Consider the following 144,179-nt stretch of genomic DNA (forward strand, 5'->3'; position numbering starts at 1 on the left):
CTCACCCTGGAATCACAGTGTGTGTCTCAGCAGCTCACTCACACTGGAATCACAGCGAGTGTCTCAGCAGCTCACTCACAATGGAGTCACAGTGAGAGTCTCAGCAGCTCACTCACACTGGAATCACAGTGTGTGTCTCGGCAGCTCACTCACACTGGAATCACAGACAGTCTCTCAGCAGCTCACTCACACTGGAATCACAGTGTGTTTCTCAGCAGCTCACTCACACTGGAATCACAGTGAGAGTCTCAGCAGCTCGCTCACACTGGAATCACAGTGTGTCTCAGCAGCTCACTCACACTGGAATCACAATGTGTGTCTCAGCAGCTCACACACACTGGAATCACAGTGAGTGTCTCAGTTGCTCACTCACACTGGAATCACAGTGCGTGTCTCAGCAGCTCACTCACACTGGAATCACAGGCAGTGTATCAGCAGCTCACTCACACTGGAATCACAATGTGTGTCTCAGCAGCTCACACACACTGGAATCACAGTGAGTGTCTCAGTTGCTCACTCACACAGGAATCACAGGCAGTGTATCAGCAGCTCACTCACACTGGAATCACAATGTGTGTCTCAGCAGCTCACTCACACTGGAATCACATTGAGTGTCTCAGTTGCTCACTCACACTGGAATCACAGTGCGTGTCTCAGCAGCTCACTCACACTGGAATCACAGGCAGTGTATCAGCAGCTCACTCACACTGGAATCACAGCGAGTCTCTCAGTAGCTCACTCACACTGGAATCACAGTGTGTGTCTCAGCAGCTCACTCACACTGGAATCACAGGCAGTGTCTCAGCAGCTCACTCACACTGGAATCACAGACAGTGTCTCAGCAGCTTACTCACACTGGAATCACAGTGTGTGTCTCAGCAGCTCACTCACACTGGAATCACAGGCAGTGTCTCAGCAGCTCACTCACACTGGAATCACAGACAGTGTCTCAGCAGCTCACTCACACTGGAAACACAGTGTGTGTCTCAGCAGCTCACTCACACTGGAATCACAGCGAGTGCCTCAGCAGCTCACTGACACTGGAATCACAGTGAGTGTCTCAGCAGCTCACACACACTGGACTCACAGTGAGTGTCTCAGCAGCTCACTCACACTGTAATAACAGTCAGTGTCTCAGAAGCTCACTCACACTGGAATCACAGTGAGTGTCTCAGCAGCTCACTCACACTGGAATCACAGTGAGTGTCTCAGCAGCTCACTCACACTGGAATCACAGGCAGTGTCTCAGCAGCTCACTCACATTGGAATCACAGTGTGTGTCTCAGCAGCTCACTCACACTGGAATCACAGTGAGTGTCTCAGCAGCTCACTCACACTGGAATCACAGTGAGTCTCAGCTGCTCACTCACACTGGAATCACAGTGTGTCTCAGCAGCTCACTCACACTGGATTCACAGGCAGTGTCTCAGCAGCTCACTCACAATGGAATCACAGACAGTGTCTCAGCAGCTCACTCACACTGGAATCACAGTGAGTGTCTCAGCAGCTCGCTCACACTGGAATCACAGGCAGTGTCTCAGCAGCTCACTCACACTGGACTCACAGACAGTGTCTCAGCAGCTCACTCACACTGGAATCACAGGCAGTGTCTCAGCAGCTCACTCACACTGGAATCACAGGCAGTGTCTCAGCAGCTCACTCACACTGGAATCACAGTGTGTGTCTCAGCAGCTCACTCACACTGGAATCACAGTGAGTGTCTCAGCAGCTCACTCACACTGGACTCACAGGCAGTGTCTCAGCAGCTCACTCACACTGGAATCACAGTGAGTGTCTCAGCAGCTCACTCACACTGGAATCACAGGCAGTGTTTCAGCAGCTCAATCACACTGGAATCACAGTGTGTTTCTCAGCAGCTCACTCACACTGGAATCACAGTGAGTGTCTCAGCAGCTCACTCACACTGGAATCACAGTGAGTGTCTCAGCAGCTCACTCACACTGGACTCACAGCGAGTGTCTCAGCAGCTCACTAACACTGGAATCACAGCGAGTGTCTCAGCAGCGCACTCACACTGGAATCACAGCGAGTGTCTCAGCAGCTCACTCACACTGGAATCACAGCGTGTGTCTCAGCAGCTCACACACACTGGAATCACAGTGCTCCTCAGACACTGCTCAGTCTCAGCTGCTGAGACACACACTGTGATTCCAGTGTGAGTGAGCTGCTGAGACTCTGTCTGTGAGTCCAGTGTGAGTGAGCTGCTGAGACACACACTGTGATTCCAGTGTGAGTGAGCTGCTGAGACAATGTCTGTGATTCCAGTGTGAGTGAGCTGCTGGGACACTCACTGTGATTCCAGTGTGAGTGAGCTGCTGAGACTCTCACTGTGATTCCAGTGTGAGTGAGCTGCTGAGACACTCGCTGTGATTCCAGTGTGAGTGAGCTGCTGAGACACACACTGTGATTCCAGTGTGCGTGAGCTGCTGAGACACTGTCTGTGATTCCAGTGTGAGTGAGCTGCTGAGACACTCGCTGTGATTCCAGTGTGAGTGAGCTGCTGAGACGCTCGCTGTGATTCCAGTGTGAGTGAGCTGCTGAGACACTCACTGTGATTCCAGTGTGAGTGAGCTGCTGAGACACACACTGTGATCACAGCGAGTGTCTCAGCAGCTCACTCACACTGGAATCACAGACAGTGTCTCAGCAGCTCACTCACACTGGAATCACAGTGTGTGTCTCAGCAGCTCACTCACACTGGAATCACAGCGAGTGTCTCAGCAGGTCACTCACACTGGAATCACAGACTGTCTCAGCAGCTCACTCACACTGGAATCACAGTGTGTGTCTCCGCAGCTCACTCACACTGGAATCACAGCGAGTGTCTCAGCAGGTCACTCACACTGGAATCACAGACTGTCTCAGCAGCTCACTCACACTGGAATCACAGTGTGTGTCTCAGCAGCTCACTCACACTGGAATCACAGCGAGTATCTCAGCAGCTCACTCACACTGGAATCACAGACAGTGTCTCAGCAGCTCACACACACTGGAATCACAGTGTGTGTCTCAGCAGCTCACTCACACTGGAATCACAGCGAGTGTCTCAGCAGCTCACTCAAACTGGAATCACAGGCAGTGTCTCAGCAGCTCACTCACACTGGAATCACAGCGAGTGTCTCAGCAGCTCACTCACATTGGAATCACAGTGTGTGTCTCAGCAGTTCACTCACACTGGAATCACAGACAGTGTCTCAGCAGCTCACTCACACTGGAATCACAGACAGTGTCTCAGCAGCTCACTCACACTGGAATCACAGTGTGTATCTCAGCAGCTCACTCACACTGGAATCACAGTGTGTGTCTCAGCAGCTCACTCACACTGGAATCACAGTGAGTGACTCAGCAGCTCACTCACACTGGAATCACAGCGAGTGTCTCAGCAGCTCACTCACACTGGAATCACAGCGAGTGTCTCAGCAGCTCACTCACAATGGAGTCACAGTGAGAGTCTCAGCAGCCCTCTCACACTGGAATCACAGTGTGTGTCTCGGCAGCTCACTCACACTGGAATCACAGACAGTCTCTCAGCAGCTCACTCACACTGGAATCACAGACAGTGTCTCAGCAGCTCACTCACACTGGAAACACAGTGTGTGTCTCAGCAGCTCACTCACACTGGAATCACAGCGAGTGCCTCAGCAGCTCACTGACACTGGAATCACAGTGAGTGTCTCAGCAGCTCACACACACTGGACTCACAGTGAGTGTCTCAGCAGCTCACTCACACTGTAATAACAGTCAGTGTCTCAGAAGCTCACTCACACTGGAATCACAGTGAGTGTCTCAGCAGCTCACTCACACTGGAATCACAGTGAGTGTCTCAGCAGCTCACTCACACTGGAATCACAGGCAGTGTCTCAGCAGCTCACTCACATTGGAATCACAGTGTGTGTCTCAGCAGCTCACTCACACTGGAATCACAGTGAGTGTCTCAGCAGCTCACTCACACTGGAATCACAGTGAGTCTCAGCTGCTCACTCACACTGGAATCACAGTGTGTCTCAGCAGCTCACTCACACTGGATTCACAGGCAGTGTCTCAGCAGCTCACTCACAATGGAATCACAGACAGTGTCTCAGCAGCTCACTCACACTGGAATCACAGTGAGTGTCTCAGCAGCTCGCTCACACTGGAATCACAGGCAGTGTCTCAGCAGCTCACTCACACTGGACTCACAGACAGTGTCTCAGCAGCTCACTCACACTGGAATCACAGGCAGTGTCTCAGCAGCTCACTCACACTGGAATCACAGGCAGTGTCTCAGCAGCTCACTCACACTGGAATCACAGTGTGTGTCTCAGCAGCTCACTCACACTGGAATCACAGTGAGTGTCTCAGCAGCTCACTCACACTGGACTCACAGGCAGTGTCTCAGCAGCTCACTCACACTGGAATCACAGTGAGTGTCTCAGCAGCTCACTCACACTGGAATCACAGGCAGTGTTTCAGCAGCTCAATCACACTGGAATCACAGTGTGTGTCTCAGCAGCTCACTCACACTGGAATCACAGTGAGTGTCTCAGCAGCTCACTCACACTGGAATCACAGTGAGTATCTCAGCAGCTCACTCACACTGGACTCACAGCGAGTGTCTCAGCAGCTCACTAACACTGGAATCACAGCGAGTGTCTCAGCAGCGCACTCACACTGGAATCACAGCGAGTGTCTCAGCAGCTCACTCACACTGGAATCACAGCGTGTGTCTCAGCAGCTCACACACACTGGAATCACAGTGCTGCTCAGACACTGCTCAGTCTCAGCTGCTGAGACACACACTGTGATTCCAGTGTGAGTGAGCTGCTGAGACTCTGTCTGTGAGTCCAGTGTGAGTGAGCTGCTGAGACACACACTGTGATTCCAGTGTGAGTGAGCTGCTGAGACAATGTCTGTGATTCCAGTGTGAGTGAGCTGCTGGGACACTCACTGTGATTCCAGTGTGAGTGAGCTGCTGAGACTCTCACTGTGATTCCAGTGTGAGTGAGCTGCTGAGACACTCGCTGTGATTCCAGTGTGAGTGAGCTGCTGAGACACACACTGTGATTCCAGTGTGCGTGAGCTGCTGAGACACTGTCTGTGATTCCAGTGTGAGTGAGCTGCTGAGACACTCGCTGTGATTCCAGTGTGAGTGAGCTGCTGAGACGCTCGCTGTGATTCCAGTGTGAGTGAGCTGCTGAGACACTCACTGTGATTCCAGTGTGAGTGAGCTGCTGAGACACACACTGTGATCACAGCGAGTGTCTCAGCAGCTCACTCACACTGGAATCACAGACAGTGTCTCAGCAGCTCACTCACACTGGAATCACAGTGTGTGTCTCAGCAGCTCACTCACACTGGAATCACAGCGAGTGTCTCAGCAGGTCACTCACACTGGAATCACAGACTGTCTCAGCAGCTCACTCACACTGGAATCACAGTGTGTGTCTCCGCAGCTCACTCACACTGGAATCACAGCGAGTGTCTCAGCAGGTCACTCACACTGGAATCACAGACTGTCTCAGCAGCTCACTCACACTGGAATCACAGTGTGTGTCTCAGCAGCTCACTCACACTGGAATCACAGCGAGTATCTCAGCAGCTCACTCACACTGGAATCACAGACAGTGTCTCAGCAGCTCACACACACTGGAATCACAGTGTGTGTCTCAGCAGCTCACTCACACTGGAATCACAGCGAGTGTCTCAGCAGCTCACTCAAACTGGAATCACAGGCAGTGTCTCAGCAGCTCACTCACACTGGAATCACAGCGAGTGTCTCAGCAGCTCACTCACATTGGAATCACAGTGTGTGTCTCAGCAGTTCACTCACACTGGAATCACAGACAGTGTCTCAGCAGCTCACTCACACTGGAATCACAGACAGTGTCTCAGCAGCTCACTCACACTGGAATCACAGTGTGTATCTCAGCAGCTCACTCACACTGGAATCACAGTGTGTGTCTCAGCAGCTCACTCACACTGGAATCACAGTGAGTGACTCAGCAGCTCACTCACACTGGAATCACAGCGAGTGTCTCAGCAGCTCACTCACACTGGAATCACAGCGAGTGTCTCAGCAGCTCACTCACAATGGAGTCACAGTGAGAGTCTCAGCAGCCCTCTCACACTGGAATCACAGTGTGTGTCTCGGCAGCTCACTCACACTGGAATCACAGACAGTCTCTCAGCAGCTCACTCACACTGGAATCACAGTGTGTTTCTCAGCAGCTCACACACACTGGAATCACAGCGAGTGTCTCAGCAGCTCACTCACACTGGAATCACAGTGAGAGTCTCAGCAGCTCGCTCACACTGGAATCACAGTGTGTCTCAGCAGCTCACTCACACTGGAATCACAATGTGTGTCTCAGCAGCTCACACACACTGGAATCACAGTGAGTGTCTCAGTTGCTCACTCACACTGGAATCACAGCGAGTGTCTCAGCAGCTCACTCACACAGGAATCACAGTGTGTGTCTCAGCAGCTCACTCACACTGGAATCACAGGCAGTGTATCAGCAGCTCACTCACACTGGAATCACAGCGAGTCTCTCAGTAGCTCACTCACACTGGAATCATAGTGTGTGTCTCAGCAGCTCACTCACACTGGAATCACAGGCAGTGTCTCAGCAGCTCACTCACACTGGAATCACAGACAGTGTCTCAGCAGCTGACTCACACTGGAATCAGAGTGTGTGTCTCAGCAGCTCACTCACACTGGAATCACAGTGTGTGTCTCAGCAGCTCACTCACACTGGAATCACAGTGTGTGTCTCAGCAGCTCACTCACACTGGAATCACAGTGGGTGTCTCAGCAGCTCACTCACACTGGACTCACAGACAGTGTCTCAGCAGCTCACTCACATTGGAATCACAGACAGTGTCTCAGCAGCTCACTCACACTGGAATCACAGACAGTGTCTCAGCAGCTCACTCACACTGGAATCACAGTGTGTATCTCAGCAGCTCACTCACACTGCAATCACAGTGTGTGTCTCAGCAGCTCACTCACACTGGAATCACAGTGAGTGACTCAGCAGCTCACTCACACTGGAATCACAGCGAGTGTCTCAGCAGCTCACTCACACTGGAATCACAGCGAGTGTCTCAGCAGCTCACTCACACTGGAATCACAGACAGTGTCTCAGCAGCTGACTCACCCTGGAATCACAGTGTGTGTCTCAGCAGCTCACTCACACTGGAATCACAGCGAGTGTCTCAGCAGCTCACTCACAATGGAGTCACAGTGAGAGTCTCAGCAGCTCACTCACACTGGAATCACAGTGTGTGTCTCGGCAGCTCACTCACACTGGAATCACAGACAGTCTCTCAGCAGCTCACTCACACTGGAATCACAGTGTGTTTCTCAGCAGCTCACTCACACTGGAATCACAGTGAGAGTCTCAGCAGCTCGCTCACACTGGAATCACAGTGTGTCTCAGCAGCTCACTCACACTGGAATCACAATGTGTGTCTCAGCAGCTCACACACACTGGAATCACAGTGAGTGTCTCAGTTGCTCACTCACACTGGAATCACAGTGCGTGTCTCAGCAGCTCACTCACACTGGAATCACAGGCAGTGTATCAGCAGCTCACTCACACTGGAATCACAATGTGTGTCTCAGCAGCTCACACACACTGGAATCACAGTGAGTGTCTCAGTTGCTCACTCACACTGGAATCACAGGCAGTGTATCAGCAGCTCACTCACACTGGAATCACAATGTGTGTCTCAGCAGCTCACTCACACTGGAATCACATTGAGTGTCTCAGTTGCTCACTCACACTGGAATCACAGTGCGTGTCTCAGCAGCTCACTCACACTGGAATCACAGGCAGTGTATCAGCAGCTCACTCACACTGGAATCACAGCGAGTCTCTCAGTAGCTCACTCACACTGGAATCACAGTGTGTGTCTCAGCAGCTCACTCACACTGGAATCACAGGCAGTGTCTCAGCAGCTCACTCACACTGGAATCACAGACAGTGTCTCAGCAGCTTACTCACACTGGAATCACAGTGTGTGTCTCAGCAGCTCACTCACACTGGAATCACAGGCAGTGTCTCAGCAGCTCACTCACACTGGAATCACAGACAGTGTCTCAGCAGCTCACTCACACTGGAAACACAGTGTGTGTCTCAGCAGCTCACTCACACTGGAATCACAGCGAGTGCCTCAGCAGCTCACTGACACTGGAATCACAGTGAGTGTCTCAGCAGCTCACACACACTGGACTCACAGTGAGTGTCTCAGCAGCTCACTCACACTGTAATAACAGTCAGTGTCTCAGAAGCTCACTCACACTGGAATCACAGTGAGTGTCTCAGCAGCTCACTCACACTGGAATCACAGTGAGTGTCTCAGCAGCTCACTCACACTGGAATCACAGGCAGTGTCTCAGCAGCTCACTCACACTGGAATCACAGTGTGTGTCTCAGCAGCTCACTCACACTGGAATCACAGTGAGTGTCTCAGCAGCTCACTCACACTGGAATCACAGTGAGTCTCAGCTGCTCACTCACACTGGAATCACAGTGTGTCTCAGCAGCTCACTCACACTGGATTCACAGGCAGTGTCTCAGCAGCTCACTCACAATGGAATCACAGACAGTGTCTCAGCAGCTCACTCACACTGGAATCACAGTGAGTGTCTCAGCAGCTCGCTCACACTGGAATCACAGGCAGTGTCTCAGCAGCTCACTCACACTGGACTCACAGACAGTGTCTCAGCAGCTCACTCACACTGGAATCACAGGCAGTGTCTCAGCAGCTCACTCACACTGGAATCACAGGCAGTGTCTCAGCAGCTCACTCACACTGGAATCACAGTGTGTGTCTCAGCAGCTCACTCACACTGGAATCACAGTGAGTGTCTCAGCAGCTCACTCACACTGGACTCACAGGCAGTGTCTCAGCAGCTCACTCACACTGGAATCACAGTGAGTGTCTCAGCAGCTCACTCACACTGGAATCACAGGCAGTGTTTCAGCAGCTCAATCACACTGGAATCACAGTGTGTGTCTCAGCAGCTCACTCACACTGGAATCACAGTGAGTGTCTCAGCAGCTCACTCACACTGGAATCACAGTGAGTGTCTCAGCAGCTCACTCACACTGGACTCACAGCGAGTGTCTCAGCAGCTCACTAACACTGGAATCACAGCGAGTGTCTCAGCAGCGCACTCACACTGGAATCACAGCGAGTGTCTCAGCAGCTCACTCACACTGGAATCACAGCGTGTGTCTCAGCAGCTCACACACACTGGAATCACAGTGCTGCTCAGACACTGCTCAGTCTCAGCTGCTGAGACACACACTGTGATTCCAGTGTGAGTGAGCTGCTGAGACTCTGTCTGTGAGTCCAGTGTGAGTGAGCTGCTGAGACACACACTGTGATTCCAGTGTGAGTGAGCTGCTGAGACAATGTCTGTGATTCCAGTGTGAGTGAGCTGCTGGGACACTCACTGTGATTCCAGTGTGAGTGAGCTGCTGAGACTCTCACTGTGATTCCAGTGTGAGTGAGCTGCTGAGACACTCGCTGTGATTCCAGTGTGAGTGAGCTGCTGAGACACACACTGTGATTCCAGTGTGCGTGAGCTGCTGAGACACTGTCTGTGATTCCAGTGTGAGTGAGCTGCTGAGACACTCGCTGTGATTCCAGCGTGAGTGAGCTGCTGAGACGCTCGCTGTGATTCCAGTGTGAGTGAGCTGCTGAGACACTCACTGTGATTCCAGTGTGAGTGAGCTGCTGAGACACACACTGTGATCACAGCGAGTGTCTCAGCAGCTCACTCACACTGGAATCACAGACAGTGTCTCAGCAGCTCACTCACACTGGAATCACAGTGTGTGTCTCAGCAGCTCACTCACACTGGAATCACAGCGAGTGTCTCAGCAGGTCACTCACACTGGAATCACAGACTGTCTCAGCAGCTCACTCACACTGGAATCACAGTGTGTGTCTCCGCAGCTCACTCACACTGGAATCACAGCGAGTGTCTCAGCAGGTCACTCACACTGGAATCACAGACTGTCTCAGCAGCTCACTCACACTGGAATCACAGTGTGTGTCTCAGCAGCTCACTCACACTGGAATCACAGCGAGTATCTCAGCAGCTCACTCACACTGGAATCACAGACAGTGTCTCAGCAGCTCACACACACTGGAATCACAGTGTGTGTCTCAGCAGCTCACTCACACTGGAATCACAGCGAGTGTCTCAGCAGCTCACTCACACTGGAATCACAGTGTGTGTCTCAGCAGCTCACTCACACTGGAATCACAGTGAGTCTCAGCAGCTCACTCACACTGGAATCACAGACACTGTCTCAGCAGCTCACTCACACTGGAATCACAGTGTGTGTCTCAGCAGCTCACTCACACTGGAATCACAGTGAGTGTCTCAGTTGCTCACTCACACTGCAATCACAGTGTGTGTCTCAGCAGCTCACTCACACTGGAATCACAGGCAGTGTCTCAGCAGCTCACTCACACTGGAATCACAGCGAGTGTCTCAGCAGCTCACTCACACTGGAATCACAGTGTGTGTCTCAGCAGCTCACTCACACTGGAATCACAGGCAGTGTCTCAGCAGCTCACTCACACTGGAATCACAGACAGTGTCTCAGCAGCTCACTCACACTGGAATCACAGTGTGTGTCTCAGCAGCTCACTCACACTGGAATCACAGCGAGTGTCTCAGCAGCTCACTCACACTGGAATCACAGGCAGTGTCTCAGCAGCTCACTCACACTGGAATCACAGCGAGTGTCTCAGCAGCTCACTCACATTGGAATCACAGTGTGTGTCTCAGCAGCTCACTCACACTGGAATCACAGACAGTGTCTCAGCAGCTCACTCACACTGGAATCACAGACAGTGTCTCAGCAGCTCACTCACACTGGAATCACAGTGTGTATCTCAGCAGCTCACTCACACTGGAATCACAGTGTGTGTCTCAGCAGCTCACTCACACTGGAATCACAGTGAGTGACTCAGCAGCTCACTCACACTGGAATCACAGCGAGTGTCTCAGCAGCTCACTCACACTGGAATCACAGCGAGTGTCTCAGCAGCTCACTCACACTGGAATCACAGACAGTGTCTCAGCAGCTGACTCACCCTGGAATCACAGTGTGTGTCTCAGCAGCTCACTCACACTGGAATCACAGCGAGTGTCTCAGCAGCTCACTCACAATGGAGTCACAGTGAGAGTCTCAGCAGCTCACTCACACTGGAATCACAGTGTGTGTCTCGGCAGCTCACTCACACTGGAATCACAGACATTCTCTCAGCAGCTCACTCACACTGGAATCACAGTGTGTTTCTCAGCAGCTCACACACACTGGAATCACAGCGAGTGTCTCAGCAGCTCACTCACACTGGAATCACAGTGAGAGTCTCAGCAGCTCGCTCACACTGGAATCACAGTGTGTCTCAGCAGCTCACTCACACTGGAATCACAATGTGTGTCTCAGCAGCTCACACACACTGGAATCACAGTGAGTGTCTCAGTTGCTCACTCACACTGGAATCACAGTGCGTGTCTCAGCAGCTCACTCACACTGGAATCACAGGCAGTGTATCAGCAGCTCACTCACACTGGAATCACAGCGAGTCTCTCAGTAGCTCACTCACACTGGAATCACAGTGTGTGTCTCAGCAGCTCACTCACACTGGAGTCACAGGCAGTGTCTCAGCAGCTCACTCACACTGGAATCACAGACAGTCTCTCAGCAGCTTACTCACACTGGAATCACAGTGTGTGTCTCAGCAGCTCACTCACACTGGAATCACAGTGTGTGTCTCAGCAGCTCACTCACACTGGAATCACAGTGAGAGTCTCAGCAGCTCACTCACACTGGAATCACAGTGTGTGTCTCAGCAGCTCACTCACACTGGAATCACAGTGTGTGTCTCAGCAGCTCACTCACACTGGAATCACAGTGAGTGTCTCAGTTGCTCACTCACACTGGAATCACAGTGTGTGTCTCAGCAGCTAACTCACACTGGAATCACAGGCAGTGTCTCAGCAGCTCACTCACACTGGAATCACAGCGAGTGTCTCAGCAGCTCACTCACATTGGAATCACAGTGTGTGTCTCAGCAGCTCACTCACACTGGAATCACAGACAGTGTCTCAGCAGCTCACTCACACTGGTATCACAGACAGTGTCTCAGCAGCTCACTCACACTGGAATCACAGTGTGTATCTCAGCAGCTCACTCACACTGGAATCACAGTGTGTGTCTCAGCAGCTCACTCACACTGGAATCACAGTGAGTGACTCAGCAGCTCACTCACACTGGAATCACAGTGAGTGTCTCAGCAGCTCACTCACACTGGAATCACAGCGAGTGTCTCAGCAGCTCACTCACACTGGAATCACAGACAGTGTCTCAGCAGCTGACTCACCCTGGAATCACAGTGTGTGTCTCAGCAGCTCACTCACACTGGAATCACAGCGAGTGTCTCAGCAGCTCACTCACAGTGGAGTCACAGTGAGAGTCTCAGCAGCTCACTCACACTGGAATCACAGCGAGTGTCTCAGCAGCTCACTCACAGTGGAGTCACAGTGAGAGTCTCAGCAGCTCACTCACACTGGAATCACAGTGTGTGTCTCGGCAGCTCACTCACACTGGAATCACAGACAGTCTCTCAGCAGCTCACTCACACTGGAATCACAGTGTGTTTCTCAGCAGCTCACTCACACTGGAATCACAGCGAGTGTCTCAGCAGCTCACTCACACTGGAATCACAGTGAGAGTCTCAGCAGCTCGCTCACACTGGAATCACAGTGTGTCTCAGCAGCTCACTCACACTGGAATCACAATGTGTGTCTCAGCAGCTCACACACACTGGAATCACAGTGAGTGTCTCAGTTGCTCACTCACACTGGAATCACAGTGCGTGTCTCAGCAGCTCACTCACACTGGAATCGCAGGCAGTGTATCAGCAGCTCACTCACACTGGAATCACAATGTGTGTCTCAGCAGCTCACACACACTGGAATCACAGTGAGTGTCTCAGTTGCTCATTCACACTGGAATCACAGTGCGTGTCTCAGCAGCTCACTCACACTGGAATCACAGGCAGTGTATCAGCAGCTCACTCACACTGGAATCACAGCGAGTCTCTCAGTAGCTCACTCACACTGGAATCACAGTGTGTGTCTCAGCAGCTCACTCACACTGGAATCACAGGCAGTGTCTCAGCAGCTCACTCACACTGGAATCACAGACAGTGTCTCAGCAGCTTACTCACACTGGAATCACAGTGTGTGTCTCAGCAGCTCACTCACACTGGAATCACAGGCAGTGTCTCAGCAGCTCACTCACACTGGAATCACAGACAGTGTCTCAGCAGCTTACTCACACTGGAATCACAGTGTGTGTCTCAGCAGCTCACTCACACTGGAATCACAGTGTGTGTCTCAGCAGCTCACTCACACTGGAATCACAGTGAGTGTCTCAGCAGCTCACTCACCCTGGAATCACAGTGAGTCTCAGCTGCTCACTCACACTGGAATCACAGTGTGTCTCAGCAGCTCACTCACACTGGAATCACAGGCAGTGTCTCAGCAGCTCACTCAAAATGGAATCACAGACAGTGTCTCAGCAGCTCACTCACACTGGAATCACAGTGAGTGTCTCAGCAGCTCGCTCACACTGGAATCACAGGCAGTGTCTCAGCAGCTCACTCACACTGGACTCACAGACAGTGTCTAGGCAGCTGACTAACACTGGAATCACAGGCAGTGTCTCAGCAGCTCACTCACACTGGAATCACATGCAGTGTCTCAGCAGCTCACTCACACTGGAATCACAGTGTGTGTCTCAGCAGCTCACTCACACTGGAATCACAGTGAGTGTCTCAGCAGCTCACTCACACTGGACTCACAGGCAGTGTCTCAGCAGCTCACTCACACTGGAATCACAGTGAGTGTCTCGGCAGCTCACTCACACTGGACTCACAGGCAGTGTCTCAGCAGCTCACTCACACTGGAATCACAGTGAGTGTCTCAGCAGCTCACTCACACTGGACTCACAGGCAGTGTCTCAGCAGCTCACTCACACTGGAATCACAGTGTGTGTCTCAGCTGCTCACTCACACTGGAATCACAGACAGTGCCTCAGCAGGTCATTCACACTGGAATCACAGACTGTCTCAGCAGCTCACTCACACTGGAATCACAGTGTGTGTCTCAGCAGCTCACTCACACTGGAATCACAGTGTGTGTCTCAGCAGCTCACTCACACTGGAATCACAGCGAGTGTCTCAGCAGCTCACTCACACTGGAATCACAGCGAGTGTCTCAGCAGCTCACTCACACTGGAATCACAGACAGTGTCTCAGCAGCTCACTCACACTGGAATCACAGTGTGTGTCTCAGCAGCTCACTCACACTGGAATCACAGCGAGTGTCTCAGCAGCTCACACACACTGGAATCACAGTGTGTGTCTCAGCAGCTCACTCACACTGGAATCACAGTGAGAGTCTCAGCAGCTCACTCACACTGGAATCACAGACACTGTCTCAGCAGCTCACTCACACTGGAATCACAGTGTGTGTCTCAGCAGCTCACTCACACTGGAATCACAGTGAGTGTCTCAGTTGCTCACTCACACTGGAATCACAGTGTGTGTCTCAGCAGCTCACTCAAACTGGAATCACAGGCAGTGTCTCAGCAGCTCACTCACACTGGAATCACAGCGAGTGTCTCAGCAGCTCACTCACATTGGAATCACAGTGTGTGTCTCAGCAGTTCACTCACACTGGAATCACAGACAGTGTCTCAGCAGCTCACTCACACTGGAATCACAGACAGTGTCTCAGCAGCTCACTCACACTGGAATCACAGTGTGTATCTCAGCAGCTCACTCACACTGGAATCACAGTGTGTGTCTCAGCAGCTCACTCACACTGGAATCACAGTGAGTGACTCAGCAGCTCACTCACACTGGAATCACAGCGAGTGTCTCAGCAGCTCACTCACACTGGAATCACAGCGAGTGTCTCAGCAGCTCACTCACAATGGAGTCACAGTGAGAGTCTCAGCAGCCCTCTCACACTGGAATCACAGTGTGTGTCTCGGCAGCTCACTCACACTGGAATCACAGACAGTCTCTCAGCAGCTCACTCACACTGGAATCACAGTGTGTTTCTCAGCAGCTCACTCACACTGGAATCACAGTGAGTGTCTCAGCAGCTCACTCACACTGGAATCACAGTGAGAGTCTCAGCAGCTCGCTCACACTGGAATCACAGTGTGTCTCAGCAGCTCACTCACACTGGAATCACAATGTGTGTCTCAGCAGCTCACACACACTGGAATCACAGTGAGTGTCTCAGTTGCTCACTCACACTGGAATCACAGTGCGTGTCTCAGCAGCTCACTCACACTGGAATCACAGGCAGTGTATCAGCAGCTCACTCACACTGGAATCACAGCGAGTCTCTCAGTAGCTCACTCACACTGGAATCATAGTGTGTGTCTCAGCAGCTCACTCACACTGGAATCACAGGCAGTGTCTCAGCAGCTCACTCACACTGGAATCACAGACAGTGTCTCAGCAGCTGACTCACACTGGAATCAGAGTGTGTGTCTCAGCAGCTCACTCACACTGGAATCACAGTGTGTGTCTCAGCAGCTCACTCACACTGGAATCACAGTGTGTGTCTCAGCAGCTCACTCACACTGGAATCACAGTGAGTGTCTCAGCAGCTCACTCACACTGGACTCACAGACAGTGTCTCAGCAGCTCACTCACATTGGAATCACAGACAGTGTCTCAGCAGCTCACTCACACTGGAATCACAGACAGTGTCTCAGCAGCTCACTCACACTGGAATCACAGTGTGTATCTCAGCAGCTCACTCACACTGCAATCACAGTGTGTGTCTCAGCAGCTCACTCACACTGGAATCACAGTGAGTGACTCAGCAGCTCACTCACACTGGAATCACAGCGAGTGTCTCAGCAGCTCACACACACTGGAATCACAGTGAGTGTCTCAGTTGCTCACTCACACTGGAATCACAGTGCGTGTCTCAGCAGCTCACTCACACTGGAATCGCAGGCAGTGTATCAGCAGCTCACTCACACTGGAATCACAATGTGTGTCTCAGCAGCTCACACACACTGGAATCACAGTGAGTGTCTCAGTTGCTCATTCACACTGGAATCACAGTGCGTGTCTCAGCAGCTCACTCACACTGGAATCACAGGCAGTGTATCAGCAGCTCACTCACACTGGAATCACAGCGAGTCTCTCAGTAGCTCACTCACACTGGAATCACAGTGTGTGTCTCAGCAGCTCACTCACACTGGAATCACAGGCAGTGTCTCAGCAGCTCACTCACACTGGAATCACAGACAGTGTCTCAGCAGCTTACTCACACTGGAATCACAGTGTGTGTCTCAGCAGCTCACTCACACTGGAATCACAGGCAGTGTCTCAGCAGCTCACTCACACTGGAATCACAGACAGTGTCTCAGCAGCTTACTCACACTGGAATCACAGTGTGTGTCTCAGCAGCTCACTCACACTGGAATCACAGTGTGTGTCTCAGCAGCTCACTCACACTGGAATCACAGTGAGTGTCTCAGCAGCTCACTCACCCTGGAATCACAGTGAGTCTCAGCTGCTCACTCACACTGGAATCACAGTGTGTCTCAGCAGCTCACTCACACTGGAATCACAGGCAGTGTCTCAGCAGCTCACTCAAAATGGAATCACAGACAGTGTCTCAGCAGCTCACTCACACTGGAATCACAGTGAGTGTCTCAGCAGCTCGCTCACACTGGAATCACAGGCAGTGTCTCAGCAGCTCACTCACACTGGACTCACAGACAGTGTCTAGGCAGCTGACTAACACTGGAATCACAGGCAGTGTCTCAGCAGCTCACTCACACTGGAATCACATGCAGTGTCTCAGCAGCTCACTCACACTGGAATCACAGTGTGTGTCTCAGCAGCTCACTCACACTGGAATCACAGTGAGTGTCTCAGCAGCTCACTCACACTGGACTCACAGGCAGTGTCTCAGCAGCTCACTCACACTGGAATCACAGTGAGTGTCTCGGCAGCTCACTCACACTGGACTCACAGGCAGTGTCTCAGCAGCTCACTCACACTGGAATCACAGTGAGTGTCTCAGCAGCTCACTCACACTGGACTCACAGGCAGTGTCTCAGCAGCTCACTCACACTGGAATCACAGTGTGTGTCTCAGCTGCTCACTCACACTGGAATCACAGACAGTGCCTCAGCAGGTCATTCACACTGGAATCACAGACTGTCTCAGCAGCTCACTCACACTGGAATCACAGTGTGTGTCTCAGCAGCTCACTCACACTGGAATCACAGTGTGTGTCTCAGCAGCTCACTCACACTGGAATCACAGCGAGTGTCTCAGCAGCTCACTCACACTGGAATCACAGCGAGTGTCTCAGCAGCTCACTCACACTGGAATCACAGACAGTGTCTCAGCAGCTCACTCACACTGGAATCACAGTGTGTGTCTCAGCAGCTCACTCACACTGGAATCACAGCGAGTGTCTCAGCAGCTCACACACACTGGAATCACAGTGTGTGTCTCAGCAGCTCACTCACACTGGAATCACAGTGAGAGTCTCAGCAGCTCACTCACACTGGAATCACAGACACTGTCTCAGCAGCTCACTCACACTGGAATCACAGTGTGTGTCTCAGCAGCTCACTCACACTGGAATCACAGTGAGTGTCTCAGTTGCTCACTCACACTGGAATCACAGTGTGTGTCTCAGCAGCTCACTCAAACTGGAATCACAGGCAGTGTCTCAGCAGCTCACTCACACTGGAATCACAGCGAGTGTCTCAGCAGCTCACTCACATTGGAATCACAGTGTGTGTCTCAGCAGTTCACTCACACTGGAATCACAGACAGTGTCTCAGCAGCTCACTCACACTGGAATCACAGACAGTGTCTCAGCAGCTCACTCACACTGGAATCACAGTGTGTATCTCAGCAGCTCACTCACACTGGAATCACAGTGTGTGTCTCAGCAGCTCACTCACACTGGAATCACAGTGAGTGACTCAGCAGCTCACTCACACTGGAATCACAGCGAGTGTCTCAGCAGCTCACTCACACTGGAATCACAGCGAGTGTCTCAGCAGCTCACTCACAATGGAGTCACAGTGAGAGTCTCAGCAGCCCTCTCACACTGGAATCACAGTGTGTGTCTCGGCAGCTCACTCACACTGGAATCACAGACAGTCTCTCAGCAGCTCACTCACACTGGAATCACAGTGTGTTTCTCAGCAGCTCACTCACACTGGAATCACAGTGAGTGTCTCAGCAGCTCACTCACACTGGAATCACAGTGAGAGTCTCAGCAGCTCGCTCACACTGGAATCACAGTGTGTCTCAGCAGCTCACTCACACTGGAATCACAATGTGTGTCTCAGCAGCTCACACACACTGGAATCACAGTGAGTGTCTCAGTTGCTCACTCACACTGGAATCACAGTGCGTGTCTCAGCAGCTCACTCACACTGGAATCACAGGCAGTGTATCAGCAGCTCACTCACACTGGAATCACAGCGAGTCTCTCAGTAGCTCACTCACACTGGAATCATAGTGTGTGTCTCAGCAGCTCACTCACACTGGAATCACAGGCAGTGTCTCAGCAGCTCACTCACACTGGAATCACAGACAGTGTCTCAGCAGCTGACTCACACTGGAATCAGAGTGTGTGTCTCAGCAGCTCACTCACACTGGAATCACAGTGTGTGTCTCAGCAGCTCACTCACACTGGAATCACAGTGTGTGTCTCAGCAGCTCACTCACACTGGAATCACAGTGAGTGTCTCAGCAGCTCACTCACACTGGACTCACAGACAGTGTCTCAGCAGCTCACTCACATTGGAATCACAGACAGTGTCTCAGCAGCTCACTCACACTGGAATCACAGACAGTGTCTCAGCAGCTCACTCACACTGGAATCACAGTGTGTATCTCAGCAGCTCACTCACACTGCAATCACAGTGTGTGTCTCAGCAGCTCACTCACACTGGAATCACAGTGAGTGACTCAGCAGCTCACTCACACTGGAATCACAGCGAGTGTCTCAGCAGCTCACTCACACTGGAATCACAGCGAGTGTCTCAGCAGCTCACTCACACTGGAATCACAGACAGTGTCTCAGCAGCTGACTCACCCTGGAATCACAGTGTGTGTCTCAGCAGCTCACTCACACTGGAATCACAGCGAGTGTCTCAGCAGCTCACTCACAATGGAGTCACAGTGAGAGTCTCAGCAGCTCACTCACACTGGAATCACAGTGTGTGTCTCGGCAGCTCACTCACACTGGAATCACAGACAGTCTCTCAGCAGCTCACTCACACTGGAATCACAGTGTGTTTCTCAGCAGCTCACTCACACTGGAATCACAGTGAGAGTCTCAGCAGCTCGCTCACACTGGAATCACAGTGTGTCTCAGCAGCTCACTCACACTGGAATCACAATGTGTGTCTCAGCAGCTCACACACACTGGAATCACAGTGAGTGTCTCAGTTGCTCACTCACACTGGAATCACAGTGCGTGTCTCAGCAGCTCACTCACACTGGAATCACAGGCAGTGTATCAGCAGCTCACTCACACTGGAATCACAATGTGTGTCTCAGCAGCTCACACACACTGGAATCACAGTGAGTGTCTCAGTTGCTCACTCACACTGGAATCACAGTGCGTGTCTCAGCAGCTCACTCACACTGGAATCACAGTGAGTGACTCAGCAGCTCACTCACACTGGAATCACAGCGAGTGTCTCAGCAGCTCACTCACACTGGAATCACAGCGAGTGTCTCAGCAGCTCACTCACACTGGAATCACAGACAGTGTCTCAGCAGCTGACTCACCCTGGAATCACAGTGTGTGTCTCAGCAGCTCACTCACACTGGAATCACAGCGAGTGTCTCAGCAGCTCACTCACAATGGAGTCACAGTGAGAGTCTCAGCAGCTCACTCACACTGGAATCACAGTGTGTGTCTCGGCAGCTCACTCACACTGGAATCACAGACAGTCTCTCAGCAGCTCACTCACACTGGAATCACAGTGTGTTTCTCAGCAGCTCACTCACACTGGAATCACAGTGAGAGTCTCAGCAGCTCGCTCACACTGGAATCACAGTGTGTCTCAGCAGCTCACTCACACTGGAATCACAATGTGTGTCTCAGCAGCTCACACACACTGGAATCACAGTGAGTGTCTCAGTTGCTCACTCACACTGGAATCACAGTGCGTGTCTCAGCAGCTCACTCACACTGGAATCACAGGCAGTGTATCAGCAGCTCACTCACACTGGAATCACAATGTGTGTCTCAGCAGCTCACACACACTGGAATCACAGTGAGTGTCTCAGTTGCTCACTCACACTGGAATCACAGTGCGTGTCTCAGCAGCTCACTCACACTGGAATCACAGGCAGTGTATCAGCAGCTCACTCACACTGGAATCACAGCGAGTCTCTCAGTAGCTCACTCACACTGGAATCACAGTGTGTGTCTCAGCAGCTCACTCACACTGGAATCACAGGCAGTGTCTCAGCAGCTCACTCACACTGGAATCACAGACAGTGTCTCAGCAGCTTACTCACACTGGAATCACAGTGTGTGTCTCAGCAGCTCACTCACACTGGAATCACAGGCAGTGTCTCAGCAGCTCACTCACACTGGAATCACAGACAGTGTCTCAGCAGCTTACTCACACTGGAATCACAGTGTGTGTCTCAGCAGCTCACTCACACTGGAATCACAGTGTGTGTCTCAGCAGCTCACTCACACTGGAATCACAGTGAGTGTCTCAGCAGCTCACTCACCCTGGAATCACAGTGAGTCTCAGCTGCTCACTCACACTGGAATCACAGTGTGTCTCAGCAGCTCACTCACACTGGAATCACAGGCAGTGTCTCAGCAGCTCACACAAAATGGAATCACAGACAGTGTCTCAGCAGCTCACTCACACTGGAATCACAGTGAGTGTCTCAGCAGCTCGCTCACACTGGAATCACAGGCAGTGTCTCAGCAGCTCACTCACACTGGACTCACAGACAGTGTCTAGGCAGCTGACTAACACTGGAATCACAGGCAGTGTCTCAGCAGCTCACTCACACTGGAATCACATGCAGTGTCTCAGCAGCTCACTCACACTGGAATCTCATTGTGTGTCTTAGCAGCTCACTCACACTGGAATCACAGTGAGTGTCTCAGCAGCTCACTCACACTGGACTCACAGGCAGTGTCTCAGCAGCTCACTCACACTGGAATCACAGTGAGTGTCTCAGCAGCTCACTCACACTGGACTCACAGGCAGTGTCTCAGCAGCTCACGCACACTGGAATCACAGTGTGTGTCTCAGCAGCTCACTCACACTGGAATCACAGTGAGTGTCTCAGCAGCTCACTCACACTGGAATCACAGCGAGCGTCTCAGCAGCTCACTCACACTGGAATCACAGCGAGTGTCTCAGCAGCTCACTCACACTGGAATCACAGACAGTGTCTCAGCAGCTCACGCACACTGGAATCACAGTGTGTGTCTCAGCAGCTCACTCACACTGGAATCACAGCGAGTGTCTCAGCAGCTCACTCACACTGGAATCACAGTGAGAGTCTCAGCAGCTCACTCACACTGGAATCACAGTGAGTGTCTCAGCAGCTCACTCACACTGGAATCACAGACATTGTCTCAGCAGCTCACTCACACTGGAATCACAGTGTGTGTCTCAGCAGCTCACTCACACTGGACTCACAGACAGAGTCTCAGCAGCTCACTCACACTGGAATCACAGTGTGTGTCTCAGCAGCTGAGACTGAGCAGTGTCTGAGCAGCACTGTGATTCCAGTGTGTGTGAGCTGCTGAGACACACGCTGTGATTCCAGTGTGAGTGAGCTGCTGAGACACTCGCTGTGATTCCAGTGTGAGTGAGCTGCTGAGACACTCGCTGTGATTCCAGTGTTAGTGAGCTGCTGAGACACTCGCTGTGAGTCCAGTGTGAGTGAGCTGCTGAGACACTCACTGTGATTCCAGTGTGAGTGAGCTGCTGAGACACTCACTGTGATTCCAGTGTGAGTGAGCTGCTGAGACACACACTGTGATTCCAGTGTGATTGAGCTGCTGAAACACTGCCTGTGATTCCAGTGTGAGTGAGCTGCTGAGACACTCACTGTGATTCCAGTGTGAGTGAGCTGCTGAGACACTGCCTGTGAGTCCAGTGTGAGTGAGCTGCTGAGACACTCACTGTGATTCCAGTGTGAGTGAGCTGCTGAGACACACACTGTGATTCCAGTGTGAGTGAGCTGCTGAGACACTGCCTGTGATTCCAGTGTGAGTGAGCTGCTGAGACACTGCCTGTGATTCCAGTGTGAGTGAACTGCTGAGACACTGTCTGTGAGTCCAGTGTGAGTGAGCTGCTGAGACACTGCCTGTGATTCCAGTGTGAGCGAGCTGCTGAGACACTCACTGTGATTCCAGTGTGAGTGAGCTGCTGAGACACTGTCTGTGATTCCATTGTGAGTGAGCTGCTGAGACACTGCCTGTGAATCCAGTGTGAGTGAGCTGCTGAGACACACTGTGATTCCAGTGTGAGTGAGCAGCTGAGACTCACTGTGATTCCAGTGTGAGTGAGCTGCTGAGACACTCACTGTGATTCCAGTGTGAGTGAGCTGCTGAGACACACACTGTGATTCCAGTGTGAGTGAGCTGCTGAGACACTGCCTGTGATTCCAGTGTGAGTGAGCTGCTGAGACACTCACTGTGATTCCAGTGTGAGTGAGCTGCTGAGACACTCACTGTGATTCCAGTGTGAGTGAGCTTCTGAGACACTGACTGTTATTACAGTGTGAGTGAGCTGCTGAGAAACTCACTGTGAGTCCAGTGTGTGTGAGCTGCTGAGACACTCACTGTGATTCCAGTGTCAGTGAGCTGCTGAGGCACTCGCTGTGATTCCAGTGTGAGTGAGCTGCTGAGACACACACTGTGTTTCCAGTGTGAGTGAGCTGCTGAGACACTGTCTGTGAGTCCAGTGTGTGTGAGCTGCTGAGCAGCTCACTCACACTGGAATCACAGTGTGTGTCTCAGCAGCTCACTCACACTGGAATCACAGCGAGTGTCTCAGCAGGTCACTCACACTGGAATCACAGACTGTCTCAGCAGCTCACTCACACTGGAATCACAGTGTGTGTCTCCGCAGCTCACTCACACTGGAATCACAGCGAGTGTCTCAGCAGGTCACTCACACTGGAATCACAGACTGTCTCAGCAGCTCACTCACACTGGAATCACAGTGTGTGTCTCAGCAGCTCACTCACACTGGAATCACAGCGAGTATCTCAGCAGCTCACTCACACTGGAATCACAGACAGTGTCTCAGCAGCTCACACACACTGGAATCACAGTGTGTGTCTCAGCAGCTCACTCACACTGGAATCACAGCGAGTGTCTCAGCAGCTCACTCACACTGGAATCACAGTGTGTGTCTCAGCAGCTCACTCACACTGGAATCACAGTGAGTCTCAGCAGCTCACTCACACTGGAATCACAGACACTGTCTCAGCAGCTCACTCACACTGGAATCACAGTGTGTGTCTCAGCAGCTCACTCACACTGGAATCACAGTGAGTGTCTCAGTTGCTCACTCACACTGCAATCACAGTGTGTGTCTCAGCAGCTCACTCACACTGGAATCACAGGCAGTGTCTCAGCAGCTCACTCACACTGGAATCACAGCGAGTGTCTCAGCAGCTCACTCACACTGGAATCACAGTGTGTGTCTCAGCAGCTCACTCACACTGGAATCACAGGCAGTGTCTCAGCAGCTCACTCACACTGGAATCACAGACAGTGTCTCAGCAGCTCACTCACACTGGAATCACAGTGTGTGTCTCAGCAGCTCACTCACACTGGAATCACAGCGAGTGTCTCAGCAGCTCACTCACACTGGAATCACAGGCAGTGTCTCAGCAGCTCACTCACACTGGAATCACAGCGAGTGTCTCAGCAGCTCACTCACATTGGAATCACAGTGTGTGTCTCAGCAGCTCACTCACACTGGAATCACAGACAGTGTCTCAGCAGCTCACTCACACTGGAATCACAGACAGTGTCTCAGCAGCTCACTCACACTGGAATCACAGTGTGTATCTCAGCAGCTCACTCACACTGGAATCACAGTGTGTGTCTCAGCAGCTCACTCACACTGGAATCACAGTGAGTGACTCAGCAGCTCACTCACACTGGAATCACAGCGAGTGTCTCAGCAGCTCACTCACACTGGAATCACAGCGAGTGTCTGAGCAGCTCACTCACACTGGAATCACAGACAGCGTCTCAGCAGCTGACTCACCCTGGAATCACAGTGTGTGTCTCAGCAGCTCACTCACACTGGAATCACAGCGAGTGTCTCAGCAGCTCACTCACAATGGAGTCACAGTGAGAGTCTCAGCAGCTCACTCACACTGGAATCACAGTGTGTGTCTCGGCAGCTCACTCACACTGGAATCACAGACAGTCTCTCAGCAGCTCACTCACACTGGAATCACAGTGTGTTTCTCAGCAGCTCACACACACTGGAATCACAGCGAGTGTCTCAGCAGCTCACTCACACTGGAATCACAGTGAGAGTCTCAGCAGCTCGCTCACACTGGAATCACAGTGTGTCTCAGCAGCTCACTCACACTGGAATCACAATGTGTGTCTCAGCAGCTCACACACACTGGAATCACAGTGAGTGTCTCAGTTGCTCACTCACACTGGAATCACAGTGCGTGTCTCAGCAGCTCACTCACACTGGAATCACAGGCAGTGTATCTGCAGCTCACTCACACTGGAATCACAGCGAGTCTCTCAGTAGCTCACTCACACTGGAATCACAGTGTGTGTCTCAGCAGCTCACTCACACTGGAGTCACAGGCAGTGTCTCAGCAGCTCACTCACACTGGAATCACAGACAGTCTCTCAGCAGCTTACTCACACTGGAATCACAGTGTGTGTCTCAGCAGCTCACTCACACTGGAATCACAGTGTGTGTCTCAGCAGCTCACTCACACTGGAATCACAGTGAGTGTCTCAGCAGCTCACTCACACTGGAATCACAGCGAGCGTCTCAGCAGCTCACTCACACTGGAATCACAGCGAGTGTCTCAGCAGCTCACTCACACTGGAATCACAGACAGTTTCTCAGCAGCTCACTCACACTGGAATCACAGTGTGTGTCTCAGCAGCTCACTCACACTGGAATCACAGCGAGTGTCTCAGCAGCTCACTCACACTGGAATCACAGTGAGAGTCTCAGCAGCTCACTCACACTGGAATCACAGTGAGTGTCTCAGCAGCTCACTCACACTGGAATCACAGACAGTGTCTCAGCAGCTCACTCACACTGGAATCACAGTGTGTGTCTCAGCAGCTCACTCACACTGGACTCACAGACAGAGTCTCAGCAGCTCACTCACACTGGAATCACAGTGTGTGTCTCAGCAGCTGAGACGGAGCAGTGTCTGAGCAGCACTGTGATTCCAGTGTGTGTGAGCTGCTGAGACACACGCTGTGATTCCAGTGTGAGTGAGCTGCTGAGACACTCGCTGTGATTCCAGTGTGAGTGAGCTGCTGAGACACTCGCTGTGATTCCAGTGTGAGTGAGCTGCTGAGACACACACTGTGATTCCAGTGTGATTGAGCTGCTGAAACACTGCCTGTGATTCCAGTGTGAGTGAGCTGCTGAGACACTCACTGTGATTCCAGTGTGAGTGAGCTGCTGAGACACTGCCTGTGAGTCCAGTGTGAGTGAGCTGCTGAGACACTCACTGTGATTCCAGTGTGAGTGAGCTGCTGAGACACACACTGTGATTCCAGTGTGAGTGAGCTGCTGAGACACTGCCTGTGATTCCAGTGTGAGTGAGCTGCTGAGACACTGCCTGTGATTCCAGTGTGAGTGAGCTGCTGAGACACTGTCTGTGAGTCCAGTGTGAGTGAGCTGCTGAGACACTGCCTGTGATTCCAGTGTGAGCGAGCTGCTGAGACACTCACTGTGATTCCAGTGTGAGTGAGCTGCTGAGACACTGTCTGTGATTCCATTGTGAGTGAGCTGCTGAGACACTGCCTGTGATTCCAGTGTGAGTGAGCTGCTGAGACACACTGTGATTCCAGTGTGAGTGAGCAGCTGAGACTCACTGTGATTCCAGTGTGAGTGAGCTGCTGAGACACTCACTGTGATTCCAGTGTGAGTGAGCTGCTGAGACACACACTGTGATTCCAGTGTGAGTGAGCTGCTGAGACACTGCCTGTGATTCCAGTGTGAGTGAGCTGCTGAGACACTCACTGTGATTCCAGTGTGAGTGAGCTGCTGAGACACTCACTGTGATTCCAGTGTGAGTGAGCTTCTGAGACACTGACTGTTATTACAGAGTGAGTGAGCTGCTGAGACACTGCCTGTGAGTCCAGTGTGTGTGAGCTGCTGAGACACTCACTGTGATTCCAGTGTCAGTGAGCTGCTGAGGCACTCGCTGTGATTCCAGTGTGAGTGAGCTGCTGAGACACACACTGTGTTTCCAGTGTGAGTGAGCTGCTGAGACACTGTCTGTGAGTCCAGTGTGTGTGAGCTGCTGAGCAGCTCACTCACACTGGAATCACAGTGTGTGTCTCAGCAGCTCACTCACACTGGAATCACAGCGAGTGTCTCAGCAGGTCACTCACACTGGAATCACAGACTGTCTCAGCAGCTCACTCACACTGGAATCACAGTGTGTGTCTCAGCAGCTCACTCACACTGGAATCACAGCGAGTGTCTCAGCAGGTCACTCACACTGGAATCACAGACTGTCTCAGCAGCTGACTCACACTGGAATCACAATGTGTGTCTCAGCAGCTCACTCACACTGGAATCACAGTGTGTGTCTCAGCAGCTCACTCACACTGGAATCACAGCGAGTATCTCAGCAGCTCACTCACACTGGAATCACAGACAGTGTCTCAGCAGCTCACTCACACTGGAATCACAGTGTGTGTCTCAGCAGCTCACTCACACTGGAATCACAGCGAGTGTCTCAGCAGCTCACTCACACTGGAATCACAGTGTGTGTCTCAGCAGCTCACTCACACTGGAATCACAGTGAGTCTCAGCAGCTCACTCACACTGGAATCACAGACACTGTCTCAGCAGCTCACTCACACTGGAATCACAGTGTGTGTCTCAGCAGCTCACTCACACTGGAATCACAGTGAGTGTCTCAGTTGCTCACTCACACTGCAATCACAGTGTGTGTCTCAGCAGCTCACTCACACTGGAATCACAGGCAGTGTCTCAGCAGCTCACTCACACTGGAATCACAGCGAGTGTCTCAGCAGCTCACTCACACTGGAATCACAGTGTGTGTCTCAGCAGCTCACTCACACTGGAATCACAGGCAGTGTCTCAGCAGCTCACTCACACTGGAATCACAGACAGTGTCTCAGCAGCTCACTCACACTGGAATCACAGTGTGTGTCTCAGCAGCTCACTCACACTGGAATCACAGCGAGTGTCTCAGCAGCTCACTCACACTGGAATCACAGGCAGTGTCTCAGCAGCTCACTCACACTGGAATCACAGCGAGTGTCTCAGCAGCTCACTCACATTGGAATCACAGTGTGTGCCTCAGCAGCTCACACACACTGGAATCACAGACAGTGTCTCAGCAGCTCACTCACACTGGAATCACAGACAGTGTCTCAGCAGCTCACTCACACTGGAATCACAGTGTGTATCTCAGCAGCTCACTCACACTGGAATCACAGTGTGTGTCTCAGCAGCTCACTCACACTGGAATCACAGTGAGTGACTCAGCAGCTCACTCACACTGGAATCACAGCGAGTGTCTCAGCAGCTCACTCACACTGGAATCACAGCGAGTGTCTCAGCAGCTCACACACACTGGAATCACAGACAGTGTCTCAGCAGCTGACTCACCCTCGAATCACAGTGTGTGTCTCAGCAGCTCACTCACACTGGAATCACAGCGAGTGTCTCAGCAGCTCACTCACAATGGAGTCACAGTGAGAGTCTCAGCAGCTCACTCACACTGGAATCACAGTGTGTGTCTCGGCAGCTCACTCACACTGGAATCACAGACAGTCTCTCAGCAGCTCACTCACACTGGAATCACAGTGTGTTTCTCAGCAGCTCACACACACTGGAATCACAGCGAGTGTCTCAGCAGCTCACTCACACTGGAATCACAGTGAGAGTCTCAGCAGCTCGCTCACACTGGAATCACAGTGTGTCTCAGCAGCTCACTCACACTGGAATCACAATGTGTGTCTCAGCAGCTCACACACACTGGAATCACAGTGAGTGTCTCAGTTGCTCACTCACACTGGAATCACAGTGCGTGTCTCAGCAGCTCACTCACACTGGAATCACAGGCAGTGTATCAGCAGCTCACTCACACTGGAATCACAGTGAGTCTCTCAGTAGCTCACTCACACTGGAATCACAGTGTGTGTCTCAGCAGCTCACTCACACTGGAGTCACAGGCAGTGTCTCAGCAGCTCACTCACACTGGAATCACAGACAGTGTCTCAGCAGCTTACTCACACTGGAATCACAGTGTGTGTCTCAGCAGCTCACTCACACTGGAATCACAGTGTGTGTCTCAGCAGCTCACTCACACTGGAATCACAGTGAGTGTCTCAGCAGCTCACTCACACTGGAATCACAGCGAGCGTCTCAGCAGCTCACTCACACTGGAATCACAGCGAGTGTCTCAGCAGCTCACTCACACTGGAATCACAGACAGTTTCTCAGCAGCTCACTCACACTGGAATCACAGTGTGTGTCTCAGCAGCTCACTCACACTGGAATCACAGCGAGTGTCTCAGCAGCTCACTCACACTGGAATCACAGTGAGAGTCTCAGCAGCTCACTCACACTGGAATCACAGTGAGTGTCTCAGCAGCTCACTCACACTGGAATCACAGACAGTGTCTCAGCAGCTCACTCACACTGGAATCACAGTGTGTGTCTCAGCAGCTCACTCACACTGGACTCACAGACAGAGTCTCAGCAGCTCACTCACACTGGAATCACAGTGTGTGTCTCAGCAGCTGAGACTGAGCAGTGTCTGAGCAGCACTGTGATTCCAGTGTGTGTGAGCTGCTGAGACACACGCTGTGATTCCAGTGTGAGTGAGCTGCTGAGACACTCGCTGTGATTCCAATGTGAGTGAGCTGCTGAGACACTCGCTGTGAGTCCAGTGTGAGTGAGCTGCTGAGACACTCGCTGTGATTCCTGTGCGAGTGAGCTGCTGAGACACTCACTGTGATTCCAGTGTGAGTGAGCTGCTGAGACACTCACTGTGATTCCAGTGTGAGTGAGCTGCTGAGAAACACACTGTGATTCCAGTGTGATTGAGCTGCTGAAACACTGCCTGTGATTCCAGTGTGAGTGAGCTGCTGAGAAACTCACTGTGATTCCAGTGTGAGTGAGCTGCTGAGACACTGCCTGTGAGTCCAGTGTGAGTGAGCTGCTGAGACACTCACTGTGATTCCAGTGTGAGTGAGCTGCTGAGACACACACTGTGATTCCAGTGTGAGTGAGCTGCTGAGACACTGCCTGTGATTCCAGTGTGAGTGAGCTGCTGAGACACTGCCTGTGATTCCAGTGTGAGTGAGCTGCTGAGACACTGTCTGTGAGTCCAGTGTGAGTGAGCTGCTGAGACACTGCCTGTGATTCCAGTGTGAGCGAGCTGCTGAGACACTCACTGTGATTCCAGTGTGAGTGAGCTGCTGAGACACTGTCTGTGATTCCATTGTGAGTGAGCTGCTGAGACACTGCCTGTGATTCCAGTGTGAGTGAGCTGCTGAGACACACTGTGATTCCAGTGTGAGTGAGCAGCTGAGATTCACTGTGATTCCAGTGTGAGTGAGCTGCTGAGACACTCACTGTGATTCCAGTGTGAGTGAGCTGCTCAGACACACACTGTGATTCCAGTGTGAGTGAGCTGCTGAGACACTGCCTGTGATTCCAGTGTGAGTGAGCTGCTGAGACACTCACTGTGATTCCAGTGTGAGTGAGCTGCTGAGACACTCACTGTGATTCCAGTGTGAGTGAGCTTCTGAGACACTGACTGTTATTACAGTGTGAGTGAGCTGCTGAGACACTGCCTGTGATTCCAGTGTGAGTGAGCTGCTGAGACACTGTCTGTGAGTCCAGTGTGTGTGAGCTGCTGAGACACTCACTGTGATTCCAGTGTGAGTGAGCTGCTGAGGCACTCGCTGTGATTCCAGTGTGAGTGAGCTGCTGAGACACACACTGTGATTCCAGTGTGAGTGAGCTGCTGAGACACTGTCTGTGAGTCCAGTGTGTGTGAGCTGCTGAGCAGCTCACTCACACTGGAATCACAGTGTGTGTCTCAGCAGCTCACTCACACTGGAATCACAGCGAGTGTCTCAGCAGGTCACTCACACTGGAATCACAGACTGTCTCAGCAGCTCACTCACACTGGAATCACAGTGTGTGTCTCAGCAGCTCACTCACACTGGAATCACAGCGAGTGTCTCAGCAGGTCACTCACACTGGAATCACAGACTGTCTCAGCAGCTCACTCACACTGGAATCACAGTGTGTGTCTCAGCAGCTCACTCACACTGGAATCACAGTGTGTGTCTCAGCAGCTCACTCACACTGGAATCACAGCGAGTGTCTCAGCAGCTCACTTACACTGGAATCACAGCGAGTGTCTCAGCAGCTCACTCACACTGGAATCACAGACAGTGTCTCAGCAGCTCACTCACACTGGAATCACAGTGTGTGTCTCAGCAGCTCACTCACACTGGAATCACAGCGAGTGTCTCAGCAGCTCACTCACACTGGAATCACAGTGTGTGTCTCAGCAGCTCACTCACACTGGAATCACAGTGAGTCTCAGCAGCTCACTCACACTGGAATCACAGACACTGTCTCAGCAGCTCACTCACACTGGAATCACAGTGTGTGTCTCAGCAGCTCACTCACACTGGAATCACAGTGAGTGTCTCAGTTGCTCACTCACACTGCAATCACAGTGTGTGTCTCAGCAGCTCACTCACACTGGAATCACAGGCAGTGTCTCAGCAGCTCACTCACACTGGAATCACAGCGACTGTCTCAGCAGCTCACTCACACTGGAATCACAGTGTGTGTCTCAGCAGCTCACTCACACTGGAATCACAGGCAGTGTCTCAGCAGCTCACTCACACTGGAATCACAGACAGTGTCTCAGCAGCTCACTCACACTGGAATCACAGTGTGTGTCTCAGCAGCTCACTCACACTGGAATCACAGCGAGTGTCTCAGCAGCTCACTCACACTGGAATCACAGCGAGTGTCTCAGCAGCTCACTCACACTGGAATCACAGACAGTGTCTCAGAAGCTCACTCACACTGGAATCACTGTGTGTGTCTCAGCAGCTCACTCACACTGGAATCACAGCGAGTGTTTCAGCAGCTCAATCACAATGGAGTCACAGTGAGAGTCTCAGCAGCTCACTCACACTGGAATCACAGTGTGTGTCTCGGGAGCTCACTCACACTGGAATCACAGACAGTGTCTCAGCAGCTCACTCACACTGGTATCACAGTGTGTTTCTCAGCAGCTCACTCACACTGGAATCACAGCGAGTGTCTCAGCAGCTCACTCACACTGGAATCACAGTGAGAGTCTCAGCAGCTCACTCACACTGGCATCACAGAGTGTCTCAGCAGCTCACTCACACTGGAATCACAGTGTGTGTCTCAGCAGCTCACACACACTGGAATCACATTGAGTGTCTCAGTTGCTCACTCACACTGGAATCACAGTGCGTGTCTCAGCAGCTCACTCACACTGGAATCACAGGCAGTGTATCAGCAGCTCACTCACACTGGAATCACAGCGAGTCTCTCAGCAGCTCACTCACACTGGAATCACAGTGTGTGTCTCAGCAGCTCACTCACACTGGAATCACAGGCAGTGTCTCAGCAGCTCACTCACACTGGAATCACAGACAGTGTCTCAGCAGCTTACTCACACTGGAATCACAGTGTGTGTCTCAGCAGCTCACTCACACTGGAATCACAGTGTGTGTCTCAGCAGCTCACTCACACTGGAATCACAGTGAGTGTCTCAGCAGCTCACTCACACTGGAATTACAGCGAGCGTCTCAGCAGCTCACTCACACTGGAATCACAGCGAGTGTCTCAGCAGCTCACTCACACTGGAATCACAGACAGTGTCTCAGCAGCTCACTCACACTGGAATCACAGTGTGTGTCTCAGCAGCTCACTCACACTGGAATCACAGCGAGTGTCTCAGCAGCTCACTCACACGGGAATCACAGTGAGAGTCTCAGCAGCTCACTCACACTGGAATCACAGTGAGTGTCTCAGCAGCTCACTCACACTGGAATCACAGACAGTGTCTCAGCAGCTCACTCACACTGGAATCACAGTGAGTGTCTCAGCAGCTCACTCACACTGGAATCACAGCGAGTGTCTCAGCAGCTCACTCACACTGGAATCACAGACAGAGTCTCAGCAGCTCACTCACACTGGAATCACAGTGTGTGTCTCAGCAGCTCACTCACACTGGAATCACAGCGAGTGTCTCAGCAGCTCACTGACACTGGAATCACAGTGAGTGTCTCAGCAGCTCACTCACACTGAACTCACAGACAGTGTCTCAGCAGCTCACTCACACTGGAATCAAAGGCAGTGTCTCAGCAGCTCACTCACACTGGAATCACAGGCAGTGTCTCAGCAGCTCACTCACACTGGAATCACAGTGTGTGTCTCAGCAGCTCACTCACACTGGAATCACAGTGAGTGTCTCAGCAGCTCACTCACACTGGACTCACAGGCAGTGTCTCAGCAGCTCACTCACACTGGAATCACAGTGAGTGTCTCAGCAGCTCACGCACACTGGAATCACAGGCAGTGTTTCAGCAGCTCAATCACACTGGAATCACAGTGAGTGTCTCAGCAGCTCACTCACACTGGAATCACAGGCAGTGTCTCAGCAGCTCACTCACACTGGAATCACAGTGAGTGTCTCAGCAGCTCACTCACACTGGAATCACAGTGAGTGTCTCAGCAGCTCACTCACACAGGAATCACAGTGAGTGTCTCAGCAGCTCACTCACACTGGAATCGCAGTGTGTGTCTCAGCAGCTCACTCACACTGGAATCACAGCGAGTGTCTCAGCAGCTCACACACACTGGACTCACAGCGAGTGTCTCTGCAGCTCACTCACACTGGAATCACAGCGAGTGTCTCAGCAGCGCACATACACTGGAATCACAGCGGGTGTCTCAGCAGCTCACTCACACTGGATTCACAGTGAGTGTCTCAGCAGCTCACTCACACTGGAATCACAGGCAGTGTCTCAGCAGCTCACTCACACTGGAATCACAGTGAGTGTCTCAGCAGCTCACTCACGCAGGAATCACAGCGAGTGTCTCAGCAGCTCACTCACACTGGACTCACAGCGAGTGTCTCAGCAGCTCACTCACACTGGAATCACAGCGAGTGTCTCAGCAGCTCACTCACACTGGAATCACAGCGAGTGTCTCAGCAGCTCACACACACTGGAATCACAGTGTGTCTCAGCAGCACACTCACACTGGATTCACAGTGAGTGTCTCAGCAGCTCACTCACACTGGAATCACAGGCAGTGTCTCAGCAGCTCACTCACACTGGAATCACAGTGTGTGTCTCAGCAGCTCACTCACACTGGAATCACAGACAGTGCCTCAGCAGGTCACTCACACTGGAATCACAGCGAGTGTCTCAGCAGCTCTCTCACACTGGAATCACAGCGAGTGTCTCAGCAGCTCACTCACACTGGAATCACAGTGTGTGTCTCAGCAGCTCACTCACACTGGAATCACAGCGAGTGTCTCAGCAGGTCACTCACACTGGAATCACAGACTGTCTCAGCAGCTCACTCACACTGGAATCACAGTGTGTGTCTCAGCAGCTCACTGACACTGGAATCACCGTTTGTGTCTCAGCAGCTCACTCACACTGGAATCACAGCGAGTGTCTCAGCAGCTCACTCACACTGGAATCACAGCGAGTGTCTCAGCAGCTCACTCACACTGGAATCACAGACAGTGTCTCAGCAGCTCACTCTCACTGGAATCTTAGTGTGTGTTTCAGCAGCTCACTCACACTGGAATCACAGCGAGTATCTCAGCAGCTCACTCACACTGGAATCACAGTGTGTGTCTCAGCAGCTCACTCACACTGGAATCACAGTGAGAGACTCAGCAGCTCACTCACACTGGAATCACAGACACTGTCTCAGCAGCTCACTCACACTGGAATCACAGTGTGTGTCTCAGCAGCTCACTCACACTGGACTCACAGGCAGTGTCTCAGCAGCTCACTCACACTGGAATCACAGTGAGTGTCTCAGCAGCTCACTCACACTGGACTCACAGGCAGTGTCTCAGCAGCTCACTCACACTGGAATCACAGTGTGTGTCTCAGCTGCTCACTCACACTGGAATCACAGACAGTGCCTCAGCAGGTCACTCACACTGGAATCACAGACTGTCTCAGCAGCTCACTCACACTGGAATCACAGTGTGTGTCTCAGCAGCTCACTCACACTGGAATCACAGTGTGTGTCTCAGCAGCTCACTCACACTGGAATCACAGCGAGTGTCTCAGCAGCTCACTCACACTGGAATCACAGCGAGTGTCTCAGCAGCTCACTCACACTGGAATCACAGACAGTGTCTCAGCAGCTCACTCACACTGGAATCACAGTGTGTGTCTCAGCAGCTCACTCACACTGGAATCACAGCGAGTGTCTCTGCAGCTCACACACACTGGAATCACAGTGTGTGTCTCAGCAGCTCACTCACACTGGAATCACAGTGAGAGTCTCAGCAGCTCACTCACACTGGAATCACAGTGTGTGTCTCAGCAGCTCACTCACACTGGAATCACAGTGTGTGTCTCAGCAGCTCACTCACACTGGAATCACAGTGAGTGTCTCAGTTGCTCACTCACACTGGAATCACAGTGTGTGTCTCAGCAGCTCACTCACACTGGAATCACAGGCAGTGTCTCAGCAGCTCACTCACACTGGAATCACAGCGAGTGTCTCAGCAGCTCACTCACATTGAAATCACAGTGTGTGTCTCAGCAGCTCACTCACACTGGAATCACAGACAGTGTCTCAGCAGCTCACTCACACTGGAATCACAGACAGTGTCTCAGCAGCTCACTCACACTGGAATCACAGTGTGTATCTCAGCAGCTCCCTCACACTGGAATCACAGTGTGTGTCTCAGCAGCTCACTCACACTGGAATCACAGTGAGTGACTCAGCAGCTCACTCACACTGTAATCACAGCGAGTGTCTCAGCAGCTCACTCACACTGGAATCACAGCGAGTGTCTCAGCAGCTCACTCACACTGGAATCACAGACAGTGTCTCAGCAGCTGACTCACCCTGGAATCACAGTGTGTGTCTCAGCAGCTCACTCACACTGGAATCACAGCGAGTGTCTCAGCAGCTCACTCACAGTGGAGTCACAGTGAGAGTCTCAGCAGCTCACTCACACTGGAATCACAGTGTGTGTCTCGGCAGCTCACTCACACTGGAATCACAGACAGTCTCTCAGCAGCTCACTCACACTGGAAGCACAGTGTGTTTCTCAGCAGCTCACTCACACTGGAATCACAGCGAGTGTCTCAGCAGCTCACTCACACTGGAATCACAGTGAGAGTCTCAGCAGCTCGCTCACACTGGAATCACAGTGTGTCTCAGCAGCTCACTCACACTGGAATCACAATGTGTGTCTCAGCAGCTCACACACACTGGAATCACAGTGAGTGTCTCAGTTGCTCACTCACACTGGAATCACAGTGCGTGTCTCAGCAGCTCACTCACACTGGAATCGCAGGCAGTGTATCAGCAGCTCACTCACACTGGAATCACAATGTGTGTCTCAGCAGCTCACACACACTGGAATCACAGTGAGTGTCTCAGTTGCTCATTCACACTGGAATCACAGTGCGTGTCTCAGCAGCTCACTCACACTGGAATCACAGGCAGTGTGTCAGCAGCTCACTCACACTGGAATCACAGCGAGTCTCTCAGTAGCTCACTCACACTGGAATCACAGTGTGTGTCTCAGCAGCTCACTCACACTGGAATCACAGGCAGTGTCTCAGCAGCTCACTCACACTGGAATCACAGACAGTGTCTCAGCAGCTTACTCACACTGGAATCACAGTGTGTGTCTCAGCAGCTCACTCACACTGGAATCACAGGCAGTGTCTCAGCAGCTCACTCACACTGGAATCACAGACAGTGTCTCAGCAGCTTACTCACACTGGAATCACAGTGTGTGTCTCAGCAGCTCACTCACACTGGAATCACAGTGTGTGTCTCAGCAGCTCACTCACACTGGAATCACAGTGAGTGTCTCAGCAGCTCACTCACCCTGGAATCACAGTGAGTCTCAGCTGCTCACTCACACTGGAATCACAGTGTGTCTCAGCAGCTCACTCACACTGGAATCACAGGCAGTGTCTCAGCAGCTCACTCAAAATGGAATCACAGACAGTGTCTCAGCAGCTCACTCACACTGGAATCACAGTGAGTGTCTCAGCAGCTCGCTCACACTGGAATCACAGGCAGTGTCTCAGCAGCTCACTCACACTGGACTCACAGACAGTGTCTAGGCAGCTGACTAACACTGGAATCACAGGCAGTGTCTCAGCAGCTCACTCACACTGGAATCACATGCAGTGTCTCAGCAGCTCACTCACACTGGAATCACAGTGTGTGTCTCAGCAGCTCACTCACACTGGACTCACAGGCAGTGTCTCAGCAGCTCACACACACTGGAATCACAGTGAGTGTCTCAGCAGCTCACTCACACTGGACTCACAGGCAGTGTCTCAGCAGCTCACTCACACTGGAATCACAGTGAGTGTCTCAGCAGCTCACTCACACTGGACTCACAGGCAGTGTCTCAGCAGCTCACTCACACTGGAATCACAGTGTGTGTCTCAGCTGCTCACTCACACTGGAATCACAGACAGTGCCTCAGCAGGTCATTCACACTGGAATCACAGACTGTCTCAGCAGCTCACTCACACTGGAATCACAGTGTGTGTCTCAGCAGCTCACTCACACTGGAATCACAGTGTGTGTCTCAGCAGCTCACTCACACTGGAATCACAGCGAGTGTCTCAGCAGCTCACTCACACTGGAATCACAGCGAGTGTCTCAGCAGCTCACTCACACTGGAATCACAGACAGTGTCTCAGCAGCTCACTCACACTGGAATCACAGTGTGTGTCTCAGCAGCTCACTCACACTGGAATCACAGCGAGTGTCTCAGCAGCTCACACACACTGGAATCACAGTGTGTGTCTCAGCAGCTCACTCACACTGGAATCACAGTGAGAGTCTCAGCAGCTCACTCACACTGGAATCACAGACACTGTCTCAGCAGCTCACTCACACTGGAATCACAGTGTGTGTCTCAGCAGCTCACTCACACTGGAATCACAGGCAGTGTCTCAGCAGCTCACTCACACTGGAATCACAGCGAGTGTCTCAGCAGCTCACTCACATTGGAATCACAGTGTGTGTCTCAGCAGTTCACTCACACTGGAATCACAGACAGTGTCTCAGCAGCTCACTCACACTGGAATCACAGACAGTGTCTCAGCAGCTCACTCACACTGGAATCACAGTGTGTATCTCAGCAGCTCACTCACACTGGAATCACAGTGTGTGTCTCAGCAGCTCACTCACACTGGAATCACAGTGAGTGACTCAGCAGCTCACTCACACTGGAATCACAGCGAGTGTCTCAGCAGCTCACTCACACTGGAATCACAGCGAGTGTCTCAGCAGCTCACTCACAATGGAGTCACAGTGAGAGTCTCAGCAGCCCTCTCACACTGGAATCACAGTGTGTGTCTCGGCAGCTCACACACACTGGAATCACAGCGACTGTCTCAGCAGCTCACTCACACTGGAATCACAGTGAGAGTCTCAGCAGCTCGCTCACACTGGAATCACAGTGTGTCTCAGCAGCTCACTCACACTGGAATCACAATGTGTGTCTCAGCAGCTCACACACACTGGAATCACAGTGAGTGTCTCAGTTGCTCACTCACACTGGAATCACAGTGCGTGTCTCAGCAGCTCACTCACACTGGAATCACAGGCAGTGTATCAGCAGCTCACTCACACTGGAATCACAGCGAGTCTCTCAGTAGCTCACTCACACTGGAATCATAGTGTGTGTCTCAGCAGCTCACTCACACTGGAATCACAGGCAGTGTCTCAGCAGCTCACTCACACTGGAATCACAGACAGTGTCTCAGCAGCTGACTCACACTGGAATCAGAGTGTGTGTCTCAGCAGCTCACTCACACTGGAATCACAGTGTGTGTCTCAGCAGCTCACTCACACTGGAATCACAGTGTGTGTCTCAGCAGCTCACTCACACTGGAATCACAGTGAGTGTCTCAGCAGCTCACTCACACTGGACTCACAGACAGTGTCTCAGCAGCTCACTCACATTGGAATCACAGACAGTGTCTCAGCAGCTCACTCACACTGGAATCACAGACAGTGTCTCAGCAGCTCACTCACACTGGAATCACAGTGTGTATCTCAGCAGCTCACTCACACTGCAATCACAGTGTGTGTCTCAGCAGCTCACTCACACTGGAATCACAGTGAGTGACTCAGCAGCTCACTCACACTGGAATCACAGCGAGTGTCTCAGCAGCTCACTCACACTGGAATCACAGCGAGTGTCTCAGCAGCTCACTCACACTGGAATCACAGACAGTGTCTCAGCAGCTGACTCACCCTGGAATCACAGTGTGTGTCTCAGCAGCTCACTCACACTGGAATCACAGCGAGTGTCTCAGCAGCTCACTCACAATGGAGTCACAGTGAGAGTCTCAGCAGCTCACTCACACTGGAATCACAGTGTGTGTCTCGGCAGCTCACTCACACTGGAATCACAGACAGTCTCTCAGCAGCTCACTCACACTGGAATCACAGTGTGTTTCTCAGCAGCTCACTCACACTGGAATCACAGTGAGAGTCTCAGCAGCTCGCTCACACAGGAATCACAGTGTGTCTCAGCAGCTCACTCACACTGGAATCACAATGTGTGTCTCAGCAGCTCACACACACTGGAATCACAGTGAGTGTCTCAGTTGCTCACTCACACTGGAATCACAGTGCGTGTCTCAGCAGCTCACTCACACTGGAATCACAGGCAGTGTATCAGCAGCTCACTCACACTGGAATCACAATGTGTGTCTCAGCAGCTCACACACACTGGAATCACAGTGAGTGTCTCAGTTGCTCACTCACACTGGAATCACAGTGCGTGTCTCAGCAGCTCACTCACACTGGAATCACAGGCAGTGTATCAGCAGCTCACTCACACTGGAATCACAGCGAGTCTCTCAGTAGCTCACTCACACTGGAATCACAGTGTGTGTCTCAGCAGCTCACTCACACTGGAATCACAGGCAGTGTCTCAGCAGCTCACTCACACTGGAATCACAGACAGTGTCTCAGCAGCTTACTCACACTGGAATCACAGTGTGTGTCTCAGCAGCTCACTCACACTGGAATCACAGGCAGTGTCTCAGCAGCTCACTCACAGTGGAATCACAGACAGAGTCTCAGCAGCTTACTCACACTGGAATCACAGTGTGTGTCTCAGCAGCTCACTCACACTGGAATCACAGTGTGTGTCTCAGCAGCTCACTCACACTGGAATCACAGTGAGTGTCTCAGCAGCTCACTCACCCTGGAATCACAGTGAGTCTCAGCTGCTCACTCACACTGGAATCACAGTGTGTCTCAGCAGCTCACTCACACTGGAATCACAGGCAGTGTCTCAGCAGCTCACTCAAAATGGAATCACAGACAGTGTCTCAGCAGCTCACTCACACTGGAATCACAGTGAGTGTCTCAGCAGCTCGCTCACACTGGAATCACAGGCAGTGTCTCAGCAGCTCACTCACACTGGACTCACAGACAGTGTCTAGGCAGCTGACTAACACTGGAATCACAGGCAGTGTCTCAGCAGCTCACTCACACTGGAATCACATGCAGTGTCTCAGCAGCTCACTCACACTGGAATCACATTGTGTGTCTCAGCAGCTCACTCACACTGGAATCACAGTGAGTGTCTCAGCAGCTCACTCACACTGGACTCACAGGCAGTGTCTCAGCAGCTCACTCACACTGGAATCACAGTGAGTGTCTCAGCAGCTCACTCACACTGGACTCACAGGCAGTGTCTCAGCAGCTCACGCACACTGGAATCACAGTGTGTGTCTCAGCAGCTCACTCACACTGGAATCACAGTGAGTGTCTCAGCAGCTCACTCACACTGGAATCACAGCGAGCGTCTCAGCAGCTCACTCACACTGGAATCACAGCGAGTGTCTCAGCAGCTCACTCACACTGGAATCACAGACAGTGTCTCAGCAGCTCACGCACACTGGAATCACAGTGTGTGTCTCAGCAGCTCACTCACACTGGAATCACAGCGAGTGTCTCAGCAGCTCACTCACACTGGAATCACAGTGAGAGTCTCAGCAGCTCACTCACACTGGAATCACAGTGAGTGTCTCAGCAGCTCACTCACACTGGAATCACAGACAGTGTCTCAGCAGCTCACTCACACTGGAATCACAGTGTGTGTCTCAGCAGCTCACTCACACTGGACTCACAGACAGAGTCTCAGCAGCTCACTCACACTGGAATCACAGTGTGTGTCTCAGCAGCTGAGACTGAGCAGTGTCTGAGCAGCACTGTGATTCCAGTGTGTGTGAGCTGCTGAGACACACGCTGTGATTCCAGTGTGAGTGAGCTGCTGAGACACTCGCTGTGATTCCAGTGTGAGTGAGCTGCTGAGACACTCGCTGTGATTCCAGTGTTAGTGAGCTGCTGAGACACTCGCTGTGAGTCCAGTGTGAGTGAGCTGCTGAGACACTCACTGTGATTCCAGTGTGAGTGAGCTGCTGAGACACTCACTGTGATTCCAGTGTGAGTGAGCTGCTGAGACACACACTGTGATTCCAGTGTGATTGAGCTGCTGAAACACTGCCTGTGATTCCAGTGTGAGTGAGCTGCTGAGACACTCACTGTGATTCCAGTGTGAGTGAGCTGCTGAGACACTGCCTGTGAGTCCAGTGTGAGTGAGCTGCTGAGACACTCACTGTGATTCCAGTGTGAGTGAGCTGCTGAGACACACACTGTGATTCCAGTGTGAGTGAGCTGCTGAGACACTGCCTGTGATTCCAGTGTGAGTGAGCTGCTGAGACACTGCCTGTGATTCCAGTGTGAGTGAGCTGCTGAGACACTGTCTGTGAGTCCAGTGTGAGTGAGCTGCTGAGACACTGCCTGTGATTCCAGTATGAGCGAGCTGCTGAGACACTCACTGTGATTCCAGTGTGAGTGAGCTGCTGAGACACTGTCTGTGATTCCATTGTGAGTGAGATGCTGAGACACTGCCTGTGATTCCAGTGTGAGTGAGCTGCTGAGACACACTGTGATTCCAGTGTGAGTGAGCAGCTGAGACTCACTGTGATTCCAGTGTGAGTGAGCTGCTGAGACACTCACTGTGATTCCAGTGTGAGTGAGCTGCTGAGACACACACTGTGATTCCAGTGTGAGTGAGCTGCTGAGACACTGCCTGTGATTCCAGTGTGAGTGAGCTGCTGAGACACTCACTGTGATTCCAGTGTGAGTGAGCTGCTGAGACACTCACTGTGATTCCAGTGTGAGTGAGCTTCTGAGACACTGACTGTTATTACAGTGTGAGTGAGCTGCTGAGACACTGCCTGTGAGTCCAGTGTGTGTGAGCTGCTGAGACACTCACTGTGATTCCAGTGTCAGTGAGCTGCTGAGGCACTCGCTGTGATTCCAGTGTGAGTGAGCTGCTGAGACACACACTGTGATTCCAGTGTGAGTGAGCTGCTGAGACACTGTCTGTGAGTCCAGTGTGTGTGAGCTGCTGAGCAGCTCACTCACACTGGAATCACAGTGTGTGTCTCAGCAGCTCACTCACACTGGAATCACAGCGAGTGTCTCAGCAGGTCACTCACACTGGAATCACAGACTGTCTCAGCAGCTCACTCACACTGGACTCACAGTGTGTGTCTCAGCAGCTCACTCACACTGGAATCACAGCGAGTGTCTCAGCAGGTCACTCACACTGGAATCACAGACTGTCTCAGCAGCTGACTCACACTGGAATCACAATGTGTGTCTCAGCAGCTCACTCACACTGGAATCACAGTGTGTGTCTCAGCAGCTCACTCACACTGGAATCACAGCGAGTATCTCAGCAGCTCACTCACACTGGAATCACAGACAGTGTCTCAGCAGCTCACTCACACTGGAATCACAGTGTGTGTCTCAGCAGCTCACTCACACTGGAATCACAGCGAGTGTCTCAGCAGCTCACTCACACTGGAATCACAGTGTGTGTCTCAGCAGCTCACTCACACTGGAATCACAGTGAGTCTCAGCAGCTCACTCACACTGGAATCACAGACACTGTCTCAGCAGCTCACTCACACTGGAATCACAGTGTGTGTCTCAGCAGCTCACTCACACTGGAATCACAGTGAGTGTCTCAGTTGCTCACTCACACTGCAATCACAGTGTGTGTCTCAGCAGCTCACTCACACTGGAATCACAGGCAGTGTCTCAGCAGCTCACTCACACTGGAATCACAGCGAGTGTCTCAGCAGCTCACTCACACTGGAATCACAGTGTGTGTCTCAGCAGCTCACTCACACTGGAATCACAGGCAGTGTCTCAGCAGCTCACTCACACTGGAATCACAGACAGTGTCTCAGCAGCTCACTCACACTGGAATCACAGTGTGTGTCTCAGCAGCTCACTCACACTGGAATCACAGCGAGTGTCTCAGCAGCTCACTCACACTGGAATCACAGGCAGTGTCTCAGCAGCTCACTCACACTGGAATCACAGCGAGTGTCTCAGCAGCTCACTCACATTGGAATCACAGTGTGTGTCTCAGCAGCTCACTCACACTGGAATCACAGACAGTGTCTCAGCAGCTCACTCACACTGGAATCACAGACAGTGTCTCAGCAGCTCACTCACACTGGAATCACAGTGTGTATCTCAGCAGCTCACTCACACTGGAATCACAGTGTGTGTCTCAGAAGCTCACTCACACTGGAATCACAGTGAGTGACTCAGCAGCTCACTCACACTGGAATCACAGCGAGTGTCTCAGCAGCTCACTCACACTGGAATCACAGCGAGTGTCTCAGCAGCTCACTCACACTGGAATCACAGACAGTGTCTCAGCAGCTGACTCACCCTGGAATCACAGTGTGTGTCTCAGCAGCTCACTCACACTGGAATCACAGCGAGTGTCTCAGCAGCTCACTCACAATGGAGTCACAGTGAGAGTCGCAGCAGCTCACTCACACTGGAATCACAGTGTGTGTCTCGGCAGCTCACTCACACTGGAATCACAGACAGTCTCTCAGCAGCTCACTCACACTGGAATCACAGTGTGTTTCTCAGCAGCTCACACACACTGGAATCACAGCGAGTGTCTCAGCAGCTCACTCACACTGGAATCACAGTGAGAGTCTCAGCAGCTCGCTCACACTGGAATCACAGTGTGTCTCAGCAGCTCACTCACACTGGAATCACAATGTGTGTCTCAGCAGCTCACACACACTGGAATCACAGTGAGTGTCTCAGTTGCTCACTCACACTGGAATCACAGTGCGTGTCTCAGCAGCTCACTCACACTGGAATCACAGGCAGTGTATCAGCAGCTCACTCACACTGGAATCACAGCGAGTCTCTCAGTAGCTCACTCACACTGGAATCACAGTGTGTGTCTCAGCAGCTCACTCACACTGGAGTCACAGGCAGTGTCTCAGCAGCTCACTCACACTGGAATCACAGACAGTGTCTCAGCAGCTTACTCACACTGGAATCACAGTGTGTGTCTCAGCAGCTCACTCACACTGGAATCACAGTGTGTGTCTCAGCAGCTCACTCACACTGGAATCACAGTGAGTGTCTCAGCAGCTCACTCACACTGGAATCACAGCGAGCATCTCAGCAGCTCACTCACACTGGAATCACAGCGAGTGTCTCAGCAGCTCACTCACACTGGAATCACAGACAGTTTCTCAGCAGCTCACTCACACTGGAATCACAGTGTGTGTCTCAGCAGCTCACTCACACTGGAATCACAGCGAGTGTCTCAGCAGCTCACTCACACTGGAATCACAGTGAGAGTCTCAGCAGCTCACTCACACTGGAATCACAGTGAGTGTCTCAGCAGCTCACTCAAACTGGAATCACAGACAGTGTCTCAGCAGCTCACTCACACTGGAATCACAGTGTGTGTCTCAGCAGCTCACTCACACTGGACTCACAGACAGAGTCTCAGCAGCTCACTCACACTGGAATCACAGTGTGTGTCTCAGCAGCTGAGACTGAGCAGTGTCTGAGCAGCACTGTGATTCCAGTGTGTGTGAGCTGCTGAGACACACGCTGTGATTCCAGTGTGAGTGAGCTGCTGAGACACTCGCTGTGATTCCAGTGTGAGTGAGCTGCTGAGACACTCGCTGTGAGTCCAGTGTGAGTGAGCTGCTGAGACACTCGCTGTGATTCCTGTGCGAGTGAGCTGCTGAGACACTCACTGTGATTCCAGTGTGAGTGAGCTGCTGAGACACTCACTGTGATTCCAGTGTGAGTGAGCTGCTGAGAAACACACTGTGATTCCAGTGTGATTGAGCTGCTGAAACACTGCCTGTGATTCCAGTGTGAGTGAGCTGCTGAGAAACTCACTGTGATTCCAGTGTGAGTGAGCTGCTGAGACACTGCCTGTGAGTCCAGTGTGAGTGAGCTGCTGAGACACTCACTGTGATTCCAGTGTGAGTGAGCTGCTGAGACACACACTGTGATTCCAGTGTGAGTGAGCTGCTGAGACACTGCCTGTGATTCCAGTGTGAGTGAGCTGCTGAGACACTCGCTGTGATTCCAGTGTGAGTGAGCTGCTGAGACACTGCCTGTGATTCCAGTGTGAGTGAGCTGCTGAGACACTGCCTGTGATTCCAGTGTGAGCGAGCTGCTGAGACACTCACTGTGATTCCAGTGTGAGTGAGCTGCTGAGACACTGTCTGTGATTCCAGTGTGAGTGAGCTGCTGAGACACACTGTGATTCCAGCGTGAGTGAGCAGCTGAGACTCACTGTGATTCCAGTGTGAGTGAGCTGCTGAGACACTCACTGTGATTCCAGTGTGAGTGAGCTGCTGAGACACACACTGTGATTCCAGTGTGAGTGAGCTGCTGAGACACTGCCTGTGATTCCAGTGTGAGTGAGCTGCTGAGACACTCACTGTGATTCCAGTGTGAGTGAGCTGCTGAGACACTCACTGTGATTCCAGTGTGAGTGAGCTTCTGAGACACTGACATTTATTACAGTGTGAGTGAGCTGCTGAGACACTGCCTGTGATTCCAGTGTGATTGAGCTGCTGAGACACTGTCTGTGAGTCCAGTGTGTGTGAGCTGCTGAGACACTCACTGTGATTCCAGTGTGAGTGAGCTGCTGAGGCACTCGCTGTGATTCCAGTGTGAGTGAGCTGCTGAGACACACACTGTGATTCCAGTGTGAGTGAGCTGCTGAGACACTGTCTGTGAGTCCAGTGTGTGTGAGCTGCTGAGCAGCTCACTCACACTGGAATCACAGCGAGTGTCTCAGCAGCTCACTCACACTGGAATCACAGTGAGAGTCTCAGCAGCTCACTCACACTGGAATCACAGTGAGTGTCTCAGCAGCTCACTCACACTGGAATCACAGACAGTGTCTCAGCAGCTCACTCACACTGGAATCACAGTGTGTGTCTCAGCAGCTCACTCACACTGGACTCACAGACAGAGTCTCAGCAGCTCACTCACACTGGAATCACAGTGTGTGTCTCAGCAGCTGAGACTGAGCAGTGTCTGAGCAGCACTGTGATTCCAGTGTGTGTGAGCTGCTGAGACACACGCTGTGATTCCAGTGTGAGTGAGCTGCTGAGACACTCGCTGTGATTCCAGTGTGAGTGAGCTGCTGAGACACTCGCTGTGAGTGCAGTGTGAGTGAGCTGCTGAGACACTCGCTGTGATTCCTGTGTGAGTGAGCTGCTGAGACACTCACTGTGATTCCAGTGTGAGTGAGCTGCTGAGATGCTCACTGTGATTCCAGTGTGAGTGAGCTGCTGAGAAACACACTGTGATTCCAGTGTGATTGAGCTGCTGAAACACTGCCTGTGATTCCAGTGTGAGTGAGCTGCTGAGAAACTCACTGTGATTCCAGTGTGAGTGAGCTGCTGAGACACTGCCTGTGAGTCCAGTGTGAGTGAGCTGCTGAGACACTCACTGTGATTCCAGTGTGAGTGAGCTGCTGAGACACACACTGTGATTCCAGTGTGAGTGAGCTGCTGAGACACTGCCTGTGATTCCAGTGTGAGTGAGCTGCTGAGACACTGCCTGTGATTCCAGTGTGAGTGAGCTGCTGAGACACTGTCTGTGAGTCCAGTGTGAGTGAGCTGCTGAGACACTGCCTGTGATTCCAGTGTGAGCGAGCTGCTGAGACACTCACTGTGATTCCAGTGTGAGTGAGCTGCTGAGACACTGTCTGTGATTCCATTGTGAGTGAGCTGCTGAGACACTGCCTGTGATTCCAGTGTGAGTGAGCTGCTGAGACACACTGTGATTCCAGTGTGAGTGAGCAGCTGAGACTCACTGTGATTCCAGTGTGAGTGAGCTGCTGAGACACTCACTGTGATTCCAGTGTGAGTGAGCTGCTGAGACACACACTGTGATTCCAGTGTGAGTGAGCTGCTGAGACACTGCCTGTGATTCCAGTGTGAGTGAGCTGCTGAGACACTCACTGTGATTCCAGTGTGAGTGAGCTGCTGAGACACTCACTGTGATTCCAGTGTGAGTGAGCTTCTGAGACACTGACTGTTATTACAGTGTGAGTGAGCTGCTGAGACACTGCCTGTGATTCCAGTGTGAGTGAGCTGCTGAGACACTGTCTGTGAGTCCAGTGTGTGTGAGCTGCTGAGACACTCACTGTGATTCCAGTGTGAGTGAGCTGCTGAGGCACTCGCTGTGATTCCAGTGTGAGTGAGCTGCTGAGACACACACTGTGATTCCAGTGTGAGTGAGCTGCTGAGACACTGTCTGTGAGTCCAGTGTGTGTGAGCTGCTGAGCAGCTCACTCACACTGGAATCACAGTGTGTGTCTCAGCAGCTCACTCACACTGGAATCACAGCGAGTGTCTCAGCAGGTCACTCACACTGGAATCACAGACTGTCTCAGCAGCTCACTCACACTGGAATCACAGTGTGTGTCTCAGCAGCTCACTCACACTGGAATCACAGCGAGTGTCTCAGCAGGTCACTCACACTGGAATCACAGACTGTCTCAGCAGCTCACTCACACTGGAATCACAGTGTGTGTCTCAGCAGCTCACTCACACTGGAATCACAGTGTGTGTCTCAGCAGCTCACTCACACTGGAATCACAGCGAGTGTCTCAGCAGCTCACTCACACTGGAATCACAGCGAGTGTCTCAGCAGCTCACTCACACTGGAATCACAGACAGTGTCTCAGCAGCTCACTCACACTGGAATCACAGTGTGTGTCTCAGCAGCTCACTCACACTGGAATCACAGCGAGTGTCTCAGCAGCTCACTCACACTGGAATCACAGTGTGTGTCTCAGCAGCTCACTCACACTGGAATCACAGTGAGTCTCAGCAGCTCACTCACACTGGAATCACAGAGACTGTCTCAGCAGCTCACTCACACTGGAATCACAGTGTGTGTCTCAGCAGCTCACTCACACTGGAATCACAGTGAGTGTCTCAGTTGCTCACTCACACTGCAATCACAGTGTGTGTCTCAGCAGCTCACTCACACTGGAATCACAGGCAGTGTCTCAGCAGCTCACTCACACTGGAATCACAGCGAGTGTCTCAGCAGCTCACTCACACTGGAATCACAGTGTGTGTCTCAGCAGCTCACTCACACTGGAATCACAGGCAGTGTCTCAGCAGCTCACTCACACTGGAATCACAGACAGTGTCTCAGCAGCTCACTCACACTGGAATCACAGTGTGTGTCTCAGCAGCTCACTCACACTGGAATCACAGCGAGTGTCTCAGCAGCTCACTCACACTGGAATCACAGCGAGTGTCTCAGCAGCTCACTCACACTGGAATCACAGACAGTGTCTCAGAAGCTCACTCACCCTGGAATCACTGTGTGTGTCTCAGCAGCTCACTCACACTGGAATCACAGCGAGTGTTTCAGCAGCTCAATCACAATGGAGTCACAGTGAGAGTCTCAGCAGCTCACTCACACTGGAATCACAGTGTGTGTCTCGGGAGCTCACTCACACTGGAATCACAGACAGTGTCTCAGCAGCTCACTCACACTGGTATCACAGGGTGTTTCTCAGCAGCTCACTCACACTGGAATCACAGCGAGTGTCTCAGCAGCTCACTCACACTGGAATCACAGTGAGAGTCTCAGCAGCTCACTCACACTGGCATCACAGAGTGTCTCAGCAGCTCACTCACACTGGAATCACAGTGTGTGTCTCAGCAGCTCACACACACTGGAATCACATTGAGTGTCTCAGTTGCTCACTCACACTGGAATCACAGTGCGTGACTCAGCAGCTCACTCACACTGGAATCACAGGCAGTGTATCAGCAGCTCACTCACACTGGAATCACAGCGAGTCTCTCAGCAGCTCACTCACACTGGAATCACAGTGTGTGTCTCAGCAGCTCACTCACACTGGAATCACAGGCAGTGTCTCAGCAGCTCACTCACACTGGAATCACAGACAGTGTCTCAGCAGCTTACTCACACTGGAATCACAGTGTGTGTCTCAGCAGCTCACTCACACTGGAATCACAGTGTGTGTCTCAGCAGCTCACTCACACTGGAATCACAGTGAGTGTCTCAGCAGCTCACTCACACTGGAATTACAGCGAGCGTCTCAGCAGCTCACTCACACTGGAATCACAGCGAGTGTCTCAGCAGCTCACTCACACTGGAATCACAGACAGTGTCTCAGCAGCTCACTCACACTGGAATCACAGTGTGTGTCTCAGCAGCTCACTCACACGGGAATCACAGTGAGAGTCTCAGCAGCTCACTCACACTGGAATCACAGTGAGTGTCTCAGCAGCTCACTCACACTGGAATCACAGACAGAGTCTCAGCAGCTCACTCACACTGGTATCACAGTGTGTGTCTCAGCAGCTCACTCACACTGGAATCACAGCGAGTGTCTCAGCAGCTCACTGACACTGGAATCACAGTGAGTGTCTCAGCAGCTCACTCACACTGAACTCACAGACAGTGTCTCAGCAGCTCACTCACACTGGAATCAAAGGCAGTGTCTCAGCAGCTCACTCACACTGGAATCACAGGCAGTGTCTCAGCAGCTCACTCACACTGGAATCACAGTGTGTGTCTCAGCAGCTCACTCACACTGGAATCACAGTGTGTTTCTCAGCAGCTCACTCACACTGGAATCACAGGCAGTGTCTCAGCAGCTCACTCACACTGGAATCACAGCGAGTGTCTCAGCAGCTCACTCACACTGGAATCACAGTGTGTGTCTCAGCAGCTCACTCACACTGGAATCACAGGCAGTGTCTCAGCAGCTCACTCACACTGGAATCACAGACAGTGTCTCAGCAGCTCACTCACACTGGAATCACAGTGTGTGTCTCAGCAGCTCACTCACACTGGAATCACAGCGAGTGTCTCAGCAGCTCACTCACACTGGAATCACAGCGAGTGTCTCAGCAGCTCACTCACACTGGAATCACAGACAGTGTCTCAGAAGCTCACTCACCCTGGAATCACTGTGTGTGTCTCAGCAGCTCACTCACACTGGAATCACAGCGAGTGTTTCAGCAGCTCAATCACAATGGAGTCACAGTGAGAGTCTCAGCAGCTCACTCACACTGGAATCACAGTGTGTGTCTCGGGAGCTCACTCACACTGGAACCACAGACAGTGTCTCAGCAGCTCAGTCACACTGGTATCACAGTGTGTTTCTCAGCAGCTCACTCACACTGGAATCACAGCGAGTGTCTCAGCAGCTCACTCACACTGGAATCACAGTGAGAGTCTCAGCAGCTCACTCACACTGGCATCACAGAGTGTCTCAGCAGCTCACTCACACTGGAATCACAGTGTGTGTCTCAGCAGCTCACACACACTGGAATCACATTGAGTGTCTCAGTTGCTCACTCACACTGGAATCACAGTGCGTGTCTCAGCAGCTCACTCACACTGGAATCACAGGCAGTGTATCAGCAGCTCACTCACACTGGAATCACAGCGAGTCTCTCAGCAGCTCACTCACACTGGAATCACAGGCAGTGTCTCAGCAGCTCACTCACACTGGAATCACAGACAGTGTCTCAGCAGCTTACTCACACTGGAATCACAGTGTGTGTCTCAGCAGCTCACTCACACTGGAATCACAGTGTGTGTCTCAGCAGCTCACTCACACTGGAATCACAGTGAGTGTCTCAGCAGCTCACTCACACTGGAATTACAGCGAGCGTCTCAGCAGCTCACTCACACTGGAATCACAGCGAGTGTCTCAGCAGCTCACTCACACTGGAATCACAGACAGTGTTTCAGCAGCTCACTCACACTGGAATCACAGTGTGTGTCTCAGCAGCTCACTCACACTGGAATCACAGCGAGTGTCTCAGCAGCTCACTCACACGGGAATCACAGTGAGAGTCTCAGCAGCTCACTCACACTGGAATCACAGTGAGTGTCTCAGCAGCTCACTCACACTGGAATCACAGACAGTGTCTCAGCAGCTCACTCACACTGGAATCACAGTGAGTGTCTCAGCAGCTCACTCACACTGGAATCACAGCGAGTGTCTCAGCAGCTCACTCACACTGGAATCACAGACAGAGTCTTAGCAGCTCACTCACACTGGAATCACAGTGTGTGTCTCAGCAGCTCACTCACACTGGAAACACAGCGAGTGTCTCAGCAGCTCACTGACACTGGAATCACAGTGAGTGTCTCAGCAGCTCACTCACACTGAACTCACAGACAGTGTCTCAGCAGCTCACTCACACTGGAATCAAAGGCAGTGTCTCAGCAGCTCACTCACACTGGAATCACAGGCAGTGTCTCAGCAGCTCACTCACACTGGTATCACAGTGTGTTTCTCAGCAGCTCACTCACACTGGAATCACAGCGAGTGTCTCAGCAGCTCACTCACACTGGAATCACAGTGAGAGTCTCAGCAGCTCACTCACACTCGCATCACAGAGTGTCTCAGCAGCTCACTCACACTGGAATCACAGTGTGTGTCTCAGCAGCTCACACACACTGGAATCACATTGACTGTCTCAGTTGCTCACTCACACTGGAATCACAGTGCGTGTCTCAGCAGCTCACTCACACTGGAATCACAGGCAGTGTATCAGCAGCTCACTCACACTGGAATCACAGCGAGTCTCTCAGCAGCTCACTCACACTGGAATCACAGGCAGTGTCTCAGCAGCTCACTCACACTGGAATCACAGACAGTGTCTCAGCAGCTTACTCACACTGGAATCACAGTGTGTGTCTCAGCAGCTCACTCACACTGGAATCACAGTGTGTGTCTCAGCAGCTCACTCACACTGGAATCACAGTGAGTGTCTCAGCAGCTCACTCACACTGGAATTACAGCGAGCGTCTCAGCAGCTCACTCACACTGGAATCACAGCGAGTGTCTCAGCAGCTCACTCACACTGGAATCACAGACAGTGTCTCAGCAGCTCACTCACACTGGAATCACAGTGTGTGTCTCAGCAGCTCACTCACACTGGAATCACAGCGAGTGTCTCAGCAGCTCACTCACACGGGAATCACAGTGAGACTCTCAGCAGCTCACTCACACTGGAATCACAGTGAGTGTCTCAGCAGCTCACTCACACTGGAATCACAGACAGTGTCTCAGCAGCTCACTCACACTGGAATCACAGTGAGTGTCTCAGCAGCTCACTCACACTGGAATCACAGCGAGTGTCTCAGCAGCTCACTCACACTGGAATCACAGACAGAGTCTCAGCAGCTCACTCACACTGGAATCACAGTGTGTGTCTCAGCAGCTCACTCACACTGGAATCACAGCGAGTGTCTCAGCAGCTCACTGACACTGGAATCACAGTGAGTGTCTCAGCAGCTCACTCACACTGAACTCACAGACAGTGTCTCAGCAGCTCACTCACACTGGAATCAAAGGCAGTGTCTCAGCAGCTCACTCACACTGGAATCACAGGCAGTGTCTCAGCAGCTCACTCACACTGGAATCACAGTGTGTGTCTCAGCAGCTCACTCACACTGGAATCACAGTGAGTGTCTCAGCAGCTCACTCACACTGGACTCACAGGCAGTGTCTCAGCAGCTCACTCACACTGGAATCACAGTGAGTGTCTCAGCAGCTCACTCACACTGGAATCACAGGCAGTGTTTCAGCAGCTCAATCACACTGGAATCACAGTGAGTGTCTCAGCAGCTCACTCACACTGGAATCACAGGCAGTGTCTCAGCAGCTCACTCACACTGGACTCACAGTGAGTGTCTCAGCAGCTCACTCACACTGGAATCACAGTGAGTGTCTCAGCAGCTCACTCACACAGGAATCACAGTGAGTGTCTCAGCAGCTCACTCACACTGGAATCGCAGTGTGTGTCTCAGCAGCTCACTCACACTGGAATCACAGCGAGTGTCTCAGCAGCTCACTCACACTGGACTCACAGCGAGTGTCTCTGCAGCTCACTCACACTGGAATCACAGCGAGTGTCTCAGCAGCGCACATACACTGGAATCACAGCGGGTGTCTCAGCAGCTCACACACACTGGAATCACAGTGTGTCCCAGCAGCTCACTCACACTGGATTCACAGTGAGTGTCTCAGCAGCTCACTCACACTGGAATCACAGGCAGTGTCTCAGCAGCTCACTCACACTGGAATCACAGTGAGTGTCTCAGCAGCTCACTCACGCAGGAATCACAGCGAGTGTCTCAGCAGCTCACTCACACTGGACTCACAGCGAGTGTCTCAGCAGCTCACTCACACTGGAATCACAGCGAGTGTCTCAGCAGCTCACTCACACTGGAATCACAGCGAGTGTCTCAGCAGCTCACACACACTGGAATCACAGTGTGTCTCAGCAGCACACTCACACTGGATTCACAGTGAGTGTCTCAGCAGCTCACTCACACTGGAATCACAGGCAGTGTCTCAGCAGCTCACTCACACTGGAATCACAGTGTGTGTCTCAGCAGCTCACTCACACTGGAATCACAGACAGTGCCTCAGCAGGTCACTCACACTGGAATCACAGCGAGTGTCTCAGCAGCTCACTCACACTGGAATCACAGCGAGTGTCTCAGCAGCTCACTCACACTGGAATCACAGTGTGTGTCTCAGCAGCTCACTCACACTGGAATCACAGCGAGTGTCTCAGCAGGTCACTCACACTGGAATCACAGACTGTCTCAGCAGCTCACTCACACTGGAATCACAGTGTGTGTCTCAGCAGCTCACTGACACTGGAATCACCGTTTGTGTCTCAGCAGCTCACTCACACTGGAATCACAGCGAGTGTCTCAGCAGCTCACTCACACTGGAATCACAGCGAGTGTCTCAGCAGCTCACTCACACTGGAATCACAGACAGTGTCTCAGCAGCTCACTCTCACTGGAATCACAGTGTGTGTTTCAGCAGCTCACTCACACTGGAATCACAGCGAGTATCTCAGCAGCTCACTCACACTGGAATCACAGTGTGTGTCTCAGCAGCTCACTCACACTGGAATCACAGTGAGAGACTCAGCAGCTCACTCACACTGGAATCACAGACACTGTCTCAGCAGCTCACTCACACTGGAATCACAGTGCGTGTCTCAGCAGCTCACTCACACTGGAATCACAGAGAGTGTCTCAGTTGCTCACTCACACTGGAATCACAGTGTGTGTCTCAGCAGCTCTCTCACACTGGAATCACAGGCAGTGTCTCAGCAGCTCACTCACACTGGAATCACAGCGAGTGTCTCAGCAGCTCACTCACACTGGAATCACAGACAGTGTCTCAGCAGCTCACTCACACTGGAATCACAGGCAGTGTCTCAGCAGCTCACTCACACTGGAATCACAGACAGTGTCTCAGCAGCTCACTCACACTGGAATCACAGTGTGTGTCTCAGCAGCTCACTCACACTGGAATCACAGTGTGTGTCTCAGCAGCTCACTCACACTGGAATCACAGTGAGTGACTCAGCAGCTCACTCACACTGGAATCACAGCGAGTGTCTCAGCAGCTCACTCACACTGGCATCACAGCGAGTGTCTCAGCAGCTCACTCACACTGGAATCACAGACAGTGTCTCAGCAGCTCACTCACCCTGGAATCACAGTGTGTGTCTCAGCAGCTCACTCACACTGGAATCACAGCGAGTGTCTCAGCAGCTCACTCACAATGGAGTCACAGTGAGAGTCTCAGCAGCTCACTCACACTGGAATCACAGTGTGTGTCTCGGCAGCTCACTCACACTGCAATCACAGACAGTGTCTCAGCAGCTCACTCACACTGGAATCACAGTGTGTGTCTCAGCAGCTCACTCACACTGGAATCACAGCGAGTGTTTCAGCAGCTCACTCACACTGGAATCACAGTGAGAGTCTCAGCAGCTCACTCACACTGGAATCACAGTGTGTCTCAGCAGCTCACTCACACTGGAATCACAGTGTGTGTCTCAGCAGCTCACACACACTAGAATCACAGTGAGTGTCTCAGTTGCTCACTCACACTGGAATCACAGTGCGTGTCTCAGCAGCTCACTCACACTGGAATCACAGGCAGTGTATCAGCAGCTCACTCACACTGGAATCACAGCGAGTCTCTCAGCAGCTCACTCACACTGGAATCACAGTGTGTGTCTCAGCAGCTCACTCACACTGGAATCACAGGCAGTGTCTCAGCAGCTCACTCACACTGGAATCACAGACAGTGTCTCAGCAGCTTACTCACACTGGAATCACAGTGTGTGTCTCAGCAGCTCACTCACACTGGAATCACAGTGTGTGTCTCAGCAGCTCACTGACACTGGAATCACAGTGAGTGTCTCAGCAGCTCACTCACACTGGAATCACAGCGAGCGTCTCAGCAGCTCACTCACACTGGAATCACAGCGAGTGTCTCAGCTGCTCACTCACACTGGAATCACAGACAGTGTCTCAGCAGCTCACTCACACTGGAATCACAGTGAGTATCTCAGCAGCTCACTCACACTGGAATCACAGCGAGTGTCTCAGCAGCACACTCACACTGGAATCACAGTGAGAGTCTCAGCAGCTCACTCACACTGGAATCACAGTGAGTGTCTCAGCAGCTCACTCACACTGGAATCACAGACAGTGTCTCAGCAGCACACTCACACTCGAATCACAGTGTGTGTCTCAGCAGCTCACTCACACTGGAATCACAGCGAGTGTCTCAGCAGCTCACTCACACTGGAATCACAGACAGTGTCTCAGCAGCTCACTCACACTGGAATCACAGTGTGTGTCTCAGCAGCTCACTCACACTGGAATCACAGCGAGTGTCTCAGCAGCTCACTGACACTGGAATCACAGTGAGTGTCTCAGCAGCTCACTCACACTGGACTCACAGACAGTGTCTCAGCACCTCACTCACACTGGAATCACAGGCAGTGTCTCAGCAGCTCACTCACACTGGAATCACAGGCAGTGTCTCAGCAGCTCACTCACACTGGAATCACAGTATGTGTCTCAGCAGCTCAGTCACACTGGAATCACAGTGAGTGTCTCAGCAGCTCACTCACACTGGACTCACAGGCAGTGTCTCAGCAGCTCACTCACACTGGAATCACAGTGAGTTTCTCAGCAGCTCACTCACACTGGAATCACAGGCAGTGTCTCAGCAGCTCACTCACACTGGAATCACAGTGAGTGTCTCAGCAGCTCACTCACACAGGAACCACAGTGAATGTATCAGCAGCTCACTCACACTGGAATCGCAGTGTGTGTCTCAGCAGCTCACTCACACTGGAATCACTGTGAGTGCCTCAGCAGCTCACTCACACTGGAATCACAGTGTGTGCCTCAGCAGCTCACTCACACTGGAATCACAGCGAGTGTCTCAGCAGCTCACTCACACTGGACTCACAGCGAGTGTCTCAGCAGCTCACTCACACTGGAATCACAGTGAGTGTCTCAGCAGCGCACTCACATTGGAATCACAGCGGGTGTCTCAGCAGCTCAAACACACTGGAATCACAGTGTGTCTCAGCAGCTCACTCACACTGGATTCACAGTGAGTGTCTCAGCAGCTCACTCACGCTGGAATCACAGGCAGTGTCTCAGCAGCTCACTCACACTGGAATCACAGTGTGTGTCTGAGCAGCTCACTCACACTGGAATCACAGACAGTGCCTCAGCAGCTCACTCACACTGGAATCACAGCAAGTGTCTCAGCAGCTCACTCACACTGGAATCACAGCGAGTGTCTCAGCAGCTCACTCACACTGGAATCACAGACAGTGTCTCAGCAGCTCACTCACACTGGAATCACAGGCAGTGTCTCAGCAGCTCACTCACACTGGAATCACAGACAGTGTCTCAGCAGCTCACTCACACTGGAATCACAGTGTGTGTCTCAGCAGCTCACTCACACTGGAATCACAGTGTGTGTCTCAGCAGCTCACTCACACTGGAATCACAGTGAGTGACTCAGCAGCTCACTCACACTGGAATCACAGCGAGCGTCTCAGCAGCTCACTCACACTGGCATCACAGCGAGTGTCTCAGCAGCTCACTCACACTGGAATCACAGACAGTGTCTCAGCAGCTCACTCACCCTGGAATCACAGTGTGTGTCTCAGCAGCTCACTCACACTGGAATCACAGCGAGTGTCTCAGCAGCTCACTCACAATGGAGTCACAGTGAGAGTCTCAGCAGCTCACTCACACTGGAATCACAGTGTGTGTCTCGGCAGCTCACTCACACTGCAATCACAGACAGTGTCTCAGCAGCTCACTCACACTGGAATCACAGTGTGTTTCTCAGCAGCTCACTCACACTGGAATCACAGCGAGTGTTTCAGCAGCTCACTCACACTGGAATCACAGTGAGAGTCTCAGCAGCTCACTCACACTGGAATCACAGTGTGTCTCAGCAGCTCACTCACACTGGAATCACAGTGTGTGTCTCAGCAGCTCACACACACTAGAATCACAGTGAGTGTCTCAGTTGCTCACTCACACTGGAATCACAGTGCGTGTCTCAGCAGCTCACTCACACTGGAATCACAGGCAGTGTATCAGCAGCTCACTCACACTGGAATCACAGCGAGTCTCTCAGCAGCTCACTCACACTGGAATCACAGTGTGTGTCTCAGCAGCTCACTCACACTGGAATCACAGGCAGTGTCTCAGCAGCTCACTCACACTGGAATCACAGACAGTGTCTCAGCAGCTTACTCACACTGGAATCACAGTGTGTGTCTCAGCAGCTCACTCACACTGGAATCACAGTGTGTGTCTCAGCAGCTCACTGACACTGGAATCACAGTGAGTGTCTCAGCAGCTCACTCACACTGGAATCACAGCGAGCGTCTCAGCAGCTCACTCACACTGGAATCACAGCGAGTGTCTCAGCAGCTCACTCACACTGGAATCACAGACAGTGTCTCAGCAGCTCACTCACACTGGAATCACAGTGAGTATCTCAGCAGCTCACTCACACTGGAATCACAGCGAGTGTCTCAGCAGCTCACTCACACTGGAATCACAGTGAGAGTCTCAGCAGCTCACTCACACTGGAATCACAGTGAGTGTCTCAGCAGCTCACTCACACTGGAATCACAGACAGTGTCTCAGCAGCACACTCACACTCGAATCACAGTGTGTGTCTCAGCAGCTCACTCACACTGGAATCACAGCGAGTGTCTCAGCAGCTCACTCACACTGGAATCACAGACAGTGTCTCAGCAGCTCACTCACACTGGAATCACAGTGTGTGTCTCAGCAGCTCACTCACACTGGAATCACAGCGAGTGTCTCAGCAGCTCACTGACACTGGAATCACAGTGAGTGTCTCAGCAGCTCACTCACACTGGACTCACAGACAGTGTCTCAGCACCTCACTCACACTGGAATCACAGGCAGTGTCTCAGCAGCTCACTCACACTGGAATCACAGGCAGTGTCTCAGCAGCTCACTCACACTGGAATCACAGTATGTGTCTCAGCAGCTCACTCACACTGGAATCACAGTGAGTGTCTCAGCAGCTCACTCACACTGGACTCACAGGCAGTGTCTCAGCAGCTCACTCACACTGGAATCACAGTGAGTTTCTCAGCAGCTCACTCACACTGGAATCACAGGCAGTGTCTCAGCAGCTCACTCACACTGGAATCACAGTGAGTGTCTCAGCAGCTCACTCACACTGGAATCACAGTGAGTGTCTCAGCAGCTCACTCACACAGGAATCACAGTGAATGTATCAGCAGCTCACTCACACTGGAATCGCAGTGTGTGTCTCAGCAGCTCACTCACACTGGAATCACTGTGAGTGCCTCAGCAGCTCACTCACACTGGAATCACAGTGTGTGCCCCAGCAGCTCACTCACACTGGAATCACAGCGAGTGTCTCAGCAGCTCACTCACACTGGACTCACAGCGAGTGTCTCAGCAGCTCACTCACACTGGAATCACAGTGAGTGTCTCAGCAGCGCACTCACATTGGAATCACAGCGGGTGTCTCAGCAGCTCAAACACACTGGAATCACAGTGTGTCTCAGCAGCTCACTCACACTGGATTCACAGTGAGTGTCTCAGCAGCTCACTCACACTGGAATCACAGGCAGTGTCTCAGCAGCTCACTCACACTGGAATCACAGTGTGTGTCTGAGCAGCTCACTCACACTGGAATCACAGACAGTGCCTCAGCAGCTCACTCACACTGGAATCACAGCAAGTGTCTCAGCAGCTCACTCACACTGGAATCACAGCGAGTGTCTCAGCAGCTCACTCGCACTGGAACCATAGCGAGTGTCTCAGCAGGTCACTCACACTGGAATCACAGACTGTCTCAGCAGCTCACTCACACTGGAATCACAGTGTGTGTCTCAGCAGCTCACTCACATTGGAATCACAGTGTGTGTCTCAGCAGCTCACTCACACTGGAATCACAGCGAGTGTCTCGGCAGCTCACTCACACTGGAATCACAGCGAGTGTCTCAGCAGCTCACTCACACTGGAATCACAGTGTGTGTCTCAGCAGCTCACTCACACTGGAATCACAGTGAGAATCTCAGCAGCTCACTCACACTGGAATCACAGACAGTGTCTCAGCAGCTCACTCACACTGGAATCACAGTGTGTGTCTCAGCAGCTCACTCACAATGGAATCACAGTGAGTGTCTCAGTTGCTCACTCACACTGGAATCACAGTGTGTGTCTCAGCAGCTCACTCACACTGGAATCACAGTGTGTGTCTCAGCAGCTCACTCACACTGGAATCACAGCGAGTGTCTCAGCAGCTCACTCACACTGGAATCACAGACAGTGTCTCAGCAGCTCACTCACCCTGGAATCACAGTGTGTGTCTGAGCAGCTCACTCACACTGGAATCACAGCGAGTGTCTCAGCAGCTCACTCACACTGGAGTCACAGTGAGAGCCTCAGCAGCTCACTCACACTGGAATCACAGTGAGTGTCTCAGCAGCTCACTCACACTGGAATCACAGACAGTGTCTCAGCAGCTCAATCACACTGCAATCACAGTGTGTTTCTCAGAAGCTCACACACACTGGAATCACAGTGAGTGTCTCAGTTGCTCACTCACACTGGAATCACCGTGTGTGTCTCAGCAGCTCACTCACACTGGAACCACAGGCAGTGTATCAGCAGCTCACTCACACTGGAATCACAGCGAGTCTCTCAGCAGCTCACTCACACTGGAATCACAGTGTGTGTCTCAGCAGCTCACTAACACTGGAATCACAGGCAGTGTCTCAGCAGCTCACTCACACTGGAATCACAGACAGTTTCTCAGCAGCTCACTCACGCTGGAATCACAGTGTGTGTCTCAGCAGCTCACTCACACTGGAATCACAGTGTGTGTCTCAGCAGCTCACTCACACTGGAATCACAGTGAGTGTCTCAGCAGCTCACTCACACTGGAATCACAGCGAGTGTCTCAGCAGCTCACTCACACTGGAATCACAGCGAGTGTCTCAGCAGCTCACTCACACTGGAATCACAGACAGTGTCTCAGCAGCTCACTCACACTGGAATCACAGTGTGTGTCTCAGCAGCTCACTCACACTGGAATCACAGTGAGTGTCTCAGCAGCTCACTCACACTGGAATCACAGTGAGAGTCTCAGCAGCTCACTCACATTTGAATCACAGTGAGTGTCTCAGCAGCTCACTCACACTGGAATCACAGTGAGTGTCTCAGCAGCTCACTCACACTGGAATCACAGCGAGCGACTCAGCAGCTCACTCACACTGGAATCACAGCGAGTGTCTCAGCAGCTCACTCACACTGGAATCACAGACAGTGTCTCAGCAGCTCACTCACACTGGAATCACAGCGAGTGTCTCAGCAGCTCACTCACACTGGAATCACAGTGTGAGTCTCAGCAGCTCACTCACACTGGAATCACAGTGAGTGTCTCAGCAGCTCACTCACACTGGAATCACAGACAGTGTCTCAGCAGCTCACTCACACTGGAATCACAGTGTGTGTCTCAGCAGCTCACTCACACTGGAATCACAGCGAGTGTCTCAGCAGCTCACTCACACTGGAATCACAGACAGTGTCTCAGCAGCTCACTCACACTGGAATCACAGTGTGTGTCTCAGCAGCTCACTCACACTGGAATCACAGCGAGTGTCTCAGCAGCTCACTCACACTGGAATCACAGTGAGTGTCTCAGCAGCTCACTCACACTGGACTCACAGACAGTGTCTCAGCAGCTCACTCACACTGGAATCACAGTGTGTGTCTCAGCAGCTCACTCACACTGGAATCACAGTGAGTGTCTCAGCAGCTCACTCACACTGGAATCACAGTGTGTGTCTCAGCAGCTCACTCACACTGGAATCACAGTGAGTGTCTCAGCAGCTCACTCACACTGGAATCACAGTGTGTGTCTCAGCAGCTCACTCACACTGGAATCACTGTGTGTGTCTCAGCAGCTCACTCACACTGGAATCACACTGTGTGTATCAGCAGCTCACTCACACTGGAATCACAGCGAGTGTCTCAGCAGCTCACTCACACTGGAATCACAGCGAGTGTCTCAGCAGCTCACTCACACTGGAATCACAGTGTGTGTCTCAGCAGCTCACTCACACTGGAATCACAGCGAGTATCTCAGCAGCTCACTCACACTGGAATCACAGACAGTGCCTCAGCAGCTCACTCACACTGGAATCACAGCAAGTGTCTCAGCAGCTCACTCACACTGGAATCACAGTGTGTGTCTGAGCAGCTCACTCACACTGGAATCACAGACACTGCCTCAACAGCTCACTCACACTGGAATCACAGCAAGTGTCTCAGCAGCTCACTCACACTGGAATCACAGCGAGTGTCTCAGCAGCTCACTCGCACTGGAATCATAGCGAGTGTCTCAGCAGGTCACTCACACTGGAATCACAGACTGACTCAGCAGCTCACTCACACTGGAATCACAGTGTGTGTCTCAGCAGCTCACTCACACTGGAATCACAGTGTGTGTCTCAGCAGCTCACTCACACTGGAATCACAGTGAGTGTCTCAGCAGCTCACTCACACTGGAATCACAGCGAGTGTCTCAGCAGCTCACTCACACTGGAATCACAGTGTGTTTCTCAGCAGCTCACTCACACTGGAATCACAGTGAGAATCTCAGCAGCTCACTCACACTGGAATCACAGACAGTGTCTCAGCAGCTCACTCACACTGGAATCACAGTGTGTGTCTCAGCAGCTCACTCACACTGGAATCACAGTGTGTGTCTCAGCAGCTCACTCACACTGGAATCACAGCGAGTGTCTCAGCAGCTCACTCACACTGGAATCACAGACAGTGTCTCAGCAGCTCACTCACCCTGGAATCACAGTGTGTGTCTGAGCAGCTCACTCACACTGGAATCACAGCGAGTGTCTCAGCAGCTCACTCACACTGGAGTCACAGTGAGAGTCTCAGCAGCTCACTCACACTGGAATCACAGTGAGTGTCTCAGCAGCTCACTCACACTGGAATCACAGACAGTGTCTCAGCAGCTCACTCACACTGGAATCACAGTGTGTTTCTCAGAAGCTCACACACACTGGAATCACAGTGAGTGTCTCAGTTGCTCACTCACACTGGAATCACCGTGTGTGTCTCAGCAGCTCACTCACACTGGAACCACAGGCAGTGTATCAGCAGCTCACTCACACTGGAATCACAGCGAGTCTCTCAGCAGCTCACTCACACTGGAATCACAGTGTGTGTCTCAGCAGCTCACTCACACTGGAATCACAGGCAGTGTCTCAGCAGCTCACTCACACTGGAATCACAGACAGTTTCTCAGCAGCTCACTCACGCTGGAATCACAGTGTGTGTCTCAGCAGCTCACTCACACTGGAATCACAGTGTGTGTCTCAGCAGCTCACTCACACTGGAATCACAGTGAGTGTCTCAGCAGCTCACTCACACTGGAATCACAGCGAGTGTCTCAGCAGCTCACTCACACTGGAATCACAGCGAGTGTCTCAGCAGCTCACTCACACTGGAATCACAGACAGTGTCTCAGCAGCTCACTCACACTGGAATCACAGTGTGTGTCTCAGCAGCTCACTCACACTGGAATCACAGTGAGTGTCTCAGCAGCTCACTCACACTGGAATCACAGTGAGAGTCTCAGCAGCTCACTCACACTGGAATCACAGTGAGTGTCTCAGCAGCTCACTCACACTGGAATCACAGTGAGTGTCTCAGCAGCTCACTCACACTGGAATCACAGCGAGCGTCTCAGCAGCTCACTCACACTGGAATCACAGCGAGTGTCTCAGCAGCTCACTCACACTGGAATCACAGACAGTGTCTCAGCAGCTCACTCACACTGGAATCACAGCGAGTGTCTCAGCAGCTCACTCACACTGGAATCACAGTGAGAGTCTCAGCAGCTCACTCACACTGGAATCACAGTGAGTGTCTCAGCAGCTCACTCACACTGGAATCACAGACAGTGTCTCAGCAGCTCACTCACACTGGAATCACAGTGTGTGTCTCAGCAGCTCACTCACACTGGAATCACAGCGAGTGTCTCAGCAGCTCACTCACACTGGAATCACAGACAGTGTCTCAGCAGCTCACTCACACTGGAATCACAGTGTGTGTCTCAGCAGCTCACTCACACTGGAATCACAGCGAGTGTCTCAGCAGCTCACTCACACTGGAATTACAGTGAGTGTCTCAGCAGCTCACTCACACTGGACTCACAGACAGTGTCTCAGCAGCTCACTCACACTGGAATCACAGTGTGTGTCTCAGCAGCTCACTCACACTGTAATCACAGTGAGTGTCTCAGCAGCTCACTCACACTGGAATCACAGTGTGTGTCTCAGCAGCTCACTCACACTGGAATCACAGTGTGTGTCTCAGCAGCTCACTCACACTGGAATCACAGTGTGTGTCTCAGCAGCTCACTCACACTGGAATCACAGTGTGTGTCTCAGCAGCTCACTCACACTGGAATCACACTGTGTGTCTCAGCAGCTCACTCACACTGGAATCACAGCGAGTGTCTCAGCAGCTCACTCACACTGGAATCACAGCGAGTGTCTCAGCAGCTCACTCACACTGGAATCACAGACAGTGTCTCAGCAGCTCACTCACACTGGAATCACAGTGTGTGTCTCAGCAGCTCACTCACACTGGAATCACAGCGAGTATCTCAGCAGCTCACTCACACTGGAATCACAGACAGTGCCTCAGCAGCTCACTCACACTGGAATCACAGCAAGTGTCTCAGCAGCTCACTCACACTGGAATCACAGTGTGTGTCTGAGCAGCTCACTCACACTGGAATCACAGACAGTGCCTCAGCAGCTCACTCACACTGGAATCACAGCAAGTGTCTCAGCAGCTCACTCACACTGGAATCACAGTGAGTGTCTCAGCAGCTCACTCGCACTGGAATCATAGCGAGTGTCTCAGCAGGTCACTCACACTGGAATCACAGTGTGTGTCTCAGCAGCTCACTCACTCTGGAATCACAGTGTGTGTCTCAGCAGCTCACTCACACTGGAATCACAGCGAGTGTCTCAGCAGCTCACTCACACTGGAATCACAGCGAGTGTCTCAGCAGCTCACTCACACTGGAATCACAGTTTGTGTCTCAGCAGCTCACTCACACTGGAATCACAGTGAGAATCTCAGCAGCTCACTCACATTGGAATCACAGACAGTGTCTCAGCAGCTCACTCACACTGGAATCACAGTGTGTGTCTCAGCAGCTCACTCACACTGGAATCACAGCGAGTGTCTCAGCAGCTCACTCACACTGGAATCACAGTGAGTGTCTCAGCAGCTCACTCACACTGGACTCACAGACAGTGTCTCAGCAGCTCACTCAAACTGGAATCACAGTGTGTGTCTCAGCAGCTCACTCACACTGGAATCACAGTGAGTGTCTCAGCAGCTCACTCACACTGGAATCACAGTGTGTGTAAAAGCAGCTCACTCACACTGGAATCACAGTGTGTGTCTCAGCAGCTCACTCACACTGGAATCACAGTGTGTGTCTCAGCAGCTCACTCACACTGGAATCACAGTGTGTGTCTCAGCAGCTCACTCACACTGGAATCACACTGTGTGTCTCAGCAGCTCACTCACACTGGAATCACAGCGAGTGTCTCAGCAGCTCACTCACACTGGAATCACAGCGAGTGTCTCAGCAGCTCACTCACACTGGAATCACAGACAGTGTCTCAGCAGCTCACTCACACTGGAATCACAGTGTGTGTCTCAGCAGCTCACTCACACTGGAATCACAGCGAGTATCTCAGCAGCTCACTCACACTGGAATCACAGACAGTGCCTCAGCAGCTCACTCACACTGGAATCACAGCAAGTGTCTCAGCAGCTCACTCACACTGGAATCACAGTGTGTGTCTGAGCAGCTCACTCACACTGGAATCACAGACAGTGCCTCAGCAGCTCACTCACACTGGAATCACAGCAAGTGTCTCAGCAGCTCACTCACACTGGAATCACAGCGAGTGTCTCAGCAGCTCACTCGCACTGGAATCATAGCGAGTGTCTCAGCAGGTCACTCACACTGGAATCACAGACTGTCTCAGCAGCTCACTCACACTGGAATCACAGTGTGTGTCTCAGCAGCTCACTCACACTGGAATCACAGTGTGTGTCTCAGCAGCTCACTCACACTGGAATCACAGCGAGTGTCTCAGCAGCTCACTCACACTGGAATCACAGCGAGTGTCTCAGCAGCTCACTCACACTGGAATCACAGTGTGTGTCTCAGCAGCTCACTCACACTGGAATCACAGTGAGAATCCCAGCAGCTCACTCACACTGGAATCACAGACAGTGTCTCAGCAGTTCACTCACACTGGAATCACAGTGTGTGTCTCAGCAGCTCACTCACAATGGAATCACAGTGAGTGTCTCAGTTGCTCACTCACACTGGAATCACAGTGTGTGTCTCAGCAGCTCACTCACACTCGAATCACAGTGTGTGTCTCAGCAGCTCACTCACACTGGAATCACAGCGAGTGTCTCAGCAGCTCACTCACACTGGAATCACAGACAGTGTCTCAGCAGCTCACTCACCCTGGAATCACAGTGTGTGTCTGAGCAGTTCACTCACACTGGAATCACAGCGAGTGTCTCAGCAGCTCACTCACACTGGAGTCACAGTGAGAGTCTCAGCAGCTCACTCACACTGGAATCACAGTGTGTTTCTCAGAAGCTCACACACACTGGAATCACAGTGAGTGTCTCAGTTGCTCACTCACACTGGAATCACCGTGTGTGTCTCTGCAGCTCACTCACACTGGAACCACAGGCAGTGTATCAGCAGCTCACTCACACTGGAATCACAGCGAGTCTCTCAGCAGCTCACTCACACTGGAATCACAGTAAGTGTCTCAGCAGCTCACTCACACTGGAATCACAGACAGTTTCTCAGCAGCTCACTCACGCTGGAATCACAGTGTGTGTCTCAGCAGCTCACTCACACTGGAATCACAGTGTGTGTCTCAGCAGCTCACTCACACTGGAATCACAGTGAGTGTCTCAGCAGCTCACTCACACTGGAATCACAGCGAGTGTCTCAGCAGCTCACTCACACTGGAATCACAGCGAGTGTCTCAGCAGCTCACTCACACTGGAATCACAGACAGTGTCTCAGCAGCTCACTCACACTGGAATCACAGTGTGTGTCTCAACAGCTCACTCACACTGGAATCACAGTGTGTGTCTCAGCAGCTCACTCACACTGGAATCACAGTGAGTGTCTCAGCAGCTCACTCACACTGGAATCACAGACAGTGTCTCAGCAGCTCACTCACACTGGAATCACAGTGTGTGTCTCAGCAGCTCACTCACACTGGAATCACAGTGAGTGTCTCAGCAGCTCACTCACACTGGAATCACAGTGAGAGTCTCAGCAGCTCACTCACACTGGAATCACAGTGAGTGTCTCAGCAGCTCACTCACACTGGAATCACAGTGAGTGTCTCAGCAGCTCACTCACACTGGAATCACAGCGAGCGTCTCAGCAGCTCACTCACACTGGAATCACAGCGAGTGTCTCAGCAGCTCACTCACACTGGAATCACAGACAGTGTCTCAGCAGCTCACTCACACTGGAATCACAGCGAGTGTCTCAGCAGCTCACTCACACTGGAATCACAGTGAGAGTCTCAGCAGCTCACTCACAATGGAATCACAGTGAGTGTCTCAGCAGCTCACTCACACTGGAATCACAGACAGTGTCTCAGCAGCTCACTCACACTGGAATCACAGTGTGTGTCTCAGCAGCTCACTCACACTGGAATCACAGCGAGTGTCTCAGCAGCTCACTCACACTGGAATCACAGACAGTGTCTCAGCAGCTCACTCACACTGGAATCACAGTGTGTGTCTCAGCAGCTCACTCAGACTGGAATCACAGCGAGTGTCTCAGCAGCTCACTCACACTGGAATTACAGTGAGTGTCTCAGCAGCTCACTCACACTGGACTCACAGACAATGTCTCAGCAGCTCACTCACACTGGAATCACAGTGTGTGTCTCAGCAGCTCACTCACACTGGAATCACAGTGAGTGTCTCAGCAGCTCACTCACACTGGAATCACAGTGTGTGTCTCAGCAGCTCACTCACACTGGAATCACAGTGTGTATCTCAGCAGCTCACTCACACTGGAATCACAGTGTGTGTCTCAGCAGCTCACTCACACTGGAATCACAGTGTGTGTCTCAGCAGCTCACTCACACTGGAATCACACTGTGTGTCTCAGCAGCTCACTCACACTGGAATCACAGCGAGTGTCTCAGCAGCTCACTCACACTGGAATCACAGCGAGTGTCTCAGCAGCTCACTCACACTGGAATCACAGTGTGTGTCTCAGCAGCTCACTCACACTGGAATCACAGCGAGTATCTCAGCAGCTCACTCACACTGGAATCACAGACAGTGCCTCAGCAGCTCACTCACACTGGAATCACAGCAAGTGTCTCAGCAGCTCACTCACACTGGAATCACAGTGTGTGTCTGAGCAGCTCACTCACACTGGAATCAGAGACACTGCCTCAACAGCTCACTCACACTGGAATCACAGCAAGTGTCTCAGCAGCTCACTCACACTGGAATCACAGCGAGTGTCTCAGCAGCTCACTCGCACTGGAATCATAGCGAGTGTCTCAGCAGGTCACTCACACTGGAATCACAGACTGTCTCAGCAGCTCACTCACACTGGAATCACAGTGTGTGTCTCAGCAGCTCACTCACACTGGAATCACAGTGTGTGTCTCAGCAGCTCACTCACACTGGAATCACAGTGAGTGTCTCAGCAGCTCACTCACACTGGAATCACAGCGAGTGTCTCAGCAGCTCACTCACACTGGAATCACAGTGTGTGTCTCAGCAGCTCACTCACACTGGAATCACAGTGAGAATCTCAGCAGCTCACTCACACTGGAATCACAGACAGTGTCTCAGCAGCTCACTCACACTGGAATCACAGTGTGTGTCTCAGCAGCTCACTCACACTGGAATCACAGTGTGTGTCTCAGCAGCTCACTCACCCTGGAATCACAGTGTGTGTCTGAGCAGCTCACTCACACTGGAATCACAGCGAGTGTCTCAGCAGCTCACTCACACTGGAGTCACAGTGAGAGTCTCAGCAGCTCACTCACACTGGAATCACAGTGAGTGTCTCAGCAGCTCACTCACACTGGAATCACAGACAGTGTCTCAGCAGCTCACTCACACTGGAATCACAGTGTGTTTCTCAGAAGCTCACACACACTGGAATCACAGTGAGTGTCTCAGTTGCTCACTCACACTGGAATCACCGTGTGTGTCTCAGCAGCTCACTCACACTGGAACCACAGGCAGTGTATCAGCAGCTCACTCACACTGGAATCACAGCGAGTCTCTCAGCAGCTCACTCACACTGGAATCACAGTGTGTGTCTCAGCAGCTCACTCACACTGGAATCACAGGCAGTGTCTCAGCAGCTCACTCACACTGGAATCACAGACAGTTTCTCAGCAGCTCACTCACGCTGGAATCACAGTGTGTGTCTCAGCAGCTCACTCACACTGGAATCACAGTGTGTGTCTCAGCAGCTCACTCACACTGGAATCACAGTGAGTGTCTCAGCAGCTCACTCACACTGGAATCACAGCGAGTGTCTCAGCAGCTCACTCACACTGGAATCACAGCGAGTGTCTCAGCAGCTCACTCACACTGGAATCACAGACAGTGTCTCAGCAGCTCACTCACACTGGAATCACAGTGTGTGTCTCAGCAGCTCACTCACACTGGAATCACAGTGAGTGTCTCAGCAGCTCACTCACACTGGAATCACAGTGAGAGTCTCAGCAGCTCACTCACACTGGAATCACAGTGAGTGTCTCAGCAGCTCACTCACACTGGAATCACAGTGAGTGTCTCAGCAGCTCACTCACACTGGAATCACAGCGAGCGTCTCAGCAGCTCACTCACACTGGAATCACAGCGAGTGTCTCAGCAGCTCACTCACACTGGAATCACAGACAGTGTCTCAGCAGCTCACTCACACTGGAATCACAGCGAGTGCCTCAGCAGCCCACTCACACTGGAATCAGAGTGAGAGTCTCAGCAGCTCACTCACACTGGAATCACAGTGAGTGTCTCAGCAGCTCACTCACACTGGAATCACAGACAGTGTCTCAGCAGCTCACTCACACTGGAATCACAGTGTGTGTCTCAGCAGCTCACTCACACTGGAATCACAGCGAGTGTCTCAGCAGCTCACTCACACTGGAATCACAGACAGTGTCTCAGCAGCTCACTCACACTGGAATCACAGTGTGTGTCTCAGCAGCTCACTCACACTGGAATCACAGCGAGTGTCTCAGCAGCTCACTCACACTGGAATTACAGTGAGTGTCTCAGCAGCTCACTCACACTGGACTCACAGACAGTGTCTCAGCAGCTCACTCACACTGGAATCACAGTGTGTGTCTCAGCAGCTCACTCACACTGGAATCACAGTGAGTGTCTCAGCAGCTCACTCACACTGGAATCACAGTGTGTGTCTCAGCAGCTCACTCACACTGGAATCACAGTGTGTGTCTCAGCAGCTCACTCACACTGGAATCACAGTGTGTGTCTCAGCAGCTCACTCACACTGCAATCACAGTGTGTGTCTCAGCAGCTCACTCACACTGGAATCACACTGTGTGTCTCAGCAGCTCACTCACACTGGAATCACAGCGAGTGTCTCAGCAGCTCACTCACACTGGAATCACAGCGAGTGTCTCAGCAGCTCACTCACACTGGAATCACAGACAGTGTCTCAGCAGCTCACTCACACTGGAATCACAGTGTGTGTCTCAGCAGCTCACTCACACTGGAATCACAGCGAGTATCTCAGCAGCTCACTCACACTGGAATCACAGACAGTGCCTCAGCAGCTCACTCACACTGGAATCACAGCAAGTGTCTCAGCAGCTCACTCACACTGGAATCACAGTGTGTGTCTGAGCAGCTCACTCACACTGGAATCACAGACAGTGCCTCAGCAGCTCACTCACACTGGAATCACAGCAAGTGTCTCAGCAGCTCACTCACACTGGAATCACAGTGAGTGTCTCAGCAACTCACTCGCACTGGAATCATAGCGAGTGTCTCAGCAGGTCACTCACACTGGAATCACAGTGTGTGTCTCAGCAGCTCACTCACTCTGGAATCACAGTGTGTGTCTCAGCAGCTCACTCACACTGGAATCACAGCGAGTGTCTCAGCAGCTCACTCACACTGGAATCACAGCGAGTGTCTCAGCAGCTCACTCACACTGGAATCACAGTTTGTGTCTCAGCAGCTCACTCACACTGGAATCACAGTGAGAATCTCAGCAGCTCACTCACATTGGAATCACAGACAGTGTCTCAGCAGCTCACTCACACTGGAATCACAGTGTGTGTCTCAGCAGCTCACTCACACTGGAATCACAGCGAGTGTCTCAGCAGCTCACTCACACTGGAATCACAGTGAGTGTCTCAGCAGCTCACTCACACTGGACTCACAGACAGTGTCTCAGCAGCTCACTCAAACTGGAATCACAGTGTGTGTCTCAGCAGCTCACTCACACTGGAATCACAGTGAGTGTCTCAGCAGCTCACTCACACTGGAATCACAGTGTGTGTAAAAGCAGCTCACTCAAACTGGAATCACAGTGTGTGTCTCAGCAGCTCACTCACACTGGAATCACAGTGTGTGTCTCAGCAGCTCACTCACACTGGAATCACAGTGTGTGTCTCAGCAGCTCACTCACACTGGAATCACACTGTGTGTCTCAGCAGCTCACTCACACTGGAATCACAGCGAGTGTCTCAGCAGCTCACTCACACTGGAATCACAGCGAGTGTCTCAGCAGCTCACTCACACTGGAATCACAGACAGTGTCTCAGCAGCTCACTCACACTGGAATCACAGTGTGTGTCTCAGCAGCTCACTCACACTGGAATCACAGCGAGTATCTCAGCAGCTCACTCACACTGGAATCACAGACAGTGCCTCAGCAGCTCACTCACACTGGAATCACAGCAAGTGTCTCAGCAGCTCACTCACACTGGAATCACAGTGTGTGTCTGAGCAGCTCACTCACACTGGAATCACAGACAGTGCCTCAGCAGCTCACTCACACTGGAATCACAGCAAGTGTCTCAGCAGCTCACTCACACTGGAATCACAGCGAGTGTCTCAGCAGCTCACTCGCACTGGAATCATAGCGAGTGTCTCAGCAGGTCACTCACACTGGAATCACAGACTGTCTCAGCAGCTCACTCACACTGGAATCACAGTGTGTGTCTCAGCAGCTCACTCACACTGGAATCACAGTGTGTGTCTCAGCAGCTCACTCACACTGGAATCACAGCGAGTGTCTCAGCAGCTCACTCACACTGGAATCACAGCGAATGTCTCAGCAGCTCACTCACACTGGAATCACAGTGTGTGTCTCAGCAGCTCACTCACACTGGAATCACAGTGAGAATCTCAGCAGCTCACTCACACTGGAATCACAGACAGTGTCTCAGCAGTTCACTCACACTGGAATCACAGTGTGTGTCTCAGCAGCTCACTCACAATGGAATCACAGTGAGTGTCTCAGTTGCTCACTCACACTGGAATCACAGTGTGTGTCTCAGCAGCTCACTCACACTCGAATCACAGTGTGTGTCTCAGCAGCTCACTCACACTGGAATCACAGCGAGTGTCTCAGCAGCTCACTCACACTGGAATCACAGACAGTGTCTCAGCAGCTCACTCACCCTGGAATCACAGTGTGTGTCTGAGCAGTTCACTCACACTGGAATCACAGCGAGTGTCTCAGCAGCTCACTCACACTGGAGTCACAGTGAGAGTCTCAGCAGCTCACTCACACTGGAATCACAGTGTGTTTCTCAGAAGCTCACACACACTGGAATCACAGTGAGTGTCTCAGTTGCTCACTCACACTGGAATCACCGTGTGTGTCTCTGCAGCTCACTCACGCAGGAACCACAGGCAGTGTATCAGCAGCTCACTCACACTGGAATCACAGCGAGTCTCTCAGCAGCTCACTCACACTGGAATCACAGTAAGTGTCTCAGCAGCTCACTCACACTGGAATCACAGACAGTTTCTCAGCAGCTCACTCACGCTGGAATCACAGTGTGTGTCTCAGCAGCTCACTCACACTGGAATCACAGTGTGTGTCTCAGCAGCTCACTCACACTGGAATCACAGTGAGTGTCTCAGCAGCTCACTCACACTGGAATCACAGCGAGTGTCTCAGCAGCTCACTCACACTGGAATCACAGCGAGTGTCTCAGCAGCTCACTCACACTGGAATCACAGACAGTGTCTCAGCAGCTCACTCACACTGGAATCACAGTGTGTGTCTCAACAGCTCACTCACACTGGAATCACAGTGTGTGTCTCAGCAGCTCACTCACACTGGAATCACAGTGAGTGTCTCAGCAGCTCACTCACACTGGAATCACAGACAGTGTCTCAGCAGCTCACTCACACTGGAATCACAGTGTGTGTCTCAGCAGCTCACTCACACTGGAATCACAGTGAGTGTCTCAGCAGCTCACTCACACTGGAATCACAGTGAGATTCTCAGCAGCTCACTCACACTGGAATCACAGTGAGTGTCTCAGCAGCTCACTCACACTGGAATCACAGTGAGTGTCTCAGCAGCTCACTCACACTGGAATCACAGCGAGCGTCTCAGCAGCTCACTCACACTGGAATCACAGCGAGTGTCTCAGCAGCTCACTCACACTGGAATCACAGACAGTGTCTCAGCAGCTCACTCACACTGGAATCACAGCGAGTGTCTCAGCAGCTCACTCCCACTGGAATCACAGTGAGAGTCTCAGCAGCTCACTCACACTGGAATCACAGTGAGTGTCTCAGCAGCTCACTCACACTGGAATCACAGACAGTGTCTCAGCAGCTCACTCACACTGGAATCACAGTGTGTGTCTCAGCAGCTCACTCACACTGGAATCACAGCGAGTGTCTCAGCAGCTCACTCACACTGGAATCACAGACAGTGTCTCAGCAGCTCACTCACACTGGAATCACAGTGTGTGTCTCAGCAGCTCACTCAGACTGGAATCACAGCGAGTGTCTCAGCAGCTCACTCACACTGGAATTAAAGTGAGTGTCTCAGCAGCTCACTCACACTGGACTCACAGACAGTGTCTCAGCAGCTCACTCACACTGGAATCACAGTGTGTGTCTCAGCAGCTCACTCACACTGGAATCACAGTGAGTGTCTCAGCAGCTCACTCACACTGGAATCACAGTGTGTGTCTCAGCAGCTCACTCACACTGGAATCACAGTGTGTATCTCAGCAGCTCACTCACACTGGAATCACAGTGTGTGTCTCAGCAGCTCACTCACACTGGAATCACAGTGTGTGTCTCAGCAGCTCACTCACACTGGAATCACACTGTGTGTCTCAGCAGCTCACTCACACTGGAATCACAGCGAGTGTCTCAGCAGCTCACTCACACTGGAATCACAGCGAGTGTCTCAGCAGCTCACTCACACTGGAATCACAGACAGTGTCTCAGCAGCTCACTCACACTGGAATCACAGTGTGTGTCTCAGCAGCTCACTCACACTGGAATCACAGCGAGTATCTCAGCAGCTCACTCACACTGGAATCACAGACAGTGCCTCAGCAGCTCACTCACACTGGAATCACAGCAAGTGTCTCAGCAGCTCACTCACACTGGAATCACAGTGTGTGTCTGAGCAGCTCACTCACACTGGAATCACAGACAGTGCCTCAGCAGCTCACTCACACTGGAATCACAGCAAGTGTCTCAGCAGCTCACTCACACTGGAATCACAGCGAGTGTCTCAACAGCTCACTCGCACTGGAATCATAGCGAGTGTCTCAGCCGGTCACTCACACTGGAATCACAGTGTGTGTCTCAGCAGCTCACTCACACTGGAATCACAGTGTGTGTCTCAGCAGCTCACTCACACTGGAATCACAGCGAGTGTCTCAGCAGCTCACTCACACTGGAATCACAGCGAGTGTCTCAGCAGGTCACTCACACTGGAATCACAGTTTGTGTCTCAGCAGCTCACTCACACTGGAATCACAGTGATAATCTCAGCAGCTCACTCACACTGGAATCACAGTGTGTGTCTCAGCAGCTCACTCACAATGGAATCACAGTGAGTGTCTCAGTTGCTCACTCACACTGGAATCACAGTGTGTGTCTCAGCAGCTCACTCACACTCGAATCACAGTGTGTGTCTCAGCAGCTCACTCACACTGGAATCACAGCGAGTGTCTCAGCAGCTCACTCACACTGGAATCACAGACAGTGTCTCAGCAGCTCACTCACCCTGGAATCACAGTGTGTGTCTGAGCAGTTCACTCACACTGGAATCACAGCGAGTGTCTCAGCAGCTCACTCACACTGGAGTCACAGTGAGAGTCTCAGCAGCTCACTCACACTGGAATCACAGTGAGTGTATCAGCAGCTCACTCACATTGGAATCACAGACAGTGTCTCAGCAGCTCACTCACACTGGAATCACAGTGTGTTTCTCAGAAGCTCACACACACTGGAATCACAGTGAGTGTCTCTGTTGCTCACTCACACTGGAATCACCGTGTGTGTCTCTGCAGCTCACTCACACTGGAACCACAGGCAGTGTATCAGCAGCTCACTCACATTGGAATCACAGCGAGTCTCTCAGCAGCTCACTCACACTGGAATCACAGTAAGTGTCTCAGCAGCTCACTCACACTGGAATCACAGACAGTTTCTCAGCAGCTCACTCACGCTGGAATCACAGTGTGTGTCTCAGCAGCTCACTCACACTGGAATCACAGTGTGTGTCTCAGCAGCTCACTCACACTGGAATCACAGTGAGTGTCTCAGCAGCTCACTCACACTGGAATCACAGCGAGTGTCTCAGCAGCTCACTCACACTGGAATCACAGCGAGTGTCTCAGCAGCTCACTCACACTGGAATCACAGACAGTGTCTCAGCAGCTCACTCACACTGGAATCACAGTGTGTGTCTCAGCAGCTCACTCACACTGGAATCACAGTGAGTGTCTCAGCAGCTCACTCACACTGGAATCACAGTGAGAGTCTCAGCAGCTCACTCACACTGGAATCACAGTGAGTGTCTCAGCAGCTCACTCACACTGGAATCACAGTGAGTGTCTCAGCAGCTCACTCACACTGGAATCACAGCGAGCGTCTCAGCAGCTCACTCACACTGGAATCACAGCGAGTGTCTCAGCAGCTCACTCACACTGGAATCACAGACAGTGTCTCAGCAGCTCACTCACACTGGAATCACAGCGAGTGTCTCAGCAGCTCACTCACACTGGAATCACAGTGAGAGTCTCAGCAGCTCACTCACACTGGAATCACAGTGAGTGTCTCAGCAGCTCACTCACACTGGAATCACAGACAGTGTCTCAGCAGCTCACTCACACTGGAATCACAGTGTGTGTCTCAGCAGCTCACTCACGCTGGAATCACAGCGAGTGTCTCAGCAGCTCACTCACACTGGAATCACAGACAGTGTCTCAGCAGCTCACTCACACTGGAATCACAGTGTGTGTCTCAGCAGCTCACTCAGACTGGAATCACAGCGAGTGTCTCAGCAGCTCACTCACACTGGAATTACAGTGAGTGTCTCAGCAGCTCACTCACACTGGACTCACAGACAGTGTCTCAGCAGCTCACTCACACTGGAATCACAGTGTGTGTCTCAGCAGCTCACTCACACTGGAATCACAGTGAGTGTCTCAGCAGCTCACTCACACTGGAATCACAGTGTGTGTCTCAGCAGCTCACTCACACTGGAATCACAGTGTGTATCTCAGCAGCTCACTCACACTGGAATCACAGTGTGTGTCTCAGCAGCTCACTCACACTGGAATCACAGTGTGTGTCTCAGCAGCTCACTCACACTGGAATCACACTGTGTGTCTCAGCAGCTCACTCACACTGGAATCACAGCGAGTGTCTCAGCAGCTCACTCACACTGGAATCACAGCGAGTGTCTCAGCAGCTCACTCACACTGGAATCACAGACAGTGTCTCAGCAGCTCACTCACACAGGAATCACAGTGTGTGTCTCAGCAGCTCACTCACAATGGAATCACAGTGAGTGTCTCAGTTGCTCACTCACACTGGAATCACAGTGTGTGTCTCAGCAGCTCACTCACACTCGAATCACAGTGTGTGTCTCAGCAGCTCACTCACACTGGAATCACAGCGAGTGTCTCAGCAGCTCACTCACACTGGAATCACAGACAGTGTCTCAGCAGCTCACTCACCCTGGAATCACAGTGTGTGTCTGAGCAGTTCACTCACACTGGAATCACAGCGAGTGTCTCAGCAGCTCACTCACACTGGAGTCACAGTGAGAGTCTCAGCAGCTCACTCACACTGGAATCACAGTGTGTTTCTCAGAAGCTCACACACACTGGAATCACAGTGAGTGTCTCAGTTGCTCACTCACACTGGAATCACCGTGTGTGTCTCTGCAGCTCACTCACGCAGGAACCACAGGCAGTGTATCAGCAGCTCACTCACACTGGAATCACAGCGAGTCTCTCAGCAGCTCACTCACACTGGAATCACAGTAAGTGTCTCAGCAGCTCACTCACACTGGAATCACAGACAGTTTCTCAGCAGCTCACTCACGCTGGAATCACAGTGTGTGTCTCAGCAGCTCACTCACACTGGAATCACAGTGTGTGTCTCAGCAGCTCACTCACACTGGAATCACAGTGAGTGTCTCAGCAGCTCACTCACACTGGAATCACAGCGAGTGTCTCAGCAGCTCACTCACACTGGAATCACAGCGAGTGTCTCAGCAGCTCACTCACACTGGAATCACAGACAGTGTCTCAGCAGCTCACTCACACTGGAATCACAGTGTGTGTCTCAACAGCTCACTCACACTGGAATCACAGTGTGTGTCTCAGCAGCTCACTCACACTGGAATCACAGTGAGTGTCTCAGCAGCTCACTCACACTGGAATCACAGACAGTGTCTCAGCAGCTCACTCACACTGGAATCACAGTGTGTGTCTCAGCAGCTCACTCACACTGGAATCACAGTGAGTGTCTCAGCAGCTCACTCACACTGGAATCACAGTGAGATTCTCAGCAGCTCACTCACACTGGAATCACAGTGAGTGTCTCAGCAGCTCACTCACACTGGAATCACAGTGAGTGTCTCAGCAGCTCACTCACACTGGAATCACAGCGAGCGTCTCAGCAGCTCACTCACACTGGAAACACAGCGAGTGTCTCAGCAGCTCACTCACACTGGAATCACAGACAGTGTCTCAGCAGCTCACTCACACTGGAATCACAGCGAGTGTCTCAGCAGCTCACTCCCACTGGAATCACAGTGAGAGTCTCAGCAGCTCACTCACACTGGAATCACAGTGAGTGTCTCAGCAGCTCACTCACACTGGAATCACAGACAGTGTCTCAGCAGCTCACTCACACTGGAATCACAGTGTGTGTCTCAGCAGCTCACTCACACTGGAATCACAGCGAGTGTCTCAGCAGCTCACTCACACTGGAATCACAGACAGTGTCTCAGCAGCTCACTCACACTGGAATCACAGTGTGTGTCTCAGCAGCTCACTCAGACTGGAATCACAGCGAGTGTCTCAGCAGCTCACTCACACTGGAATTAAAGTGAGTGTCTCAGCAGCTCACTCACACTGGACTCACAGACAGTGTCTCAGCAGCTCACTCACACTGGAATCACAGTGTGTGTCTCAGCAGCTCACTCACACTGGAATCACAGTGAGTGTCTCAGCAGCTCACTCACACTGGAATCACAGTGTGTGTCTCAGCAGCTCACTCACACTGGAATCACAGTGTGTATCTCAGCAGCTCACTCACACTGGAATCACAGTGTGTGTCTCAGCAGCTCACTCACACTGGAATCACAGTGTGTGTCTCAGCAGCTCACTCACACTGGAATCACACTGTGTGTCTCAGCAGCTCACTCACACTGGAATCACAGCGAGTGTCTCAGCAGCTCACTCACACTGGAATCACAGCGAGTGTCTCAGCAGCTCACTCACACTGGAATCACAGACAGTGTCTCAGCAGCTCACTCACACTGGAATCACAGTGTGTGTCTCAGCAGCTCACTCACACTGGAATCACAGCGAGTATCTCAGCAGCTCACTCACACTGGAATCACAGACAGTGCCTCAGCAGCTCACTCACACTGGAATCACAGCAAGTGTCTCAGCAGCTCACTCACACTGGAATCACAGTGTGTGTCTGAGCAGCTCACTCACACTGGAATCACAGACAGTGCCTCAGCAGCTCACTCACACTGGAATCACAGCAAGTGTCTCAGCAGCTCACTCACACTGGAATCACAGCGAGTGTCTCAACAGCTCACTCGCACTGGAATCATAGCGAGTGTCTCAGCCGGTCACTCACACTGGAATCACAGTGTGTGTCTCAGCAGCTCACTCACACTGGAATCACAGTGTGTGTCTCAGCAGCTCACTCACACTGGAATCACAGCGAGTGTCTCAGCAGCTCACTCACACTGGAATCACAGCGAGTGTCTCAGCAGGTCACTCACACTGGAATCACAGTTTGTGTCTCAGCAGCTCACTCACACTGGAATCACAGTGATAATCTCAGCAGCTCACTCACACTGGAATCACAGTGTGTGTCTCAGCAGCTCACTCACAATGGAATCACAGTGAGTGTCTCAGTTGCTCACTCACACTGGAATCACAGTGTGTGTCTCAGCAGCTCACTCACACTCGAATCACAGTGTGTGTCTCAGCAGCTCACTCACACTGGAATCACAGCGAGTGTCTCAGCAGCTCACTCACACTGGAATCACAGACAGTGTCTCAGCAGCTCACTCACCCTGGAATCACAGTGTGTGTCTGAGCAGTTCACTCACACTGGAATCACAGCGAGTGTCTCAGCAGCTCACTCACACTGGAGTCACAGTGAGAGTCTCAGCAGCTCACTCACACTGGAATCACAGTGAGTGTATCAGCAGCTCACTCACATTGGAATCACAGACAGTGTCTCAGCAGCTCACTCACACTGGAATCACAGTGTGTTTCTCAGAAGCTCACACACACTGGAATCACAGTGAGTGTCTCTGTTGCTCACTCACACTGGAATCACCGTGTGTGTCTCTGCAGCTCACTCACACTGGAACCACAGGCAGTGTATCAGCAGCTCACTCACATTGGAATCACAGCGAGTCTCTCAGCAGCTCACTCACACTGGAATCACAGTAAGTGTCTCAGCAGCTCACTCACACTGGAATCACAGACAGTTTCTCAGCAGCTCACTCACGCTGGAATCACAGTGTGTGTCTCAGCAGCTCACTCACACTGGAATCACAGTGTGTGTCTCAGCAGCTCACTCACACTGGAATCACAGTGAGTGTCTCAGCAGCTCACTCACACTGGAATCACAGCGAGTGTCTCAGCAGCTCACTCACACTGGAATCACAGCGAGTGTCTCAGCAGCTCACTCACACTGGAATCACAGACAGTGTCTCAGCAGCTCACTCACACTGGAATCACAGTGTGTGTCTCAGCAGCTCACTCACACTGGAATCACAGTGAGTGTCTCAGCAGCTCACTCACACTGGAATCACAGTGAGAGTCTCAGCAGCTCACTCACACTGGAATCACAGTGAGTGTCTCAGCAGCTCACTCACACTGGAATCACAGTGAGTGTCTCAGCAGCTCACTCACACTGGAATCACAGCGAGCGTCTCAGCAGCTCACTCACACTGGAATCACAGCGAGTGTCTCAGCAGCTCACTCACACTGGAATCACAGACAGTGTCTCAGCAGCTCACTCACACTGGAATCACAGCGAGTGTCTCAGCAGCTCACTCACACTGGAATCACAGTGAGAGTCTCAGCAGCTCACTCACACTGGAATCACAGTGAGTGTCTCAGCAGCTCACTCACACTGGAATCACAGACAGTGTCTCAGCAGCTCACTCACACTGGAATCACAGTGTGTGTCTCAGCAGCTCACTCACGCTGGAATCACAGCGAGTGTCTCAGCAGCTCACTCACACTGGAATCACAGACAGTGTCTCAGCAGCTCACTCACACTGGAATCACAGTGTGTGTCTCAGCAGCTCACTCAGACTGGAATCACAGCGAGTGTCTCAGCAGCTCACTCACACTGGAATTACAGTGAGTGTCTCAGCAGCTCACTCACACTGGACTCACAGACAGTGTCTCAGCAGCTCACTCACACTGGAATCACAGTGTGTGTCTCAGCAGCTCACTCACACTGGAATCACAGTGAGTGTCTCAGCAGCTCACTCACACTGGAATCACAGTGTGTGTCTCAGCAGCTCACTCACACTGGAATCACAGTGTGTATCTCAGCAGCTCACTCACACTGGAATCACAGTGTGTGTCTCAGCAGCTCACTCACACTGGAATCACAGTGTGTGTCTCAGCAGCTCACTCACACTGGAATCACACTGTGTGTCTCAGCAGCTCACTCACACTGGAATCACAGCGAGTGTCTCAGCAGCTCACTCACACTGGAATCACAGCGAGTGTCTCAGCAGCTCACTCACACTGGAATCACAGACAGTGTCTCAGCAGCTCACTCACACTGGAATCACAGTGTGTGTCTCAGCAGCTCACTCACACTGGAATCACAGCGAGTATCTCAGCAGCTCACTCACACTGGAATCACAGACAGTGCCTCAGCAGCTCACTCACACTGGAATCACAGCAAGTGTCTCAGCAGCTCACTCACACTGGAATCACAGTGTGTGTCTGAGCAGCTCACTCACACTGGAATCACAGACAGTGCCTCAGCAGCTCACTCACACTGGAATCACAGCAAGTGTCTCAGCAGCTCACTCACACTGGAATCACAGCGAGTGTCTCAGCAGCTCACTCGCACTGGAATCATAGCGAGTGTCTCAGCAGGTCACTCACACTGGAATCACAGTGTGTGTCTCAGCAGCTCACTCACACTGGAATCACAGTGTATGTCTCAGCAGCTCACTCACACTGGAATCACAGCGAGTGTCTCAGCAGCTCACTCACACTGGAATCACAGCGAGTGTCTCAGCAGCTCACTCACACTGGAATCACAGTGTGTGTCTCAGCAGCTCACTCACACTGGAATCACAGTGATAATCTCAGCAGCTCACTCACACTGGAATCACAGTGTGTGTCTCAGCAGCTCACTCACAATGGAATCACAGTGAGTGTCTCAGTTGCTCACTCACACTTGAATCACAGTGTGTGTCTCAGCAGCTCACTCACACTGGAATCACAGTGTGTGTCTCAGCAGCTCACTCACACTGGAATCACAGCGAGTGTCTCAGCAGCTCACTCACACTGGAATCACAGACAGTGTCTCAGCAGCTCACTCACCCTGGAATCACAGTGTGTGTCTGAGCAGCTCACTCACACTGGAATCACAGCGAGTGTCTCAGCAGCTCACTCACACTGGAGTCACAGTGAGAGTCTCAGCAGCTCACTCACACTGGAATCACAGTGAGTGTCTCAGCAGCTCACTCACACTGGAATCACAGACAGTGTCTCAGCAGCTCACTCACACTGGAATCACAGTGTGTTTCTCAGAAGCTCACACACACTGGAATCACAGTGAGTGTCTCAGTTGCTCACTCACACTGGAATCACCGTGTGTTTCTCAGCAGCTCACTCACACTGGAACCACAGGCAGTGTATCAGCAGCTCACTCACACTGGAATCACAGCGAGTCTCTCAGCAGCTCACTCACACTGGAATCATAGTGTGTGTCTCAGCAGCTCACTCACACTGGAATCACAGGCAGTGTCTCAGCAGCTCACTCACACTGGAATCACAGACAGTTTCTCAGCAGCTCACTCACGCTGGAATCACAGTGAGTGTCTCAGCAGCTCACTCACACTGGAATCACAGTGTGTGTCTCAGCAGCTCACTCACACTGGAATCACAATGAGTGTCTCAGCAGCTCACTCACACTGGAATCACAGCGAGTGTCTCAGCAGCTCACTCACACTGGAATCACAGCGTGTGTCTCAGCAGCTCACTCACACTGGAATCACAGACAGTGTCTCAGAAGCTCACTCACACTGGAATCACAGTGTGTGTCTCAGCAGCTCACTCACACTGGAATCACAGTGAGTGTTTCAGCAGCTCACTCACACTGGAATCACAGTGAGAGTCTCAGCAGCCCACTCACACTGGAATCACAGTGAGTGTCTCAGCAGCTCACTCACACTGGAATCACAGTGAGTGTCTCAGCAGCTCACTCACACTGGAATCACAGCGAGCGTCTCAGCAGCTCACTCACACTGGAATCACAGCGAGTGTCTCAGCAGCTCACTCACACTGGAATCACAGACAGTGTCTCAGCAGCTCACTCACACTGGAATCACAGCGAGTGTCTCAGCAGCTCACTCACACTGGAATCACAGTGAGTTTCTCAGCAGCTCACTCACACTGGAATCACAGACAGTGTCTCAGCAGCTCACTCACACTGGAATCACAGTGTGTGTCTCAGCAGCTCACTCAGACTGGAATCACAGCGAGTGTCTCAGCAGCTCACTCACACTGGAATCACAGACAGTGTCTCAGCAGCTCACTCACACTGGAATCACAGTGTGTGTCTCAGCAGCTCACTCACACAGGAATCACAGCGAGTGCCTCAGCAGCTCACTCACACTGGAATCACAGTGAGTGTCTCAGCAGCTCACTCACACTGGACTCACAGACAGTGTCTCAGCAGCTCACACACACTGGAATCACAGTGTGTTTCTCAGCAGCTCACTCACACTGGAATCACAGTGAGTGTCTCAGCAGCTCACTCACACTGGAATCACAGTGTGTGTCTCAGCAGCTCACTCACACTGGAATCACAGTGTGTGTCTCAGCAGCTCACTCACACTGGAATCACAATGTGTCTCAGCAGCTCACTCACACTGGAATCACACTGTGTTTCTCAGCAGCTCACTCACACTGGAATCACAGCGAGTGTCTCAGCAGCTCACTCACACTGGAATCACAGCGAGTGTCTCAGCAGCTCACTCACACTGGAATCACAGACAGTGTCTCAGCAGCTCACTCACACTGGAATCACAGTGTGTGTCTCAGCAGCTCACTCACACTGGAATCACAGCGAGTATCTCAGCAGCTCACTCACACTGGAATCACAGTGTGTGTCTCAGCAGCTCACTCACACTGGAATCACAGTGAGAGTCTCAGCAGCTCACTCACACTGGAATCACAGCGAGTGTCTCAGCAGCTCACTCACACTGGAATCACAGTGTGTGTCTCAGCAGCTCACTCACACTGGAATCACAGGCAGTGTCTCAGCAGCTCACACACACTGGAATCACAGACAGTGTCTCAGCAGCTCACTCACACTGGAATCACAGTGTGTGTCTCAGCAGCTCACTCACACTGGAATCACAGTGTGTGTCTCAGCAGCTCACTCACACTGGAATCACAGTGAGTGACTCAGCAGCTCACTCACACTGGAATCACAGCGAGTGTCTCAGCAGCTCACTCACACTGGCATAACAGCGAGTGTCTCAGCAGCTCACTCACACTGGAATCACAGTGTGTGTCTCAGCAGCTCACTCACCCTGGAATCACAGTGTGTGTCTCAGCAGCTCACTCATACTGGAATCACAGCGAGTGTCTCAGCAGCTCATTCACAATGGAGTCACAGTGAGAGTCTCAGCAGCTCACTCACACTGAAATCACAGTGTGTGTCTCGGCAGCTCACTCACACTGGAATCACAGACAGTGTCTCAGCAGCTCACTCACACTGGAATCACAGTGTGTTTCTCAGCACCTCACTCACACTGGAATCACAGCGAGTGTCTCAGCAGCTCACTCACACTGGAATCACAGTGAGAGTCTCAGCAGCTCACTCACACTGGAATCACAGTGTGTCTCAGCAGCTCACTCACACTGGAATCACAGTGTGTGTCTCAGCAGCTCACACACACTGGAATCACAGTGAGTGTCTCAGTTGCTCACTCACACTGGAATCACAGTGCGTGTCTCAGCAGCTCACTCACACTGGAATCACAGGCAGTGTATCAGCAGCTCACTCACACTGGAATCACAGCGCGTCTCTCAGCAGCTCACTCACACTGGAATCACAGTGTGTGTCTCAGCAGCTCACTCACACTGGAATCACACTGTGTTTCTCAGCAGCTCACTCACACTGGAATCACAGCGAGTGTCTCAGCAGCTCACTCACACTGGAATCACAGCGAGTGTCTCAGCAGCTCACTCACACTGGAATCACAGACAGTGTCTCAGCAGCTCACTCACACTGGAATCACAGTGTGTGTCTCAGCAGCTCACTCACACTGGAATCACAGCGAGTATCTCAGCAGCTCACTCACACTGGAATCACAGTGTGTGTCTCAGCAGCTCACTCACACTGGAATCACAGTGAGAGTCTCAGCAGCTCACTCACACTGGAATCACAGCGAGTGTCTCAGCAGCTCACTCACACTGGAATCACAGTGTGTGTCTCAGCAGCTCACTCACACTGGAATCACAGGCAGTGTCTCAGCAGCTCACACACACTGGAATCACAGACAGTGTCTCAGCAGCTCACTCACACTGGAATCACAGTGTGTGTCTCAGCAGCTCACTCACACTGGAATCACAGTGTGTGTCTCAGCAGCTCACTCACACTGGAATCACAGTGAGTGACTCAGCAGCTCACTCACACTGGAATCACAGCGAGTGTCTCAGCAGCTCACTCACACTGGCATAACAGCGAGTGTCTCAGCAGCTCACTCACACTGGAATCACAGTGTGTGTCTCAGCAGCTCACTCACCCTGGAATCACAGTGTGTGTCTCAGCAGCTCACTCATACTGGAATCACAGCGAGTGTCTCAGCAGCTCATTCACAATGGAGTCACAGTGAGAGTCTCAGCAGCTCACTCACACTGAAATCACAGTGTGTGTCTCGGCAGCTCACTCACACTGGAATCACAGACAGTGTCTCAGCAGCTCACTCACACTGGAATCACAGTGTGTTTCTCAGCACCTCACTCACACTGGAATCACAGCGAGTGTCTCAGCAGCTCACTCACACTGGAATCACAGTGAGAGTCTCAGCAGCTCACTCACACTGGAATCACAGTGTGTCTCAGCAGCTCACTCACACTGGAATCACAGTGTGTGTCTCAGCAGCTCACACACACTGGAATCACAGTGAGTGTCTCAGTTGCTCACTCACACTGGAATCACAGTGCGTGTCTCAGCAGCTCACTCACACTGGAATCACAGGCAGTGTATCAGCAGCTCACTCACACTGGAATCACAGCGCGTCTCTCAGCAGCTCACTCACACTGGAATCACAGTGTGTGTCTCAGCAGCTCACTCACACTGGAATCACAGGCAGTGTCTCAGCAGCTCACTCACACTGGAATCACAGTGTGTGTCTCAGCAGCTCACTCACACTGGAATCACAGTGTGTGTCTCAGCAGCTCACTCACACTGGAATCACACTGTGTGTCTCAGCAGCTCACTCACACTGGAATCACAGCGAGTGTCTCAGCAGCTCACTCACACTGGAATCACAGCGAGTGTCTCAGCAGCTCACTCACACTGGAACCACAGACAGTGTCTCAGCAGCTCACTCACACTGGAATCACAGTGTGTGTCTCAGCAGCTCACTCACACTGGAATCACAGCGAGTATCTCAGCAGCTCACTCACACTGGAATCACAGACAGTGCCTCAGCAGCTCACTCACACTGGAATCACAGCAAGTGTCTCAGCAGCTCACTCACACTGGAATCACAGTGTGTGTCTGAGCAGCTCACTCACACTGGAATCACAGAGAGTGCCTCAGCAGCTCACTCACACTGGAATCACAGCAAGTGTCTCCGCAGCTCACTCACACTGGAATCACAGCGAGTGTCTCAGCAGCTCACTCGCACTGGAATCATAGCGAGTGTCTCAGCAGGTCACTCACACTGGAATCACAGTGTGTGTCTCAGCAGCTCACTCACACTGGAATCACAGTGTGTGTCTCAGCAGCTCACTCACACTGGAATCACAGCGAGTGTCTCAGCAGCTCACTCACACTGGAATCACAGCGAGTGTCTCAGCAGCTCACTCACACTGGAATCACAGTGTGTGTCTCAGCAGCTCACTCACACTGGAATCACAGTGATAATCTCAGCAGCTCACTCACACTGGAATCACAGTGTGTGTCTCAGCAGCTCACTCACAATGGAATCACAGTGAGTGTCTCAGTTGCTCACTCACACTGGAATCACAGTGTGTGTCTCAGCAGCTCACTCACACTGGAATCACAGTGTGTGTCTCAGCAGCTCACTCACACTGGAATCACAGCGAGTGTCTCAGCAGCTCACTCACACTGGAATCACAGACAGTGTCTCAGCAGCTCACTCACCCTGGAATCACAGTGTGTGTCTGAGCAGCTCACTCACACTGGAATCACAGCGAGTGTCTCAGCAGCTCACTCACACTGGAGTCACAGTGAGAGTCTCAGCAGCTCACTCACACTGGAATCACAGTGAGTGTCTCAGCAGCTCACTCACACTGGAATCACAGACAGTGTCTCAGCAGCTCACTCACACTGGAATCACAGTGTGTTTCTCAGAAGCTCACACACACTGGAATCACAGTGAGTGTCTCAGTTGCTCACTCACACTGGAATCACCGTGTGTTTCTCAGCAGCTCACTCACACTGGAACCACAGGCAGTGTATCAGCAGCTCACTCACACTGGAATCACAGCGAGTCTCTCAGCAGCTCACTCACACTGGAATCACAGTGTGTGTCTCAGCAGCTCACTCACACTGGAATCACAGGCAGTGTCTCAGCAGCTCACTCACACTGGAATCACAGACAGTTTCTCAGCAGCTCACTCACGCTGGAATCACAGTGTGTGTCTCAGCAGCTCACTCACACTGGAATCACAGTGTGTGTCTCAGCAGCTCACTCACACTGGAATCACAATGAGTGTCTCAGCAGCTCACTCACACTGGAATCACAGCGAGTGTCTCAGCAGCTCACTCACACTGGAATCACAGCGTGTGTCTCAGCAGCTCACTCAAACTGGAATCACAGACAGTGTCTCAGCAGCTCACTCACACTGGAATCGCAGTGTGTGTCTCAGCAGCTCACTCACACTGGAATCACAATGAGTGTCTCAGCAGCTCACTCACACTGGAATCACAGTGAGAGTCTCAGCAGCCCACTCACACTGGAATCACAGTGAGTGTCTCAGCAGCTCACTCACACTGGAATCACAGTGAGTGTCTCAGCAGCTCACTCACACTGGAATCACAGCGAGCGTCTCAGCAGCTCACTCACACTGGAATCACAGCGAGTGTCTCAGCAGCTCACTCACACTGGAATCACAGACAGTGTCTCAGCAGCTCACTCACACTGGAATCACAGCGAGTGTCTCAGCAGCTCACTCACACTGGAATCACAGTGAGTTTCTCAGCAGCTCACTCACACTGGAATCACAGACAGTGTCTCAGCAGCTCACTCACACTGGAATCACAGTGTGTGTCTCAGCAGCTCACTCACACTGGAATCACAGCGAGTGTCTCAGCAGCTCACTCACACTGGAATCACAGGCAGTGTCTCAGCAGCTCACTCACACTGGAATCACAGTGTGTGTCTCAGCAGCTCACTCACACAGGAATCACAGCGAGTGCCTCAGCAGCTCACTCACACTGGAATCACAGTGAGTGTCTCAGCAGCTCACTCACACTGGACTCACAGACAGTGTCTCAGCAGCTCACTCACACTGGAATCACAGTGTGTTTCTCAGCAGCTCACTCACACTGGAATCACAGTGAGTGTCTCAGCAGCTCACTCACACTGGAATCACAGTGTGTGTCTCAGCAGCTCACTCACACTGGAATCACAGTGTGTGTCTCAGCAGCTCACTCACACTGGAATCACAGTGTGTGTCTCAGCAGCTCACTCACACTGGAATCACACTGTGTGTCTCAGCAGCTCACTCACACTGGAATCACAGCGAGTGTCTCAGCAGCTCACTCACACTGGAATCACAGCGAGTGTCTCAGCAGCTCACTCACACTGGAATCACAGACAGTGTCTCAGCAGCTCACTCACACTGGAATCACAGTGTGTGTCTCAGCAGCTCACTCACACTGGAATCACAGCGAGTATCTCAGCAGCTCACTCACACTGGAATCACAGTGTGTGTCTCAGCAGCTCACTCACACTGGAATCACAGTGAGAGTCTCAGCAGCTCACTCACACTGGAATCACAGCGAGTGTCTCAGCAGCTCACTCACACTGGAATCACAGTGTGTGTCTCAGCAGCTCACTCACACTGGAATCACAGGCAGTGTCTCAGCAGCTCACACACACTGGAATCACAGACAGTGTCTCAGCAGCTCACTCACACTGGAATCACAGTGTGTGTCTCAGCAGCTCACTCACACTGGAATCACAGTGTGTGTCTCAGCAGCTCACTCACACTGGAATCACAGTGAGTGACTCAGCAGCTCACTCACACTGGAATCACAGCGAGTGTCTCAGCAGCTCACTCACACTGGCATAACAGCGAGTGTCTCAGCAGCTCACTCACACTGGAATCACAGTGTGTGTCTCAGCAGCTCACTCACCCTGGAATCACAGTGTGTGTCTCAGCAGCTCACTCACACTGGAATCACAGCGAGTGTCTCAGCAGCTCACTCACAATGGAGTCACAGTGAGAGTCTCAGCAGCTCACTCACACTGAAATCACAGTGTGTGTCTCGGCAGCTCACTCACACTGGAATCACAGACAGTGTCTCAGCAGCTCACTCACACTGGAATCACAGTGTGTTTCTCAGCACCTCACTCACACTGGAATCACAGCGAGTGTCTCAGCAGCTCACTCACACTGGAATCACAGTGAGAGTCTCAGCAGCTCACTCACACTGGAATCACAGTGTGTCTCAGCAGCTCACTCACACTGGAATCACAGTGTGTGTCTCAGCAGCTCACACACACTGGAATCACAGTGAGTGTCTCAGTTGCTCACTCACACTGGAATCACAGTGCGTGTCTCAGCAGCTCACTCACACTGGAATCACAGGCAGTGTATCAGCAGCTCAGTCACACTGGAATCACAGCGCGTCTCTCAGCAGCTCACTCACACTGGAATCACAGTGTGTGTCTCAGCAGCTCACTCACACTGGAATCACAGGCAGTGTCTCAGCAGCTCACTCACACTGGAATCACAGACAGTGTCTCAGCAGCTTACTCACACTGGAATCACAGTGTGTGTCTCAGCAGCTCACTCACACTGGAATCACAGTGTGTGTCTCAGCAGCTCACTCACACTGGAATCACAGTGAGTGTCTCAGCAGCTCACTCACACTGGAATCACAGCGAGCGTCTCAGCAGCTCACTCACACTGGAATCACAGCGAGTGTCTCAGCAGCTCACTCACACTGGAATCACAGACAGTGTCTCAGCAGCTCACTCACACTGGAATCACAGTGTGTGTCTCAGCAGCTCACTCACACTGGAATCACAGCGAGTGTCTCAGCAGCTCACTCACACTGGAATCACAGTGAGAGTCTCAGCAGCTCACTCACACAGGAATCACAGTGAGTGTCTCAGCAGCTCACTCACACTGGAACCACAGACAGTGTCTCAGCAACTCACTCACACTGGAATCACAGTGTGTGTCTCAGCAGCTCACTCACACTGGAATCACAGCGAGTGTCTCAGCAGCTCACTCACACTGGAATCACAGACAGTGTCTTAGCAGCTCACTGACACTGGAATCACAGTGAGTGTCTCAGCAGCTCACTCACACTGGACTCACAGACAGTGTCTCAGCAGCTCACTCACACTGGAATCACAGTGTGTGTCTCAGCAGCTCACTCACACTGGAATCACAGTGTGTGTCTCAGCAGCTCACTCACACTGGAATCACAGTGTGTGTCTCAGCAGCTCACTCACACTGGAATCACAGTGAGTGTCTCAGCAGCTCACTCACACTGGACTCACAGGCAGTGTCTCAGCAGCTCACTCACACTGGACTCACAGACAGTGTCTCAGCAGCTCACTCACACTGGAATCACAGTGAGTGTCTCAGCAGCTCACTCACACTGGAATCACAGTGAGTGTCTCAGCAGCTCACTCACACAGGAATCACAGTGAGTGTCTCAGCAGCTCACTCACACTGGAATCGCAGTGTGTGTCTCAGCAGCTCACTCACACTGGAATCACTGTGAGTGCCTCAGCAGCTCACTCACACTGGAATCACTGTGTTTGCCTCAGCAGCTCACTCACACTGGAATTACAGCGAGTGTCTCAGCAGCTCACTCACACTGGACTCACAGCGAGTGTCTCAGCAGCTCACTCACACTGGAATCACAGCGAGTGTCTCAGCAGCGCACTCACACTGGAATCACAGCGGGTGTCTCAGCAGCTCACACACACTGGAATCACAGTGTGTCTCAGCAGCTCACTCACACTGGATTCACAGTGAGTGTCTCAGCAGCTCACTCACACTGGAATCACAGGCAGTGTCTCAGCAGCTCACTCACACTGGAATCAAAGTGTGTGTCTGAGCAGCTCACTCACACTGGAATCACAGACAGTGCCTCAGCAGCTCACTCACACTGGAATCACAGCAAGTGTCTCAGCAGCTCACTCACACGGGAATCACAGCGAGTGTCTCAGCAGCTCACTCACACTGGAATCACAGTGTGTGTCTCAGCAGCTCACTCGCACTGGAATCATAGCGAGTGTCTCAGCAGGTCACTCACACTGGAATCACAGACTGTCTCAGCAGCTCATTCACACTGGAATCACAGTGTGTGTCTCAGCAGCTCACTCACACTGGAATCACAGTGTGTGTCTCAGCAGCTCACTCACACTGGAATCACAGCGAGTGTCTCAGCAGCTCACTCACACTGGAATCACAGCGAGTTTCTCAGCAATTCACTCACAATGGAATCACAGTGTGTGTCTCAGCAGCTCACTCACACTGGAATCACAGTGAGAATCTCAGCAGCTCACTCACACTGGAATCACAGTGTGTGTCTCAGCAGCTCACTCACAATGGAATCACAGTGAGTGTCTCAGTTGCTCACTCACACTGGAATCACAGTGTGTTTCTCAGCAGCTCACTCACACTGGAATCACAGTGTGTGTCTCTGCAGCTCACTCACACTGGAATCACAGCGAGTGTCTCAGCAGCTCACTCACACTGGAATCACAGTGAGTGTCTCAGCAGCTCACTCACACTGGAGTCACAGTGAGAGTCTCAGCAGCTCACTCACACTGGAATTACAGTGAGTGTCTCAGCAGCTCACACACACTGGAATCACAGCCAGTGTCTCAGCAGCTCACTCACACTGGAATCACAGTGTGTTTCTCAGCAGCTCACACACACTGGAATCACAGTGAGTGTCTCAGTTGCTCACTCACACTGGAATCACAGTGTGTGTTCAGCAGCTCACACACACTGGAATCACAGGCAGTGTATCAGCAGCTCACTCACACTGGAATCACAGCGAGTCTCTCAGCAGCTCACTCACACTGAAATCACAGTGTGTGTCTCAGCAGCTCACTCACACTGGAATCACAGCGAGTGTCTCAGCAGCTCACTCACACTGGAATCACAGCGAGTGTCTCAGCAGCTCACTGACACTGGAATCACAGACAGTGTCTCAGCAGCTCACTCACACTGGAATCACAGTGTGTGTCTCAGCAGCTCACTCACACTGGAATCACAGCGAGTGTCTCAGCAGCTCACTCACACTGGAATCACAGTGAGAGTCTCAGCAGCTCACTCACACTGGAATCACAGTGAGTGTCTCAGCAGCTCACTCACACTGGAATCACAGACAGTGTCTCAGCAGCTCACTCACACTGGAATCACAGTGTGTGTCTGAGCAGCTCACTCACACTGGAATCACAGCGAGTGTCTCAGCAGCTCACTCACACTGGAATCACAGACAGTGTCTCAGCAGCTCACTCACACTGGAATCACAGTGTGTGTCTCAGCAGCTCACTCACACTGGAATCACAGCGAGTGTCTCAGCAGCTCACTCACACTGGAATCACAGTGAGTGTCTCAGCAGCTCACCCACACTGGACTCACAGACAGTGTCTCAGCAGCTCACTCACACTGGAATCACATTGTTTGTCTCAACAGCTCACTCACACTGGAATCACAGTGTGTGTTTCAGCAGCTCACTCACTGGAATCACAGTGTGTGTCTCAGCAGCTCACTCACACAGGAATCACAGTGTGTGTCTCAGCAGCTCACTCACACTGGAATCACAGTGTGTGTCTCAGCAGCTCACTCACACTGGAATCGCAGTGTGTGTCTCAGCAGCTCACTCACACTGGAATCACAGCGAGTGTTTCAGCAGCTCACTCACACTGGAATCACAGCGAGTGTCTCAGCAGCTCACTCACACTGGAATCACAGACAGTGTCTCAGCAGCTCACTCACACTGGAATCACAGTGTGTGTCTCAGCAGCTCACTCACACTGGAATCACAGCGAGTATCTCAGCAGCTCACTCACACTGGAATCACAGTGTGTGTCTCAGCAGCTCACTCACACTGGAATCACAGTGAGAGTCTCAGCAGCTCACTCACACTGGAATCACAGACACTGTCTCAGCAGCTCACTCACACTGGAATCACAGTGTGTGTCTCAGCAGCTCACTCACACTGGAGTCACAGTGAGTGTCTCAGTTGCTCACTCACACTGGAATCACAGTGTGTGTCTCTGCAGCTCACTCACACTGGAATCACAGGCAATGTCTCAGCAGCTCACTCACACTGGAATCACAGCGAGTGTCTCAGCAGCTCACTCACACTGGAATCACAGTGTGTGTCTCAGCAGCTCACTCACACTGGAATCACAGGCAGTGTCTCAGCAGCTCACTCACACTGGAATCACAGACAGTGTCTCAGCAGCTCACTCACACTGGAATCACAGTGTGTGTCTCAGCAGCTCACTCACACTGGAATCACAGTGTGTGTCTCAGCAGCTCACTCACACTGGAATCACAGTGTGTGTCTCTGCAGCTCACTCACACTGGAATCACAGGCAGTGTCTCAGCAGCTCACTCACAATGGAGTCACAGTGATAGTCTCAGCAGCTCACTCACACTGGAATCACAGTGTGTGTCTCGGCAGCTCCCTCACACTGGAATCACAGACAGTGTCTCAGCAGCTCACTCACACTGGAATCACAGTGTGTTTATCAGCAGCTCACTCACACTGGAATCACAGCGAGTGTCTCAGCAGCTCACTCACACTGGAATCAGAGTGAGAGTCTCAGCAGCTCACTCACACTGGAATCACAGTGTGTCTAAGCAGCTCACTCACACTGGAATCACAGTGTGTGTCTCAGCAGCTCACACACACTGGAATCACAGTGAGTGTCTCAGTTGCTCACTCGCACTGGAATCACAGTGCGTGTCTCAGCAGCTCACTCACACTGGAATCTCAGGCAGTGTATCAGCAGCTCACTCACACTGGAATCACAGTGTGTGTCTCAGCAGCTCACTCACACTGGAGTCACAGTGAGTGTCTCAGTTGCTCACTCACACTGGAATCACAGTGTGTGTCTCTGCAGCTCACTCACACTGGAATCACAGGCAGTGTCTCAGCAGCTCACTCACACTGGAATCACAGCGAGTGTCTCAGCAGCTCACTCACACTGGAATCACAGTTTGTGTCTCAGCAGCTCACTCACACTGGAATCACAGGCAGTGTCTCAGCAGCTCACTCACACTGGAATCACAGACAGTGTATCAGCAGATCACTCACACTGGAATCACAGTGTGTGTCTCAGCAGCTCACTCACACTGGAGTCACAGTGAGTGTCTCAGTTGCTCACTCACACTGGAATCACAGTGTGTGTCTCTGCAGCTCACTCACACTGGAATCACAGGCAGTGTCTCAGCAGCTCACTCACACTGGAATCACAGCGAGTGTCTCAGCAGCTCACTCACACTGGAATCACAGTGTGTGTCTCAGCAGCTCACTCACACTGGAATCACAGGCAGTGTCTCAGCAGCTCACTCACACTGGAATCACAGACAGTGTCTCAGCAGTTCACTCACACTGGAATCACAGTGTGTGTCTCAGCAGCTCACTCACACTGGAATCACAGTGTGTGTCTCAGCAGCTCACTCACACTGGAATCACAGTGTGTGTCTCTGCAGCTCACTCACACTGGAATCACAGGCAGTGTCTCAGCAGCTCACTCACAATGGAGTCACAGTGATAGTCTCAGCAGCTCACTCACACTGGAATCACAGTGTGTGTCTCGGCAGCTCACTCACACTGGAATCACAGACAGTGTCTCAGCAGCTCACTCACACTGGAATCACAGTGTGTTTCTCAGCAGCTCACTCACACTGGAATCACAGTGAGTGTCTCAGCAGCTCACTCACACTGGAATCACAGTGAGAGTCTCAGCAGCTCACTCACACTGGAATCACAGTGTGTCTAAGCAGCTCACTCACACTGGAATCACAGTGTGTGTCTCAGCAGCTCACACACACTGGAATCACAGTGAGTGTCTCAGTTGCTCACTCGCACTGGAATCACAGTGCGTGTCTCAGCAGCTCACTCACACTGGAATCACAGCGAGTCTCTCAACAGCTCACTCACACTGGAATCACAGCGTGTGTCTCAGCAGCTCACTCACACTGGAATCACAGGCAGTGTCACAGCAGCTCACTCACACTGGAATCACAGACAGTGTCTCAGCAGCTTACTCACACTGGAATCACAGTGTGTGTCTCAGCAGCTCACTCACACTGGAATCACAGTGTGTGTCTCAGCAGCTCACTCACACTGGAATCACAGTGAGTGTCTCAGCAGCTCACTCACACTGGAATCACAGCGAGTGTCTCAGCAGCTCACTCACACTGGAATCACAGTGTGTGTCTCAGCAGCTCACTCACACTGGAATCACAGGCAGTGTCTCAGCAGCTCACTCACACTGGAATCACAGACAATGTCTCAGCAGCTCACTCACACTGGAATCACAGTGTGTGTCTCAGCAGCTCACTCACACTGGAATCACAGTGTGTGTCTCAGCAGCTCACTCACACTGGAATCACAGTGTGTGTCTCTGCAGCTCACTCACACTGGAATCACAGGCAGTGTCTCAGCAGCTCACTCACAATGGAGTCACAGTGATAGTCTCAGCAGCTCACTCACACTGGAATCACAGTGTGTGTCTCGGCAGCTCACTCACACTGGAATCACAGACAGTGTCTCAGCAGCTCACTCACACTGGAATCACAGTGTGTTTCTCAGCAGCTCACTCACACTGGAATCACAGTGAGAGTCTCAGCAGCTCACTCACACTGGAATCACAGTGTGTCTAAGCAGCTCACTCACACTGGAATCACAGTGTGTGTCTCAGCAGCTCACACACACTGGAATCACAGTGAGTGTCTCAGTTGCTCACTCGCACTGGAATCACAGTGCGTGTCTCAGCAGCTCACTCACACTGGAATCTCAGGCAGTGTATCAGCAGCTCACTCACACTGGAATCACAGCGAGTCTCTCAACAGCTCACTCACACTGGAATCACAGTGTGTGTCTCAGCAGCTCACTCACACTGGAATCACAGCGAGTGTCTCAGCAGCTCACTCACACTGGAATCACAGACAGTGTCTCAGCAGCTCACTCACCCTGGAATCACAGTGTGTGTCTGAGCAGCTCACTCACACTGGAATCACAGTGAGTGTCTCAGCAGCTCACTCACACTGGAGTCACAGTGAGAGTCTCAGCAGCTCACTCACACTGGAATCACAGTGAGTGTCTCAGCAGCTCACACACACTGGAATCACAGCCAGTGTCTCAGCAGCTCACTCACACTGGAATCACAGTGTGTTTCTCAGCAGCTCACACACACTGGAATCACAGTGAGTGTCTCAGTTGCTCACTCACACTGGAATCACAGTGTGTGTTCAGCAGCTCACACACACTGGAATCACAGGCAGTGTATCAGCAGCTCACTCACACTGGAATCACAGCGAGTCTCTCAGCAGCTCACTCACACTGAAATCACAGTGTGTGTCTCAGCAGCTCACTCACACTGGAATCACAGCGAGTGTCTCAGCAGCTCACTCACACTGGAATCACAGCGAGTGTCTCAGCAGCTCACTCACACTGGAATCACAGACAGTGTCTCAGCAGCTCACTCACACTGGAATCACAGTGTGTGTCTCAGCAGCTCACTCACACTGGAATCACAGCGAGTGTCTCAGCAGCTCACTCACACTGTTATCACAGTGTGTGTCTCAGCAGCTCACTCACACTGGAATCACAGGCAGTGTCTCAGCAGCTCACTCACACTGGAATCACAGGCAGTGTCTCAGCAGCTCACTCACACTGGAATCACAGACAGTGTCTCAGCAGTTCACTCACACTGGAATCACAGCGAGTGTCTCAGCAGCTCACTCACACTGGAATCACAGTGTGTGTCTCAGCAGCTCACTCACACTGGAATCACAGGCAGTGTCTCAGCAGCTCACTCACACTGGAATCACAGACAATGTCTCAGCAGCTCACTCACACTGGAATCACAGTGTGTGTCTCAGCAGCTCACTCACACTGGAATCACAGTGTGTGTCTCAGCAGCTCACTCACACTGGAATCACAGTGTGTGTCTCTGCAGCTCACTCACACTGGAATCACAGGCAGTGTCTCAGCAGCTCACTCACAATGGAGTCACAGTGATAGTCTCAGCAGCTCACTCACACTGGAATCACAGTGTGTGTCTCGGCAGCTCACTCACACTGGAATCACAGACAGTGTCTCAGCAGCTCACTCACACTGGAATCACAGTGAGTGTCTCAGCAGCTCACTCACACTGGAATCACAGTGAGAGTCTCAGCAGCTCACTCACACTGGAATCACAGTGTGTCTAAGCAGCTCACTCACACTGGAATCACAGTGTGTGTCTCAGCAGCTCACACACACTGGAATCACAGTGAGTGTCTCAGTTGCTCACTCGCACTGGAATCACAGTGCGTGTCTCAGCAGCTCACTCACACTGGAATCTCAGGCAGTGTATCAGCAGCTCACTCACACTGGAATCACAGCGAGTCTCTCAACAGCTCACTCACACTGGAATCACAGTGTGTGTCTCAGCAGCTCACTCACACTGGAATCACAGGCAGTGTCTCAGCAGCTCACTCACACTGGAATCACAGACAGTGTCTCAGCAGCTTACTCACACTGGAATCACAGTGTGTGTCTCAGCAGCTCACTCACACTGGAATCACAGTGTGTATCTCAGCAGCTCACTCACACTGGAATCACAGTGAGTGTCTCAGCAGCTCACTCACACTGGAATCACAGCGAGCGTCTCAGCAGCACACTCACACTGGAATCACAGCGAGTGTCTCAGCAGCTCACTCACACTGGAATCACAGACAGTATCTCAGCAGCTCACTCACACTGGAATCACAGTGTGTGTCTCAGCAGCTCACTCACACTGGAATCACAGCGAGTGTCTCAGCAGCTCACTCACACTGGAATCACAGTGAGAGTCTCAGCAGCTCACTCACACTGGAATCACAGTGAGTGTCTCAGCAGCTCACTCACACTGGAATCACAGACAGTGTCTCAGCAGCTCACTCACACTGGAATCACAGTGTGTGTCTCAGCAGCTCACTCACACAGGAATCACAGCGAGTGTCTCAGCAGCTCACTCACACTGGAATCACAGCGAGTGTCTCAGCAGCTCACTGACACTGGAATCACAGTGAGTGTCTCAGCAGCTCACTCACACTGGACTCACAGACAGTGTCTCAGCAGCTCACTCACACTGGAATCACAGTGTGTGTCTCAGCAGCTCACTCACACTGGAATCACAGACAGTGTCTCAGCAGCTCACTCACACTGGAATCACAGTGTGTGTCTCAGCAGCTCACTCACACTGGAATCACAGTGTGTGTCTCAGCAGCTCACTCACACTGGAATCACAGTGTGTGTCTCTGCAGCTCACTCACACTGGAATCACAGGCAGTGTCTCAGCAGCTCACTCACAATGGAGTCACAGTGATAGTCTCAGCAGCTCACTCACACTGGAATCACAGTGTGTATCTCGGCAGCTCACTCACACTGGAATCACAGACAGTGTCTCAGCAGCTCACTCACACTGGAATCACAGTGTGTTTCTCAGCAGCTCACTCACACTGGAATCACAGCGAGTGTCTCAGCAGCTCACTCACACTGGAATCAGAGTGAGAGTCTCAGCTGCTCACTCACACTGGAATCACAGTGTGTCTAAGCAGCTCACTCACACTGGAATCACAGTGTGTGTCTCAGCAGCTCACACACACTGGAATCACAGTGAGTGTCTCAGTTGCTCACTCGCACTGGAATCACAGTGCGTGTCTCAGCAGCTCACTCACACTGGAATCTCAGGCAGTGTATCAGCAGCTCACTCACACTGGAATCACAGTGTGTGTCTCAGCAGCTCACTCACACTGGAGTCACAGTGAGTGTCTCAGTTGCTCACTCACACTGGAATCACAGTGTGTGTCTCTGCAGCTCACTCACACTGGAATCACAGGCAGTGTCTCAGCAGCTCACTCACACTGGAATCACAGCGAATGTCTCAGCAGCTCACTCACACTGGAATCACAGTTTGTGTCTCAGCAGCTCACTCACACTGGAATCACAGGCAGTGTCTCAGCAGCTCACTCACACTGGAATCACAGACAGTGTATCAGCAGATCACTCACACTGGAATCACAGTGTGTGTCTCAGCAGCTCAATCACACTGGAGTCACAGTGAGTGTCTCAGTTGCTCACTCACACTGGAATCACAGTGTGTGTCTCTGCAGCTCACTCACACTGGAATCACAGGCAGTGTCTCAGCAGCTCACTCACACTGGAATCACAGCGAGTGTCTCAGCAGCTCACTCACACTGGAATCACAGTGTGTGTCTCAGCAGCTCACTCACACTGGAATCACAGGCAGTGTCTCAGCAGCTCACTCACACTGGAATCACAGACAGTGTCTCAGCAGTTCACTCACACTGGAATCACAGTGTGTGTCTCAGCAGCTCACTCACACTGGAATCACAGTGTGTGTCTCAGCAGCTCACTCACACTGGAATCACAGTGTGTGTCTCTGCAGCTCACTCACACTGGAATCACAGGCAGTGTCTCAGCAGCTCACTCACAATGGAGTCACAGTGATAGTCTCAGCAGCTCACTCACACTGGAATCACAGTGTGTGTCTCGGCAGCTCACTCACACTGGAATCACAGACAGTGTCTCAGCAGCTCACTCACACTGGAATCACAGTGTGTTTCTCAGCAGCTCACTCACACTGGAATCACAGTGAGTGTCTCAGCAGCTCACTCACACTGGAATCACAGTGAGAGTCTCAGCAGCTCACTCACACTGGAATCACAGTGTGTCTAAGCAGCTCACTCACACTGGAATCACAGTGTGTGTCTCAGCAGCTCACACACACTGGAATCACAGTGAGTGTCTCAGTTGCTCACTCGCACTGGAATCACAGTGCGTGTCTCAGCAGCTCACTCACACTGGAATCACAGCGAGTCTCTCAACAGCTCACTCACACTGGAATCACAGCGTGTGTCTCAGCAGCTCACTCACACTGGAATCACAGGCAGTGTCACAGCAGCTCACTCACACTGGAATCACAGACAGTGTCTCAGCAGCTTACTCACACTGGAATCACAGTGTGTGTCTCAGCAGCTCACTCACACTGGAATCACAGTGTGTGTCTCAGCAGCTCACTCACACTGGAATCACAGTGAGTGTCTCAGCAGCTCACTCACACTGGAATCACAGCGAGTGTCTCAGCAGCTCACTCACACTGGAATCACAGTGTGTGTCTCAGCAGCTCACTCACACTGGAATCACAGGCAGTGTCTCAGCAGCTCACTCACACTGGAATCACAGACAATGTCTCAGCAGCTCACTCACACTGGAATCACAGTGTGTGTCTCAGCAGCTCACTCACACTGGAATCACAGTGTGTGTCTCAGCAGCTCACTCACACTGGAATCACAGTGTGTGTCTCTGCAGCTCACTCACACTGGAATCACAGGCAGTGTCTCAGCAGCTCACTCACAATGGAGTCACAGTGATAGTCTCAGCAGCTCACTCACACTGGAATCACAGTGTGTGTCTCGGCAGCTCACTCACACTGGAATCACAGACAGTGTCTCAGCAGCTCACTCACACTGGAATCACAGTGTGTTTCTCAGCAGCTCACTCACACTGGAATCACAGTGAGTGTCTCAGCAGCTCACTCACACTGGAATCACAGTGAGAGTCTCAGCAGCTCACTCACACTGGAATCACAGTGTGTCTAAGCAGCTCACTCACACTGGAATCACAGTGTGTGTCTCAGCAGCTCACACACACTGGAATCACAGTGAGTGTCTCAGTTGCTCACTCGCACTGGAATCACAGTGCGTGTCTCAGCAGCTCACTCACACTGGAATCTCAGGCAGTGTATCAGCAGCTCACTCACACTGGAATCACAGCGAGTCTCTCAACAGCTCACTCACACTGGAATCACAGTGTGTGTCTCAGCAGCTCACTCACACTGGAATCACAGGCAGTGTCTCAGCAGCTCACTCACACTGGAATCACAGACAGTGTCTCAGCAGCTTACTCACACTGGAATCACAGTGTGTGTCTCAGCAGCTCACTCACACTGGAATCACAGTGTGTATCTCAGCAGCTCACTCACACTGGAATCACAGTGAGTGTCTCAGCAGCTCACTCACACTGGAATCACAGCGAGCGTCTCAGCAGCACACTCACACTGGAATCACAGCGAGTGTCTCAGCAGCTCACTCACACTGGAATCACAGACAGTATCTCAGCAGCTCACTCACACTGGAATCACAGTGTGTGTCTCAGCAGCTCACTCACACTGGAATCACAGCGAGTGTCTCAGCAGCTCACTCACACTGGAATCACAGTGAGAGTCTCAGCAGCTCACTCACACTGGAATCACAGTGAGTGTCTCAGCAGCTCACTCACACTGGAATCACAGACAGTGTCTCAGCAGCTCACTCACACTGGAATCACAGTGTGTGTCTCAGCAGCTCACTCACACAGGAATCACAGCGAGTGTCTCAGCAGCTCACTCACACTGGAATCACAGCGAGTGTCTCAGCAGCTCACTCACACTGGAATCACAGTGAGTGTCTCAGCAGCTCACTCACACTGGACTCACAGACAGTGTCTCAGCAGCTCACTCACACTGGAATCACAGTGTGTGTCTCAGCAGCTCACTCACACTGGAATCACTTGCAGTGTCTCAGCAGCTCACTCACACTGGAATCACAGTGTGTGTCTCAGCAGCTCACTCACACTGGAATCACAGGGAGTGTCTCAGCAGCTCACTCACACTGGACTCACAGGCAGTGTCTCAGCAGCTCACTCACACTGGAATCACAGTGAGTGTCTCAGCAGCTCACTCACACTGGAATCACAGGCAGTGTTTCAGCAGCTCAATCACACTGGACTCACAGTGTGTGTCTCAGCAGCTCACTCACACTGGAATCACAGGCAGTTTCTCAGCAGCTCACTCACACTGGAATCACAGTGAGTGTCTCAGCAGCTCACTCACACTGGAATCACAGTGAGTGTCTCAGCAGCTCACTCACACAGGAATCACTGTGAGTGTCTCAGCAGCTCACTCACACTGGAATCGCAGTGTGTGTCTCAGCAGCTCACTCACACTGGAATCACTGTGAGTGCCTCAGCAGCTCACTCACACTGGAATCACAGTGTGTGCCTCAGCAGCTCACTCACACTGGAATCACAGCGAGTGTCTCAGCAGCTCACTCACACTGGACTCACAGCGAGTGTCTCAGCAGCTCACTCACACTGGAATCACAGCGAGTGTCTCAGCAGCGCACTCACACTGGAATCACAGCGGGTGTCTCAGCAGCTCACTCACACTGGAATCACAGTGTGTCTCAGCAGCTCACTCACACTGGATTCACAGTGAGTGTCTCAGCAGCTCACTCACACTGGAATCACAGGCAGTGTCTCAGCAGCTCACTCACACTGGAATCACAGTGTGTGTCTGAGCAGCTCACTCACAGTGGAATCACAGACAGTGCCTCAGCAGCTCACTCACACTGGAATCACAGCAAGTGCCTCAGCAGCTCACTCACACTGGAATCACAGTGAGTGTCTCAGCAGCTCGCTCACACTGGAATCACAGTGTGTGTCTCAGCAGCTCACTCGCACTGGAATCACAGACAGTGTCTCAGCAGCTCACTCACAATGGAATCACAGACTGCCTCAGCAGCTCACTCACACTGGAATCACAGTGTGTGTCTCAGCAGCTCACTCAGACTGGAATCACAGCGAGTGTCTCAGCAGCTCACTCACACTGGAATCACAGCGAGTGTCTCAGCAGCTCACTCACACTGGAATCACAGTGTGTGTCTCAGCAGCTCACTCACACTGGAATCAAAGTGAGAATCTCAGCAGCTCACTCACACTGGAATCACAGACAGTGTCTCAGCAGCTCACTCACACTGGAATCACAGTGTGTGTCTCAGCAGCTCACTCACAATGGAATCACAGTGAGTGTCTCAGTTGCTCACTCACACTGGAATCACAGTGTGTGTCTCAGCAGCTCACTCACACTGGAATCACAGTGTGTGTCTCAGCAGCTCACTCACACTGGAATCACAGCGAGTGTCTCAGCAGCTCACTCACACTGGAATCACAGACAGTGTCTCAGCAGCTCACTCACCCTGGAATCACAGGCAGTGTATCAGCAGCTCACTCACACTGGAATCACAGCGAGTCTCTCAGCAGCTCACTCACACTGGAATCACAGTGTGTGTCTCAGCAGCTCACTCACACTGGAATCACAGGCAGTGTCTCAGCAGCTCACTCACACTGGAATCACAGACAGTGTCTCAGCAGCTCACTCACGCTGGAATCAAAGTGTGTGTCTCAGCAGCTCACTCACACTGGAATCATAGTGTGTGTCTCAGCAGCTCACTCACACTGGAATCACAGTGAGTGTCTCAGCAGCTCACTCACACTGGAATCACAGCGAGTGTCTCAGCAGCTCACTCACACTGGAATCACAGTGAGAGTCTCAGCAGCTCACTCACACTGGAATCACAGTGTGTCTAAGCAGCTCACTCACACTGGAATCACAGTGTGTGTCTCAGCAGCTCACACACACTGGAATCACAGTGAGTGTCTCAGTTGCTCACTCGCACTGGAATCACAGTGCGTGTCTCAGCAGCTCACTCACACTGGAATCTCAGGCAGTGTATCAGCAGCTCACTCACACTGGAATCACAGTGTGTGTCTCAGCAGCTCACTCACACTGGAGTCACAGTGAGTGTCTCAGTTGCTCACTCACACTGGAATCACAGTGGGTGTCTCTGCAGCTCACTCACACTGGAATCACAGGCAGTGTCTCAGCAGCTCACTCACACTGGAATCACAGCGAGTGTCTCAGCAGCTCACTCACACTGGAATCACAGTGTGTGTCTCAGCAGCTCACTCACACTGGAATCACAGGCAGTGTCTCAGCAGCTCACTCACACTGGAATCACAGACAGTGTATCAGCAGCTCACTCACACTGGAATCACAGTGTGTGTCTCAGCAGCTCACTCACACTGGAGTCACAGTGAGTGTCTCAGTTGCTCACTCACACTGGAATCACAGTGTGTGTCTCTGCAGCTCACTCACACTGGAATCACAGGCAGTGTCTCAGCAGCTCACTCACACTGGAATCACAGCGAGTGTCTCAGCAGCTCACTCACACTGGAATCACAGTGTGTGTCTCAGCAGCTCACTCACACTGGAATCACAGGCAGTGACTCAGCAGCTCACTCACACTGGAATCACAGACAGTGTCTCAGCAGCTCACTCACACTGGAATCACAGTGTGTGTCTCAGCAGATCACTCACACTGGAATCACAATGTGTGTCTCAGCAGCTCACTCACACTGGAATCACAGTGTGTGTCATTGCATCTCACTCACACTGGAATCACAGGCAGTGTCTCAGCAGCTCACTCACAATGGAGTCACAGTGATAGTCTCAGCAGCTCATTCACACTGGAATCACAGTGTGTGTCTCGGCAGCTCACTCACACTGGAATCACAGACAGTGTCTCAGCAGCTCACTCACACTGGAATCACAGTGTGTTTCTCAGCAGCTCACTCACACTGGAATAACAGTGAGTGTCTCAGCAGCTCACTCATACTGGAATCACAGTGAGAGTCTCAGCAGCTCACTCACACTGGAATCACAGTGTGTCTAAGCAGCTCACTCACACTGGAATCACAGTGTGTGTCTCAGCAGCTCACACACACTGGAATCACAGTGAGTGTCTCAGTTGCTCACTCGCACTGGAATCACAGTGCGTGTCTCAGCAGCTCACTCACACTGGAATCTCAGGCAGTGTATCAGCAGCTCACTCACACTGGAATCACAGCGAGTCTCTCAACAGCTCACTCACACTGGAATCACAGTGTGTGTCTCAGCAGCTCACTCACACTGGAATCACAGGCAGTGTCTCAGCAGCTCACTCACACTGGAATCACAGACAGTGTCTCAGCAGCTTACTCACACTGGAATCACAGTGTGTGTCTCAGCAGCTCACTCACACTGGAATCACAGTGTGTGTCTCAGCAGCTCACTCACACTGGAATCACAGTGAGTGTCTCAGCAGCTCACTCACACTGGAATCACAGCGAGTGTCTCAGCAGCTCACTCACACTGGAATCACAGTGTGTGTCTCAGCAGCTCACTCACACTGGAATCACAGGCAGTGGCTCAGCAGCTCACTCACACTGGAATCACAGACAGTGTCTCAGCAGCTCACTCACACTGGAATCACAGTGTGTGTCTCAGCAGCTCACTCACACTGGAATCACAGTGTGTGTCTCAGCAGCTCACTCACACTGGAATCACAGTGTGTGTCTCTGCAGCTCACTCACACTGGAATCACAGGCAGTGTCTCAGCAGCTCACTCACAATGGAGTCACAGTGATAGTCTCAGCAGCTCACTCACACTGGAATCACAGTGTGTGTCTCGGCAGCTCACTCACACTGGAATCACAGACAGTGTCTCAGCAGCTCACTCACACTGGAATCACAGTGTGTTTCTCAGCAGCTCACTCACACTGGAATCACAGTGAGTGTCTCAGCAGCTCACTCACACTGGAATCACAGTGAGAGTCTCAGCAGCTCACTCACACTGGAATCACAGTGTGTCTAAGCAGCTCACTCACACTGGAATCTCAGTGAGTGTCTCAGCAGCTCACACACACTGGAATCACAGTGAGTGTCTCAGTTGCTCACTCGCACTGGAATCACAGTGCGTGTCTCAGCAGCTCACTCACACTGGAATCTCAGGCAGTGTATCAGCAGCTCACTCACACTGGAATCACAGCGAGTCTCTCAACAGCTCACTCACACTGGAATCACAGTGTGTGTCTCAGCAGCTCACTCACACTGGAATCACAGGCAGTGTCTCAGCAGCTCACTCACACTGGAATCACAGACAGTGTCTCAGCAGCTTACTCACACTGGAATCACAGTGTGTGTCTCAGCAGCTCACTCACACTGGAATCACAGTGTGTGTCTCAGCAGCTCACTCACACTGGAATCACAGTGAGTGTCTCAGCAGCTCACTCACACTGGAATCACAGCGAGCGTCTCAGCAGCTCACTCACACTGGAATCACAGCGAGTGTCTCAGCAGCTCACTCACACTGGAATCACAGACAGTGTCTCAGCAGCTCACTCACACTGGAATCACAGTGTGTGTCTCAGCAGCTCACTCACACTGGAGTCACAGTGAGTGTCTCAGTTGCTGACTCACACTGGAATCACAGTGTGTGTCTCTGCAGCTCACTCACACTGGAATCACAGGCAGTGTCTCAGCAGCTCACTCACACTGGAATCACAGCGAGTGTCTCAGCAGCTCACTCACACTGGAATCACAGTGTGTGTCTCAGCAGCTCACTCACACTGGAATCACAGGCAGTGTCTCAGCAGCTCACTCACACTGGAATCACAGACAGTGTCTCAGCAGTTCACTCACACTGGAATCACAGTGTGTGTCTCAGCAGCTCACTCACACTGGAATCACAGTGTGTGTCTCAGCAGCTCACTCACACTGGAATCACAGTGTGTGTCTCTGCAGCTCACTCACACTGGAATCACAGGCAGTGTCTCAGCAGCTCACTCACAATGGAGTCACAGTGATAGTCTCAGCAGCTCACTCACACTGGAATCACAGTGTGTGTCTCGGCAGCTCACTCACACTGGAATCACAGACAGTGTCTCAGCTGCTCACTCACACTGGAATCACAGTGTGTTTCTCAGCAGCTCACTCACACTGGAATCACAGTGAGTGTCTCAGCAGCTCACTCACACTGGAATCACAGTGAGAGTCTCAGCAGCTCACTCACACTGGAATCACAGTGTGGCTAAGCAGCTCACTCACACTGGAATCACAGTGTGTGTCTCAGCAGCTCACACACACTGGAATCACAGTGAGTGTCTCAGTTGCTCACTCGCACTGGAATCACAGTGCGTGTCTCAGCAGCTCACTCACACTGGAATCACAGCGAGTCTCTCAACAGCTCACTCACACTGGAATCACAGCGTGTGTCTCAGCAGCTCACTCACACTGGAATCACAGGCAGTGTCACAGCAGCTCACTCACACTGGAATCACAGACAGTGTCTCAGCAGCTTACTCACACTGGAATCACAGTGTGTGTCTCAGCAGCTCACTCACACTGGAATCACAGTGTGTGTCTCAGCAGCTCACTCACACTGGAATCACAGTGAGTGTCTCAGCAGCTCACTCACACTGGAATCACAGCGAGTGTCTCAGCAGCTCACTCACACTGGAATCACAGTGAGTGTCTCAGCAGCTCACTCACACTGGAATCACAGCGAGTGTCTCAGCAGCTCACTCACACTGGAATCACTGTGAGTGCCTCAGCAGCTCACTCACACTGGAATCACAGTGTGTGTCTCAGCAGCTCACTCACACTGGAATCACAGGCAGTGTCTCAGCAGCTCACTCACACTGGAATCACAGACAATGTCTCAGCAGCTCACTCACACTGGAATCACAGTGTGTGTCTCAGCAGCTCACTCACACTGGAATCACAGTGTGTGTCTCAGCAGCTCACTCACACTGGAATCACAGTGTGTGTCTCTGCAGCTCACTCACACTGGAATCACAGGCAGTGTCTCAGCAGCTCACTCACAATGGAGTCACAGTGATAGTCTCAGCAGCTCACTCACACTGGAATCACAGTGTGTGTCACTGCAGCTCACTCACACTGGAATCACAGGCAGTGTCTCAGCAGCTCACTCACAATGGAGTCACAGTGATAGTCTCAGCAGCTCACTCACACTGGAATCACAGTGTGTTTCTCAGCAGCTCACTCACACTGGAATCACAGTGAGTGTCTCAGCAGCTCACTCACACTGGAATCACAGTGAGAGTCTCAGCAGCTCACTCACACTGGAATCACAGTGTGTCTAAGCAGCTCACTCACACTGGAATCACAGTGTGTGTCTCAGCAGCTCACACACACTGGAATCACAGTGAGTGTCTCAGTTGCTCACTCGCACTGGAATCACAGTGCGTGTCTCAGCAGCTCACTCACACTGGAATCTCAGGCAGTGTATCAGCAGCTCACTCACACTGGAATCACAGCGAGTCTCTCAACAGCTCACTCACACTGGAATCACAGTGTGTGTCTCAGCAGCTCACTCACACTGGAATCACAGGCAGTGTCTCAGCAGCTCACTCACACTGGAATCACAGCGAGCGTCTCAGCAGCACACTCACACTGGAATCACAGCGAGTGTCTCAGCAGCTCACTCACACTGGAATCACAGACAGTGTCTCAGCAGCTCACTCACACTGGAATCACAGTGTGTGTCTCAGCAGCTCACTCACACTGGAATCACAGCGAGTGTCTCAGCAGCTCACTCACACTGGAATCACAGTGAGAGTCTCAGCAGCTCACTCACACTGGAATCACAGTGAGTGTCTCAGCAGCTCACTCACACTGGAATCACAGACAGTGTCTCAGCAGCTCACTCACACTGGAATCACAGTGTGTGTCTCAGCAGCTCACTCACACAGGAATCACAGCGAGTGTCTCAGCAGCTCACTCACACTGGAATCACAGACAGTGTCTCAGCAGCTCACTCACACTGGAATCACAGTGTGTGTCTCAGCAGCTCACTCACACTGGAATCACAGCGAGTGTCTCAGCAGCTCACTGACACTGGAATCACAGTGAGTGTCTCAGCAGCTCACTCACACTGGACTCACAGACAGTGTCTCAGCAGCTCACTCACACTGGAATCACAGTGTGTGTCTCAGCAGCTCACTCACACTGGAATCACAGGCAGTGTCTCAGCAGCTCACTCACACTGGAATCACAGTGTGTGTCTCAGCAGCTCACTCACACTGGAATCACAGTGAGTGTCTCAGCAGCTCACTCACACTGGACTCACAGGCAGTGTCTCAGCAGCTCACTCACACTGGAATCACAGTGAGTGTCTCAGCAGCTCACTCACACTGGAATCACAGGCAGTGTTTCAGCAGCTCAATCACACTGGACTCACAGTGAGTGTCTCAGCAGCTCACTCACACTGGAATCACAGGCAGTTTCTCAGCAGCTCACTCACGCTGGAATCACAGTGAGTGTCTCAGCAGCTCACTCACACTGGAATCACAGTGAGTGTCTCAGCAGCTCACTCACACAGGAATCACAGTGAGTGTCTCAGCAGCTCACTCACACTGGAATCGCAGTGTGTGTCTCAGCAGCTCACTCACACTGGAATCACTGTGAGTGCCTCAGCAGCTCACTCACACTGGAATCACAGTGTGTGCCTCAGCAGCTCACTCACACTGGAATCACAGCGAGTGTCTCAGCAGCTCACTCACACTGGACTCACAGCGAGTGTCTCAGCAGCTCACTCACACTGGAATCACAGCGAGTGTCTCAGCAGCGCACTCACACTGGAATCACAGCGGGTGTCTCAGCAGCTCACACACACTGGAATCACCGTGTGTCTCAGTAGCTCACTCACACTGGATTCACAGTGAGTGTCTCAGCAGCTCACTCACACTGGAATCACAGGCAGTGTCTCAGCAGCTCACTCACACTGGAATCACAGTGTGTGTCTGAGCAGCTCACTCACACTGGAATCACAGTGTGTGTCTCTGCAGCTCACTCGCACTGGAATCATAGCAAGTGTCTCAGCAGGTCACTCACAATGGAATCACAGACTGTCTCAGCAGCTCACTCACACTGGAATCACAGTGTGTGTCTCAGCAGCTCACTCACACTGGAATCACAGCAAGTGCCTCAGCAGCTCACTCACACTGGAATCACAGTGAGTGTCTTAGCAGCTCAATCACACTGGAATCACAGTGTGTGTCTCAGCAGCTCACTCGCACTGGAATCATAGCAAGTGTCTCAGCAGGTCACTCACAATGGAATCACAGACTGTCTCAGCAGCTCACTCACACTGGAATCACAGTGTGTGTCTCAGCAGCTCACTCACACTGGAATCACAGTGTGTGTCTCAGCAGCTCACTCACACTGGAATCACAGCGAGTGTCTCAGCAGCTCACTCACACTGGAATCACAGCGAGTGTCTCAGCAGCTCACTCACACTGGAATCACAGTGTGTGTCTCAGCAGCTCACTCACACTGGAATCAAAGTGAGAATCTCAGCAGCTCACTCACACTGGAATCACAGACAGTGTCTCAGCAGCTCACTCACACTGGAATCACAGTGTGTGTCTCAGCAGCTCACTCACAATGGAATCACAGTGAGTGTCTCAGTTGCTCACTCACACTGGAATCACAGTGTGTGTCTCAGCAGCTCACTCACACTGGAATCACAGTGTGTGTCTCAGCAGCTCACTCACACTGGAATCACGGCGAGTGTCTCAGCAGCTCACTCACACTGGAATCACAGACAGTGTCTCAGCAGCTCACTCACACTCGAATCACAGGCAGTGTATCAGCAGCTCACTCACACTGGAATCACAGCGAGTCTCTCAGCAGCTCACTCACACTGGAATCACAGTGTGTGTCTCAGCAGCTCACTCACACTGGAATCACAGGCAGTGTCTCAGCAGCTCACTCACACTGGAATCACAGACAGTGTCTCAGCAGCTCACTCACGCTGGAATCACAGTGTGTGTCTCAGCAGCTCACTCACACTGGAATCACAGTGTGTGTCTCAGCAGCTCACTCACACTGGAATCACAGTGAGTGTCTCAGCAGCTCACTCACACTGGAATCACAGCGAGTGTCTCAGCAGCTCACTCACACTGGAATCACAGTGTGTGTCTCAGCAGCTCACTCACACTGGAATCACAGTGTGTGTCTCAGCAGCTCACTCACACTGGAATCACAGTGTGTGTCTCTGCAGCTCACTCACACTGGAATCACAGGCAGTGTCTCAGCAGCTCACTCACAATGGAGTCACAGTGATAGTCTCAGCAGCTCACTCACACTGGAATCACAGTGTGTGTCTCGGCAGCTCACTCACACTGGAATCACAGACAGTGTCTCAGCAGCTCACTCACACTGGAATCACAGTGTGTTTCTCAGCAGCTCACTCACACTGGAATCACAGTGAGTGTCTCAGCAGCTCACTCACACTGGAATCACAGTGAGAGTCTCAGCAGCTCACTCACACTGGAATCACAGTGTGTCTAAGCAGCTCACTCACACTGGAATCACAGTGTGTGTCTCAGCAGCTCACACACACTGGAATCACAGTGAGTGTCTCAGTTGCTCACTCGCACTGGAATCACAGTGCGTGTCTCAGCAGCTCACTCACACTGGAATCTCAGGCAGTGTATCAGCAGCTCACTCACACTGGAATCACAGCGAGTCTCTCAACAGCTCACTCACACTGGAATCACAGTGTGTGTCTCAGCAGCTCACTCACACTGGAATCACAGGCAGTGTCTCAGCAGCTCACTCACACTGGAATCACAGCGAGCGTCTCAGCAGCACACTCACACTGGAATCACAGCGAGTTTCTCAGCAGCTCACTCACACTGGAATCACAGACAGTGTCTCAGCAGCTCACTCACACTGGAATCACAGTGTGTGTCTCAGCAGCTCACTCACACTGGAATCACAGCGAGTGTCTCAGCAGCTCACTCACACTGGAATCACAGTGAGAGTCTCAGCAGCTCACTCACACTGGAATCACAGTGAGTGTCTCAGCAGCTCACTCACACTGGAATCACAGACAGTGTCTCAGCAGCTCACTCACACTGGAATCACAGTGTGTGTCTCAGCAGCTCACTCACACAGGAATCACAGCGAGTGTCTCAGCAGCTCACTCACACTGGAATCACAGACAGTGTCTCAGCAGCTCACTCACACTGGAATCACAGTGTGTGTCTCAGCAGCTCACTCACACTGGAATCACAGCGAGTGTCTCAGCAGCTCACTGACACTGGAATCACAGTGAGTGTCTCAGCAGCTCACTCACACTGGACTCACAGACAGTGTCTCAGCAGCTCACTCACACTGGAATCACAGTGTGTGTCTCAGCAGCTCACTCACACTGGAATCACAGGCAGTGTCTCAGCAGCTCACTCACACTGGAATCACAGTGTGTGTCTCAGCAGCTCACTCACACTGGAATCACAGTGAGTGTCTCAGCAGCTCACTCACACTGGACTCACAGGCAGTGTCTCAGCAGCTCACTCACACTGGAATCACAGTGAGTGTCTCAGCAGCTCACTCACACTGCAATCACAGGCAGTGTTTCAGCAGCTCAATCACACTGGACTCACAGTGAGTGTCTCAGCAGCTCACTCACACTGGAATCACAGGCAGTTTCTCAGCAGCTCACTCACACTGGAATCACAGTGAGTGTCTCAGCAGCTCACTCACACTGGAATCACAGTGAGTGTCTCAGAAGCTCAGTCACACAGGAATCACAGTGAGTGTCTCAGCAGCTCACTCACACTGGAATCGCAGTGTGTGTCTCAGCAGCTCACTCACACTGGAATCACTGTGAGTGCCTCAGCAGCTCACTCACACTGGAATCACAGTGTGTGCCTCAGCAGCTCACTCACACTGGAATCACAGCGAGTGTCTCAGCAGCTCACTCACACTGGACTCACAGCGAGTGTCTCAGCAGCTCACTCACACTGGAATCACAGCGAGTGTCTCAGCAGCGCACTCACACTGGAATCACAGCGGGTGTCTCAGCAGCTCACACACACTGGAATCACAGTGTGTCTCAGCAGCTCACTCACACTGGATTCACAGTGAGTGTCTCAGCAGCTCACTCACACTGGAATCACAGGCAGTGTCTCAGCAGCTCACTCACACTGGAATCACAGTGTGTGTCTGAGCAGCTCACTCACACTGGAATCACAGTGTGTGTCTCTGCAGCTCACTCGCACTGGAATCATAGCAAGTGTCTCAGCAGGTCACTCACAATGGAATCACAGACTGTCTCAGCAGCTCACTCACACTGGAATCACAGTGTGTGTCTCAGCAGCTCACTCACACTGGAATCACAGCAAGTGCCTCAGCAGCTCACTCACACTGGAATCACAGTGAGTGTCTTAGCAGCTCACTCACACTGGAATCACAGTGTGTGTCTCAGCAGCTCACTCGCACTGGAATCATAGCAAGTGTCTCAGCAGGTCACTCACAATGGAATCACAGACTGTCTCAGCAGCTCACTCACACTGGAATCACAGTGTGTGTCTCAGCAGCTCACTCACACTGGAATCACAGTGTGTGTCTCAGCAGCTCACTCACACTGGAATCACAGCGAGTGTCTCAGCAGCTCACTCACACTGGAATCACAGCGAGTGTCTCAGCAGCTCACTCACACTGGAATCACAGTGTGTGTCTCAGCAGCTCACTCACACTGGAATCAAAGTGAGAATCTCAGCAGCTCACTCACACTGGAATCACAGACAGTGTCTCAGCAGCTCACTCACACTGGAATCACAGTGTGTGTCTCAGCAGCTCACTCACAATGGAATCACAGTGAGTGTCTCAGTTGCTCACTCACACTGGAATCACAGTGTGTGTCTCAGCAGCTCACTCACACTGGAATCACAGTGTGTGTCTCAGCAGCTCACTCACACTGGAATCACAGCGAGTGTCTCAGCAGCTCACTCACACTGGAATCACAGACAGTGTCTCAGCAGCTCACTCACACTGGAATCACAGGCAGTGTATCAGCAGCTCACTCACACTGGAATCACAGCGAGTCTCTCAGCAGCTCACTCACACTGGAATCACAGTGTGTGTCTCAGCAGCTCACTCACACTGGAATCACAGGCAGTGTCTCAGCAGCTCACTCACACTGGAATCACAGACAGTGTCTCAGCAGCTCACTCACGCTGGAATCACAGTGTGTGTCTCAGCAGCTCACTCACACTGGAATCACAGTGTGTGTCTCAGCAGCTCACTCACACTGGAATCACAGTGAGTGTCTCAGCAGCTCACTCACACTGGAATCACAGCGAGTGTCTCAGCAGCTCACTCACACTGGAATCACAGTGAGAGTCTCAGCAGCTCACTCACACTGGAATCACAGTGAGTGTCTCAGCAGCTCACTCACACTGGAATCACAGACAGTGTCTCAGCAGCTCACTCACACTGGAATCACAGTGTGTGTCTCAGCAGCTCACTCACACAGGAATCACAGCGAGTGTCTCAGCAGCTCACTCACACTGGAATCATAGACAGTGTCTCAGCAGCTCACTCACACTGGAATCACAGTGTGTGTCTCAGCAGCTCACTCACACTGGAATCACAGCGAGTGTCTCAGCAGCTCACTGACACTGGAATCACAGTGAGTGTCTCAGCAGCTCACTCACACTGGACTCACAGACAGTGTCTCAGCAGCTCACTCACACTGGAATCACAGTGTGTGTCTCAGCAGCTCACTCACACTGGAATCACAGGCAGTGTCTCAGCAGCTCACTCACACTGGAATCACAGTGTGTGTCTCAGCAGCTCACTCACACTGGAATCACAGTGAGTGTCTCAGCAGCTCACTCACACTGGACTCACAGGCAGTGTCTCAGCAGCTCACTCACACTGGAATCACAGTGAGTGTCTCAGCAGCTCACTCACACTGCAATCACAGGCAGTGTTTCAGCAGCTCAATCACACTGGACTCACAGTGAGTGTCTCAGCAGCTCACTCACACTGGAATCACAGGCAGTTTCTCAGCAGCTCACTCACACTGGAATCACAGTGAGTGTCTCAGCAGCTCACTCACACTGGAATCACAGTGAGTGTCTCAGCAGCTCACTCACACAGGAATCACAGTGAGTGTCTCAGCAGCTCACTCACACTGGAATCGCAGTGTGTGTCTCAGCAGCTCACTCACACTGGAATCACTGTGAGTCTCTCAACAGCTCACTCACACTGGAATCACAGTGTGTGTCTCAGCAGCTCACTCACACTGGAATCACAGGCAGTGTCTCAGCAGCTCACTCACACTGGAATCACAGACAGTGTCTCAGCAGCTTACTCACACTGGAATCACAGTGTGTGTCTCAGCAGCTCACTCACACTGGAATCACAGTGTGTGTCTCAGCAGCTCACTCACACTGGAATCACAGTGAGTGTCTCAGCAGCTCACTCACACTGGAATCACAGCGAGTGTCTCAGCAGCTCACTCACACTGGAATCACAGTGTGTGTCTCAGCAGCTCACTCACACTGGAATCACAGGCAGTGTCTCAGCAGCTCACTCACACTGGAATCACAGACAGTGTCTCAGCAGCTCACTCACACTGGAATCACAGTGTGTGTCTCAGCAGCTCACTCACACTGGAATCACAGTGTGTGTCTCAGCAGCTCACTCACACTGGAATCACAGTGTGTGTCTCTGCAGCTCACTCACACTGGAATCACAGGCAGTGTCTCAGCAGCTCACTCACAATGGAGTCACAGTGATAGTCTCAGCAGCTCACTCACACTGGAATCACAGTGTGTGTCTCGGCAGCTCACTCACACTGGAATCACAGACAGTGTCTCAGCAGCTCACTCACACTGGAATCACAGTGTGTTTCTCAGCAGCTCACTCACACTGGAATCACAGTGAGTGTCTCAGCAGCTCACTCACACTGGAATCACAGTGAGAGTCTCAGCAGCTCACTCACACTGGAATCACAGTGTGTCTAAGCAGCTCTCTCACGCTGGAATCACAGTGTGTGTCTCAGCAGCTCACACACACTGGAATCACAGTGAGTGTCTCAGTTGCTCACTCGCACTGGAATCACAGTGCGTGTCTCAGCAGCACACTCACACTGGAATCTCAGGCAGTGTATCAGCAGCTCACTCACACTGGAATCACAGCGAGTCTCTCAACAGCTCACTCACACTGGAATCACAGTGTGTGTCTCAGCAGCTCACTCACACTGGAATCACAGGCAGTGTCTCAGCAGCTCACTCACACTGGAATCACAGACAGTGTCTCAGCAGCTTACTCACACTGGAATCACAGTGTGTGTCTCAGCAGCTCACTCACACTGGAATCACAGTGTGTGTCTCAGCAGCTCACTCACACTGGAATCACAGTGAGTGTCTCAGCAGCTCACTCACACTGGAATCACAGCGAGCGTCTCAGCAGCTCACTCACACTGGAATCACAGCGAGCGTCTCAGCAGCTCACTCACACTGGAATCACAGCGAGTGTCTCAGCAGCTCACTGACACTGGAATCACAGTGAGTGTCTCAGCAGCTCACTCATACTGGACTCACAGACAGTGTCTCAGCTGCTCACTCACACTGGAATCACAGTGTGTGTCTCAGCAGCTCACCCACACTGGAATCACAGGCAGTGTCTCAGCAGCTCACTCACACTGGAATCACAGTGTGTGTCTCAGCAGCTCACTCACACTGGAATCACAGTGAGTGTCTCAGCAGCTCACTCACACTGGACTCACAGGCAGTGTCTCAGCAGCTCACTCACACTGGAATCACAGTGAGTGTCTCAGCAGCTCACTCACACTGGAATCACAGGCAGTGTTTCAGCAGCTCAATCACACTGGACTCACAGTGAGTGTCTCAGCAGCTCACTCACACTGGAATCACAGGCAGTTTCTCAGCAGCTCACTCACACTGGAATCACAGTGAGTGTCTCAGCAGCTCACTCACACTGGAATCACAGTGAGTGTCTCAGCAGCTCACTCACACAGGAATCACAGTGAGTGTCTCAGCAGCTCACTCACACTGGAATCGCAGTGTGTGTCTCAGCAGCTCACTCACACTGGAATCACTGTGAGTGCCTCAGCAGCTCACTCACACTGGAATCACAGTGTGTGCCTCAGCAGCTCACTCACACTGGAATCACAGCGAGTGTCTCAGCAGCTCACTCACACTGGACTCACAGCGAGTGTCTCAGCAGCGCACTCACACTGGAATCACAGCGGGTGTCTCAGCAGCTCACACACACTGGAATCACAGTGTGTCTCAGCAGCTCACTCACACTGGATTCACAGTGAGTGTCTCAGCAGCTCACTCACACTGGAATCACAGGCAGTGTCTCAGCAGCTCACTCACACTGGAATCACAGTGTGTGTCTGACCAGCTCACTCACACTGGAATCACAGACAGTGCCTCAGCAGCTCACTCACACTGGAATCACAGCAAGTGTCTCAGCAGCTCACTCACACTGGAATCACAGTGAGTGTCTCAGCAGCTCACTCACACTGGAATCACAGTGTGTGTCTCAGCAGCTCACTCGCACTGGAATCATAGCAAGTTTCTCAGCAGGTCACTCACACTGGAATCACAGACTGTCTCAGCAGCTCACTCACACTGGAATCACAGTGTGTGTCTCAGCAGCTCACTCACACTGGAATCACAGTGTGTGTCTCAGCAGCTCACTCACACTGGAATCACAGCGAGTGTCTCAGCAGCTCACTCACACTGGAATCACAGCGAGTGTCTCAGCAGCTCACTCACACTGGAATCACAGTGTGTGTCTCAGCAGCTCACTCACACTGGAATCAAAGTGAGAATCTCAGCAGCTCACTCACACTGAAATCACAGACAGTGTCTCAGCAGCTCACTCACACTGGAATCACAGTGTGTGTCTCAGCAGCTCACTCACAATGGAATCACAGTGAGTGTCTCAGTTGCTCACTCACACTGGAATCACAGTGTGTGTCTCAGCAGCTCACTCACACTGGAATCACAGTGTGTGTCTCAGCAGCTCACTCACACTGGAATCACAGCGAGTGTCTCAGCAGCTAACTCACACTGGAATCACAGACAGTGTCTCAGCAGCTCACTCACCCTGGAATCACAGGCAGTGTATCAGCAGCTCACTCACACTGGAATCACAGCGAGTCTCTCAGCAGCTCACTCACACTGGAATCACAGTGTGTGTCTCAGCAGCTCACTCACACTGGAATCACAGGCAGTGTCTCAGCAGCTCACTCACACTTGAATCACAGACAGTGTCTCAGCAGCTCACTCACGCTGGAATCACAGTGTGTGTCTCAGCAGCTCACTCACACTGGAATCACAGTGTGTGTCTCAGCAGCTCACTCACACTGGAATCACAGTGAGTGTCTCAGCAGCTCACTCACACTGGAATCACAGCGTGTGTCTCAGCAGCTCACTCACACTGGAATCACAGCGAGTGTCTCAGCAGCTCACTCACACTGGAATCACAGACAGTGTCTCAGCAGCTCACTCACACTGGAATCACAGTGTGTGTCTCAGCAGCTCACTCACACTGGAATCACAGTGAGTGTCTCAGCAGCTCACTCACACTGGAATCACAGTGAGAGTCTCAGCAGCTTACTCACACTGGAATCACAGTGAGTGTCTCAGCAGCTCACTCACACTGGAATCACAGCGTGTGTCTCAGCAGCTCACTCACACTGGAATCACAGCGAGTGTCTCAGCAGCTCACTCACACTGGAATCACAGACAGTGTCTCAGCAGCTCAATCACACTGGAATCACAGTGTGTGTCTCAGCAGCTCACTCACACTGGAATCACAGTGAGTGTCTCAGCAGCTCACTCACACTGGAATCACAGTGAGAGTCTCAGCAGCTTACTCACACTGGAATCACAGTGAGTGTCTCAGCAGCTCACTCACACTGGAATCACAGTGAGTGTCTCAGCAGCTCACTCACACTGGAATCACAGCGAGCGTCTCAGCAGCTCACTCACACTGGAATCACAGCGAGTGTCTCAGCAGCTCACTCACACTGGAATCACAGACAGTGTCTCAGCAGCTCACTCACACTGGAATCACAGTGTGTGTCTCAGCAGCTCACTCACACAGGAATCACAGCGAGTGTCTCAGCAGCTCACTCACACTGAAATCACAGTGAGAGTCTCAGAAGCTCACTCACACTGGAATCACAGTGAGTGTCTCAGCAGCTCACTCACACTGGAATCACAGACACTGTCTCAGCAGCTCACTCACACTGGAATCACAGTGTGTGTCTCAGCAGCTCACTCACACTGGAATCACAGCGAGTGTCTCAGCAGCTCACTCACACTGGAATCACAGACAGTGTCTCAGCAGCTCACTCACACTGGAATCACAGTGTGTGTCTCAGCAGCTCACTCACACTGGAATCACAGCGAGTGTCTCAGCAGCTCACTCACACTGGAATCACAGTGAGTGTCTCAGCAGCTCACTCACACTGGACTCACAGACAGTGTCTCAGCAGCTCACTCACACTGGAATCACAGTGTGTGTCTCAGCAGCTCACTCACACTGGAATCACAGTGAGTGTCTCAGAAGCTCACTCACACTGGAATCACAGTGTGTGTCTCAGCAGCTCACTCACACTGGAATCACAGTGTGTGTCTCAGCAGCTCACTCACACTGGAATCACAGGCAGTGTCTCAGCAGCTCACTCACACTGGAATCACAGTGTGTGTCTCAGCAGCTCACTCACACTGGAATCACAGTGTGTGTCTCAGCAGCTCACTCACACTGGAATCACAGGCAGTGTCTCAGCAGCTCACTCACACTTGAATCACAGACAGTGTCTCAGCAGCTCACTCACGCTGGAATCACAGTGTGTGTCTCAGCAGCTCACTCACACTGGAATCACAGTGTGTGTCTCAGCAGCTCACTCACACTGGAATCACAGTGTGTGTCTCAGCAGCTCACTCACACTGGAATCACAGCGAGTGTCTCAGCAGCTCACTCACACTGGAATCACAGCGAGTGTCTCAGCAGCTCACTCACACTGGAATCACAGACAGTGTCTCAGCAGCTCACTCACACTGGAATCACAGTGTGTGTCTCAGCAGCTCACTCACACTGGAATCACAGCGAGTATCTCAGCAGCTCACTCACACTGGAATCACAGTGGATGTTTCAGCAGCTCACTCACACTGGAATCACAGTGAGAGTCTCAGCAGCTCACTCACACTGGAATCACAGACACTGTCTCAGCAGCTCACTCACACTGGAATCACAGTGTGTGTCTCAGCAGCTCACTCACACTGGAATCACAGTGAGTGTCTCAGTTGCTCACTCACACTGGAATCACAGTGTGTGTCTCAGCAGCTCACTCACACTGGAATCACAGGCAGTGTCTCAGCAGCTCACTCACACTGGAATCACAGCGAGTGTCTCAGCAGCTCACTCACACTGGAATCACAGTGTGTGTCTCAGCAGCTCACTCACACTGGAATCACAGGCAGTGTCTCAGCAGCTCACTCACACTGGAATCACAGACAGTGTCTCAGCAGCTCACTCACACTGGAATCGCAGTGTGTGTCTCAGCAGCTCACTCACACTGGAATCACAGTGGGTGTCTCAGCAGCTCACTCACACTGGAATTACAGTGAGTGACTCAGCAGCTCACTCACACTGGAATCACAGCGAGTGTCTCAGCAGCTCACTCACACTGGCATCACAGCGAGTGTCTCAGCAGCTCACTCACACTGGAATCACAGACACTGTCTCAGCAGCTCACTCACACTGGAATCACAGTGTGTGTCTCAGCAGCTCACTCGCACTGGAATCACAGTGAGTGTCTCAGTTGCTCACTCACACTGGAATCACAGTGTGTGTCTCAGCAGCTCACTCACACTGGAATCACAGGCAGTGTCTCAGCAGCTCACTCACACTGGAATCACAGCGAGTGTCTCAGCAGCTCACTCACACTGGAATCACAGTGTGTGTCTCAGCAGCTCACTCACACTGGAATCACAGGCAGTGTCTCAGCAGCTCACTCACACTGGAATCACAGACAGTGTCTCAGCAGCTCACTCACACTGGAATCGCATTGTGTTTCTCAGCAGCTCACTCACACTGGAATCACAGTGTGTGTCTCAGCAGCTCACTCACACAGGAATCTCAGTGAGTGACTCAGCAGCTCACTCACACTGGAATCACAGCGAGTGTCTCAGCAGCTCACTCACACTGGCATCACAGCGAGTGTCTCAGCAGCTCACTCACACTGGAATCACAGACAGTGTCTCAGCAGCTCACTCAAACTGGAATCACAGTGTGTGTCTCAGCAGCTCACTCACACTGGAATCACAGCGAGTGTCTCAGCAGCTTACTCACAATGGAGTCACAGTGAGTGTCTCAGCAGCTCACTCACACTGGAATCACAGTGTGTGTCTCAGCAGCTCACTCACACTGGAATCACAGACAGTGTCTCAGCAGCTCACTCAAACTGGAATCACAGACAGTGCCTCAGCAGCTCACTCACACTGGAATCACAGCGAGCGTCTCAGCAGCTCACTCACACTGGAATCACAGCGAGTGTCTCAGCAGCTCACTCACACTGGAATCACAGACAGTGTCTCAGCAGCTCACTCACACTGGAATCACAGTGTGTGTCTCAGCAGCTCACTCACACTGGAATCACAGCGAGTGTCTCAGCAGCTCACTCACACTGGAATCACAGTGAGAGTCTCAGCAGCTCACTCACACTGGAATCACAGTGAGTGTCTCAGCAGCTCACTCACACTGGAATCACAGACAGTGTCTCAGCAGCTCACTCACACTGGAATCACAGTGTGTGTCTCAGCAGCTCACTCACACTGGAATCACAGCGAGTGTCTCAGCAGCTCACTCACACTGGAATCACAGACAGTGTCTCAGCAGCTCACTCACACTGGAATCACAGTGTGTGTCTCAGCAGCTCACTCACACTGGAATCACAGCGAGTGTCTCAGCAGCTCACTGACACTGGAATCACAGTGAGTGTCTCAGCAGCTCACTCACACTGGACTCATAGACAGTGTCTCAGCAGCTCACTCACACTGGAATCACAGGCAGTGTCTCAGCAGCTCACTCACACTGGAATCACAGTGTGTGTCTCAGCAGCTCACTCACACTGGAATCACAGTGTGTGTCTCAGCAGCTCACTCACACTGGAATCACAGTGAGTGTCTCAGCAGCTCACTCACACTGGACTCACAGGCAGTGTCTCAGCAGCTCACTCACACTGGAATCACAGCGAGTGTCTCAGCAGCTCAATCACACTGGAATCACAGTGAGTGTCTCAGCATCTCACTCACACTGGAATCACAGGCAGTGTCTCAGCAGCTCACTCACACTGGAATCACAGTGAGTGTCTCAGCAGCTCACTCACACTGGAATCACAGTGAGTGTCTCAGCAGCTCACTCACACAGGAATCACAGTGAGTGTCTCAGCAGCTCACTCACACTGGAATCGCAGTGTGTGTCTCAGCAGCTCACTCACACTGGAATCACTGTGAGTGCCTCAGCAGCGCACTCACACTGGAATCACAGTGTGTGCCTCAGCAGCTCACTCACACTGGAATCACAGCGAGTGTCTCAGCAGCTCACTCACACTGGACTCACAGCGAGTGTCTCAGCAGCTCACTCACACTGGAATCACAGCGAGTGTCTCAGCAGCGCACTCACACTGGAATCACAGCGGGTGTCTCAGCAGCTCACACACACTGGAATCACAGTGTGTCTCAGCAGCTCACTCACACTGGATTCACAGTGAGTGTCTCAGCAGCTCACTCACACTGGAATCACAGGCAGTGTCTCAGCAGCTCACTCACACTGGAATCACAGTGTGTGTCTGAGCAGCTCACTCACACTGGAATCACAGACAGTGCCTCAGCAGCTCACTCACACTGGAATCACAGCAAGTGTCTCAGCAGCTCACTCGCACTGGAATCATAGCGAGTGTCTCTGCAGGTCACTAACACTGGAATCACAGACTGTCTCAGCAGCTCACTCACACTGGAAGCACAGTGTGTGTCTCAGCAGCTCACTCACACTGGAATCACAGTGTGTGTCTCAGCAGCTCACTCACACTGGAATCACAGCGAGTGTCTCAGCAGCTCACTCACACTGGAATCACAGCGAGTGTCTCAGCAGCTCACTCACACTGGGATCACAGTGTGTGTCTCAGCAGCTCACTCACACTGGAATCACAGTGAGAATCTCAGCAGCTCACTCATACTGGAATCACAGACAGTGTCTCAGCAGCTCACTCACACTGGAATCACAGTGTGTGTCTCAGCAGCTCACTCACAATGGAATCACAGTGAGTGTCTCAGTTGCTCACTCACACTGGAATCACAGTGTGTGTCTCAGCAGCTCACTCACACTGGAATCACAGTGTGTGACTCAGCAGCTCACTCACACTGGAATCACAGCGAGTGTCTCAGCAGCTCACTCACACTGGAATCACAGACAGTGTCTCAGCAGCTCACTCACCCTGGAATCACAGTGTGTGTCTGAGCAGCTCACTCACACTGGAATCACAGAGAGTGTCTCAGCAGCTCACTCACACTGGAGTCACAGTGAGAGTCTCAGTAGCTCACTCACACTGGAATCACAGTGAGTGTCTCAGCAGCTCACTCACACTGGAATCACAGACAGTGTCTCAGCAGCTCACTCACACTGGAATCACAGTGTGTTTCTCAGCAGCTCACACACACTGGAATCACAGTGAGTGTCTCAGTTGCTCACTCACACTGGAATCACAGTGTGTGTCTCAGCAGCTCACTCACACTGGAATCACAGTGTGTGTCTCAGCAGCTCACTCACACTGGAATCACAGTGAGAGTCTCAGCAGCTCACTCACACTGGAATCACAGTGAGTGTCTCAGCAGCTCACTCACACTGGAATCACAGACATTGTCTCAGCAGCTCACTCACACTGGAATCACAGTGTGTGTCTCAGCAGCTCACACACACTGGAATCACAGCGAGTGTCTCAGCAGCTCACTCACACTGGAATCACAGACAGTGTCTCAGCAGCTCACTCACACTGGAATCACAGTGTGTGTCTCAGCAGCTCACTCACACTGGAATCACAGACAGTGCCTCAGCAGCTCACTCACACTGGAATCACAGCAAGTGTCTCAGCAGCTCACTCACACTGGAATCACAGCGAGTGTCTCAGCAGCTCACTCACACTGGAATCACAGTGTGTGTCTCAGCAGCTCACTCGCACTGGAATCATAGCGAGTGTCTCAGCAGGTCACTCACACTGGAATCACAGACCGTCTCAGCAGCTCACTCACACTGGAATCACAGTGTGTGTCTCAGCAGCTCACTCACACTGGAATCACAGTGTGTGTCTCAGCAGCTCACTCACACTGGAATCACAGCGAGTGTCTCAGCAGCTCACTCACACTGGAATCACAGCGAGTGTCTCAGCAGCTCACTCACACTGGGATCACAGTGTGTGTCTCAGCAGCTCACTCACACTGGAATCACAGTGAGAATCTCAGCAGCTCACTTACACTGGAATCGCAGACAGTGTCTCAGCAGCTCACTCACACTGGAATCACAGTGTGTGTCTCAGCAGCTCACTCACAATGGAATCACAGTGAGTGTCTCAGTTGCTCACTCACACTGGAATCACAGTGTGTGTCTCAGCAGCTCACTCACACTGGAATCACAGTGTGTGTCTCAGCAGCTCACTCACACTGGAATCACAGCGAGTGTCTCAGCAGCTCACTCACACTGGAATCACAGACAGTGTCTCAGCAGCTCACTCACCCTGGAATCACAGTGTGTGTCTGAGCAGCTCACTCACACTGGAATCACAGCGAGTGTCTCAGCAGCTCACTCACACTGGAGTCACAGTGAGAGTCTCAGTAGCTCACTCACACTGGAATCACAGTGAGTGTCTCAGCAGCTCACTCACACTGGAATCACAGACAGTGTCTCAGCAGCTCACTCACACTGGAATCACAGTGTGTTTCTCAGGAGCTCACACACACTGGAATCACAGTGAGTGTCTCAGTTGCTCACTCACACTGGAATCACAGTGTGTGTCTCAGCAGCTCACTCACACTGGAATCACAGTGTGTGTCTCAGCAGCTCACTCACACTGGAATCACAGTGAGTGTCTCAGCAGCTCACTCACACTGGAATTACAGACATTGTCTCAGCAGCTCACTCACACTGGAATCACAGTGTGTGTCTCAGCAGCTCACACACACTGGAATCACAGCGAGTGTCTCAGCAGCTCACTCACACTGGAATCACAGACAGTGTCTCAGCAGCTCACTCACACTGGAATCACAGTGTGTGTCTCAGCAGCTCACTCACACTGGAATCACAGCGAGTGTCTCAGCAGCTCACTGACACTGGAATCACAGTGAGTGTCTCAGCAGCTCACTCACACTGGACTCACAGACAGTGTCACAGCAGCTCAATCACACTGGAATCACAGGCAGTGTCTCAGCAGCTCACTCACACTGGAATCACAGGCAGTGTCTCAGCAGCTCACTCACACTGGAATCACAGTGTGTTTATCAGCAGCTCACTCACACTGGAATCACAGTGAGTGTCTCAGCAGCTCACTCACACTGGACTCACAGGCAGTGTCTCAGCAGCTCACTCACACTGGAATCACAGTGAGTGTCTCAGCAGCTCACTCACACTGGAATCACAGGCAGTGTTTCAGCAGCTCAATCACACTGGAATCACAGTGAGTGTCTCAGCAGCTCACTCACACTGGAATCACAGGCAGTGTCTCAGCAGCTCACTCACACTGGAATCACAGTGTGTTTCTCAGCAGCTCACACACACTGGAATCACAGTGAGTGTCTCAGTTGCTCACTCACACTGGAATCACAGTGTGTGTCTCAGCAGCTCACTCACACTGGAATCACAGTGTGTGTCTCAGCAGCTCACTCACACTGGAATCACAGTGAGAGTCTCAGCAGCTCACTCACACTGGAATCACAGTGAGTGTCTCAGCAGCTCACTCACACTGGAATCACAGACATTGTCTCAGCAGCTCACTCACACTGGAATCACAGTGTGTGTCTCAGCAGCTCACACACACTGGAATCACAGCGAGTGTCTCAGCAGCTCACTCACACTGGAATCACAGACAGTGTCTCAGCAGCTCACTCACACTGGAATCACAGTGTGTGTCTCAGCAGCTCACTCACACTGGAATCACAGACAGTGCCTCAGCAGCTCACTCACACTGGAATCACAGCAAGTGTCTCAGCAGCTCAATCACACTGGAATCACAGTGAGTGTCTCAGCATCTCACTCACACTGGAATCACAGGCAGTGTCTCAGCAGCTCACTCACACTGGAATCACAGTGAGTGTCTCAGCAGCTCACTCACACTGGAATCACAATGAGTGTCTCAGCAGCTCACTCACACAGGAATCACAGTGAGTGTCTCAGCAGCTCACTCACACTGGAATCGCAGTGTGTGTCTCAGCAGCTCACTCACACTGGAATCACTGTGAGTGCCTCAGCAGCGCACTCACACTGGAATCACAGTGTGTGCCTCAGCAGCTCACTCACACTGGAATCACAGCGAGTGTCTCAGCAGCTCACTCACACTGGACTCACAGCGAGTGTCTCAGCAGCTCACTCACACTGGAATCACAGCGAGTGTCTCAGCAGCGCACTCACACTGGAATCACAGCGGGTGTCTCAGCAGCTCACACACACTGGAATCACAGTGTGTCTCAGCAGCTCACTCACACTGGATTCACAGTGAGTGTCTCAGCAGCTCACTCACACTGGAATCACAGGCAGTGTCTCAGCAGCTCACTCACACTGGAATCACAGTGTGTGTCTGAGCAGCTCACTCACACTGGAATCACAGACAGTGCCTCAGCAGCTCACTCACACTGGAATCACAGCAAGTGTCTCAGCAGCTCACTCGCACTGGAATCATAGCGAGTGTCTCTGCAGGTCACTAACACTGGAATCACAGACTGTCTCAGCAGCTCACTCACACTGGAAGCACAGTGTGTGTCTCAGCAGCTCACTCACACTGGAATCACAGTGTGTGTCTCAGCAGCTCACTCACACTGGAATCACAGCGAGTGTCTCAGCAGCTCACTCACACTGGAATCACAGCGAGTGTCTCAGCAGCTCACTCACACTGGGATCACAGTGTGTGTCTCAGCAGCTCACTCACACTGGAATCACAGTGAGAATCTCAGCAGCTCACTCATACTGGAATCACAGACAGTGTCTCAGCAGCTCACTCACACTGGAATCACAGTGTGTGTCTCAGCAGCTCACTCACAATGGAATCACAGTGAGTGTCTCAGTTGCTCACTCACACTGGAATCACAGTGTGTGTCTCAGCAGCTCACTCACACTGGAATCACAGTGTGTGACTCAGCAGCTCACTCACACTGGAATCACAGCGAGTGTCTCAGCAGCTCACTCACACTGGAATCACAGACAGTGTCTCAGCAGCTCACTCACCCTGGAATCACAGTGTGTGTCTGAGCAGCTCACTCACACTGGAATCACAGAGAGTGTCTCAGCAGCTCACTCACACTGGAGTCACAGTGAGAGTCTCAGTAGCTCACTCACACTGGAATCACAGTGAGTGTCTCAGCAGCTCACTCACACTGGAATCACAGACAGTGTCTCAGCAGCTCACTCACACTGGAATCACAGTGTGTTTCTCAGCAGCTCACACACACTGGAATCACAGTGAGTGTCTCAGTTGCTCACTCACACTGGAATCACAGTGTGTGTCTCAGCAGCTCACTCACACTGGAATCACAGTGTGTGTCTCAGCAGCTCACTCACACTGGAATCACAGTGAGAGTCTCAGCAGCTCACTCACACTGGAATCACAGTGAGTGTCTCAGCAGCTCACTCACACTGGAATCACAGACATTGTCTCAGCAGCTCACTCACACTGGAATCACAGTGTGTGTCTCAGCAGCTCACACACACTGGAATCACAGCGAGTGTCTCAGCAGCTCACTCACACTGGAATCACAGACAGTGTCTCAGCAGCTCACTCACACTGGAATCACAGTGTGTGTCTCAGCAGCTCACTCACACTGGAATCACAGACAGTGCCTCAGCAGCTCACTCACACTGGAATCACAGCAAGTGTCTCAGCAGCTCACTCACACTGGAATCACAGCGAGTGTCTCAGCAGCTCACTCACACTGGAATCACAGTGTGTGTCTCAGCAGCTCACTCGCACTGGAATCATAGCGAGTGTCTCAGCAGGTCACTCACACTGGAATCACAGACCGTCTCAGCAGCTCACTCACACTGGAATCACAGTGTGTGTCTCAGCAGCTCACTCACACTGGAATCACAGTGTGTGTCTCAGCAGCTCACTCACACTGGAATCACAGCGAGTGTCTCAGCAGCTCACTCACACTGGAATCACAGCGAGTGTCTCAGCAGCTCACTCACACTGGGATCACAGTGTGTGTCTCAGCAGCTCACTCACACTGGAATCACAGTGAGAATCTCAGCAGCTCACTTACACTGGAATCGCAGACAGTGTCTCAGCAGCTCACTCACACTGGAATCACAGTGTGTGTCTCAGCAGCTCACTCACAATGGAATCACAGTGAGTGTCTCAGTTGCTCACTCACACTGGAATCACAGTGTGTGTCTCAGCAGCTCACTCACACTGGAATCACAGTGTGTGTCTCAGCAGCTCACTCACACTGGAATCACAGCGAGTGTCTCAGCAGCTCACTCACACTGGAATCACAGACAGTGTCTCAGCAGCTCACTCACCCTGGAATCACAGTGTGTGTCTGAGCAGCTCACTCACACTGGAATCACAGCGAGTGTCTCAGCAGCTCACTCACACTGGAGTCACAGTGAGAGTCTCAGTAGCTCACTCACACTGGAATCACAGTGAGTGTCTCAGCAGCTCACTCACACTGGAATCACAGACAGTGTCTCAGCAGCTCACTCACACTGGAATCACAGTGTGTTTCTCAGGAGCTCACACACACTGGAATCACAGTGAGTGTCTCAGTTGCTCACTCACACTGGAATCACAGTGTGTGTCTCAGCAGCTCACTCACACTGGAATCACAGTGTGTGTCTCAGCAGCTCACTCACACTGGAATCACAGTGAGTGTCTCAGCAGCTCACTCACACTGGAATTACAGACATTGTCTCAGCAGCTCACTCACACTGGAATCACAGTGTGTGTCTCAGCAGCTCACACACACTGGAATCACAGCGAGTGTCTCAGCAGCTCACTCACACTGGAATCACAGACAGTGTCTCAGCAGCTCACTCACACTGGAATCACAGTGTGTGTCTCAGCAGCTCACTCACACTGGAATCACAGCGAGTGTCTCAGCAGCTCACTGACACTGGAATCACAGTGAGTGTCTCAGCAGCTCACTCACACTGGACTCACAGACAGTGTCACAGCAGCTCAATCACACTGGAATCACAGGCAGTGTCTCAGCAGCTCACTCACACTGGAATCACAGGCAGTGTCTCAGCAGCTCACTCACACTGGAATCACAGTGTGTTTATCAGCAGCTCACTCACACTGGAATCACAGTGAGTGTCTCAGCAGCTCACTCACACTGGACTCACAGGCAGTGTCTCAGCAGCTCACTCACACTGGAATCACAGTGAGTGTCTCAGCAGCTCACTCACACTGGAATCACAGGCAGTGTTTCAGCAGCTCAATCACACTGGAATCACAGTGAGTGTCTCAGCAGCTCACTCACACTGGAATCACAGGCAGTGTCTCAGCAGCTCACTCACACTGGAATCACAGTGTGTTTCTCAGCAGCTCACACACACTGGAATCACAGTGAGTGTCTCAGTTGCTCACTCACACTGGAATCACAGTGTGTGTCTCAGCAGCTCACTCACACTGGAATCACAGTGTGTGTCTCAGCAGCTCACTCACACTGGAATCACAGTGAGAGTCTCAGCAGCTCACTCACACTGGAATCACAGTGAGTGTCTCAGCAGCTCACTCACACTGGAATCACAGACATTGTCTCAGCAGCTCACTCACACTGGAATCACAGTGTGTGTCTCAGCAGCTCACACACACTGGAATCACAGCGAGTGTCTCAGCAGCTCACTCACACTGGAATCACAGACAGTGTCTCAGCAGCTCACTCACACTGGAATCACAGTGTGTGTCTCAGCAGCTCACTCACACTGGAATCACAGACAGTGCCTCAGCAGCTCACTCACACTGGAATCACAGCAAGTGTCTCAGCAGCTCACTCACACTGGAATCACAGCGAGTGTCTCAGCAGCTCACTCACACTGGAATCACAGTGTGTGTCTCAGCAGCTCACTCGCACTGGAATCATAGCGAGTGTCTCAGCAGGTCACTCACACTGGAATCACAGACCGTCTCAGCAGCTCACTCACACTGGAATCACAGTGTGTGTCTCAGCAGCTCACTCACACTGGAATCACAGTGTGTGTCTCAGCAGCTCACTCACACTGGAATCACAGCGAGTGTCTCAGCAGCTCACTCACACTGGAATCACAGCGAGTGTCTCAGCAGCTCACTCACACTGGGATCACAGTGTGTGTCTCAGCAGCTCACTCACACTGGAATCACAGTGAGAATCTCAGCAGCTCACTTACACTGGAATCGCAGACAGTGTCTCAGCAGCTCACTCACACTGGAATCACAGTGTGTGTCTCAGCAGCTCACTCACAATGGAATCACAGTGAGTGTCTCAGTTGCTCACTCACACTGGAATCACAGTGTGTGTCTCAGCAGCTCACTCACACTGGAATCACAGTGTGTGTCTCAGCAGCTCACTCACACTGGAATCACAGCGAGTGTCTCAGCAGCTCACTCACACTGGAATCACAGACAGTGTCTCAGCAGCTCACTCACCCTGGAATCACAGTGTGTGTCTGAGCAGCTCACTCACACTGGAATCACAGCGAGTGTCTCAGCAGCTCACTCACACTGGAGTCACAGTGAGAGTCTCAGTAGCTCACTCACACTGGAATCACAGTGAGTGTCTCAGCAGCTCACTCACACTGGAATCACAGACAGTGTCTCAGCAGCTCACTCACACTGGAATCACAGTGTGTTTCTCAGGAGCTCACACACACTGGAATCACAGTGAGTGTCTCAGTTGCTCACTCACACTGGAATCACAGTGTGTGTCTCAGCAGCTCACTCACACTGGAATCACAGTGTGTGTCTCAGCAGCTCACTCACACTGGAATCACAGTGAGTGTCTCAGCAGCTCACTCACACTGGAATTACAGACATTGTCTCAGCAGCTCACTCACACTGGAATCACAGTGTGTGTCTCAGCAGCTCACACACACTGGAATCACAGCGAGTGTCTCAGCAGCTCACTCACACTGGAATCACAGACAGTGTCTCAGCAGCTCACTCACACTGGAATCACAGTGTGTGTCTCAGCAGCTCAATAACACTGGAATCACAGCGAGTGTCTCAGCAGCTCACTGACACTGGAATCACAGTGAGTGTCTCAGCAGCTCACTCACACTGGACTCACAGACAGTGTCACAGCAGCTCAATCACACTGGAATCACAGGCAGTGTCTCAGCAGCTCACTCACACTGGAATCACAGGCAGTGTCTCAGCAGCTCACTCACACTGGAATCACAGTGTGTTTATCAGCAGCTCACTCACACTGGAATCACAGTGAGTGTCTCAGCAGCTCACTCACACTGGACTCACAGGCAGTGTCTCAGCAGCTCACTCACACTGGAATCACAGTGAGTGTCTCAGCAGCTCACTCACACTGGAATCACAGGCAGTGTTTCAGCAGCTCAATCACACTGGAATCACAGTGAGTGTCTCAGCAGCTCACTCACACTGGAATCACAGGCAGTGTCTCAGCAGCTCACTCACACTGGAATCACAGTGAGTGTCTCAGCAGCTCACTCACACTGGAATCACAGTGAGTGTCTCAGCAGCTCACTCACACAGGAATCACAGTGAGTGTCTCAGCATGTCACTCACACTGGAATCGCAGTGTGTGTCTCAGCAGCTCACTCACACTGGAATCACTGTGAGTGCCTCAGCAGCGCACTCACACTGGAATCACAGTGTGCGCCTCAGCAGCTCACTCACACTGGAATCACAGCGAGTGTCTCAGCAGCTCACTCACACTGGACTCACAGCGAGTGTCTCAGCAGCTCACTCACACTGGAATCACAGCGAGTGTCTCAGCAGCGCACTCACACTGGAATCACAGCGGGTGTCTCAGCAGCTCACACACACTGGAATCACAGTGTGTCTCAGCAGCTCACTCACACTGGATTCACAGTGAGTGTCTCAGCAGCTCACTCACACTGGAATCACAGGCAGTGTCTCAGCAGCTCACTCACACTGGAATCACAGTGTGTGTCTGAGCAGCTCACTCACACTGGAATCACAGACAGTGCCTCAGCAGCTCACTCACACTGGAATCACAGCAAGTGTCTCAGCAGCTCACTCACACTGGAATCACAGCGAGTGTCTCAGCAGCTCACTCACACTGGAATCACAGTGTGTGTCTCAGCAGCTCACTCGCACTTGAATCATAGCGAGTGTCTCAGCAGGTCACTCACACTGGAATCACAGACTTTCTCAGCAGCTCACTCACACTGGAATCACAGTGTGTGTCTCAGCAGCTCACTCACACTGGAATCACAGTGTGTGTCTCAGCAGCTCACTCACACTGGAATCACAGCGAGTGTCTCAGCAGCTCACTCACACTGGAATCACAGCGAGTGTCTCAGCAGCTCACTCACACTGGAATCACAGTGTGTGTCTCAGCAGCTCACTCACACTGGAATCACAGTTAGAATGTCAGCAGCTCACTCACACTGGAATCACAGACAGTGTCTCAGCAGCTCACTCACACTGGAATCACAGTGTGTGTCTCAGCAACTCACTCACAATGGAATCACAGTGAGTGTCTCAGTTGCTCACTCACACTGGAATCACAGTGTGTGTCTCAGCAGCTCACTCACACTGGAATCACAGTGTGTGTCTCAGCAGCTCACTCACACTGGAATCACAGCGACTGTCTCAGCAGCTCACTCACACTGGAATCACAGACAGTGTCTCAGCAGCTCACTCACCCTGGAATCACAGTGTGTGTCTGAGCAGCTCACTCACACTGGAATCACAGCGAGTGTCTCAGCAGCTCACTCACACTGGAGTCACAGTGAGAGTCTCAGTAACTCACTCACACTGGAATCACAGTGAGTGTCTCAGCAGCTCACTCACACTGGAATCACAGACAGTGTCTCAGCAGCTCACTCACACTGGAATCACAGTGTGTTTCTCAGCAGCTCACACACACTGGAATCACAGTGAGTGTCTCAGTTGCTCACTCACACTGGAATCACAGTGTGTGTCTCAGCAGCTCACTCACACTGGAATCACAGGCAGTATATCAGCAGCTCACTCACACTGGAATCACAGCGAGTCTCTCAGCAGCTCACTCACACTGGAATCACAGTGTGTGTCTCAGCAGCTCACTCACACTGGAATCACAGGCAGTGTCTCAGCAGCTCACTCACACTGGAATCACAGACAGTGTCTCAGCAGCTCACTCACGCTGGAATCACAGTGTGTGTCTCAGCAGCTCACTCACACTGGAATCACAGTGTGTGTCTCAGCAGCTCACTCACACTGGAATCACAGTGAGTGTCTCAGCAGCTCACTCACACTGGAATCACAGCGAGTGTCTCAGCAGCTCACTCACACTGGAATCACAGCGAGTGTCTCAGCAGCTCACTCACACTGGAATCACAGACAGTGTCTCAGCAGCTCACTCACACTGGAATCAACAGTGTGTGTCTCAGCAGCTCACTCACACTGGAATCACAGTGAGTGTCTCAGCAGCTCACTCACACTGGAATCACAGTGAGAGTCTCAGCAGCTCACTCACACTGGAATCACAGTGAGTGTCTCAGCAGCTCACTCACACTGGAATCACAGTGAGTGTCTCAGCAGCTCACTCACACTGGAATCACAGCGAGCGTCTCAGCAGCTCACTCACACTGGAATCACAGCGAGTGTCTCAGCAGCTCACTCACACTGGAATCACAGGCAGTGTCTCAGCAGCTCACTCACACTGGAATCACAGTGTGTGTCTCAGCAGCTCACTCACACTGGAATCACAGCGAGTGTCTCAGCAGCTCACTCACACTGGAATCACAGTGAGAGTCTCAGCAGCTCACTCACACTGGAATCACAGAGAGTGTCTCAGCAGCTCACTCACACTGGAGTCACAGACAGTGTCTCAGCAGCTCACTCACACTGGAATCACAGTGTGTGTCTCAGCAGCTCACTCACACTGAAATCACAGCGAGTGTCTCAGCAGCTCACTCACACTGGAATCACAGTGTGTGTCTCAGCAGCTCACTGACACTGGAATCACAGCGAGTGTCTCAGCAGCTCACTGACACTGGAATCACAGTGAGTGTCTCAGCAGCTCACTCACACTGGACTCACAGCCAGTGTCACAGCAGCTCACTCACACTGGAATCACAGGTAGTGTCTCAGCAGCTCACTCACACTGGAATCACAGGCAATGTCTCAGCAGCTCACTCACACTGGAATCACAGTGTGTGTCTCAGCAGCTCACTCACACTGGAATCACAGTGAGTGTCTCAGCAGCTCACTCACACTGGACTCACAGGCAGTGTCTCAGCAGCTCACTCACACTGGAATCACAGTGAGTGTCTCAGCAGCTCACTCACACTGGAATCACAGGCAGTGTTTCAGCAGCTCAATCACACTGGAATCACAGGCAGTGTCTCAGCAGCTCACTCACACTGGAATCACAGTGAGTGTCTCAGCAGCTCACTCACACTGGAATCACAGTGAGTGTCTCAGCAGCTCACTCACACAGGAATCACAGTGAGTGTCTCAGCAGCTCACTCACACTGGAATCGCAGTGTGTGTCTCAGCAGCTCACTCACACTGGAATCACTGTGAGTGCCTCAGCAGCTCACTCACACTGGAATCACATAGTGTGCCTCAGCAGCTCACTCACACTGGAATCACAGCGAGTGTCTCAGCAGCTCACTCACACTGGACTCACAGCGAGTGTCTCAGCAGCTCACTCACACTGGAATCACAGCGAGTGTCTCAGCAGCGCACTCACACTGGAACCACAGCGGGTGTCTCAGCAGCTCACACACACTGGAATCACAGTGAGTCTCAGCAGCTCACTCACACTGGATTCACAGTGAGTGTTTCAGCAGCTCACTCACACTGGAATCACAGGCAGTGTCTCAGCAGCTCACTCACACTGGAATCACAGTGTGAGTCTGAGCAGCTCACTCACACTGGAATCACAGACAGTGCCTCAGCAGCTCACTCACACTGGAATCACAGCAAGTGTCTCAGCAGCTCATTCACACTGGAATCACAGCGAGTGTCTCAGCAGCTCACTCACACTGGAATCACAGTGTGTGTCTCAGCAGCTCACTCGCACTGGAATCACAGCGAGTGTCTCAGCAGCTCACTCACACTGGAATCACAGTGTGTGTCTCAGCAGCTCACTCACACTGGAATCACAGCGAGTGTCTCAGCAGCTCACTCACACTGGAATCACAGCGAGTGTCTCAGCAGCTCACTCACACTGGAATCACAGTGTGTGTCTCAGCAGCTCACTCACACTGGAATCACAGTGAGAATCTCAGCAGCTCACTCACACTGGAATCACAGACAGTGTCTCAGCAGCTCACTCACACTGGAATCACAGTGTGTGTCTCAGCAGCTCACTCACACTGGAATCACAGTGAGTGTCTCAGTTGCTCACTCACACTGGAATCACAGTGTGTGTCTCAGCAGCTCACTCACACTGGAATCACAGTGTGTGTCTCAGCAGCTCACTCACACTGGAATCACAGCGAGTGTCTCAGCTGCTCACTCACACTGGAATCACAGACAGTGTCTCAGCAGCTCACTCACCCTGGAATCACAGTGTGTGTCTGAGCAGCTCACTCACACTGGAATCACAGCGAGTGTCTCAGCAGCTCACTCACACTGGAGTCACAGTGAGAGTCTCAGCAGCTCACTCTCACTGGAATCACAGTGAGTGTCTCAGCAGCTCACTCACACTGGAATCACAGACAGTGTCTCAGCAGCTCACTCACACTGGAATCACAGTGTGTTTCTCAGCAGCTCACACACACTGGAATCACAGTGAGTGTCTCAGTTGCTCACTCACACTGGAATCACAGTGTGTGTCTCAGCAGCTCACTCACACTGGAATCACAGTGTGTGTCTCAGCAGCACACTCACACTGGAATCACAGCGAGTGCCTCAGCAGCTCACTCACACTGGAATCACAGACAGTGTCTCAGCAGCTCACTCACCCTGGAATCACAGTGTGTGTCTGAGCAGCTCACTCACACTGGAATCACAGCGAGTGTCTCAGCAGCTCACTCACACTGGAGTCACAGTGAGAGTCTCAGCAGCTCACTCACACTGGAATCACAGTGAGTGTCTCAGCAGCTCACTCACACTGGAATCACAGACAGTGTCTCAGCAGCTCACTCATACTGGAATCACAGTTTGTTTCTCAGCAGCTCACACACACTGGAATCACAGTGAGTGTCTCAGTTGCTCACTCACACTGGAATCACAGTGTGTGTCTCAGCAGCTCACTCACACTGGAATCACAGGCAGTGTTTCAGCAGCTCACTCACACTGGAATCACAGCGAGTCTCTCAGCAGCTCACTCACACTGGAATCACAGTGTGTGTCTCAGCAGCTCACTTACACTGGAATCACAGGCAGTGTCTCAGCAGCTCACTCACACTGGAATCACAGACAGTGTCTCAGCAGCTCACTCACGCTGGAATCACAGTGTGTGTCTCAGCAGCTCACTCACACTGGAATCACAGTGTGTGTCTCAGCAGCTCACGCACACTGGAATCACAGTGAGTTTCTCAGCAGCTCACTCACACTGGAATCACAGCGAGTGTCTCAGCAGTTCACTCACACTGGAATCACAGCGAGTGTCTCAGCAGCTCACTCACACTGGAATCACAGACAGTGTCTCAGCAGCTCACTCACACTGGAATCACAGTGTGTGTCTCAGCAGCTCACTCACACTGGAATCACAGTGAGTGTCTCAGCAGCTCACTCTCACTGGAATCACAGGGAGAATCTCAGCAGCTCACTCACACTGGAATCACAGTGAGTGTCTCAGCAGCTCACTCACACTGGAATCACAGTGAGTGTCTCAGCAGCTCACTCACACTGGAATCACAGCGAGCGTCTCAGCAGCTCACTCACACTGGAATCACAGCGAGTGTCTCAGCAGCTCACTCACACTGGAATCACAGACAGTGTCTCAGCAGCTCACTCACACTGGAATCACAGTGTGTGTCTCAGCAGCTCACTCACACTGGAATCACAGCGAGTGTCTCAGCAGCTCACTCACACTGGAATCTCAGTGAGAGTCTCAGCAGCTCACTCACACTGGAATCACAGTGAGTGTCTCAGCAGCTCACTCACACTGGAATCACAGACAGTTTCTCAGCAGCTCACTCACACTGGAATCACAGTGGGTGTCTCAGCAGCTCACTCACACTGGAATCACAGCGAGTGTCTCAGCAGCTCACTCACACTGGAATCACAGACAGTGTCTCAGAAGCTCACTCACACTGGAATCACAGACAGTGTCTCAGCAGCTCACTCACACTGGAATCACAGTGTGTGTCTCAGCAGCTCACTCACACTGGAATCACAGTGAGAGTCTCAGCAGCTCACTCACACTGGAATCACAGTGAGTGTCTCAGCAGCTCACTCACACTGGAATCACAGTGAGTGTCTCAGCAGCTCACTCACACTGGAATCACAGCGAGCGTCTCAGCAGCTCACTCACACTGGAATCACAGCGAGTGTCTCAGCAGCTCACTCACACTGGAATCACAGGCAGTGTCTCAGCAGCTCACTCACACTGGAATCACAGTGTGTGTCTCAGCAGCTCACTCACACTGGAATCACAGCGAGTGTCTCAGCAGCTCACTCACACTGGAATCACAGTGAGTGTCTCAGCAGCTCACTCACACTGGAATCACAGACAGTGTCTCAGCAGCTCACTCACACTGGAATCACAGTGTGTGTCTCAGCAGCTCACTCACACTGGAATCACAGCGAGTGTCTCAGCAGCTCACTCACACTGGAATCACAGACAGTGTCTCAGCAGCTCACTCACACTGGAATCACAGTGTGTGTCTCAGCAGCTCACTCACACTGGAATCACAGCGAGTGTCTCAGCAGCTCACTGACACTGGAATCACAGTGAGTGTCTCAGCAGCTCACTCACACTGGACTCACAGCCAGTGTCACAGCAGCTCACTCACACTGGAATCACAGGTAGTGTCTCAGCAGCTCACTCACACTGGAATCACAGGCAATGTCTCAGCAGCTCACTCACACTGGAATCACAGTGTGTGTCTCAGCAGCTTACTCACACTGGAATCACAGTGAGTGTCTCAGCAGCTCACTCACACTGGACTCAAAGGCAGTGTCTCAGCAGCTCACTCACACTGGAATCACAGTGAGTGTCTCAGCAGCTCACTCACACTGGAATCACAGGCAGTGTTTCAGCAGCTCAATCACACTGGAATCACAGTGAGTGTCTCAGCAGCTCACTCACACTGGAATCACAGGCAGTGTCTCAGCAGCTCACTCACACTGGAATCACAGTGAGTGTCTCAGCAGCTCACTCACACTGGAATCACAGTGAGTGTCTCAGCAGCTCACTCACACAGGAATCACAGTGAGTGTCTCAGCAGCTCACTCACACTGGAATCGCAGTGTGTGTCTCAGCAGCTCACTCACACTGGAATCACTGTGAGTGCCTCAGCAGCTCACTCACACTGGAATCACATAGTGTGCCTCAGCAGCTCACTCACACTGGAATCACAGCGAGTGTCTCAGCAGCTCACTCACACTGGACTCACAGCGAGTGTCTCAGCAGCTCACTCACACGGGAATCACAGCGAGTGTCTCAGCAGCGCACTCACACTGGAATCACAGCGGGTGTCTCAGCAGCTCACACACACTGGAATCACAGTGAGTCTCAGCAGCTCACTCACACTGGATTCACAGTGAGTGTTTCAGCAGCTCACTCACACTGGAATCACAGGCAGTGTCTCAGCAGCTCACTCACACTGGAATCACAGTGTGAGTCTGAGCGGCTCACTCACACTGGAATCACAGACAGTGCCTCAGCAGCTCACTCACACTGGAATCACAGCAAGTATCTCAGCAGCTCACTCACACTGGAATCACAGCGAGTGTCTCAGCAGCTCACTCACACTGGAATCACAGTGTGTGTCTCAGCAGCTCACTCGCACTGGAATCACAGCGAGTGTCTCAGCAGCTCACTCACACTGGAATCACAGTGTGTGTCTCAGCAGCTCACTCACACTGGAATCACAGCGAGTGTCTCAGCAGCTCACTCACACTGGAATCACAGCGAGTGTCTCAGCAGCTCACTCACACTGGAATCACAGTGTGTGTCTCAGCAGCTCACTCACACTGGAATCACAGTGAGAATCTCAGCAGCTCACTCACACTGGAATCACAGACAGTGTCTCAGCAGCTCACTCACACTGGAATCACAGTGTGTGTCTCAGCAGCTCACTCACACTGGAATCACAGCGAGTGTCTCAGCAGCTCACTGACACTGGAATCACAGTGAGTGTCTCAGCAGCTCACTCACACTGGACTCACAGCCAGTGTCACAGCAGCTCACTCACACTGGAATCACAGGTAGTGTCTCAGCAGCTCACTCACACTGGAATCACAGGCAATGTCTCAGCAGCTCACTCACACTGGAATCACAGTGTGTGTCTCAGCAGCTCACTCACACTGGAATCACAGTGAGTGTCTCAGCAGCTCACTCACACTGGACTCAAAGGCAGTGTCTCAGCAGCTCACTCACACTGGAATCACAGCGAGTGTCTCAGCAGCTCACTCACACTGGAATCACAGGCAGTGTTTCAGCAGCTCAATCACACTGGAATCACAGTGAGTGTCTCAGCAGCTCACTCACACTGGAATCACAGTGAGTGTCTCAGCAGCTCATTCACACTGGAATCACAGCGAGCGTCTCAGCAGCTCACTCACACTGGAATCACAGCGAGTGTCTCAGCAGCTCACTCACACTGGAATCACAGACAGTGTCTCAGCAGCTCACTCACACTGGAATCACAGTGTGTGTCTCAGCAGCTCACTCACACTGGAATCACAGCGAGTGTCTCAGCAGCTCACTCACACTGGAATCTCAGTGAGAGTCTCAGCAGCTCACTCACACTGGAATCACAGTGAGTGTCTCAGCAGCTCACTCACACTGGAATCACAGACAGTTTCTCAGCAGCTCACTCACACTGGAATCACAGTGGGTGTCTCAGCAGCTCACTCACACTGGAATCACAGGCAGTGTCTCAGCAGCTCACTCACACTGGAATCACAGCCAGTGTCACAGCAGCTCACTCACACTGGAATCACAGGTAGTGTCTCAGCAGCTCACTCACACTGGAATCACAGGCAATGTCTCAGCAGCTCACTCACACTGGAATCACAGTGTGTGTCTCAGCAGCTTACTCACACTGGAATCACAGTGAGTGTCTCAGCAGCTCACTCACACTGGACTCAAAGGCAGTGTCTCAGCAGCTCACTCACACTGGAATCACAGTGAGTGTCTCAGCAGCTCACTCACACTGGAATCACAGGCAGTGTTTCAGCAGCTCAATCACACTGGAATCACAGTGAGTGTCTCAGCAGCTCACTCACACTGGAATCACAGGCAGTGTCTCAGCAGCTCACTCACACTGGAATCACAGTGAGTGTCTCAGCAGCTCACTCACACTGGAATCACAGTGAGTGTCTCAGCAGCTCACTCACACAGGAATCACAGTGAGTGTCTCAGCAGCTCACTCACACTGGAATCGCAGTGTGTGTCTCAGCAGCTCACTCACACTGGAATCACTGTGAGTGCCTCAGCAGCTCACTCACACTGGAATCACATAGTGTGCCTCAGCAGCTCACTCACACTGGAATCACAGCGAGTGTCTCAGCAGCTCACTCACACTGGACTCACAGCGAGTGTCTCAGCAGCTCACTCACACTGGAATCACAGCGAGTGTCTCAGCAGCGCACTCACACTGGAATCACAGCGGGTGTCTCAGCAGCTCACACACACTGGAATCACAGTGAGTCTCAGCAGCTCACTCACACTGGATTCACAGTGAGTGTTTCAGCAGCTCACTCACACTGGAATCACAGGCAGTGTCTCAGCAGCTCACTCACACTGGAATCACAGTGTGAGTCTGAGCGGCTCACTCACACTGGAATCACAGACAGTGCCTCAGCAGCTCACTCACACTGGAATCACAGCAAGTATCTCAGCAGCTCACTCACACTGGAATCACAGCGAGTGTCTCAGCAGCTCACTCACACTGGAATCACAGTGTGTGTCTCAGCAGCTCACTCGCACTGGAATCACAGCGAGTGTCTCAGCAGCTCACTCACACTGGAATCACAGTGTGTGTCTCAGCAGCTCACTCACACTGGAATCACAGCGAGTGTCTCAGCAGCTCACTCACACTGGAATCACAGCGAGTGTCTCAGCAGCTCACTCACACTGGAATCACAGTGTGTGTCTCAGCAGCTCACTCACACTGGAATCACAGTGAGAATCTCAGCAGCTCACTCACACTGGAATCACAGACAGTGTCTCAGCAGCTCACTCACACTGGAATCACAGTGTGTGTCTCAGCAGCTCACTCACACTGGAATCACAGCGAGTGTCTCAGCAGCTCACTGACACTGGAATCACAGTGAGTGTCTCAGCAGCTCACTCACACTGGACTCACAGCCAGTGTCACAGCAGCTCACTCACACTGGAATCACAGGTAGTGTCTCAGCAGCTCACTCACACTGGAATCACAGGCAATGTCTCAGCAGCTCACTCACACTGGAATCACAGTGTGTGTCTCAGCAGCTCACTCACACTGGAATCACAGTGAGTGTCTCAGCAGCTCACTCACACTGGACTCAAAGGCAGTGTCTCAGCAGCTCACTCACACTGGAATCACAGCGAGTGTCTCAGCAGCTCACTCACACTGGAATCACAGGCAGTGTTTCAGCAGCTCAATCACACTGGAATCACAGTGAGTGTCTCAGCAGCTCACTCACACTGGAATCACAGTGAGTGTCTCAGCAGCTCATTCACACTGGAATCACAGCGAGCGTCTCAGCAGCTCACTCACACTGGAATCACAGCGAGTGTCTCAGCAGCTCACTCACACTGGAATCACAGACAGTGTCTCAGCAGCTCACTCACACTGGAATCACAGTGTGTGTCTCAGCAGCTCACTCACACTGGAATCACAGCGAGTGTCTCAGCAGCTCACTCACACTGGAATCTCAGTGAGAGTCTCAGCAGCTCACTCACACTGGAATCACAGTGAGTGTCTCAGCAGCTCACTCACACTGGAATCACAGACAGTTTCTCAGCAGCTCACTCACACTGGAATCACAGTGGGTGTCTCAGCAGCTCACTCACACTGGAATCACAGGCAGTGTCTCAGCAGCTCACTCACACTGGAATCACAGACAGTGTCTCAGAAGCTCACTCACACTGGAATCACAGTGTGTGTCTGATGCGCCATCAATTACTCAAAAGACTGAGGTTGAGCGAGTAACAATCAGGCTTTTATTAACTAAAGAATGAAGGTCTTGTCTCGAGTGGTCGACCCGTCCAGAATACTAAGGGACTGGGAGGTAGTCACTTATATACCTGGAATAGTGGGAGGAGTCAGCCGAGGCATGTCCAGACCTGTACCTAGTGGAGTACACATACAGACACAGACAGGTATGACAGTGGTTTACCACAGTGTCTCAGCAGCTCACTCACACTGGAATCACAGCGAGTGTCTCAGCAGCTCACTGACACTGGAATCACAGTGAGTGTCTCAGCAGCTCACTCACACTGGACTCACAGACAGTGTCTCAGCAGCTCACTCACACTGGAATCACAGGCAGTGTCTCAGCAGCTCACTCACACTGGAATCACAGGCAGTGCCTCAGCAGCTCACTCACACTGGAATCACAGTGTGTGTCTCAGCAGCTCACTCACACTGGAATCACAGTGAGTGTCTCAGCAGCTCACTCACACTGGACTCACAGGCAGTGTCTCAGCAGCTCACTCACACTGGAATCACAGTGAGTGTCTCAGCAGCTCACTCACACTGGAATCACAGGCAGTGTCTCAGCAGCTCACTCACACTGGAATCACAGTGAGTGTCTCAGCAGCTCACTAACACTGGAATCACAGTGAGTGTCTCAGCAGCTCACTCACACTGGAATCACAGTGAGTGTCTCAGCAGCTCACTCACACTGGAATCACAGTGAGAGTCTCAGCAGCTCACTCACACTGGAATCACAGTGAGTGTCTCAGCAGCTCACTCACACTGGAATCACAGTGAGTGTCTCAGCAGCTCACTCACACTGGAATCACACCGAGCGTCTCAGCAGCTCACTCACACTGGAATCACAGCGAGTGTCTCAGCAGCTCACTCACACTGGAATCACAGGCAGTGTCTCAGCAGCTCACTCACACTGGAATCACAGTGTGTGTCTCAGCAGCTCACTCACACTGGAATCACAGCGAGTGTCTCAGCAGCTCACTCATACTGGAATCACAGTGAGAGTCTCAGCAGCTCACTCACACTGGAATCACAGTGAGTGTCTCAGCAGCTCACTCACACTGGAATCACAGACAGTGTCTCAGCAGCTCACTCACACTGGAATCACAGTGTGTGTCTCAGCAGCTCACTCACACTGGAATCACAGCGAGTGTCTCAGCAGCTCACTCACACTGGAATCACAGACAGTGTCTCAGCAGCTCATTCACACTGGAATCACAGTGTGTGTCTCAGCAGCTCACTCACACTGGAATCACAGCGAGTGTCTCAGCAGCTCACTGACACTGGAATCACAGTGAGTGTCTCAGCAGCTCACTCACACTGGACTCACAGCCAGTGTCACAGCAGCTCACTCACACTGGAATCACAGGTAGTGTCTCAGCAGCTCACTCACACTGGAATCACAGGCAATGTCTCAGCAGCTCACTCACACTGGAATCAGAGTGTGTGTCTCAGCAGCTCACTCACACTGGAATCACAGTGAGTGTCTCAGCAGCTCACTCACACTGGACTCAAAGGCAGTGTCTCAGCAGCTCACTCACACTGGAATCACAGTGAGTGTCTCAGCAGCTCACTCACACTGGAATCACAGGCAGTGTTTCAGCAGCTCAATCACACTGGAATCACAGTGAGTGTCTCAGCAGCTCACTCACACTGGAATCACAGGCAGTGTCTCAGCAGCTCACTCACAC

The sequence above is a fragment of the Somniosus microcephalus genome, chromosome 15, assembly GCF_052327205.1.
Source record: "Somniosus microcephalus isolate GS21.2 chromosome 15, FLI_Smic_1.0, whole genome shotgun sequence".
NCBI lineage: Eukaryota > Metazoa > Chordata > Chondrichthyes > Squaliformes > Somniosidae > Somniosus > Somniosus microcephalus.